The sequence below is a fragment of the Rissa tridactyla genome, chromosome 4 (assembly GCF_028500815.1).
Source record: "Rissa tridactyla isolate bRisTri1 chromosome 4, bRisTri1.patW.cur.20221130, whole genome shotgun sequence".
Classification (NCBI taxonomy): domain Eukaryota; kingdom Metazoa; phylum Chordata; class Aves; order Charadriiformes; family Laridae; genus Rissa; species Rissa tridactyla.
The window spans coordinates 62843456-62987634 of NC_071469.1; the positions used below are offsets into that span (position 1 = coordinate 62843456).

Sequence of the window (144179 nt, forward strand, 5' to 3'; positions counted from 1 at the left end):
CGGTTTTGGGGAACTCTCCCAGAGGGACAGAAGATATTCAGTTACTCAACTCAACGCTAATGTTCCCTTTATAAAACTTGGTAACTGCCTGCCTTTCTGCTTTACCCTAAGGCATCTGGTGTCCAATTCAGTGGATCTATTCACACACAGAAAAGCATCAAGAAAAGTTTTCTGCAGATTTGTAATTTGGAAGGCATCTCTGATACTCCCAACAGACACTGCAAAATAAAACAGACATGTCACTGTGAGATATGACAGCTCACATCAATACTTATATCCTCCTGAAGCAGGAGGTACTACTGCAACACCTCTCAGTTGTGAGTGACCTATGAAGACCTGTAGTATTGCCTTGTTTCTTTGGTCCAGCCGTATTATATGGACTGAACTTGCAAGTACCTATATGCTATCTCATAATTTAATACAAAGTTATTAATCAAACTTTAATTGAGGAAACAATGTTTAATTACTACAGTAACTATGGTTTATCTCATGTCCAAGTTTAATATACTGAATACTCACACCAACTGCACGGTTTCATATGACTGAGTCAATGCCTTCAACTATCAGGTTTGAAAAATTTAGCAAAGTGATGTCATTTTCCCCCAAACCAGCTGCTTCTAAAGCACTTGCTGAAATCCTAACTCAGTGGTCTCCTTTTGTGGAGGTGACACTGGAATGTCCTTAACACCCCCCTGCCCCCACCCTCCCCCTTTTTAGGGGTTTGAGAATCTGAAAAGGGTAGCACGCAGTAGGTGAGGTCACTTGTGGGAGGGCAGAGTCTGTCACACACAGAAATGTACTCTCTTCATGTTCAGCAACTTGGTTGGTTCGGGTCTACAGAAAACTAATGAGTTACTGGTGAGTGTCTTCCCCTGACACAACCAACACTAACAAGAAACCAATCAATCTTTCCCCCCTTTTCTACCTCCATGCTAGTTCAGGTGTCTTCCCCAGTACCAGCTTGTGAAAGTAAACATTTGTCATTTTATAGCAACATCATACACTGCACTTGATCTATCCCTTTCCCCAGAAGTTGTCTCATAGGAATAAGCCTAATTATATACGCTCTAAAACGAATGTGAGTACTTGAAGAAGAGAACACCATCCCATGTTGTATTATCTTTTGTTATTACAAAAAGCCAAGAGGAAACCCTTGGTAAAAGTGGAGCATATTAATTATGACAAGACATCATGACATACCAGTTGAGATTTAAGGCCGCTAATAACACTTTTTGTAGCAATTAGTGCAAGATAGTTTTCCCGTATAAACAAATATTTGATGGTAGACTTCAGGATAAACAATTCACTTGATGACATTTACATATAAATACACATAAATAAAAACCTACGTAATTTAGGTTTGTAGTTAACAAAAAATATGGTCTGAAATGAATTAAATGTAATTGTATCTAGTTGGATCAAAGCTCTTCCTCTAATGATACTCAAGTACATGGGGTATGAAAAGAGTAATTGTACAATTCTCAATTTAGTAAAGTACTACTCTATAAAACAGAATCATGAAAACAGCTCTTACATTTTAATGTAAAGTATAAAATCATATATTTACATTTACATACACTTTACTGAACTACATTGGGTAGCTCACGGTAAAAAAACATCCCTTTTTGAAAATCTTTCAAAAAATACATCAACTGCAGATATGATCAAAAGGTACTAAGTTAGCAGCTGACATAACATCTGTAGTAAAAATATATTTTAGGAAAATACCTGGAAAAATCTAAACATCAATAAACACTTTAAAACTATTTTTGAAGTAAAAATTGTAGCAAAAGAACAGAATAAGCTAGCTAGGAATAATAGGAACTTGCATACTGCTCTTTAAGAGCCACGTAGCGACTTAGAACAGAAGCAGCAGATATGGTAGGAGTTATGTGGTGTAACAATGTGGAAACCGGAGGAAAATAGAAAACTAGTTATCCAGCTTCTCTCTGTTTATTACCATTTTTACTGGGAGAAGTAAAAGAAAACGACGAGAGACTCCCTCTCACTAACGATATCCTCCATCAAAGGCTAAAACAAATTGGTAAAAGGAACCCAAGAGCCTTGGATCCCAAACTTAAAAACATTTACCGTATATACTTAACAGTTCAATGGACAATAAATTGGATTATTACACTACAAGTTGCAGGTTAACTTTAAGAGTTAACACTATTTTGCAATATGAAGTGCTTTTTAAAGATATATATCTATATAATATATAGATATTTGTAAAATACACGTGCAGATCAGATAGAACGAACTGTGGAAACAGCTTTCTTGAGTCTTTTTTCCCAATTAACAGATCTTTATCTCCTACACAAGGAGTTTCAGGATTCAACAAGGATTTCCACAATATGATCAAGCTCATTAAGATCAGATTTACAATTAGAGTTAGAAGTTGCAGTTGTTGGAGAAGAAAATGTTTCAAGTCCATCACAGTGTCCCATTTTTGTGTTGCTCATCATTCCTGTTAGCATAGTATCAAGATCATAGTAGGAATTGTCAACTTCTGAAAACAGATCTTCAACAGAATTAGGACTTTTGTTCTCCAGTGTCTCAAATATTTGATCTAATGATTTTTGAAAGTTTCCTTTATTTTCTTGTGGATTTTCCATTTCCCACACATTGCTCTGCAGGTTTCTGGGAGCTTGCACTGAAGAGGCTGTTGACATAGTCTCTGAACTATCTTGTGCCTGGCCACCCGCAAAGTCTTTATTGAAAGTACTATAGCCTGGGACATGCTTTCCCTCAGCTTGTTCCCTAGATGAACGACAGAGGATGTCTGTTGAAACAAGACGATCCAGGGATGCCTGCCCTGTACTCTGTGTATTTATCATCTGCCAAGTCCCATCCTGAGTCATTTCCTCTTGGATCTGCCGTACCGTATTGGCTATAAGTACCGAACGACAAAGGTTAGGTTCAACCAGCATATGACACAGCTGAAGTTTAACCAAGGACATATCTAAAAGTGACTGCCGCTGAAGATTATATGAAGGAATAGCCTTAATACCAGCCAGAGTTCCTTCAATATCTTCTTCGCCATCAAAACATTTTCTCTTTAATCCTCGCACAAACATTGTGTCCTGTTAAAAAAAAATAAAAAAATCTTGTACAACATGAACAGCTCAAGAGGGAGGTGAAAAAAAGACTAAAAAACAAAACAGAAAAACTTTAATCTCAAATTTAAACAGCAAATTTTTTTAAGATAGAAACATCAGAATTGTCATACCAGGTTAGAGAATGGCCAGTGTGGTACAACAGGGGACAGGAACATATGGACTGGGTCCCAAAGACGGCACTCGGGAACCAGGGGTGAGCAGGTCCACAAGTCATGGCATCGGAGAGAGGCAGGAGCTCCCAGCTCCTGGCTCCCATTAAGTTCCACACTTGATGGAAGTCAGGAGCTGCTGCTTCGCACAGAAGCAAACATCTCAACGGCTGTATTTCACCTACTGGAGAGGCAGTTTCTCCTCGCTCCTCCCGAGTTTCTACTGGCATGCTTAACCTCTGATTTTGGAAATAAAAATACAACCTGGCACACCATCTTTAAAAGATTTGACCCCTCCAAAACATCAACATTCCTAACAGAGTAACATGAAAAAAATACCATGGGCAGCATACTTGAAAAAGTTAGCTTATTTTGGCTACAGAGAGAGTAAGATCTAGATTTGTTCCATATAACTTGAGACATTCAATTGAGGTGCCTAAAGCAGTCCTTCCGGTTCCCTTACTCAGGTGAGTCAATGTACTGTGTAATTCCAATGTGAATTGTGCAAGTCCAATAAGGATTGGCACAGTCATCCTCTGTATGGGCTTCTGTACTTCTTTCCCAGTTGACTGTAAGAAAGCAAAATTCCCACATTCCTAGCTTAGGTTCACCAGCTAAAAATAAGTGGGGTGCATCCAGTCTTCTCATTTTTCACATCTAGAAATCATTTGCTGAATTTTCCAAGGTATGACTTTCAAGCACTAGCTTCCAGATCATCTTTTGAATTGCACTAATTTTGACAAGAGTGCCCTATGCAAATATTGCAGCTGATCTCTTGAAATACAAAGTAACTTTTTTTTTTTTTCCTAAGGCAGTAGAGGTCACTTCTTTTAGTCTTATAAAAATCAGGCTGCTGATGAAAGCTAGTACCTGATCTTTACATTTATACACCTTCAGTTTGTCCCTTCTAAGTCTTCTGTCCTTAGAATTCACATTTGCCCAATATCTGGGGATTTTTTTTTAGTGTAGTAACCCAAACAAAAAAAATAATTCAAATAAAAGCTGATAAAAGCAAAATACTATTGCAGTGTCTTCCTATATTATTTTCCATTTCCCTTGGTAAGCCGTAACCTCTGCCTTGCTTTTCTGGTTGCTATGGTATGTTCCACATATTTTCAGAGAGCGCTCTCTCAGCTTTTTCACAGTTACTAAAAATCCACCAAAGTGAAACAACATTGTTCTCAAAATACACTACGTACTTATCTACTCTGAAAACCTGGGGACAGCACAATATCTAGATAAACATTTGCTCTGACTCTGTAGAACACTTCTTACACTGCTGTATATATCCATGAAATAACTTTTTTTTTTGATATGCCGACTTGTGAAGAATTCTTTCCACTTGAAGGTACAAAACTCTCTAGAAATGATAATATGCAGAGACTACAATATAGAATATATGAACTTGTTTTTATGGTCATTTTTCATAGACTTCTTAAAAGCTACCTATGGATTACCAATATATTAAACGCTTTGGAAGTTTCTTTAAAAATTTTCTCCTATAACCTAAAATATTTGCATTATTCCCATTAAATGCAACCCGAGTTTTTGCTTGATAGTGCCTTTTCTAGATTCTTAGATATTCCTGCAACTTCCTATTGGAGGGTATATGATTTAATTTTTCCTGCAAAGTTGTATGTACAGTAATTTCTAAACACACGCCCCCCCCATGTGAAACTTGACCTCTAGAGGATCTTTTGGGACTACTAATCAACCAGGTATGATTATGTCATCAATTGTTAAACACTCTGTGCAGAGTTTGAAGCTTCTTTTACTTCAACTTATATTCTTGTGAAGAATAATTAAAACTTCAATTGAATATTACCCTGGTTTCATACATCTCTTATTCTAAGGCACACCAACAGAAGAACAGAACACAGCAGCAAACTTGAAAACCTCAATACATCACACACTTCTGGGTGTGCAGAAGCAGAAGAAAAAAAAGTTTATAGATTCTTAAAGGTAAACCTTCAACAGCTTTCACTGGATTTTTTTCTATAACACTTACTTCCAATTAGTATCTTACATCATAAAACCAGTTCTTTGTCCTCCTGTTCCTGACACTGCACAAAATACTAGGTTACAGTTTCATTTAAGAAACAAAAAATTACATACCAGTAATTGTGTTTGATGTAGTCCTTCCTCTTCTCCCATGCTACTGAGCAAGAGTCCATACAGTAAGAGTTAGAGCACCACCTACCAAGTACCGGGAAGCAAGATGTCAGCCAAGTACAGGAGATGCAGAACAAAATAGTTTCCCATTTCAGAAACTTATACACCTCTCTTTTCAGTTGCTTCAGTATCTCTATTCTCACAACACTCCTACAAAGTTGAATGGCACTATAAAACCAAATTTACAGCTAGAGCACAAAGGTGATTTGCCTGACAATACACACAAAATCTGGCAGGAGAAGGAAACTGCCAGTTTGAGTCCAAGTCCTAGGCTATTACCCTGACCTTTGGACCAGCCTCTCCCTTATCCCTATGCCTTTGCCATTTAAAGAGCAAACAAGATCTTTAGTGATCATCTGAAAAATTTAAACATGCACAAAAACATATAGAAAGCAAGTCTTCATTGCTTTTATCACAAAACTATAGTTTTCACCTTTGTTGTACAAAACCATGTATCTCTAGCATCTAGAGAAAAAGTGCAAGCGTATACAAAACTGAAACATAGCAAAACCAGGGAGAATTTTCCTTTACCAGCACAGAAACTTTATGACTAAGATTTGCTTTGCAAGATGACAATAATGAAAGTAATGACTGTAATTAAATTGTTTTAATTATAAAAGCTGAGTTTGTAAAACACATTTGAGACAAAATAAGATTTGATATACCAAATACAACTACCAAACACATGCAACAATTCCTTTGATTACTGAAACTTAAAAGAATGGTCCCTTTCAACAGGCTACAAAAACTTATATGATAAAATATGAGAACAATTCAGATACTTTTCTAGACATGTCTGTGCAGTACAAGACAGCTCAGTGTCTGCAACTGAAGTACATACCTAAAAAAGAAACAAGTAAAGAGGATGCATGTGGACATCTATTTTTGTTTTCTATTGTGGCTGGTAATAAAAAAATTTTTGAAGAGTGCTTGATCTCAAAATTGGGTTGAAGGAGATGGCTGACAAAGGACTTTGGGAGGCCAGGGGGCGCAGAAAACATGTTTTTCTCAAGAAAATGCATACTTGTTAAAATACCACAACAAAAAACCCCACCTTAAACACTCTCAAGCCAAAAATCTTTTGACACGATCCCAAAATATTCAGACTAAAATGCTGTTATGTCATAGAAACTGTATTTTAACCAACTCATAGTCCCATTCTCTTTCTCTTTACGGACTGCGCTCACAGCAACATATGAGACAGGGTCATGAGGCCTATGAACTACAACTCCAGTGAGACACCATAATATCAAGTCAATAAAGTATTTTTTATTTCTGTCAAACACCTTACTACACTATAAAAGTTCAGAAGTTTTTGCTCCCTGGGTATACTTTCAAAACACTCTATAAATGAAGGGTAATCTCTTTGAGAGCCTGTATATGGTAACTATTTGAATCCCCAAATTCCTACTAGATAACGCTATTAGTTTAGCATAGGTGACAAAGGCACAAACTTTGTTTAAAAAACCCCAGTCAAACAAAAACCCAAAGAAAACCTCACAACAACTACAGATAAAGATGATGCAGTCACAAGAACAATAAATGAAAATATTTTCTGGTGCTATTTTGGGTATCTGACAATTTTAGAGGCTTTGTCTGTCTGCCTCCCAAAACAGCAGACTGATACAGCGTTGATGGGAATGCACGAGTTCTTGGTAAAAGAACCACTATCTCATCTACTAAACTAAAAGACATAGGGGATGTTGGCAGACCAGTCCAGTTTGTAATCTATTAACATACTAAAGAAGGAAACAGTTTTCCCATGCAATATAACAATGCATAAGATGTGCTGCATGTGATTCCAGGTTCTTCCCTAGAGCAATAAATAAACCATGCGTACCTCAGTTAAAATAAATTTAAATAAAATGCCCATCATAGGAGTTATTTCTTCAGATTCTATTAACTGGCATACAAGCGTGCCTCAGAACCTAAGTTCCCAATAAAAAAAATATTAACTTCATAGCCATTATCAGATGCAATTAAAACCTTGCAAATAAACAACCTTCCCCAGACTTCCCTGCACTATCTTCAAGAAGCATTCATCTCAAGAGAATACTAAATTTAAAGCCTAATTAATTAATATGTAAGTATGTTTCTCTATTGATTTACATATTAACATATTCAAAAAGGCATTAGCCATTGTGTAAAACCTCTTGGTACATGACAGTAAGATTGCTCCTACTTTAGAAGCAAGATGTTCAAAATTCCCTGATAATTTAAAGCAGCCACTGCCTCTGTCCAAGAGGCAATATCTAGACTAGCTGTATCATCTCCCTTCTTCCACTGCTGAGTGTCAGCAGTCCAAACTTAGTATGTTATACTTAACCACTGTTTGAAATAGCTGTACAAAAAAAAGCTGTCAAGGAGACAATGGCTATCTGTAGTATAATACAGTATGAAAAAGGAGGTTTTGTGGTTTGTTGGTTTTTTTTTTCTTTTTTAATAATAGCACACAGAGCGCAGTATTATGCAATTCATTAATAAGTTTTGCTTTGGGGATCGACAAATTCCTAGTCTGCTTTACAAATAAGGTGCTTGAAATTTGATCCAATTCTTACTAGAGCATCAACTTACACATTCCAGATTTACAGTAATTTCTGATTCATGTATTAATATGCTGCCAAAAATATACTTAAGCACTTAAGGGAAAAAGCTGTTTGCTAAGAGCCGAGCTAAAAGAGAAGACAGGAGATTTTAGCACTGTTCATCTTCAGGAGAAAGCAGACAAGAACTACCTAGGCCAGTTCTGGAGGTTCACTTAAGCAGGGTGCTTTTTCTTTTTGTACAGCCACAAGTATAGTGATGACAGTTAACATGAAAAGGTAAGAAGGTACTGTATCTCCCCTCTACCACTCTAACTCCCTCCCCTCCTCAAAAATTGTCCTTTACAATAGCTGTGGGAAGAAATCAAAGCTATGTGTAATGCTAAAAAGAAGATGGGAAGCCAGGTACTCCTCTTCAGGCACGCGTATGGTTGTGTTGACTTATAAGGTGGGCTGTGGAGACAGCAAAGGGCTGGCAGGGCCAGAACCATCCCTATTGGGACCGGGACAAAGGGACCTATAAAGCACCGGGGTTTGGTCCACCCCCCGGGCGCAGGGGGCTGGCAGTCACCTCCTCTCCAGGACACTAGGGCTCCGGAATGGGGCACTACCTCCCGAGGACGAGCAGGCTAGGAAGCAGGGGCAGCCGCACGCCCAGGGCACGGGCGACGGCAGGCGGTGCGAGGAGCAGAAGGCTTGAGGAAACGCCGACAACTGAGCCCGGGGGGGCTAGGTGGCGGGGGGAGCCGTCGGGGAGAGGCGTGACCGGCGGGCGCGGCCGGGGCGGGGAGCGAGCCCCTGCGCAGGCAGCCTGGGGAGGGAGCGCGGCGGGGGCCGAGGCGGGGTTGAGCCGCGATGCGTGCGCTCGGGGAGCCGGGGGAGGACCCCAGCCACAGCACGCCGGCAGTGGGAGGGGAGCGGCGCCACGGCACGCGGCGGCCGCCCGGGGGTGGAGGCGCGGGCGATGAGGCAGCGCGGCGGGGGAAGGGACCGAGCGGAGCGACCAGCGGCGACGGGAAACCGGGCGCCCGCCCGCCCGCCCCGGCCCCCCTCACCGCCCCAGGGCCGCGCGCGCCCCCGCCAACGGCCGCGGGCGGCGGTTACTCACCGTCCCGCGCTCCCGGCAAACGGCCCGCCGCCATTTTGAATCAGCTCCCTCCTCCCGCGGGGTCTGCCGGCACCGGCTGCCCGCCCGCGCCCTCCCCGCGCGGAACCCCGGGGGACAGGCGGCCCGGCCCGGGACCCACCCGCCGCGCCCGACCCGACCCAGCCCAGCCTAGCCCAGCCTACCCTACTCACCACCTCGATGCCGACGCTCCCGCCGCCGCCTGCCAGCGCAGGAGGCTCCGCTCCCGCCTCACCGACCGCTCCGCGCCTGAGGGAGGGGGCGGGGCCCATCCTTACGGTTGGCCCCGCCTTCCCCCGCCCGCCATCTTATTGTCAAAGCCCACAAAGGAACCCGCTTCCTCCTCCCCGCCCCCGTCTTCCCGCTGGGGGGCGGGCCTTCCCGGCAGCCACGCCTACAAGGGAACGGCGGTCTCCTATTGGCTGTCGCCAAACCATACAGGCGCCGCTCGCCGCCGCGATTGGTGGGCGGTTGCCATGGCGCTCGGCCTCGCCCGACCCCCGGCACCGCCCGCGGGAGGCTGCGGGGTTGCCATGGCGGCCGAGCCCTTCCCCTCGGCCGTGAGAGGCTGGCGGGAGGCGGAGGCGGGGGGCGAGGCGGGGCCGCCCCGATTTCAAACGGCAGCCAAGGGCCGGCGGCGTGTCTGGGCTCCCGGCCACGGGCTCCGGCGGGAACAGGTTCAGACCTGGCCCCGCTGCAGCCCGCGGGGCGCCCAGGGAGCCGCAAGGGGGATAGGCCGCGCCGCCTCCCCCACTGGGCCAGGCCGCTCGCTGCCGTCGGGCGCCGCTTCCCTCAGGTCCGGGGAGTCCCCGGCGCCAACCGCTGCCGGCCGGCCCGCCCTCGCAGCCACTTCCCCCCTCCCCCCCGGTGCTGCCGCCCGGCGGGGGTGCCAGGCCTCATGACTCCATTAGCAAGGCTTGTGGCATTTCCTGTTTGGGCCCGGCCTCCCGGCTCCGCGTCTCGCAGCCCGACGACGGGGGAAGCTGCTCCGTTGGGCCGCTGGGGAGGGAAGGGGTGAAGCTTCGCACCTCTCGGGAAGCCACCGTCCCAAAAGCTTCAACCGCCCCCCAAGCGGGGAAAAAAACAAAACAAAACCCGAAAGCTTGGAGCGCTGCCGTGACTTCCAGCTCGATGCTGCTGCACATCTGCAAGTACTTAGGCCGACCGAGCGTTTCTCGGTCGCTTTGCCGGTCTTGCAGCTACGTGCCGGCTGTCTGCAAAGCCGCCAGAAAGGGAGGAGGCGGGGGGGAGCCGGCCTTGTCCTAGCTGCGGCTGGCGGTAGAGAGCCGCAGAGGCACAGCAGCTGCTGCCGCCAGCCCGCGGCTCGGGCAGGGGGAGGATCTGCTGCCCCCGGTGGGGCGGGGAGCGAGGAGAGAAAGAAAATGGAGAAAGGGTAGGCTAGGCGGTGGGGGAGGAGGGGACATCAGCTGGGCTTGGTGTGAGGTTCGATGGGAAGGGCCGTAAACAACAGCGAGCTGTAGCTTGATACGAGAAAGCAGGAGGAAATAGCATTTCCATAGCAAAGCAGATCAGCTTGGGGGACAAGACAGGTTACAAAGTGCAGCATTTCCCCTTGGGTTTTTTTTTTTTTACAGTTTCTTGCACTGTGCTTATGACATCATGGTGCAGAAATACGAGTGAAAACTTTGAAAGAAAATACCACAAAGATAGATGTTCTTATGCTCTATTCAGCTTGACATTGGCTTATTCTAGTTTCGCTGCAAAGAATTCAAATAGGCAATCCTACAACAAATCCCCCAAGAACCTCTGAGCCTTTCTGGACTTTCCTTTCGAGGCAGTGTGGGTGTTGGTCCCTGGGGGATCAGTGCTAGAGGAGTTAATTGGTATCGCTCTTTCTAGTGGTAGCATCATCTATATAGTAAGGTATGTAAGTCTGCTCTCCTTATCCTTTTTTTTTTTTTCCCCCCCTTTTAGATACGATGAGAAGCTCTTGACATTTTTATTTGTGTGGGGTTTTTTTCTGCAATAAATTTTCCAGTGAAACAAGAGGATGTCTGATGGCTTAAAGATGACACCATTTATATTTCCAATTAAGCCACTGAAAGAAAAATTGTGAAAGGGTCTCAGCACTCCATCTTCTCTGAAAAGCTGAGAAACTATGTCTCATCGAGGTATGACAAGATTTGATTATTCTCAGGAGAAAACAACTCTCATATCTCACATATGTGAGAAACAAAACTTGAAAAGTCAAAATGGAAAAATCTGGACAGACCTATGCAAAACAATTCAGACCAAATTACTTACTAGAAAGCAAACATTCTCTGATAGGACTAACATAGCGTTATAAAGAATTTAATTTTAATTGTAACCATGATGTGATAAAGAGAATGATCAAAACTTAGCTACACGGTGAAGTTTTTCATCCTCCTACTGGTTTCAGTAAACGAAATTTTAACATCAGCGTTAAAAAGAAAAGGTAAAACCCTGGTAATTTCCTAAACACGTATTTATATATTGAGAAAGCTATCTCAGCCCATGAAACTTTCACAGCTAAAATAATCTGCAAGCAAAAGCAAACTGATGCCAAAGTTGAAGTTCTAGAGACAAAGCATGGAGCAGAACTGGAAAGAAATGTCTGCAAAGCAACCTGGTAGGGGAAACTGAAATGAAGACAATAACTGCATAAAAAAAAAAGGGGGGGGGAAATTACAAGTCAGAAATGGCAGGAGACTTTTAAATCGAAAGGTGAATCAGAATATGTACTCAAAGCTTCTAGAAAATTGAGGGGCATTGCACTTTGTGAGACACTGCAGAGCAACCTGCTTGCTGATGAAATGACTGATGCGGATGACAGGGAAGAAAATGATGCAAACCAGTGCAGCAGATCTCCCCTAGGAAGACGGGTCATCACTGGCACCCAGCAAAATCTTCAGAGTGAGTGGCAGTCCTGAGGGGATTTAAAAGCACTGGCGGCATTTATACAAGTGTGATCGCCAAAGAGGGGTGAATGGGATGCCCTTTTTGTCTGAAAACTGGAGGTACACTGTTGGTTTAACAGGAGCAGGCATTGCCTTGACCTCTCCGAGCTGGTCCAAGGTGCAGATGTTGGGTCTCATTTGAGCTGGAGCCCCTGCCCGGGAGCAGGAGCGCCAGCTCAAGTGGAGCTGCTGCCCTGAGCCCCTTCCTTTGGCTGGCCAGTGGTTAGCTTGTGCTCGGCACGGATGAAGGACGAGCCCAGCTACAATCTGCAAGAACTGCATGTGCACGTGCGTGCCACCTCCCCCATGACTGAGCGGCAGCAGGAACTGTGCTGGCAGCCAGCTCCGGCTCTCCTGATCCCGCAGCCTGCCTGCTCTCCCAGGAGCCCTAGGCTGCCTCTTCCTCCGGCGGTGGCTGGTACCGGGTGGTGTGACCTGCGTGCCATGCTTGTTGGAAATCAGCTACTACTCCCTCCCTCCCAGCCCCCTTCCTTCCCTTCTGGAGCAAGCCCGTGCTGGGCTGTGCTTGATGCCTCAGGAGCTTTGCTGCTCCTTTCTCAGAGCTGCTCAGCCCCTGCTGAGCTGGCCAGACTTTCACACATCAGCGGTGACGGGAAGGCTGGTTTAGAGTTGGACGGTGTTTATAAAACCGCAGAAATTAATAGGAACTCAATGGTTGGGAGCAGGGCTGAAACTGCGCTTCTAAAAGACAAAAAAAAAAAAAAAGGCGTCAGAATTTCCAGTTTATTTGTGCAATTTCTAGCTGCACAAAGGATCTCAGTCGATGACATTTCCATGTTACAAATTATTGTAATAATAGTGACTTTAAATAGTTTTAAAGGGCTAATGCAGATAATCTTTATGTAGGTGAATAAGAAACAGAAATCCATGCAGAATTAAGTTCTTCACTTTCCATGGGATCACTGCACTGGTATTATTTCTGGCCTGTGGAGAGGTCTCTCCAAGGGAGTGTTTCTTGGGCTCTGACAGGCACTGCCTCTTACTCGGTGTTTGTACGAGGCTTAGCGCAGTGTTTCACAACCAGTGGCTTGCAAGCCCTCAGATAAAGAAGGCAGGAAAATTAAGTCAGGAGGTTGCTTAAGCTTTGAAACAAATAGTTTCAGTGAGATAGGATGGAGCCCTGTCTCAATATCAATACCGAGTTTTCCACTCTGCGCTCGTGTGTGGCTGCAGTGTTTTCTGTCTCTGGGCCGAGGGCCCCAGGGTTTATGTAGCTGGGCGAATAGTTCAGAGTAGGGTTGTGCCGTCTGAGGCAGGAAAACGTGTGCTTGTGCTGCCAGTGCTTGGAGCCAACCAGACATGACTCAGCCCTGAACTGGAAGCCATGAGGTGTCATCAGTGTGGTGCTGTGCTCTGGCTAGCAAGTTGTATTGCGAGACGAGGTGTGTTAGCTCAAGCTCTGCGCTATACCGGCACGACTGCCTGAGGTTTGGAAGGGTTTTGGCTGTGATCCTGCCGGTTCAGAACGGGGAGAGAACTTACTTGCCTCTGCCTGCTAAAGACAATGCGACTTGCTCTGAGTTTATATTGTTTCTCTCATAATTACTGTTTGATTAAAGTGTTTAAGATATGTTTGTCTTTTTAATTTGGCTCCAGAGTAGGGCAGGAGGCCCACTTGTAATGTACTGTTTCCTTTAAGCCCAACCTGGCAAATTCTGATTAGCTCTGAGATAGGCAGCATTATGAAACAGTCCTGAGTGCTTCTGCAGGCAAGCACATTCCTGCAGCAGAGCAAGCCTAAAAAATCCAGGAGCAGATGGAAGAAAGGCTAAGAAGGTAATTAAATATGCCTATTCCCTAAGAAGTAAGCCTGTTGTAGCAGCTCAGCTGGGCCCCATCAGCCAGGTACAGGATACAACTTCATTGCGTCTGGTCTGCAGTCACAGCGCACTGAATTTAAGAGAAAGTGTTTTTGTATCGTTAGAGCCTGTTAATGTGTGGACCACCAAAGGTGGCTGGAAGTTCTGCTCAGCCTTCAGTGAAGGTAAGCTTCTCCTACACGGCTCTGAGCCTGGAAGAGCTGTTGCTTTACCTGTAGGAGAGGGCTGGACAAAGAAGAGCAGGCATCTGGTGCCTGTAAAACAAACCAAAGCATTCATAGTAAGTGAGTGAGCGTTTGTGGGCTAACTGTAGCTTGATGTTGGATGATAATGATGCTGGCATCAAATGTCAGTGGCTTACAAAATGAGAATAGCATAGTCAGAGCACTCATCACACCAACACATCCATGCACCAGCTAATACATGTCTGAATATGGCAACAATTGTCTGGCTCTATTGGCTCATCTGGGTGTTGGTGCTGGCAAAAAACTGAGGAGCGGTAGTAGGTGATAGGAGGGAGGACATGTGGCTGTCAGTACAACAGTGGTAAAGCAAATCTGTTCCTAGGCAGAAATCTCTCTGCCTCAGGCCACCAGCCTCAGGTCCCAGGTTTTATGGCTGTGGGTATCTGATCTATCTACTAGGAGGCCAGGGGGATTAGAGATGACACGAGCTAAGAAATGAGCAAAGAATGAGCTAAAAAGAGCTTGTTCAGACTGAGAAACCCCGTGTGCTAAAACCAGCACCACTGTGTTTATCCAGGTCAGCTAGTAACTCTATGGAACCTATAATAAATTGATAAGAAGAGGTATTAATATGTTTTGACTGAAGGAAATACAGTGGAAACAGGACACAGAAAAGCTGTTAGGCTTGTACTACTCTGCAAACTCTTCTAGCCTGCCTGGCTAAAGTGGTTGTGTTGGAGTTAAGGACCCTTCCACAGACAGCGGTAAAAGTTACTGACCATCAATTTCCTCTTATGGTGGAAAAGACCTGAAAGAAAGAGTGTCCTCATATTAAAATATCTGTTAATGCTCCTCAATGACCAGAATATGAGAAAATTAAAATAAAAGAAGTGTTTTTGGCCAGATTTACAGTTGCCAGCAAGTTCAGAGGAAGCGTTCTCCGTGGTGGGTGATACGCAAAACTGCAAAAGCCAAAGGAGCTACAAAGCACACTTGAGAAATTCCAGCGACGAAACCACAAATAATGCGTATGCACACTGGCAAGCAGGGGCCGACAGCCAGTATGTCGCTTTGTGTGGCTGGTGGACATCTGTGGTAGGAACAAAGCCCAGATGTTACGAAGTTAAGACTTTCAAAACAGTACCTAGGAAGATACTAAAACTGCACTAGCAAAGCATTGTGCACTATACCAAACAGCAGAAGTCTCCAGATTATGCAGTAGCAGCCAGCAAAGATGGATTTTAAAGTGATGAATGTTGTTTGGGGCTTTATTTTAAGGCTTCTAAGCCCTCTTCTGGGTCATCACGGTAGTTCTGGTTTATATTTGTGAGGGGCAAGATTGTTTTGTTGTTGCGAAAGTGTTGCGTTATAAAGGTTTTCTAATAACCAGAGGAACACACCTACTTGCTTCATAACAGGGATTTTCTTTTAAACATACATTTTGGACACTTGAATGCCATGTTTTCTGGTGCTGCTTAAAATATGTATTCTATAACTAAGCATAAATACCATAGGGTATGACAGTTGCTATAGCAACTAAGCATCTACTATTAAATAGCACCCACAAGCTCAAAAAACATGTGCAGCCTGTCACACAGGGTATTCCTTTCTTTGCAGCAAGCTAAGTACCATATTTTCATCTCGGGAGTTAGTCTGTTTCTGATGAATGTGTTTGTGCTGTGCATATGAAGATCTTTTTTCCCTCACCAGCTCTACCTTCCTTTGAAAACTGCAGATACTGTAAGAACAAAATAGCCTGAAGCAGTTGCCAGCTGAAGAAGTTAATGAATAATTCCTTTTTCATATGTCCTCGAACATACATTAGAGTGTGGCTTTCAGATCTTTTAGGCCAGCTTTGAGCCTTACACCTTTGCTGTTCTGCATCTTTTGATATTGCAGTGTTTTGCTCTTGAAACCAGCCTTTTGAAAGGCACCGTGCTGTTTCTAGAAGTTGTGTCCCTGAAAATTACAATACCAGTGGGAAACTAATTTCCGCAGTAGTGGCAAACTGGAGAGTTACAATTCAAAAGCAGAGTTAAAGGTAACAAAACAATTTTAAGAATATGTAGGTCAGATGTTTATTTTTAAGTTTGCCTTAAAGTTGTTAAGCATTTGGACCATGAAAACCAGAGGAAAAAAGTAGAAAAATAAGAACACCGAATTTCTTATGCAGTAAGTTAATTCTAGCAGTTGAGACTGTACTAACAAGCCGTTGATAGCATTAGTGAAATGTGATTTTCCTTAGACCCATCATTAATAACAAGGAGAATAATATTAAGCATCCATAAGAGCAATATGCTGGTATAGAAGTTAATGCTTTATCTGCAAGTTAAATTGACCCTCTCTGCTCCTTGGAATAGTAGATGAAGGCTGTGATGTCTCATTGGAGTGTTTGGATTGTTTCCAAATTCTATTTCAGAGTCTGGTGAATTTGTAGGTTAAACTAGAAAATGTACTGTATCCACAAATTATTGCTGATGTTGATTTGATGGTTACTTATCAGAATTAAACAGTATATAAGAAAAAAGATTAATAAATTGTAGTAGAAACATAGCAATTATAGTCTAACGAGGATATCAAAAAATGAGGATAAGAAGTAGGTAAACTAAGGCGCGATTTTTTTACCCTATCTTTTTCTAAAAGAATGATTGCTAATGCCTGTCTTGCCTTATCTGGTTAAAAGGTTAACCCAATTAGAAACATGAATATGAACACAGATAACAGGCTGTGAGCTGGTCTTATTCTCTGCTGCAGTCCTGTGCCTTGATGGGACTGACAGCAATAAAGGAATGGTAACTCGTGTCTCCTGGTCCTCTTTTGGTTCCCAGCAAACATTTCAACATGTCTAATGTTAACGGAATAATAAATCTTTAATTGGCCTTACTTAATCCGACTAACAAATAGCCCCAAATGCCAATGGACTTGGGATAAAGCCACAGGAGCTGCAGTGAGCGGTGGTGCAGGATGATGTGGAGAGTGGTTTGCCAAGGCAGGGAGGCAGAGTGGGACTCTGTGAAAGAGTTGTTTAGAATTTGCTGGGTGTTTAGATACTGCAGGGGCTGTGGCTCAGCTGAATGCCTTAGATGGTATGTTTGCCTCCTGCCACTTACATCCTCTCCAGGGAATCACGGACAGATCCCGGCAAGTCCCGTCATCTTTCAGTTTTTGTTGTGTGATGCAAGGGAATTGATTCTCTTTTTCTCCCCATGATTTTTCGTGATTGTTTTCAATGCTGTTTTTTTTGTTGTTGTTCTTGTTTGTAGCCACTATTTCAAAAAGATTACATGTTTCTGCCATAGCTGGATAAACGTTATAAACGAATCTTATGTCTGCTTCAACAGCTGTATGGTAACATGAGCACACATACACACACTCATCTGTACGGACTGTTTTACCTAGCAGCATGAAATCTTACAAATTTATGATTACAGGCTGTGAACTTAAGATATATAAGGGATACGAATTTTTTTTTCTTCCACTGTGAAGTCCACCATGGCCAGCAGGAGAAATAGGCTAGAGTCTGGTGCCCTCTTGTGGAAAACATCGTTCCGTGATTTAAAAGCGATCAGGGCTTGAATTGCACTGGAAAACACAAAGTTTATCCAAAACAAATACTGGAAGTATAGAAAAGGGGAAGTAACTTCTCAGTGTCATTTCTGAAATGAAACTTCTGCTGCATAGTTCAGAATAGAGGCAGTAGTCTCCCAACCCATAGTTACAGAATCACAGAATGGTAGGGGTTGGAAGGAATGTCTGGAGATCATCTGCCAGAGCAGGTTCACCTAGAGCAGGTTGCACAGGAACGCGTCCAGGCAGGTTTTGAATGTCTCCAGGGACGGAGACTCCACCACCTCTCTGGGCAGCCTGTGCCAGTGCTCTGCCACCCTCAAAGGAAAGAAGTTCCTCCTCACGTTTAGGTGGAACTTCCTATGCTCAAGTTTGTGCCCATTACCTCTTGTCCTGTCGCTGGGCACCACTGAAAAGAGTCTGGCCCCATCCTCCTGACACCCACCCTTTAAGTATTTATAAGTGTTGATAAGATTCCCCCTCAGGCTTCTTTTTTCCAGACTGAAAGGACCCAAATCCCTCAGCCTTTCTTCATAAGAGAGATGTTCCAGTCCCCATATCATCTTGGTAGCCCTTTGCTGCACCCTCTCCAGCAGTTCCCTGTCCTTCTTGAACTGGGGAGCCCAGAACTGGACACAGTACACCAGATGAGGCCTCACCAGGGCAGAGTAGAGGGGGAGGATGACCTCCCTCGACCTGCTGGCCACACTCTTCTTGATGCACCCCAGGATGCCACTGGCCTTTTTGGCCACGAGGGCACATCACTGGCTCATGGTCATCCTGTTGTCCACCAGGACTCCCAGGTCTCTTTCCACAGAGCTGCTCTCCAGCAGGTCAGCCCCCAACCTGTACTGGTGCATGGGGTTATTCCTCCCCAGGTGCAGCACCCTACACTTACCTTTGTTGAATTTCATAAGGTTTTTCTCTGCCCAGCTCTCCAGCCTGTCCAGGTCTTGCTGTATGGCAGCACAGCCTTACAGTGTGTCAGCCACTCCCCCCAGCTTTGTGTCATCATCAAACTTGCTGAGGGTGCACTCTATCCCCTCATCCAGGTCGTTGATGAATATATTGAAGAGGACTGGACCCAGTACTGACCCCTGGGGAACACCACTCATCACTGACCTCCAACTAGACTCTGTGCCCCTAATCATGACCCTCTGAGCTCCATCTTTCAACCAGTTTTCAATCCACCCCACTGTCTATTCATCTAGCCCACAATTCCTAAGCTTCCCTTGTGAGGATGCCGTGGGAGACTCTGTTGAAAGCCTTGCTGAAGTCAAGGTAGACGACATCCACTGCCCTGCCCTCATTTATCCATCCAGTCATGCCATCGTAAAAGGCTATCAGATTAATCAGATATGATTTCTCCTTGGTGAATCCATGTTGACTACTTCTGATAGCTTTCTTTTCCTCCACATGCTTTGAGATGACACCCAGAACGAGCTGTTCCATCATCTTTACAGGGATGGAGGTGAGTCTGACTGGCCTGTAGTTCCCTGGCTCCTCATTCTTGCCCTTTTTGAAGACTGGAGTAACACTGGCTTTCCTCCAGTCCGTGGGCACCTCGGCTGTTCTCCAGGACTTTTCAAGGATGATGGAGAGCAGCCCAGCAATGACTTCTGCCAGCTCCCTTAGCACTCGTGGGTGCATCCCACAAGGACACGTGGACTTGTGGGTATCCAGTTTACTTAATTGATCTCTAACTTGATCCTCCTCAACCAAGGGGAAGTCTTCCTTCATCCAGACTTTCCCTGTTACTTTCTCCAAAGTCTGGGACTCCTGAGGGCTGGCCTGAGCAGTAAAGACTGAAGCAAAGAAGGCATTCAGTAACTTCGCCTTCTCTGCATCCTTTGTTCCCATGGCTCCTGTCTCATTTAACAGCAGGCCTAGTTTTCTCTGGTTTTCCTTTTGTCTCCAATATATTTGAAGAAACTCTTCCTGTTGACCTTGACATGCCTTGCCAGGTTTAATTCCAAGGAGGCCTTGGCTTTCCACGTTTTCATCCCTGCATACTCTGACAGCATTCTTGTAATCTTCCCAAGTGGTCATAGTTGACTGTTGTGTTGAATATTTGAATAATAGGTCCCTTTCATGAAAGCTTTTCTTCATGTTAGTCAATCAGTCTTATGATGCTGAACCACTGACAAGTCAGGATTATACATTAATATTGTTTTACGTCATGAAAGGATATGTCCAAGTTACATTTCTACATTAAAAAAAAAAAAAAGATTTTCTCAAAATTTTGGATGTTTGAAGTCATTATGATCTGAAACCTAGGCCACCAAAATAGTTCAGATTCACATTCAACTTTTCACAGCCTTCAGGGAAGGAGGGCTGGTTTCACCACTTTGCTTTAACTTAACGTTGATATATTTGTAATGGTTTTCAGTATCTCCAGAGAAAAATAGGTTATTTTCTGGGACTTTTCCTTGTACAGTATTGGTTCTCATCTTGGAATTTGACTAAGAAATGTTTCTAGTATCTGAAACTGAATGATAAGAAAATCAAAGGACAAATATTTAATATAATTTCCAGCTTCTTCCCTCTCATGAGAGGGGAATGTTTCTGGTCAGAAGAGGGAGTGACTCGTCCTTGAATAAAGCAAGCAGGGTCCACTCAGCCTCTCATTAGGGAAAGCCCCATGCTCAGTTATAAAATCACACACGCCTTTGAATTCTGCTTTTGTGGACTACTGAAGTTACCTGCTGACCTTTTGTTTCCCATTGAATCTTTTCTGTTATTACGTTACAGTCTGTCTGTATCTGCTTCACACCCCCGTGTGCAAAGGGAGTTCCCCATTCACCCCTTTTATTCTTGTTTCTGACAGAAACCTCGTGTTTGTCCTTGGCCTGGCTCGAATCTCCTGCCTTTTGATGATGGCCCATTCCCACAGTAACATTCAAGAAAACAAGCAGTCAGTCATACTCCTGAGTTCCCTTGTTCTTTAATGTACATTTTTCTTCCCTTTTGCATATTACTGCATCCAGTCCTGAGTTTAGTTTGAGCCTTGTGTGTTTGTTATCTCTGGGACACAGCTATTACTGCAAGCAAACCAGTTAAGTGCAGCGTTCCACTGAGAGCTATGGACTATCCATTTTCATAAGCCTTATTTTAGGAAAGAATTGACCAAAAGAATTAGAGGTAGACAGGAACCGTACATAATGGAAAATGATGTTTTTTTTTTTTTAATACCTTATCAAATGTCCTTTATCCAGCATATTGCCAAGTCACCTATAAATGTCAAATGTACGATAATAAAAACTACCTTTATGGGGTAGTGTGAGCTCAGTCTTCTCAACTACATTTGAGAAAGGCAAAAAATGATCCCAAATTAATCGAATAGGTAAGTAATAGTGCTGTTGCCCCAAGCATATCAGGCTCTCACTGTCAGAGACCCATTCCAGAAATCTGGTGCTAAGAAAATGCTTCCCAACCTACAAAAATTGTGCCCCTTGAGAGGCAGTGTCCGCATGGATAGATCTCAAAGCACTGAGGATTTTAAAGATTATTACTGGTGGCCTACTGCATGTAGAAGTTACATCAGCAAATGCTATTAGTGTTACTGATTGTTTTCAGTTCTCTACCCAGAGAGGTACTATAAGCTTTGTGAGCACTTGGCCCTGTGTGTTTCCAGTCTGGAAGTCAACTCTGTGGATCGACGTTACTCTTACCTTTTGGAATCAAGAAACCACCTCCAAATACCAAAATATTGTCTTATGAGGAGTGGCTGAGTGTTATGAGGGGCAGCTGAGGGAACTGGGATTGTTTAGCCAGGAGAAAAAGAGGCTGAGGGGAGATCTTCTCGCTCTCTACAACTACCTGAAAGGAGGTTGTAGAGAGGTGGGGGTTGGTCTCTTCTCCCAAGTAACAAGCGATAGGACAAGAGGAAATGGCCTCAAGTTGCACGAGGGGAGGTTTAGGATAGATATTAGGAAAAATTTCTACACTGAAAGGGCTATCAAACATTGGAACAGGCTGCCCAGGGAAGTGGTGGAATCACCATCTCTGTAGGTATTTAAAAGATGGGTAGAAGTGATGCTTAGGGACATGGTTTAGTGATGGTTTTGTCAGTGTTACGTTGATAGTTGGACTCAATGATCTTGAAGGTCCCTTCCAACCTAGACAATTCTATGATTCTATGATATCCCAGTGAGGAAAAATCCCAGTGAAGTCCCCAAGGGTCTAGTGCCCACGTTACTAGAAGGAGACCCAAATTTAAAATGAAACTCTGCATTTTTTTCCTAATGCCCCGGCATAAATAGAAGCAAATAAAGTGCTTTGAATCTGACCCTGAAAGTGCTGACTCATTAGAATTTGTGCTTTAGTACCTTATATTCGCCTCCAAGCCATTCACTGCCCCATTGCAGTAATCTCTGAATATGCATACGACACACCTGCGCACTCTTTCTAGTATTCTGCAAGGGCTTATATTTTAAACCGAGAAGACAAACAATGCTCAAGGGAAGAAGTGTCCCATTTTACAGATGGGGAACTGTGATGCAGACTGATGCATTTCTAAGTAGCTTTCTCGGGTATTTGCATGCTTGTTCAGAACATCTGTGACTCCAGATTTACAAGGCTTTTCAGGACTTTGTACATTGTACAACACTGTTTCCCCACAGTATCTCTCTTCTCTTTGATTCTTCACCTCCCTCAAGAAAATATTTCATGACAGACCTTTGAACGTACAGGGGATGCATTGTGATCATGGGCTAAAATGTACGGGCCCTGTTACAGACCGAGGCTGCCAAACAGGATAGATCAGTGCATGGTGTACTGAGAACGCTTATTTTGAGGTGGCTCATGTCGATGATATTCATGTGATGTTTTGTGAAATTCTTACCACATAGCTTATCATCTCTCATCAGCAGACTTTCCATCTCTCTGCAAGGCTGGTTTTTGCTTCATTATCTCTGAGCATTTCTTACAGGGCGGAGTAAGAGAGTAAAACCCTAGAAGTTATCAGCGATTTGAAGTACAGTGATGAGACATAACAAGACTACTCTTTCCTACCAATTGTTTGTGATGGCAACAACTAAAATCTATTATCAGGATATTAGTATTAGTCTAATTGGGGATAACAGATTTCTCTTTTTGTGGTTCATGTTGCTTTCACTTGAAGATTGCATCATGAGGCCATGCCACATCCCTGGTGCAAATAGAATATGAGAAGCGCCCTCTCCTGTGGAAAGGTTAATTGTGCAGGGGAAAGAGGGGGTGCTGCAGGATGCAAACCACCCCAGGAAGGAGCAGAAGAGATGGAGAGCACTGGTAGGTATCGCATCCTCATCTCTAGACAGTAGTTGCAGAAGACACGCTAGGAGATCCCGCTTTGGGGATGCTGCCACCTGTATGCTTCCCTGCACACCAAAGAGCTTAAAAATATGATTGCATCTCTTTGCTGCAACCCTCCCAGCCTTATTTGCTAATTTGGTTTGTGCTGGTTTGAAAATAAGACAGGTATTCCAATCTGCGAGGCAGCTTTGGTGTCATTTCACTCTATAGAGGATGTTTCCTAAAACACTTATTCCACAGCGTGACCTGTAGGATGACAATATGCTCATGAAGAAAAGCTATTAGATTGTGGATGCTTTTGAAAACCTGGTTCTAAGTTAGGTTTCACCACTCACTACCCAACAGAAATTAACCATTGGGTTGTACATGATACCAGGGACTAAATCAGACCAGCTACATGGTCACCAACTGCAGATGAAACTTTTTCACACATAGAGAGTCTGAGTTCATTCATATCTGGTTTTGCCTGTTTTGTATATCTGTCCCCTTGAAGCAAAATTTCATGCTGAACATGAAAGCGTTTCCTAGACAGAAATAGACTTTTATAAATGAGTTACGCCAAACAATTACTTAAAAAATGCAGTCTTTAGAAATAACTTAAAATTGATGAATAAACAAACAAATCAGATATTTTGTCTGCAAAAACTAGTTTGGCCAGCTCTATTTCATAGCCAGAAATTTTTCACTTCATGCTTCACAGTCATACTTAAAATAATGAGCAAACCACTTATCTCCCAGGCACGTGTGTCTGAGGCACATGTAAAAATAAAACCATGTTTTATTTATTCAGTAGCCCACTCTTCTTTAAATTGAATTGTGGAAGTTATACCTGAGTAAATGCTGAGTACAAAAGACAGTGAAATTTTTGAATCTCACCCCCGGTACATCGGTGGGCGACTTACCCGCTCTGAGCCATACGTGTGGAGACCTGGCCGTTTAAAAACCAGATTGAGAAGCAGGGCCTAGGTTTGGTTCTGTGCTCTCTCCAGGTCATCTTACAGCTGAAGCTGAGTTGAGGAAGCCGTGGAACAGATCCAAATAGCTGGGCTGAGAGCTGCAGATCTGGTGTGGGCGAACCTTTCTTCACAGCACGAAGCAGTCCCTGCAGGCTCACCGGTTACTGTCCCTGCAGGAGGAAAGGATGGAAAGACCCACACAGTCAATCCACCCTTCAGAGCTGCTCCGACCCGAGTAGTGTCCTTTGCTGTGTCTCAAGCAAGTGTCCCAGTGTTGAGACCCTTGCTTTGCCTGTATGGCACAGTCAGATACGGCGTGACAAAACGGATCACATGCTTCAGTTTATCAGATGAGAAACCGTCCATTTATCGGATGGGATAGATTAACAATGTGTAAACAGCATTTCTTGATGTCCTCACTCAGCCTTAAAGCTGCTTTTCCATTTATCCAAAGAAATCAGGATTTGCAGTTTTTCCATGTGGATACGTTGGTTGGTACCTGGCCCCTAATCCCTGTCATGGAATATTTCAGTTTGGAAAACGCCTCTGGAAATCATCTAGGTCATCTTCAAAGTTAGATCAAGATGTACAGGACCTTGTCACCCCTAAGGATTTTATTTGAGAGTGCATCTGAGCAAAGAAGCTCCAAGGATTTTCATTAAGAGGATGCATAATGTAGTAGTAGTAATTTAGAGCAGCATGTAAATTAGGCAAGGCAAAAGAATTACAAATGTTGCATCAGACCCTGCTAATCCCTGTCCCCTACACCTACTGTGCTGGGGTCGTATATTGGTTGCTCTAAAGACACTCGTGTTTTATCAGAGGAAAAATATCAGAGAGAATTCAAAATTCACTGAGTTGAATATCTAATTTGCATCCATTTCAAACAGTTGAGAAGTCTGTATCTTTGGTTTCTTCTAAATTCACTGCTATTTGTCAGAGTTTTACATTTAGACTATGAAAATCCTGAGGTTGGGGCAGTTTTGCATATGCGTCTTCAGAGATTAATCACCAATGCTGTGGCTGACTGGGCTGTTACGAGCACTGCCTGCTGATGATTTTTTTAGTAATGGAAAGTTTGATTTTCAGCAAAGTTACAGATATTCGGCACTTTGCAGATCTGCCCTTGATACCTTAGAGAGTTTGGTCTCTGGTATACATACGAAAATACAAAACCACAGTTTGTTAATTAGCATCACAACAGAATTTTGCATTTTTCCAAGAAGCAATCTCCTATTCGATTCAGTATTATGTGAATGACTTTTGAGGATACCTTTCCTGGGTAGATGCCAGGGGAGTCATTAAATAATACAAAACTTAAATATGTCATAAATAAAATAACTTGAGGAAATGCCATTTTGGCACAATGCTTCCTTGCAAAAGGGTGTAAGAATAAAGCATAATATGCAGAAATACCTATTACAATTTTAAAAAATCCCAACAAGTATTGTATTTACATTAACATTGGCTAATGTTAGTTCAATTCAGAAATGTCAACATTAATGACAATTTAAAAATATCACAGAAATACAACATTACAGATGAAGCAGAACGACGCTGTGAAACACTTTACAAACTCGTACTCAAATAAACGGTCACGATCTTTGTCTGTTTTACTTTGATCACATGAAAATAGGAAGAAGCTGCTTAGATAAATCTTGCCGTATTTGTATCATTCATATTTTTGAACTTCTGGTTTGAAGGCACAGGAAACTGCCATCAATAATTTATTCATAGCAAAAGTAGCAGCATCAACAACGAAATGGGCCCCAGCATAGTTCCATGTGTGCAGCACCAGTGTGTCCGAGGGAGTTCCCATCTATGGGGAGAAGGGACTGTGTCCTCCTCCATCTTATGGGGAGAAGGGACTGTGTTCTCCTCCATCTATGGGGAGAAGGGACTGTGTTCTCCATGCTGCCAGCCCTTCCTTGTTGGTAAGAAACTTAAGACTTGTACAGACTCCTACGCACTAAAAGGTGGATCTGTACCAAAAGGGAAGCGTTAGCTTAACCAGAAATGGAATACAAGTTCAACAAACATTTGGAGATGGTGTAAAACCGGTCCGTGACACCCCTCAGATAGGTAGAGATTTTCTATATACTTCAGTGCACTCCAGATTTAACTGCAAAACAAGTAAAATCTATTAATTGTAAAATATCAGGCATTAGAATTGTACATTTTAAGAATTTCAGGACAGTGCAGGATCTTGACTAATACAGTGGAAGTACTGTTGGTCTGTGTTATCAGGCCACTGTTGTACCCTCTAATTCTCCCCAGAATGTGCAAGGTAGATAAAGCTGCATACCGAAGGAACATTTTCAAGGCTCTTGTTGAAAGACTTCCTCGTTTTTAATATTTTCCACTGGTTAACCACAAACATTAACAACAGAGTATGTGTATGAGAACCTGAACATGTGCCCTCTCAAGAACTAAAAATTTCAACCATAAGAATAGGCTCTACATTGTTCTCCTCAGCCGGCACTTTTTTTTTGTCCAGCTCAGAAGATAAAACTGGTTCTGAATTCGTACGACGAAAAGAGCTAGTCCAAAAACTAAGCATTTAAGATTTCAATTTGAGTCAAAGTAAATTACTTAGTTTATTCCGCACGTCCTTAGCAAAGCAATATTTTCACCCATGATACTGGTGGGCAAACTTTGTCGTAGGAGACAAACAGAAATAAGAAGTATCGTTCCCGTAGCATCCTCAAGGAGTTGCTGGCCCATGCACTGTGGCAAAACTTCCTACGGATGTCAGCATGTAAATACTTGTGTGCTGCAGTCTGCAGCCTGCAGCTGTGTTGTGAGCTTCTTATTTCTGTCAGCAGCTAGCTGCTAGCTGCCACCTTCTTGGTCTTTGCCACTACTACAGGTCTTTTGAATGTCACATGAATCTGGTATTTCTTTGCTGTCTTCTCTTAGCCCTCTTTCCTGTGATTCTTTTGACATTTTCAATTTTATGCTGTCAGTCTTGTGATTAATGGATGAATTCAGCCTGGATGAGTTCAATCTCCATCTTCTCAGAGTTCTAGAAAAATCTTTTCTGACATTTTCACTAACCAGCACGTAGATGATTGGATCGGCAACGCTGTTTGCAGTGGCTAAACACAGAAACACTGTAAAAACTGAATATACATCTTTTTCAAATGGACATGAGCAATTTTGATGAAATATAAAGTATATGGATCTTATTAAGAGTACCACATGGTAGGGAGCAAAGCACATCAGGAAAATGACAATAATGGCGATAGCCAGATATTTCACTTTGGCTTTTTGGCGACCAGTCAAGCTGCTGCTTGTCTTTGTGCTTTGGAAAATTTTGTAGTTTGTGAAAATGAGGACTGTAAAAGGTATGGCAAATCCGAACAGGAACCTAGCAAAGCCGAAAGAAGCTAATTTTATGTCAAGGGGCAAAGTCTCAAAGCATGTCGTGTCATTCTTATGTCCATCTGCCATGTAAAATACCGGAGTGTGGATTATTGCAACCACAGCAAAGAGAAAACACACTATTATGATTGCCATTTTCTGTCCTCTTCTTCCCCTTGATTCCAGAGCATACACCAGTGCCACGTAACGATCCACAGAAATGCAGCACAAAAGCAGAATGCTGATGTATATGTTGCAGAAAAAGATGAATCCTGTTATTTTGCAAGCACGTTCACCCATTTTCCACTGGTGCTCATTTTGCGCATAGATAATCCAGAGAGGCAAAGTACTTAAATACATCAGCTCACACAATGATAAACTGAAAATGTAGATGGCAATTACTTTATTCCTTTGGATTTGTACAAATGTAAGCAGGGAAGTTAAGCAATTTGCTGGAAGGCCTATGGCAAAAACAATGCTGTAAACAGCAACCAGAAGTGTCTTGCTGTCGTTGTAGGGAATTCCTTTGCAAGTGGAGCTATCACTTGTGTCTGTAAAATTTTCCATTATTCTTTTTCCAGCTGCTGTTTCCTGAGAATCAGAAGACAAGGTGGAAAGTTAGCATTTGCATCACTTAAAAATGTGTCAATAAAGGTTATGGTCCCATAGGTGCCAACAGGACATGTCAGGGGAGCAAGTGGGATGCTTGTCTTGTGGAAGCATCTAAGACAGGCAAGTTTTCCAAGATCTCCTCTAGTGTCCCCTGGGAGTCAGGTCTGATTTTCTTCCAGGAAAAAGTGCCTTTCTTCACAAGGAATTTCTTGACTACAGCATGCCTATTCATTAAAACAGGGTATTGGGGACTGTCCCTAAACCAGGCTGCCTCATAAATAAGACAGAGCATCCGATCAATTACTAAAGTCACTTCCCGGAGGAAATTGATGGCATTAGTCTTCTTTTTTTTTTTTTTTTTCAAGCTGAGTAACCAAAAATGCAAACAGTAGAGAATTCAGAGGCATGCAAACAGTAGAGGTTTCAGAGGCAGACTTCCAAAAGAAGCTATCGTAGTCGGTCAGATGGGGGAACCGTCTGAAGTGGATGGTGGTAGTTGTTGTGTCAGAGACTACCCAGCATACAGGAACCAGAATCTGGCCACTGGTGTGTACCTCCACACTGTATTACAACCTAGTGGTTCAGATCTAGCTAATTCATACTTCCCTCCTCTTAAAGAATAGCTGCAGCTGAAGAACATAAACTTGTAATACTACGTAACACCCACCATAGTAAGCCAATGAAACAGCTTACCGCATCTGTTTGATGCCTCTGTGAAACAAAAGGAAATAAAGGCAGTTAGAGGAAATAAACAAGACCAAAGAGAAGAATATACACACATTTAAGAAATGGAAGTGAAGAAAATTAATGCTCTTTAACAGGTATGGTTACAAAAAACTCCACCTTTCCAAGACAACCACGGGCAAGAGCAGACATGGCATTTGGTTAGTGTTAAGTGGTGCTAGGAGAAGCATTTCTTGCAAAGTCACATGATGATTTCCATGCAGAAGACTTCTCCAAGTGAAGAGAGGAATACGGAGGTGAGTGCCCTTAAAAACTGTACTTTGCTGTATTTATGAGTGAAGGTGTCCACTATATAACATCCTTGATAAAAAAAATGTCTTGTCTGGCCTAATGTTTTGGGCACTCTCTTACAGGTTGGACACCTGCTCCAGGGAACAGTCAGCTAACTCCAAAAGGAAGAGACATGTTGACAGAGATTGAGTCCCTTCAGACAGAGGAGGGGCATGAGCTTTCTTGGACCACACTGTATATGAAGAATTTCTTTAACCCTGAGTTCAGACAGGGGAGAAGTTAGCTTTTAGCAGCCTCAGAACATTTATTTGTTGCTTATTTGGGCCCATCTCAAGCAGACCAAGGGGAAGTAGTCTGCTCCTGGTGCTATGGGATTGTCTTCTGCATTTCTGGAAGGGTGGACAAGCTGGTGGGGACTTTTCTTCCCCTCCACGTGGGCAAGAGTAGTCCCTGGGGTGGTGTAAGCAGCTCCACCCTGAATGCCTAACAGAGCACCTACCATGCAAGATCCCTAGAGCTTGCAGGGCAATCAGGTCCCCTGACTGAGTTTAGTTACCAGATGATGAGAACGGTATGAGAAACTGGACAGGGGTTGCCTTAGCCTGCGAGACCCTCACAGCAGTGTGGTGCTAGCCATAGCCATAAAAACGAAGAGACGTTCTTCCAGCACATGCCAAGAGGCCTTCATCTCCAGCAGGTACCCCAACAGAGTCAGAGCCCACTCAATGACAGCAGCTTCTGAGTGATGACGTCCTGGCAAGTGAGCAGGTGGGGCAGAGGCAGCAGTACCTGCCATCCCCATCCCTGGCGTCAGCCTAAGCTGTTCCCTGGGCTAAGGACGTTTGGAACGGGCCTCCACAGAGGAACTGAGAAAATGTTCTATGTGTGTAAGAAGTACACCGGAGGGTGTGACTGCACTCTGCGACTACCTTCCACTTCCCCCTGCGGCAAACCATGCTCTGCTCGCATGCTGACATGTTGATGAGGGTTATCAGGCAGTGGTCGCCGCACTAGTTGGGCCAAAGCGTCTTGCCAGAGGGCCACGTCCCTCCACATCTGAGAATTGGACTATCTGGAGTCCAGTGGGTATGTTCAAGGGGAATCTGAAGTTTCCTTTTGTTTCAAATGTCCCATCTTAAGAACGACTGGAGAAGAGGATCCTCACTGCTGTGTGAGGGGAAGACAGCACTGCACTCAGCAGGGCTGCCACAAGATTCCTGCGTGAGACGGTGCGAAGTTACTTCCTTTCTTTCCTACCAGTGAAAGTGTACTGGTAAATGGTGTTAACTTAGAAAAAGGATGGTAGTGATAAGGGTTGGTGGTGACTTGAGCTTTTTTGCTGCCTCTGGGCATCTGCCACCCTTGGTGGATGAGGAGGGGTCTTCTCTGGGCCACCTACTGAATTGCTGTGCAGAGGGGATAAAAATGGTGCTTGGTTTCGGGGTCAGCAGCAGTTCTCTGCCCCGACCTCACCTGGGACGTGGCATACGAGAGCTTGTCCTCGGCTTGGACTCAACTGACCAATGTGGGAGCTGCTGTTCATCTGCACACCACAGAGCGGTCTTGGAGACCTCCCCTTCTGAGGTGAAGCACAGCAGGTGCATACAGCTCGCGTGTGAGGGACATGGCAGCGGCTGAGGCGGGGATGCAGCACAGTCACACGCCATCTCGATTACTCAGCGGCTGTCTACCCCTCGCACCTTAGCAAAAGAACCTTCAAGAGTTGTTGAAGGCGCGCTCTCCTCCCCTCCCCCTGGGCTTTGCATACTTCTCTTGACCCTGTGTTTGTCTGAATATTCTCCTTTCTGCACTGCCTGCACCTGCTGTTTGTCACTCGTATGAAGGTGATGCTCCCCCCAGAGCTACCTGTCTCACCAGCAAACAGCCGGCGATGGTGCGGGGCAGGAAGGAAGTGGTAGAAGAGTTATTCCATAGACACGTGGTTCCCAGTGTTTCTTTCTCTTGCCTCCTTCCCTTGCCTCCTCCCTTCCTGCTCTGCTCCAAGTCTCCTTCCCACCCTTGGCACCCAGGAGCGAGCCTCGGGAAGGGGATGCCTGTGACTTTTTAAGCTGTTCCCACAGGGCATACTTTTTTTTCTTGGTTTTTGGCGTACGGCCTAAGCCACAGGGCTGAAGCTGAGCTGAAGAGTCCTTCGGCCTTAAATAACTGTCAACTGCCAAGCACAAAGCCTCAACTGGCAAAGTGCAGCCATAGACAGGAATTCACACTTGTAGAGAAAAAATATGTGCTGAATGCCTCTCCTGAAGGTCTGGCCTGTCATCTCAGGAGCCTGGATCCTGCTCAGCAGTAACGCTCTGTGTCTCAGCCCCATATCGGGAAGGAGGAGAGGAGGACATCCATTTGGTCCCCTCCCTCACCTTCTCCTGGCTCTCTGCCATGTCCAGGGAAGAGTCTTCTGGCCCTGGCCACTGCATCCAGCCCCAGTTCTGAGCTTCACTTGTCTCTGCTCAGCAATCCAGGCCTGCGAAGGGGTTTCCTCCTTAAACCGAGGATCAGAAAGCATCACTCAGCAGACAATTTATGAAATTTCCCCCTGTGACATCGCGCCTCTGCAACTGAATGCACATTTTCATCCTCGTGTCAGGCCATTAGAGTTTGCTGTTTTGATACTTGGCTCAAGCCCAGAAGATTCCCAGCTCTGTTGTCTTCTGTGGTGGCTGGGCTGTGATGGATGTATCCCCACATCTCTCGAATGTAGCATTCATAACGGTACTGCTTTACCTAAAGAGGCAGCTGGTCACCTGTGAGCACTTTGTTGTTGTCCCGCACTGGTGCAGGACTGGAGCAGGCTAACCAGCATCTCAATTCATTCAAAGTGAGATTTCCATTATCAATCTCATTCTTATTCTCAATTTGAAATTATTCATTCAAATAAAAAAAAATAAATAATTACTCAGCTGAAAAAAAACCATACACCATTTCAGGGTTCGTTTTCTGCTAATATTTGTGATGAGCAATTTTAGTGATGGAAACATCAGTTTGAACAGCAGAACTTAAGAGATTTATCCCATCCAGCAATTTTCAAGCATTTATATAAAGGGTCAAATGTAGCTGTGATGCCAAGGGTAAGCGATATCCAAGAACGTGTTTGTGAGAGACAAGCTGTTTCAATGCATTAGTTTTCTTCACTGTCTTTTTCAGTTGAGCAAAGCCCATCCAAAGTAGCTGTTCTCAAGTTTCTGTGACCTATCCTGTTCTGCTAGGGCTCACTAATTGTTACTAGGTGCTACATCTGGTCCTGGCTGTGTTTGGCATCAACAGCTTTATGTATATTTAGCAGCCCTCAGAGGCTTCTTGCTGCGTGAGACTCACTGCACACAAGAAACCGCAGTCAGCACATACATGTTTCTCACCTTCAAGACGTGCAAAACATCTCGTCTTCCAGTAAGCACCTGAGCACAAATCACTGGAGGATGGGGCAACCCAGTAAGGAAGATTTGCTATGTTCCTGCTCTGTATTTACACTCTTCCCTGGCCATCTGCCCTTGGCCTAGGTTATAGCCACAATATTGGGGTAGGTAGGCCTGACATTTCTAATCTTGTTGTGTTATGTTCACACTGTTAGATGAATAGATAATTACATTTCTTACTCCTAAAATAGAGTGCCTACATGCTCTTACATATTGAAACCTTATGGTGAGAAAACCCTGGAAAAGGGCAGGGCACCTGGAGATGCCCAAGTAAAAAGGATTGTGGATGGAAGAGGCATGATGGATGTGAAATGCCATTTTTTGAAGTGTGGTGAGAAAGCAGCAGAAGTGTCTTGCTGCAGACCCACCGAGCAGGGCTGTGAAATGAGATCGAGCTTGCCCTTTCCTCACCTTCTCTTTGATCCAGCACACCTTGCATTCCTTATGGCATGTGGCCCGTATTGACCAGGAGGTGCTCTTTCTCAGGCTTTCCTCGAAAGTGGCAGCTTTCAAATACCACACTGGTGTCTGGTCTAGAAATCAGATCTTCCATTTTGTGGACAGGTGCCAAAGCACTGCTTTGTTATGCAGGAGAGCCTGTGCTATCGTCACCTGTCCTCTGTCCTACCCAGCATCAGGGAGCATTGAACTACAGGCACCTACAGAGGTGCCCTACGCATTTCACAGGAGGTGAAAGCATGAACCCAGGGTGATATGAGGATGTGGCTTCATGTCACAGCCACACCAGAATAACAGCCTGGTTGTCACCTTTTTTGTTTTGTCTCTGCCCTGTCACTGACAGGGTTACCCAACTCTGCAGTGAATGTGCACAGAGCGGTAAGCTAGCAGAAAACTTGTACCCCTTTTCTATCTGGGGCAGTTGTCCACCAGTTGACCTTTCTGAAGTGGCTCAGCAGGGTCAAAGCAGCACCGGGGAATTAGTAGTACGTAGCACTTGGAGTGCTACTTGGGCTGGAGCAGCGAGAGGCAGGTGGAGGTAGGAGTTGTATGGAGAGCAGCTTGGCCGTAGTGTGAGCTGCACCCTCCATCAGTCTCCAGAGCCACTGCCGATCTCTGCTGACTGTTTAGGGGTTTTTGCAACTGAGTTACCCAACCAGGCACCTTCTCCGTGGGTGCTGTGAGTGCTAAGCAGAGCGCTTTGGGTAAGCAGTGCATCTGTCCACGTGGAGATGGACAGCAGCTCTAAGCACGTCATTCTCTTCAGTTCTTTTGCCTTGAAGAAGCCACTGCTAAGCCCTGAAAAGCGTGTGGACTTTTGTGAGCCTGTCGGCTTAGAGCTTATTGCTTCAGGGTGAATGTTAAGTTCTTCACTGGAGTCTGGTCTCTGAATGAAGCAGACAAGGGGCCTGAGAGGTGCAGAGACTTGACTGGGGGCTCTGGCTGCTCATTCAGGCCAGTTGCTTTAATATTTGGTCTTCCCTCAAGAGACTGAGGTGTTTTTGCTAACACTGAGGTGTGAAGAGGGAAGTGAAAACAAGGGGGGAAGCAAAAAGCTTTATTTTGATTTTTTTGTTGTTTTATTTGTCTATGAGCTACTCGTGTAAAACTGTTTCAATTTCCAACAGAGAAGTTGGAGTGATAAAAACAACCCCTGTTAGGAAAGGTAAAAAAGAAAATTGCAGACACAGTTACAAGGAAGAGAGGCAGAAGTCAAAAACAGCACAATAGTTGAACAAATCACTGATTGAAAGTCTTTGAAATTCACCTGAGATACAGAGGGACAGAGGAGAAAAAAGACACAGTGAAATCTGTAACGTGAGTACAATTTTAGATCAGCAGAGCACATTATTTATGTATTTTTCATTTTCTAATAATTTTCTGATCATCCTTCCATGCCAGGAATTATTATTATTAGAGCTGAAAATTTTGAGGAGTTTATGTGGGTATTAAGAATAATTAAAATAAGTGACCATTATAACGGCTAAGATAAAACCAAACCATTCCTTCACATCTTCCTTCCTGTCCCCGATATTTAGAAAGGTTAACAACCTGCATGTTTTAAAGCTTAAATCAACCTTCAATGAAACAGGACCCGAGTTTCTCCTGAGGGGTTCTGTGTGCTTTCCGTAGTAGCCTGTAGTACTGTAGCTGTTTGACACAAGAGTACTAACAAGACGTCAGTCTGACCACTCAAATCGAGTGTCATCAGTTCCCAGATGTGACAGATATGCCACCTACAATACACCAGCGATGTCACTCCTCTTCTGAACCCGGGCTTCTCTTTCTCATGCAGAACCTACATTACCTGTCTATAAACTTTACGAACTATTAAACTTTCCAGCCTCTAGCTTTTGTGTCTGTTAACTTTAATAGAAAGTAAGAAATTGCCGTGCATTATTTGCTCTGCTGTTCTTGAAAGTAAGAAAAATATTTGTGGTATCTTTGTGGATAAAAATAGATTATGACCCATTAGATGAGCAAGTCAGTGAACTGGTTTATTTTTGGGGGTTTCTCTTCCATTAGTAATAAACAAATTAGTCGATGAAGTCACTCTTATAAGCAAGTCTCAGCATAAAAAGGAAAAGCAGGAATGGATCCACTTAGTTACCCAGGAGACCCATCATTTTTACTGATACACACAAGATAGTGGGATTTGAAACTATATAGTTTTAAGTTTGAATATAATATAGTATAATATAATAATATAGAATTTTGAAACTATATCATTTCAAAGCTCTGTAGAGAAAAAAGGGCATTTTAAAGCTACAGGAATCCAGCCTGAGCAGAACTCCATCTGAAATATCTGCCTCCATCCTAGCTTGACCGTATGGAAACCACTGATGGGATTTGTATGCAGAGACAAATAAATGCTGTACGAAGTGGCTTTAATGCCTAGTCAGGAAAGTAATCTCCACATGTTTTGGTCACGAAGTGTAGTCATCTGAAGTTAAGGTAGGTTTTTTTTGCTAGAAGCAACCTCTTCTGCATCAGTGGTTACACTGATCTCCAACTGCGAGACATGGGACAGAGAGCACTGTAGTGAAAGCAGATAATCGCCCTGTTGACTAGCGCTGGTTAAAACAAGTGATGGAGCATTTGTAGGCTGAAGATAGCTGCTGTGAGGAAGCAGCAGGACCCTGGGATTAGTTATACAGCCTCAATATTTAACTCTATACTGCTGATATAAGCAATCTTATTAAAAAAAGAAGATTTTTGTCAGAAGAGAGAAGATATTCATCATTTGCTGTTCAGGAGGGGAGCTCAGCAATCATTTTTCATGAGAAGAAGACGTTTGCTTTGTCGCGTGACACACTGTTCATAGATGTGAACTCTCAGCAACTAGAGATTTTAAATACCTGTGTGTGGGCATTTACGTAGATCCACACATGTACTTCCCCCTTCCCACAATCTACAACTAAACGTACTATTCTGCTAAAATAAGCAGCTGTGAGTAAACTATCACAAAATTCTGGGTTGAAAAAGGACTCTTAAAATGGTGATCCTTCTATAACCTGGGTGTCTTAGATGCCATGTTACACCACCTGGTGAGGGACTGCAGAGGAGAGAAGAGTGACAGGCAGGTAAGAGAGAAATGTGCAAAGGAAACCTCCTGCTACGGGGTTTAAAACCATCTTATTCAACACATCTAAAGGCAGGTAAAACGACATATGTGTCATACAGAGTAGATAGGGGAAGTTCACAGGTGAAAAACAGACCTCCAAATCCCCCTGTACCACTGGACATTTTTCCCCAGTCTCATGATTCGGAGGTCTTGACTCATGATTTTGGGACTTTTGGACCTGGTAAAGTTTCTCAGTCCTCCCTGAAAGCAACAGAGAGCTGCTGTTGCAAGGCAGATTTACCCCGTGGTATCTACCAGCTTGTCTAGAAAAGGTCTCTCAGACAGAGGAATGGCTTCATGGCCAGGCGAGTCATCAGGAACCCCAGAAATGCCGTCATAAATTTGAGAGTAAACTATAAAGCCCACCAAGTCAAAAGGCTGAGGAAAGCAAAGGTTTTGGAGCAGCGGCGGTGAAAGTGAACAGCTGAGAGCAGCCCCGAGACTGGTGAGTTTTGTGCTGCTGATTCACACCCTCTTCACACACCTTCATACACGAAACCAGAAGCCACTCGTGCTCAATGCCTCCCTAAAGCTATCACGGCTTGATTGATAGCCTTGGCAGTGGGGGCTATTTAAATAAGGCTTCTGTTACTCAAGTGGCTCATTTGGAAACCTAACTGGCCAGACCTTCTTGCTGGCTCGTGTTGGAACTCTGAAGTCTTGGAAGAAGAAAATGAGAGAGGGGATTCCCATGCAAAGCTTCTCTGACCTGCCCCGGGGTGCTCCTGGATGTCAAAACACAGCCAAGTGCCATCAGATTTCCCAGTGAGGGCTTACATGTGGATGAATACTGCTCTGGACTCCCAAAAGTGCAGGCTGGGGTATGAGGGAGCAGCTGTTTTAACAAGGAAAGGATGTCTGGCCGTGCCAACATGCTGCTAGAGCTGAGTGTGTCTAAATGACAGGTTTAAGGGAAATCTGACTTTGGGTGGCTGATCAAAGAAGTGCCAAGACTTATGTTCAAATGCCAAGGTGTGCTCCTAATAAAGAGATGCTCTGTCACCCTCTAGACTTTAGAATCTCCCCAGCAGCTGCTTATGGACACCTTTATCCTTCTTCTGGGCTTCAGTTGCCCAGGCCTTCAAACAGGAGACTCCTGCCAAACCTCTGGCACCTCCAGTTAGAAACACGCTAGGAGCCACAGAAAGGCCTGTATTAGAGTTGTGTTGAACCCAAACTGCCATGACTCAAAATCATCTCTGGGGCAGCAACTGTTCACCCTGTTCACCTGGAGTTGCTGGAGATTTCTGGACTGAGGCCATACACCTTCTCACCCATCAGTGAATGCTGGCAGGTGGCCACATGTGACACCTGGACCAATGCAAAGCCTAAGTCCTTTGAGTCTGTGCATGAACAAGTGAAGGACAACCACAGCCATCTTGTGGCTGAGAGAGACTTGTCCCTGCTTGGAGGAGCATCATGTCCAGAGGTGCGAGCATTCAATCTCATCACCTCTCAGGCAGGCACCATCTCAAGGCGATCAGTGTGGGAACAGCATAGCCCTGCCTATGGCTTGTGGTAGCCCTTAGCTGGGTCCCAGAAACTCTGTGGTCCTGGATCCACAAAAGCTTTGGGGACCTCATGCTCTATTGCTGCCACACATGAACAGAGCAATATTGCTGTATCAGAGTTGGGTAGAAGCCATCTGTTGTAGTGACCATGCAGTTATCCTACCTTATGGTCAGCCTCTTTGCTTGTTTGTAAGTTGGCTGTGGATAGGGGTTGGCCAATGGCTGTTTGTTTCCCTACATTGGTTTGTTTTTATTAATGGCCAAGGGCCATGTCTGGCCACAGCTTGGTTCTGGGTGTTGTTGACCTGTCACTGCTGAGCCCTGCCCAGGCTCTGTTCTCCGTTGGTGACCTGGTTGCATCCTGCCAGCCTGTCATCACCTGGGTCTGTCTTTCCCTATATGTGGTCTCTGCATTGCCATGGGTTGTTCCTACCTTGCACCATACTGCTGCTGCTTTCCCTGCCTCTGTCCCGAGTCAGTCAGTGGTTTGAAAACCACTGGTTGTCCCAGGAGATCCACAAATGGTAACTCATACCTCTTTTGTTGCTCAAGTTCCCATGGAAGCCAGAGGATGCTGGCTCAGGGAACAAGGGTCCAGGCAGGACTGCCACCAGGCAGTGACACTTGCAGAGGATATTTATTCATAACAAAACACCTCTCCGGATCAGACTCCCAAATTCACAAGCTTCCCCCTCTTCCTGCACTGACACCTCCATTGCAATAGCGACAGTCACAGGGATCACAGGCGTTTCCTACACCCCCAAAATATGGTTTCCCTCTCATCCCTCTGAAATCCCCCAGTCAGAGTGTGGCTTTGCTGTACTGAAAAGAGTGACCGTAGACAGGATGGCCGCTCTCTGCTAATAGTGGGAAAATGCAAAGATGGTGTTGAGCTTTGACCTTGTGACAGTACATTAACTCTCTCCCACAGGGGGCTTACTGGTCTTGGCCCTGCCCTTGTGGGTCTGTACAGGAGCTGCTGTGACATGGGAGCTGCACTGCTGCTGGTAGCATCATCTACCCCAGTAATAAAGAGGTTGCTGGGGAAAAACAGAGCAAAAAGATGCCCAAAATAATTTTGTGACCTGCCAGACTTGGGCTCACTGACATATTGCTTGTCACTGTCTAGCTAATTTCCCCTCAAAATTGTTTTACTTTTGTCTAAAGTGAACCTGTCTTAGAAGGTGGGGTCTGCAAATCCTTGTGAAAACCACAGTGCCTTCTGTACTTGAAACCGTCGTATTTTTAGCAGAGCAGTTAAAGATGGTATTTACGAGTGCTCTGAACTCAGACACCACTATTTCCCTCTTTTCCGTTTACCATGAAACTCAATTTCTCTGTTCCTTCTTGACCCATGATTCACTCTCAACTAGTTGGAGAACTACCATTTTTCTTTTTTGCCATCTAGGTCACCTCCTATAGCTAGCTAGCTCATGTACCAGCAACAGGGTTTTCCCCTTAAGATCTTAGTTAAACCAGCAAAAACTGTGACGCTCAAAGATTCCTCTATGCACCTACACGTGTCTCTGACGTCTCCGTAAGCCCACTCATGTCTGCTAAATCTCCTGTAGTGTCTTGTCCAAATCCTCAGCTGCAATCTCTTCTGGCTGTTTGCCCATCTACCACAATGAGCAGCTCATTCTTGCTTGAGACCTTTAGAGCCTACAAGGGAAGATATTGATGTAAAAATCCCAGCTACCAGATATTCCCCAAAGCGTCCTTCTTTAGGGACATCAAAATCATTCATTGTTTACAGTAGACCCTGTTCTGATTTTCCCACTTCTCTCAGACCTTTCTATTCTAGTCAGGCCCTGCTCTCCTGCACACTGATACGATCTGCTTAATTTTCCAGGTCCAAGTCTCAACGCTGGATCCTTTGTGTTTACAGACTTGAGGTGGGATACTTCATCCTTGGAGAATGTTTCTGTCGCATGCTGTGCTCTATCAACAGCAGCAGCCGGGTCTGAACCTTAGATGTGTTTGGTAGTGTGTATCTACACTAAATACCCTGCTTTAAAAATACCCTGCATTCATGAAAGGAAATAAGATCAAAGTAGCAGTAGTCTAAGAAACAGATTCTGTCAAGCCTGACGTGCTCTACAGAAAGCAGCAGTAGACATGATGGGGTTTCTGCCAGTAATGGTGGGATCCTCGACCGTCTCCTTCTTCACTGCTCCGTTATAGCTCCAGCATAGGAGGCAGGTCTAAGCAAAAATAGTGTTCCCCCATATACACTGGCCCCAAAACGGTTCAGTTTAAAGCAGTAATTTTCAAACACCTCACTCAGGAGGCTATAAAGTATGGCAGAGAGGTGTAGGAAGGTGTCCCGTCTGCTGAACCCTGCCAGGCCTGTCCTGGCTCTGTGCGTGAGACCTGCAGCGCAACCCTGGAGCCAGAAACAGTTGGAGATACCCAGATGTTTTTGGACAGGCATCTGCGTCTGTGCAGGGAGGAAAAAGGGGTAAAAGGAGAAAAAAACCACTGAGCTGCTCATTGCTAATTACAGCCCATGGCACACTGAGAACACAAAATGAATACCAAGGAAAGGCAAGCAAAACCTGAGCTTGTGCTGAGCTCAGGCCAGAAGTGCAGGCACTAAGTCACGGAGAGCAGGCACGGAAACCTGTCCTTGTGTTGTCTGGCGCAGCAGTTGGTGCAGCCGCCACTCCAGCCACGTTCCTGTTGCACTGGGACCACAACCGCTAATGTGAGCAGTGGCATGACCCTCCTCATAACTGCAGCGATACTGCTCTCCGCTTCCCCACTCCCAGCTCTTGCCACTGACTTACACGCACTTTTGTAGCCTGTTGTATACAAGAATAAAGGAACCTGGCTGGGAGCGCAAAATCATTCTGCATAAAGCTGTGAAATTTCCATTTCAGCTCCAAAGTGGGGCTGAGCTTTGTCAGGGCAGCCTGAGATAGTTGAAACGCTGCCTTGAGGCACTTCTATTTTGACAGCAATGCTATTTGTGTGATCATGATGGGGCTAGAAAATCAATGTCTCCCCGAAAGGCATGGGAAATGCTGAACCTGAAAGAGCCGTCTGCAGTTTCAGGCAGAAATCTGTACAGAGGGTGTGCTGAATTCATACTGTGAGTATATGTTTAAATGTAGTGTCTCGTCCACAGAACTGTGGAAAAGTCCTCAGCAGAAAATCAGCCTTGCCCATTGAGTAGTCAAGAGCAGAATAAGTGGGGGTTTTCTTCTTCTTCTTTTTTTTTTTCTTTTATTTTCTTTTTTCCCCCCAAATAAGGTTACTAGAAGTTAAGAAACTGCTGGATTAGAGGCAGCAGCTGATCTAAACGGGATTACGGGAAGGGCAGGTTAAAACTAAACCCAGATGCTCCTTGGTCTTAGTCAGAGTAGCAAACTTTATGTTAAAATTTCCAGAGAAGCCAGTAGCTATAATCTGTAGTGCTTTCTATTGCAACAGAAACACTAACAAATGGGGGAGGTAACAGGGAGAAGAAAACCAACCAAGAAGACCCTCTGAGAAACTGAATTCAGGAAGCAATTCAGTTTGATTAAGTTAACGGGCCAGCCCAGATCTAACGGGATGTTTACCCTTTGCTAAATCTTATTTGGCGTAGGAAAGATCCTCTCCGATCTCAGAATCTCTCAAAGCAGAAATAGGATCCTTTAAAGTCTCAAAGGAAGGAACCCAAACTGATTCATTCCGCCCGTCTACCAGCGTCATGCAATTGCTGTTACCGAGCTGTGACTTTGTGGTCTCCTTGAGGCTGCAGCTACTACGCAAAATAACGGCTACGCTAAATGCAAAGGAGTGTCAGCTTTCATAGCTTTCATTTAAAAGCAAGGTCTTTGGTTTGCTGAATAGAGCATTAAGCACGGTCCCAGTGTTTTTGAAGTGTCAGAGAAACAAGCCAACTCCCAAAATATTTGACAAAAAAAAAAAAGAAAAAAAATCTTAACTCAGTCCCCACATTTCTGAGTGCCAGAGATTAGCAGTACTGGGTGAATAAAAGATGGAGAAAAAGAAGAAATGTATAGACCAGCAAGTAAACATCACAATAAAATGCTTGTCTTGCTTTTCCAGCAAAGTGATCATGAGAGGGAAGGCTGCATGTGAATTCTCCTTATAGTCCACCAAAGGAAGCCCAGCATTCATGTTTCTAATATAATTCTGTATTCATGCCTCATGCTCTGCAGTGACAGTTAAATCTAACCTCACAGCAACCTGTATCCTGCCAAAATCCTTCAAGCTTAATTATTGTCTATCTCTGACTGGAACTAATTTTTTTTTGTAAGAGAGAAATACGTTTTTTATAGGAAAGGGAATTTGTAAGGAAGAAAAGTAGCAAAGACTCCATCAGCTGCAATAAACTAATCAATACAGACCCAACAACACTTCATGTTTGTTATATCAATCACAAGGAGATGTACGGTGAAACATCAACAGAGTCTGCATTTCTGACGCACAAATGCACACCATGGAGAAGCAGTAATCAAAGCAGAGCAAAGCGAAATACTGCTAAGTAAAAGTAATGCCTTGCCTCAGGGACAGAAATCACTTACTTCTTTTTTCCTCTGGCTTTTGCAAAGGAGACGGTGAAGTGCTCCAACTCGTGCGGTACTGACAGGCTGCTCTGTGAAGACTTCAGGAAGTTGCTAACGATACCACGTACACTCATAAGTGGCGTGAGCTAAAAGAAAGTAGATTGCTCATGACTTCACCAGGCTCCCGAAGCGTGTCACTTGTAGTCAGGCACACACTTATAGAAAGGAGGGTGACTGGAATACCCCAGTCTTGAAAATCTTAGTTCTGTCATCACTTGAGAAAGTCATTGTAAAAAGACATCTATGGCACGGAATATCCGTGGGGAAGATCCATTCCTGAAAATATACTGAAAGAGTGAGAAAAGGCAGAAGAAACTATTTAGTAGTTACTGTAAGTAGAGGATAATCAGAAAGGGGAAAAACCAAATGGTCAGGATGAGAAAATGTGTAATTAGCAGGAAGACAGAAGGAATGAAGAGCATTGTGGGGGCAGCTGACGGGTCTGTGTGTAAGTGCAGCCCAGGGACTGAGGGCTATAACATTTTTACTGAGTAGAGCGCGCAGGATATCAGAGTTTCAGGAATATTGCTGCAAAGTCAAAGGTTTCAAAAAATCTTCTGAAACAGTCTGTCCTCATTGCTGTCCCCTGTATTGCTTTCAGAAATGAAATAGTGCCCACACACAGCACCACTCTTGCACAGTGGACCGGAGATCAGCCGTGCATGGCTGCTGCCTTTCACAAGTCAGTGATGCAGCAACCACGGTGGCATTTTAGGAGGTGGCCATGCTTCCTGCTCCCTGTGCCAAACCAGGCAGCACAGCCCAGTTTGGGAGACTTTAGGCTGTTGCTGTTTGACACCAGCCTCCAATTAATCTATCCTTCTTGCTCCGCCAAGCCTTATGAGGAGCGGCCAAGGGCCCAGTTCCCCAGTTGTTGTTCAGCCTGGAGAAAAGGAGGCTGAGGGGAGACCTTCTCACTCTCTACAACTACCTGAAAGGAGGGTGTAGAGAGGTGGGGGTTGACCTCTTCTCCCAGATAACAAGCAATAGGGCAAGAGGAAATGGCCTCAAGTTGTGCCAGGGAAGCTTTAGATTGGATATTAGGAAAAATTTCTTCACCAAAAGGGTTATCAAACATTGGAACAGGCTGCCCAGGGAAGTGGTGGAATCACCATCCCTGTAGGTGTTTAAAAGACGGGTAGAGGTGGTGCTTAGGGACATGGTTTAGTGGTGGTTTTGTCAGTGTTAGGTTGATGGTTTGACTTAATGATCTTGAAGGTCCATTCCAACCTAGACGATTCTATGATTCTATGATTCTATATGCATAGATGTACTTGGACTCTTTGCTGGGCGTGTGTAGCTGTGACACAGTGAGCTGATGGAGGAAGCAGAGACTGACCAGTGCAGTCAGAATAGCAGCTAAGAGAAAAGAAGGCCTTAACAAGGGAAGTGATTGCTTTCAGATTCTGTCACTTGTACATGGGTGAGGAGATGTAGGTTCAGCTCTTGTAACTGCCAGACTCCATTTGTGTCCAGAAGTTTCATCTCTTGGACTTGTGGTCTGGGTGTGCACCTTAATCATTGTGCTAATCTGTCACAGAGGGACAAAAAACCAACAAAATTCCTCAAACCCTACTGGCTTGGGCTACCGGGCTCTGGCACAGGAATGAGATGCCTGCAGTAGGTGCTTGTTCCTTATTTGTACAGTGGAGGTAATACCCACCCTGGGTGCTACACATATATCCATTTGCACGTGTATGAAATGGTTGGGTATTTAAATGGAGGAGGAGGAGTATTGCAGGCCAATAGAAGGGGATGGTGGTGAGAGGGAAAGACTATTCTGGTGCCAATGGTGCTACAGAAGACCGAGAATGCTAAAGAAGATGAGATGGTGGTTTGAACAGCTTTGAGAAGAAGAGTAGATTTGCATGAGTGTCTTCATGGCAAAGAGCATTGATACAAAAGAGGGTATGAGCTTTATCAGGTGGCCTAGCTCAGGCTTTAAGTGATGGTGGAAGAAGAGCCAAGTGTGACGTTGCCAGCCTAGACCTTGTTTGTGAGACCTGTTCCATGTGTCTTTCCAGATGCTGTGTGTGAGCCTGAGAAAGTCAGTTATGACCAGATTTTTAAAGTTTTCAGGCAACTTCCTGATCAATTTCCACCAATCCGGTTGTGGTGAGGTGCTTACAGCATCCCATGAGGGTCTGTTAGTGCTTGCAAACTGATGGGGGCTGAGGAAGGACAGGCAGGAGTTACAACCTAAGGCAGTCAGATAACTGAGTTTAATTTTGATAGCTGTATCAAAAGTGAAACATTGCTTCTGGAAAATAAAAGAAATACATGGCATGTACTTTCATTCTGTGGTGAAAAAGTTACTCAGGTTCAGTTCTCCTGGAGAGGGTTTCTGGGGAACGGTCTTTTTGGAAAAAGCACTTCTTTCTCAGGCCAGAAGGAACTGGGGAAGAAGCGGCTGAAAATAGCTCGGTAGCCTCCATCTGCGGAGGAAAATGTGTGCACCAGCTCAGGCTGGCTCGACATAGTGCTGGTCCTAGTCTGTGCACTGCTCCAAACCCATGTTTTCATCCTTGTCCTCTTGTGCGTAGATACCAAACCTAAAGAAGAAGGTACAAACCTAAAGAAGAAGATACAAAACCTAAAGAAGAAGGATGGGAATGTTTCTGAGATGGCTATAAGTGATTTCACTGCGTAGATGACCATTCTTCGTTCAGAGATGTGGGACAGAAAAGGAGACACTGCATTCCATCTTGCAGAACTGGAGTTTTTGTGGAGACAGGTGGGGTCCTCTGTGGTATTTGTGATGTACCAGATCACATTTTCCATTTGGGTGCAGTCACCTGTGCAGTCAAATTACCTGCCTGATTATGCATACACCGATATAGTGTTTAAGATACATGAGGGCACATACGCATTTGCCAACTAGATTTTATGGTGAAACATTGAAAATTGCGTGGTAGTCCATGGAGAAATGGAAGACAGCACATCTCTGTGCCCTTGAATCTTCCAGACAGACCTGAAAAACATTACTATTTAGAGTCGTTGCTTCATGCTTCTCTCAGTAACATGGCCCCAATCAACATCACCCACAATCATTGCCCTAGCAAGCTGAAGACTGATGACAAGATTTCACATTGGAAGATGGTTTCAGAAACTTTTGACAAGTCTTCTGTGACTGGAGATGAAGACAGAGCTAGTGCTTCTGTGGGTGGCAAAGCCAAACCAAACATTTCGAGTAAGTTTAGTCTGTATTCAGCAGAGATAATACAAGCAGTACAGCAATATAAATTTTGGCCTGAGTTGTATTGTACTGATGTCATATCCAGGCAGAAAAAAGATCAGATAAAGAACCATTTATAGCAGAAAGCAGAAACCCTCTGGCCTCTGTCTACATCCAACTGAAGTAAATGGAAATGTTTCTTTGGGCCTCAGTGAGTTTAGATTGGGCATTTTGAGCGTATTTATTTCTACCTTTTAGTTGCTGGGTGCTATTTAGACAGTTGCCTTTAAGGTAGCATGTTTAAAGAAGTTAAGCTGCATATGAGATGTCCTCTCTGCACTTTTCATCATTTTCCTACTGGGGTACAGTGACTGTCCAAAGAATAAGGGAGAGAAGAGTCCAGCTTTGCTTTAGCTCACTCCTGCATAACACAGACCTTTTTTGGGGATTTTCAGAGCACTATAATAGAGAAACTGCTTGTGCACCATTGACCAGTAAACAGAAATAACTGTGGAAGACTGATGAGGTCCAATATCTTTGAAAGCCTTTCAGACTGAGTTTTTCACTCCCCTTTTTCATTTAGAAACTAGGGAAAAGCTGGTAGGATATTTGGCATTTCTCTGTTCCACTGCACCTGAAAATGCTCGGTGTCAGCATTATATTCGCTTGGTCCTGACAAACAAGAACCTGTGAATGGAGGAAACCTCAGACCATCTGCCTCTCCTACGTCCACATACATATGAACCAGAGTCAAACTCGCGTAGCAGTTCTGCAAAAGACTACCCAAGAAGACAGTTTTTGAACAGTTGTGCATCATTTTTGTAATAAACTGAGGCTCATTTTTCTTGGAAAATGATGGAACACGGCTTTAAACTTTGCAGTGTGGAAAATGAGGAAATGAGAACAGCTCCTTGAAAAGGAGTCTTGGTAGGAAAAGCCAAATGTCTGTCTTGTTACCAGACAGCACACTGAATGGGGACCAAGCCGCAGACCTGTCTGGGGAAAGCAGCATGTTCATGATGGCAAGAAGGACTTTCTTAATGATAAAATCAAGGCAGGAAAGTGCTCAAGAGTCTCTCCAGGAAAGCAACAGCCAGAATGGAGCTAAGAAGCATTGAGGACTGAAGTCTGCTCAGCTCTGTGCCCCTCTGACCAAGCACTGTGCAAGTCCCCCTGCACTGGTATCATAGAATGGTTTGGGTTGGAAGGGACCTTAAAGATCACCTAGTTCCAACCCCCCTGCCCTGGGCAGGGACACCTCCCACTAGACCAGGCTGCTCAAAGCCCCATCCAGCCTGGCCTTGAACATGTCCAGTGACGGTGACGCCACAACTCTCTGGGCAACCTGTTTCAGTGCCTCACCACCCTCATAGTAAAGAATTTCTTCCTGATATTTAATTTAGATCTATTCTCTTCCAGTTTGAAGCCATTACCGCTTATCCTTGTAGGCAGCCTTTAGGTACTGGAAGGCCGCTATAAGGTCTCCCCAGAGCCTTCTCTTCTGACTGAACAATCCCAGCTCTCCCAGCCTGTCGTCACAGGAGACAGGCAGCCCAGGAGACAGGCTCCATCCCTCTGATCGTCTTCATGGTCCTCCTTTGGACCCCCTCCAACAGGTCCACGTCCTTCTTGTGCTGAGGGTTCCAAAGCTGGACATGGTACTCCAGGTGGGGTCTCACGAGAGCAGAGTAGAGGGGCAGAATCACCTCCCTCAACCTGCTTACCATGCTTTTTTTGATGCAGCCCAGGATATGGTTAACCTTCTGGGCTGCAAGTGTGCATTGCCAGCTCATGTTGAGCTTCTTATTAACAGGTCCTTCTTCTCAGGGCTGCTCTCAATCCATTCTCCATCCAGCCTGTATTTGTGCTTGGTATTGCCACGGCCCAGGCACAGGACCTTGCACTTGGCCTTGTTGAACTTCATGAGGTTGGCATGGGCCCACTTCTCAAGCCCAAATGAATATCACTGCTATGATATACAACTATGCCTATTAAAGACTCCCAATAGCTTGTGGTTCAAACCTCATTTATCTGTGACAGTGGCTGTGATGTTGTTGATCTGGGACAGGGACAAAAAACAGCCACGGTGGTTTTTGCAGTTGACACCAGCATCAACCACAGGCTGGATCCTTGCTAGATAACATGGGATGAGCTCTTTGCTAAAACCAAAGCTCAGCTTCCTCCCAGGCACTGCCTATCTGCAGAGTATTCTCCTTACACATGTAGCTCCACCCCACCCCGGCAGTCAGGCCAGCTGAGTGGCAAAACCATTGAGCTGAGCCCAGCACAGAGCTCATATGGCTTTCTGGCTTCTCATGCATGTCCACTTCATAGCACAAAGTCTGCAGGGACTGCAGAAACCTTCCTGTTGTGCGGCTGGAAATGAAAGGCAGAAGTGTCAGCTGGTGAGGTTTTTGATGCACTGGCTTTTCTATGTGCATGCTGTACTGTCATAGGGTGGGATGACACAGTCAGATTACTTCTGGTTTGTCAGGCTGCAGAAATGCCTGCATGCCACACCTGTGCTTGAAAGTCCTCCTGCTTTTGATTTGCCCGTTTTTGTGAATGGCATGTAGAAATTTGGTCGTCCTCAGTCTTCACGGATGCTGTGTGTCTCAGGGGTGGAAATCCGTAAGTCAAATACACGATTGATCATGCCCTCATCAAGCAAAAATCTGTCATCCTGAAAAGCCCTTCCATGTTCGACAGTCCTACCCCTTCATGCACTGGTATTAATACGTACCCTGGCAAGAGCCCCCTGGCATAGCGCAGCTGGTTGTTGCACGGTGCATCTTAGAGACTTTTGACTCTACTGACTTCTCCTTGACAAGGACAGATTTGTCTTCTGTATGGTAAGAGTAAAGACGTGCCAGTCTGTACGTTGGGATCCTTGGGACGAGGTGGGGTACGCAGCTGTATGATATCTATCAGCCTCTTCGGGAGAGCACCCGCAGCCGAAGCTGAGAGGAGCGAGTGTGCTGCAGCAGCAACAGGTTTGGCTCCACGCTTCCAGCTCCATCCCTGAGCGTGCATGTCCCCAGACATCCCAGCCAGTCCACGTTGTTCTTTTGTTCAGTTCAAACTGATGGAATAAAAGGCAACAAAAAACTGTAAATAGAATCGGAGAGCAAGCGCTGATCACTGCCCCACAGCTCCGACTGCCGCGCTGCACCTCCAGCTCGGCTCTGCTGCTCGCTCTGCTCTTGCAGCCTGGGTCATAGCCTTTTGACGGCAATGTCTGGCTTGGTTTTTTATAAAAAGCCCTCCTTATACTAGGAAACTATAACACCCACGGGGTTAGAAAGGTTACAGGTGTTAGTGCATGGGGGAGGAAAAGGGTGCGGTTCAAAGGATACGCATTTCTGATTTTTTTTACAAACTCGAAGTATCAGCAGTGGTGGGCCAACACCTGAAGTTGGTTTAACCTTAGGAAACTCGGAGAGAAGAACCAATTGTGCATCTATAGTGTGGTCTACGCTCCTGAGCAACCACATTTATCCTGCGCTGCAAATATACGGAAATGCAAGCTGGTTTTGTACCTTCTACACACAGCACTCTAATTTCAGGCCTCCCTTTGTTTTTAACTTGGAAGGCTTCCGTGAAAGAGCCGAAAGCTGATGAAATGACAGTATTTCAGTGCACATTAAGGGGATGATTTACTGAGAAGATATGACTTTTTAATGTGGCTACCCAGAGCTCCGTGCTACTGGGTGGCTCTCTTGTTTTTGGTTATTATATCTCAGGTTAATACAAAAGCCGTGTCAACCGCAGAAACAAAATCATAAAATTTGTCCTCTTGTTCGAAATCCCCAGTGAGGTGAATGGCTTAAGGACAGGGAATTGGCATACAAAAAGTAAGTGCCTTGGACAAACCTTCGGATCAACTGAATCCCACTCAAACACCTCTGCCATATATCCAAAAGGGTTTTTTTTCTTCTCTTGTTTTCCCCTCAGCCGTCAAAGGTTTGCTCTGCAGCTATGCCTGACCAGGCTGATGCAGCAGAGGTTCAAAGGGCTCTGGTGTTTACACTGCATTGGCTCCTCCTGGTATGGTCGGGGAGCCCCACTGCCAGCTCTCCATGGCAAAGACCCTGTCAGTCCGCCTTGGAGACCTCCCCAAACCCTTGGAGGGTGAGTGGCTTTTTGGAAGCTTGTGGCCTGCTAGGGGAAACTGCCACTGAGCTGGCAGGCGCCCGTGGGTCACCCATGGCACATCTGCGCTGAGACTTCACTGGTGAGGGGCACCTCACAGAAATGCCGCAGACAGGAAAGCAGGAAACGTTTTGCAGAGCAGAGATAACATTGAAAATAATACTCTATAAATGGTTTGATTTACTGATGTGCATGCACAGGAGCTGCCATGTAAGCATCACAGGAAAAGGAAAGGGGACGGAGGAGGAGTGGGAAGAAAAAGGCAACAGGACAACAAAACAGGTTGGCAGATTTCACTGGGAACAGGACTTAATGTCCTGGGTTTTCTCCTGAGCACGGTGTGTTGTGGAGGTCTGCAATCACACAAGAACGCTGAGGATGTGAGTCCTTTGGTTCAAAAGGAAATGTCAACAGGGCAGGTACCAGATGACTGGAGGGTGGCTAATGTGACGCCCACCTACAAGAAGGGTCGGAAGGAGGATCCGGGGAACTACAGGCCTGTCAGCCTGACCTCGGTACCAGGAAAGATCATGGAGAGGATCATCTTGAGTGAGCTCTCACGGCAAGTGCAGGGCAGCCAAGGGATCAGGGCTAACCAGCATGGGTTTAGGAAGGGGAGGTCCTGCTTAACCAACCTGATCTCTTTCTATGACCATGTGACCCGCCTTCTGGATGCGGGGAAGGCGGTGGACATTGTCTATCTGGACTTTGGTAAGGCCTTTGACACCGTCCCCCCACATCATTCTCCTGGAGAAGCTGGTGAATCATGGCATAGACAAGTGTACTCTTCACTGGGTTAAAAACTGGCTGGATGGCCGTGCCCAGAGAGTTGTGATTAATGGGTTGAAATCCTCTTGGTGGCCCGTCACCAGTGGTGTCCCTCAGGGCTCAGTTTTGGGGCCAGTTTTGTTTAATATCTTTATCAATGATCAGGATGAGGGGATTGAGTGCACCCTCAGTAAGTTTGCAGATGACACCAACCTAGGTGGGAGTGTTGATCTGCTTGAGGGTAGGAAGGCTCTACAGAGGGACCTGGACAGGCTGGATCGATGGGCCAAGGCCAACTGTATGAGGCTTAATAAGGCCAAGTGCCGGGTCCTGCATTTCGGTCACAACAACCCCAAGCAACGCTACAGGCTTGGGGAAAAGTGGCTGGAAAGCTGCCCAGCAGAAAAGGACCTGGAGGTGCTGGTGGGCGGCCAGCTTAACATGAGCCAGCAGTGTTTCCAGGTGGCCAAGAAGGCCAACAGGACTCTGGCTTGTATCAGGAATCGCGTGGCCAGCAGGAGTAGGGAAGTGATCGTGCCTCTGTACTCGGCACTGGTGAGGCCTCACCTCGAGTGCTGTGTTCAGTTCTGGGCCCCTCTGTACAAGAGGGACATTGAAGTGCTGGAGCGTGTCCAGAGGAGAGCTACCAGGCTGGTGAGGGGTCTGGAGACCAGGTCATGTGAGGAGAGGCTGAGGGAGCTGGGCATGTTTAGCTTGGAGAAGAGGAGGCTGAGGGGAGACCTCATTGCCCTCTACAACTGCCTGAAAGGAGGTTGGAGAGAGGTGGGTGTTGGCCTCTTCTCCCAGGTGAATAATGACAGGACCAGAGGAAATGGTCTGAAGCTGCAGCAGGGGAGGTTTAGATTAGATATTAGGAAGAATTACTTTACTGAAAGAGTGGTGAGGCACTGGAACAGCCTGCCCAGGGAGGTGGTTGAGTCACCATCCCTAGAGGTATTTAAGAAACGTCTAGATTTGGCACTTCAGGGCATGCTCTAGTGGCAGAGATTGTAGGGTGTTTGGTTGGACTCGATGATCTTAAGGGTCCTTTTCAACCATGAAGATTCTGTGATTCTGTGATTCTGTCTGTATTTATTTAACAAGATGGGGAACTTGCATCATCTTGAGATTCTCCTACAACGGGAATTCCCTCTTGTATACAACTGGAATCACCCTGGGGATGCTAGCCCTTATCTAGAGCAAATTAGTCCCTGTGCCACTGATCTGAACTTCAGCACCTCTGTGTGATGGATTGTTGCAGAGCAGGCATATGATGACAGAGTTGTCTCCCCCGTGCTCCATTTCCCAGACTTTCTCAAAAGTCCCTTTTCCAAGAAGACCTCAGAGGTCTGTGTGGCTTCCCTGTGAGGTGAACTCCCCACATGATGTGAGCCTTAGCAAGACATGGGAGACACATCTCCTGCCAGCAGCATGTATCTCCATAAAAGCATCAGGGAGAACCTCTCTGCACTATTGATTTTTTTGAGCCTTTGCCAGACATTTTGTGATCTACCTGACAGAACCTCAATGGTGGAGCTCACAGAGTTGCACAGGCTTTACTTTACAATTATTTGTTTCTTCATTTTGATCCACATTATTTGTACCACCGACCTCCAGTGGGGAAACTGAGGCTCACACATGGGTGAGGATCTGGGCCGTAAAGCCACGTCCTGCAAAGTCAGGTGGTTGCCTCTGATGCCTCTCTTGAGTCATCTTCTCTGAGTCTTGAGGGATGCTGGTATATGTGAAACGCCCTTCCAGTCTCTGCTGCTGTATTGTCATGAGTGACATAATGTTTTGGAAAAGGAAAGTGCCTGGTGAAGATATGACATTCCAACTTCAATTAAAGTGAGAGATTTAGTGGGGCACATATCTTGAGATATTTGCTTCACTCTTTCTCAAATAAATTCCCTGATACTGTCTGAAAAAATAGGCATGGTCTTCCTTGAGATTTCTAGGTATGTATACACACCAAGGGCAAAAAATCTGAGTTCTTTCCCTTCCCTTCCCACCAGTTTTTCAGATCCTCTTACTGCATCATAAAGATGGAACAGACAACAGAAAAAGCTGACTTTTGAGCTCTGGCACAATTTTCTCAGCATAAATGGTTCTTCCTATAAATTTGTCTTTCTGTAGACACCTGGGATTTTGGCTTGTGTTCAGCAGTGTCCATTCACTTAAACAATGAATTTACAGCCTCATTTTCCAAACACTATTTCCATGCCCTACTTGGTGCTGGGAGTGTATTTTTTGAAGATGTATTTGTGAAGCAACCATATTAATTGGAAAGATTATTTAAGATTAAAAGGTGACCCTGCCATCATTTTTTCTCCTGACACTATAGCAGCTTGGGTCATTTTGTAAATAGAGCTACCCATGGAAAAATAAATGGTGTAGCTTCGCCTGGTGCTGGTGTGGTACAGACATATTTTAACATGTGAGACTGGAGACGGGAAGTCTGTCTGCCCTGCAGCCTGTGGTACGTGAGAGTGATACCTGAGTTAGCTTTTCTAGGGTGAGTTTGCAGAGTGGGAGCTGGTGGACCTTGACAACACAAAGCCCTGTGTCCTCCAGGTTACCTAGGTGCGGGGTGTTTTTGCATGAAACTTCACTGCAGGCAAACCTGCGGGCTTCAACATTTTAAGAAATGCAAATATCTGATAATGCTTCACCAGCTTTCGTAGAGTATGTGGCCAAATAATGGGAAGGAAACAGATGCAACTCAGTTCTGGACTGGTCTTGTGGGCTCTTTTCATTAATCTCATTTCTGTCTGAGTCTTCATTTTCTCTATTTAAAAAGACGGCTGTGATGTCTACTTCCTTTGAAGATATTTTGAGATGAAGTGGCAAAAAGGTACTCTATAAGACCTGATATTATTGCAGCTTAAAAAATATATAGATATCTACGTGTAATGAACATACATGAAATTCCCAGAATTCTACAGAACTAAATGCCAAGGCTCCTGCTGACCTGACTGGGCGAAAGTGTTATGGTTTGCTGTGGCAACATCTCTCCTCAGATCCCAGACAAACAGAACCTCTGTCAGGAGACAGGCAGGCTGCGGTCCAGCTGCATCTGGGAGCTGCATCTTATGGAATACATAAAGCATATGGGTCAAAAAAGCATAAATACATATGGGTCAAAATAAAGCTCCCAGGAAAACACTAATAGAAGTAAACCCATGAAGTCTGACTTTCATTTCGTTACAATGGCCCTTTCTTGTCCCATCACCTGGGGTGACATCCCGGCACTTTTGGGAGTAGGAGGAAAGTGCTGTGAGGACAAAAGAAGAAAAAAGATGGTCCAGAAAGGATGCAGTGTCTTTGCTCTGCTTAGTTTCGAGATGTCTGAGTTGCCTAGATGTCGGTGAGGGCTCTGGGCTGTGATACACAAGTTCATTTCCTCTATGGGTAGATGATCTTGAGTATCTGTAAGTAGCTGTAGGAGCTGCCACTGATACCCTACGGATGGTTTTGGGTGCCCTGGAGAAACCTCACATTGTATTACTACAGCCAGGCAGTCCCTTTGCTCAGGACATCTTTAAAGACCAGGAAAGCAGCAGCCACAGCAGAAGTGTTGGTCATCAGCCTCCTGTTACCCACCTCAGGTGATTCCTGCTTCATGCATTTTGCTTTGTATGAAAACAACCACTTGTGCTCTCGGTCTGCTCCCCAGCAGACCTCCTGAAACAGCCACCTTGGCCTGCAGTTTCTGCTGAGTCCATATTGCAATATTTTTTATTTGTACTGTTGCAGTTGACACCCTGCTGTGTGGACCAGAACGCCTTTCTTATAGGCACTGTGCAAAACCAGCACGAAGGAGAAAAAGGATGCCATAAACTGCAATTTAACATAGCATCTAAATAACTGCTTGAGGACACAGCTCCAGGAGGCAGGATGAGCCAACATCACAGTCCAGCTCTAGCCAAAGGCGAAGGTCCAGCTCTCTTTGAAAAATAAACAGTAGGATAGTTTTCTGACATTTTAGCGAGAAGAATTGGCCCAACCAAGGGTCTGATAAACACCAGAGAGGGTACAGAGGTGGTTGGCAGCAAATTGCTGTTGGCTCAGCTGCCTGCAGAACTGCAGCTTATATCAGTTTGAAGCATGTGCTTAAAATGCTTTATGGATTGAGGTCTTGTTACTGGACCAGAGCTATGGAGTTAGACCTGGGAAGGCTTCAGTAAGTGGATCTCTATTAGAACAGCATCAGGCTCCCGGTGGCTGTTCCTGTTAGCACATGGCAGCACAATTTGAAAAATGCTTTGCTTCTGTCTGCTGGTTGGTGGAATTACAGCCAGGGATGTATCAGCTAATTTTGTTAAGTCTTGTTAAAAAAAAATAAAAATGGACACAGTGGATACCAGGCCTATTTCCCTAGAAAGCTTCTTAGCCATCCAAAGGCACAGAAACAGGAGAGAATAAAGGCTGGCATATTTATACAAAGGACACCTTCTGTCGTGGCCCCAACCATGACATGGTGTTCTCTGGGATTGTTCTGTGGTTCCCCTGTAGTGGTTTGTTTGTAGCAAATGATGAGTATGTCGTGGTCTATATTATGATCTAAAATTTGTGCACCTATTCCTAGCAACAATGTTTTCTGTTAGGATGCCATCTTTTATCTCCCTGTCAGAGGGGCTCTTACTAGAAGCGTCAGTAGTAGGACAACAAAACAATAAATAATCATCTTATGATGCCAAATCCTTTTGAAAAATGCTAGCAGCATGGTGGTATTTACTCTTCAAAGTCTAATCCATTATTTGGGAACGAAGAGAAGCAATCTCTTGTAGTTAAAAACCTTATCAAGCTTAATCACAAAATCAAATGAGAAGCTGTATTCAAATGCAATGTTCTTTATAAGGTGAATTATTACTTCATTGGATAAGAAACTCAAAATAATCTAAAATGAAAAATCAGATTCTGTCTGCTCTTGGTCTTTGTTTGGTAACCACCAGATTACAAATAGTCCCTACTTCCATGTCTGCTACTGAATTTCAGTTCACTTTATTTTAGCATGTTTGAGGGGAGTGTTTATAGTATAACTAAGGGGAATTTCCAGATGGAAAGGAGGTGCTTGTACATACAAAGCCTGACTCTGAGCTTTTCTTCTAAGCTTTGGTTTTGTGTTTTTTTTTCTGAGAAGGAAAAATCAAAACAACAACAGTTCCCTTTTACTGGTGCTTTTTCATCTGGCTGTGTAGGTGTTATGTTGAAACAATAGTTCGATGGAGATTAAAGGAAGTGTCACTGCTATGTAGCTTCTATCAGAAAGGGGAATCCCAGCTCTTTAAAGAGCATGTGCAACTAGACATGAGTAGTCTTATTATAGGGTTCAAAAGAAAAACTAGCCCAAACATTCCCCTTCTCCCTAAAAACTTCTCTAGATTTCCAGTATGGGTTAAAGAGAGCCAGGTCCTTGGGTGGGGATGTTTCTGCCAGCATTGGTGTATGGTCACTGAGTCTGGCTCTGCGTCTCACCCCCGTTTCACCCTTTGTGTCTGACCCGTTGAGTCTGAAGATGTCCCGCTGGGCTAAAGCATCTCCTGCAGAGATGCGCAGCCTTGATCTGGAGATGCAAAGCACAGAGATCCCACCAGTCCCCTGCTGTGTTTGGTCATTTCCCATGGTATTTTGTCCCAGTTATCAAAGAGCACTGCTGAAAACTGTCTCCTTTTTCCAGTCTCAGTGTGTCTGGACTCAGCAGAAGCCAGTGCATCGCTTGTATACAAGGCATACACCTGCTTAATACATAAGGAACACACCTATTTCAGCCTTCTCACCTAAGTAAAGCAGTCTTTCATTCCATGAATTTTCTTCCATGTAAATTCAAGGTACAAAAAAAGGCATAACTCCCGGAAGCCATTCTTAGTAGAATAACAGACAACACGAACCCCCCTTTCTGTTTAGCCCACATCTAACCCACAATCTGTTTCCTCTCCTTACAAATCATACTTTTTGTCATCTGTGGTCCCTAGGTACCTGCAGCTGAGTCTTCCCATGTGCCCAGGGCTGAGTAGCAAAGCACCTAATCCTGGCGTGGATTCAAAAACGTGGTGAAATCACGGTCCCTCTCCCCAAGAGCCTCAGTACAGTGGATCTATACTGGGACACCCACCTCACATCAACAGGTCCTTCCAGAAAATACTTCTGCACCCAGGATGTATTTTTTACATCCTCTTGTTATCTTTTTCCTTAGTATATGGCAATCCAGCAGCTGTAGTCCTTGACTCCCCAGCCAGTGGCGGGTACCAGTCTGTGCCTGTCGGTTCCCGTGAGGATCTTGTTTGCTCTGGAGAAAAGATGTGATGAAGAGAGGAAGGGTGGAAGAGGGTGAGGTCTGTGGGTCTCCCACTGAAAACGGACCAACTCTATGGAAAATACATTTATGTTTCAGAAGAAAAGCAATTGGGGAACTGGCCTGGTGACCGGGGAGCTCGGCTCTCAGAAGGAAGTCCCAGTCCCTGGTGCCAGGGCTATTTTTGTCTTTTAACAGACAGCTCTAGTGGATCAAATGGAGAAACAGGCCTGACGGCTGGGGCCAAAATGCAACTGCTGCCCATGCAGCTTGCCAAAGGTCATGCCCAAGGCCAGACCTGCACTGGCAAGGCTAAAAGGCCGTGGTAGCAGCTAGGAACTCAAAACCCAAGTACTTTATTGTGCAAATATTTGCACAATTAGCCTGCACAGGGTCACAGGAGACTGAGAAGTGATTTAACATGATGAATGAGGACTAAAGCCAATCAAAGACTGAAGAGCAGAGCAAGCCCTGAACCTCACACAGGATGGTGTTTGCTCTGGTCTGTGCAGGTTGCTGTTGTAGGTAGTTCATGATTTCCTATTTTCAGATTGCTTTGAAGAATGCACACATGGGAAGTGTGCGGACAATGTGAGACAATAAGAGTGGTTTTACTGAGGCACCAAAGGTCTGTCTAGCTCTGAATTCGGTCTCCAGCGGTGGCTAAACGCAATGTGACGGAAGCAGCACGCAGTATCCTCTCCCCACAGCCTCTCCCCGACTTCATGCGTCTGCACATCAGGGACTATTTCAGCATTGATCTTTCTACTGCTATGCATGAATGTGCAAAAATAAAATAATTTCCCTACATCTCTGCCTACATGTATCACCATATACACAGTCACAGTTGCTTTATTTCCTTGTGTTATAGGACTATACTGGGAGCCCATGCTGTGGTCATTCATTTATATTTGAAATCTCTCACTTCTGCAGCTCTCCCATCAGTTATGGGATAACTTTTAGTGTTTTACAGGACGTGGTTTTATTTCCTGGTACAGCATCCAATGCCTTGGGAAACTCTGAATCCATCATGTCCGGGTGAGATTCATAAAGGCTGGAACTCAGTTTGGCAAATAAATCTTGTTGTTCTTTGAAAGACGCTTATTAGCATCTGCAGCACTGCCACCCTTAGCTCACAGTTGTTTGCATCTGTCACTTCTGTTTGACTGTACTTACCCAGTTCATCCTCTTTACCCTTTTGGAGTATTGATGCTCTATGAGCACTGCATAGTGGAAGCAGGAGAGAGATCATGTCATCTCTTTCAGGAATGCTAATTAGCCAGAGTGCCCATTTATATATTTTTCCCTAGTAGACCTTGTTTACTAACGTCTTGATATTACTGGGCAAAAAGGACTCAGCAGTCCCATGTTATACATGTGCATGATCTGACTTATTTCTGAATACAGACAAATATTTACGAAGTACTCTCCCTTTTTTTTGCATTACTATTAATTTTGCTACCTCTCTCTAGTGATATTCCTGCACTATTGTTAAGCTACCTTTGTTCTTGGTAGATGTTAAAATACTTTATTTTCTGTGTTCTGAGGTGTTTCCAGATGGTTCTAATTTCATTTAGTCATTTCTGACACTTAGTTACTTTTATTTTATATTAATTGGCAGCTGTTTCCCCTTTCACATCTGTGATAGAGTGCTTTTCTATTTCACGTTGATTCCTTCCCTTTGTCACTGAACCAGGGTGAGATTTTTAGCATGATCTGTTTGCACTCTTGACTTGGAAATCCTGACGTTTTGACCATCTGAAAAACTCTTCATCAAAGGACTCAACTTTCATTCAGGTTTTTCTACCCATATTTTTTCTACCAATGAATCTGGATAGCAACTTTCCTTGAGTTAGAGAACTTACCTTTTTAATGCTGAGTGTTTAGGGCAGTCAATGCTACAAATAATCAGCTCACAATCATGATGACTGGTCTTCAGAGAGCAACAAACTTTCTACCCAGCAATTAGTTCACCATGGTATGTCGTAACGAATGATCTCACATTGGCTGCAGTACCTGATACACGTGAATTAGAGAATTCACCTGTATCACCTAAATGCTATTTTTCTATTGGCTGCGTACATCTCTAGCATATGTCTCCCACTCTGAAGTCCTCTATGTATATAGAACTTTTTTCCACAAATTGCCTGAGGGTTTAATGAATAAAGGGTTTAAGGAACGACTCGTCCTGCTTTTGGACTTTCTGACTTTGTTTGATGGTCTGTAGCAGATCATTCTGCAGATATTCTTCCTGTTCTGTTCAGCATCTTGTAAATCTGACTTAGCAACTCACAAGCTGATAGTGATGATATAGAGAACCGCCCCCAGTCTGCCCTTTCTAATCAACAGTTTCATTACAGTAATCAGGAAAGCAATCTCACCAGGCTTCCGTGACATCAGTTACATCACATTCCTTCGCAAGTAACATAACTTCCTGTTCTTCTCATTTGTTACTGGCAGTTCTAGCACCAATATAAATGACTACAAGTTCTCATTTTTTCTTATTCAGTTCTGCTGAGTTGGTGTCTGTGTGTGGAGCTGCACAACGCTCACTTTCTCAGCCCTCTCTGTAGTACTGCTGCTCTAACCAACTCTGTATGGTCGCCTGTAAAAACATGTGGAACCTATATGTGATGATCATTTTTCTTCTGTTCCTGCTTTAACCACTATTCGTCAAGAATAGGAGACAAGCAAAAGCAAATCTGATTGCCTCATGCCCATTGCGCTGGTGACCTACAGCTTATTCCCAAAGTTGTTCTGTTTTGCTTTGATATGTCAGAATATCAGTCAAATACAAATCTTCCCTTTTGTGCTCGGGCTATTATTTCATATCAGCTCTAGCTGTATGAAAACACGAAAAACCTGAATGCTCACAAGAAAATATTTAGTTTTAGGAGGTTTCAAGATCAGTTTTGCGATCTGTCAGTATTCACATGAACATCGATAAGCAAGACTGACTCTAAACTGCTGTTACAGTAATAAAAAATGAAACATCATCTATAATATCTGGGCCAAGGGAAGATGCTTGTGAGACAAGCTGTTGTGGTGGGAGTGTCTTTCCAGAAGGAGGAAGAGAAGAGAGCGCGAGACAGTTACAGCAAGTGAGTGTGTATTTGAGAAAGTGAGAAACATCATGACCCAGACAGCCTCCTACTTGGGGAGCTGCTGCAGTTATGTGGCAGGGCAACACAGTGCCCAGCAGCACAGTCCCAGCTCCCGGCACCCAGCTCCCCCAGCAGGGTGGCCAAGTCCATCCAGGATTTGCCCAGGGGATGGCCTGGCTACTGGTTGCAGGGCCTAGAAGGAGGAACATAATGGAAATCTTGAGCTAGAGGAATGCGTCTTCTGCATAAAGACAGAGTTCTGCTGAGGCCGATAAATGCTATGATCCCATGACCCACTGCATGGATGCTGCATCAGGTAGTGTGAAGAGGGTTGGATGAAGTGTCCTGAGAGCAGTAAGGAACATAAGGGTGGAAAAGAGTCATCATTGTGTCAGGCCTAGAAAGCCAGGACAAGACTTAAAGATATTACAGTCAGAGTGGGCACAAAAAGAAAAGAAACAATGAGTGGGCTGGTGCAGGGAAGGGCAAGGGGGGTTCTATAGCAGTGGCATTTTGGATAGGAAGTCAGGGGAGAGGAGTTTGTGCTACTGAAGGTGGGGGATGCTGAATCATAGAATCATAGAATTGCTTAGGTTAGGAAATTGTTAGGAAAAGACCTTTAAGACCATCAAGTCCAACCGTTAACCTAGCACTGCCAAGTCTACCACTAAGCCATGTCCCTAAGCACCACATCTACACACCTGTTAAATACCTCCAGGGACGGTGACTCAACCGCTTCCCTGGGCAGCCTGTTCCAATGCATAGAATCATAGAATCATTTAGGTTGGAAAAGACCCTGTTGTGGGCAGGAGGTTTTGCTGTGAGCAAGATGAGAAAAGCCCCAGAGTTTTTGTGATGCTACAAGCAAAGGCAGAAGTTATCAAATCTGACTGCAGGGAGAGAACAAGAAGACAGGAGAAGAAAAGGAGAGTGAATTTGGCATGGAGATGGAGGAGGCAGTTAGCAGGAATGGGAATGGATCTAAAAGAAAGGTTTGTTGTAGGAAGAACAGTCTTTGAGCTAGTGGTGGGATATGTAAGTGTTCACAGGTACAGAGGGATCAGACTAACAATACAGATGAAAATATCCTTCTCAGAAAAAGGAATAGGGACAAGTTTGCCAGGGGAGGGACTGGCAAATGGTGATCTCAGCAAGGCCTGCAGAGATGACTTGTGGGACAGGCACCAAGGGATTAAAGTCCAGGTCCTGGCGCAGACAGGGCTGAAGGTTCACCTGGGAGGATCTGGATGGGGTCAGCTGTACCCACCACCAGGTTTGTTAGCTTCTTGGAGGTAAGGAGAAGTTCGTGAGTAGAGAGTGGGAAAATGAGCAAGCAGTATCAGTTGTCCTGAGAGGTAAAGCACAAAGCTACCAGTTTTCTGAAATGAGACCTGGCTACAAGAGAGCTGAGAACAACTGCGACAAATGGGGAAAGGGACTGGAGAGGTACTCCAGGGACTTAAGGAAAAGAACTAAGATAACAGGGATTGGCAGAAGCTGCCCGAGGAGGTTTAGGTCAGGTTGACTGAGGACAGGGAACAGTGAGAAGAATAAAAAGGTAAGTTTTTTGGATGTTGTAGAAGATCCTTTTTGGCCCGAGGGAGGCAACAAGCTTTGGGGGCAACGTAGAGGGGCAGAGCTCTGAGAGAAGAGGCTCTTGGAGAGGAGGTTTATGGATACAATAAGTCCCTGCGGGGTTCAGTGTCATAGAGGTTGTTTGTAGAGGAGTACCTGGCCCCCGGCAAAGTCCTTCACACAAACCTTCTACTGCCCGTGAGCATCAGCTAACTCAGTGGGATGAGCTGAAGAATCGCTGTTTGACCTGGGGACCCCACGCTTTGGGGTTGGGCGAGGACCCTGGACCGAGGAATAACCCGGCCCTTTTGGGGACAACATGCTTCTACCCACTTTCCACAAGCAAGTGAGGAGGGCTGTGTGGACCTCTCTCCGGAGCAGTGCCGGCGCCGGAGCCCTGCTCTGCCCCAGGAGCGAGCAAGGAGGGCACCTAGTGATGGCCGGGAGCATTGCGGGGTTTTCCTTCCGTCCCTCGGGCGGGGGGCACGGCGGTGCCTTCCCACTGACTCAGAAAATTTCCCGAGGCCATGCTGAAAGTCCTCTCTCTGCATGCATCAAAACTGTTCTGTGGTTTATTTCTGGGGAGCGTCAAAACACAAATGAAGCTTTCTAGCTCCTCTCTGTCTGTCTGTCTGACTGGGAAATAGAGTAAGTCACTGGGAAAGCACGTGTCAGAGGGGAACTGGGGTGTCTGTCCGCCTGTCTGCCCGTCTGTCTGTCTGTCTGCTTGTCTGTCCCCAGGCAGGACCTCCTGGACGGTTGGACACCTGGCCAGAGGTGTAGAATCGTAATCGCTGCAGCCAGGGCTGTCCCCACCTGACCACCCCACCAGGGTCACAAGTCCAGGTCCAAAAGGCTACAAGAGAGCTTTTCTGAATGCAGCCCTGTTTTTTGATAGGAAAGATTATTTTTAACTCTTGAAAGTAAAAATTTTACCTTACTTCTTTACTGCTTTGCTACTTTACTTCTTTACTGTTCATGGATAAATGCCACAGGCGCTCTCAGAGGTAGGTGCCTTCTTTCCTCATGGACACATATTTGGTTCCATATTTCTGAAGGACAGAGCCTGGACGCCCCCCAGACGGAGGAGCACCACTCTGCCCGGAAAGCTACCAGGGAGGAAACCTCATGCTGGGCCAGGAGCAGCTCGACAGAGCTACCTGCAGCTGATACCAAGCCGCTTTCAGTTTTCTACTTGGCTATTTATTGAAGAGACCCTGCAGCAGTGGTGAGGAGCCTGTGCACGCTCTTGGTGTGTGAGCACTTAGACGATGCTCATTTACATTTTTCCTGTGTTGTGTTAGGCTGGCTGCCTCCATAAATATCCTCAAATGCCTGTTGCCCATGCAGAGATCTTGTTCTTGCATGACTGGAGCTCGCTCGCAAACTTTCACGCAGAGGACAGAGGCGGCACGAAAAAGCCGTCACAGTTTAGTGATCTGAAGGGAACCTTTGAAAGCTTATGCAGTCAGGGATAGCTTCTTTTTTTTTTTTTTTTTTTTTTTTTTCCTGGGTCACTCATTGCAAAACTATTTGCGTTACTCAGGGGTAGAGAAAATTATCAAAGAGTTTAGAAGAGGCAAATTCAGACATGTCTTGGCAGTGCAGGCTGCACATCCAACCTCTTTGCTCGTAGAAGGTATGTAGCTCTTTCCATGTTGAAAAAAATAACATGACTAAGATGTACTGCATTTGAATAATAAAGCAACCCAGTCTGGGCCCCATGGAGTGTTAAAAGCAAGACTCAACTTGTCACATGTGGCTTCAAAGCATCTTGTACCTCTAACTGATAGATGATTTTTGTGTGAGCCTCTCAAACCAGAGGAATTCAGGAATGTCCCAGGCTGACTCTACAAAATACTGGTCCTGCAGAAGGGATGTCACCCTCAGGGCACGGGGCACAGCCCTCTGTCCTCACTGAGGTGCCAGTCTGTCACCTTGCTCTGCTCCCCACAGCTATAGCTCCTCTTAGCTATGCCTGCCTGGATGACCCTCCTCTTGGAAACTGCTCAGTCTTGGCAGGGAAAATGTCTGAGGCACCGTGGGTGCAATGGGCAAAGCTGGGGAAGCTCTTGTGAGCATTAGATCACAAAAGTGGCATACGGAGAAAGGTTGCACGTGCGTCTGTGGCTGTCACTTGAGATAAAGATGAGAAAAAGTTGGGAAGAGCAGTGCAAGCATTTAGACTTTGAGGCCTTTGTTGTTCTGCCCAGGTGCTTTCAAAATGGTGGGTAACACTCGGATTCACTGCTTGGGCCATTCACTTTTTTCTTTAGCGTTTTGGAGAATACCAAAACATAATGGTCACAAACTTGAACCGTCAAAGCTGCAAATGATTCTACTATTATATCACTGCTATTAACAGGTTTTTTGGACAGATGTTCAGCATCCCTGGAGAACAGTAGCTTCATTTGAGTGTTTGACATTGGTTGTATTAAAAATGTGGGCTGGTGGGGACTCCATCTTCAAGATTGGAGACTGTTCCCCTGAACCAGGGATAAGCTTAAAATCACAACCATGCATCATCTTCCAGTGGTTTGTCCTATGTTTTTCTGTACAGAGCCGATAGGTGGTCTCATCCCACCCAAGATTTTATAGAGACTTTGTTTTTGCCAACTCAACCGATACATTTTCCATAACACCACCAGCACTACCACCACCACAAAAAAAAAAATAATTCCTGCGTCCCAAAAGCAAATCAATTATTCAGGGTCCTTCCTTGGTATAAAACCTCTGGAGCAGTGACATTTAGGAGGCTGTGGATCAGCTACTTCCCAGTGTCATGAAAATTTCATGCTCACTTGGCAAGGAAGTTGGTGAGTCAGGCAAATGAGCTCTTGTGCTGTCTCCCTGACCTGAATAGAAACAAACACTGTTTCAGGTTACCACTGTGGGTGTACAGCTCGAAGAGGGAGAGACCCAACTGTGTTTAGGCCTTCAACATCCAAGGAGACTGTCTTTTTAAAATTTCAGCCCTGGTGCCCCTAAAATATACTGCCTTTACAGATGGGTTCTTGGTTTCTAAATGCAAAAGTTCAAGTCACACACAGAGCATCCACCTGACAGCAACTTTATTGTTCTGCTGGGACTCACTCCTCCTGCTGCTGGACATTCCTGCCATGGCCAGCAGCACTGTCCCACGACTCTGTATTTCTCCCGGTTTGCAAAGTGTGGCTGGACGTGGCAGGCAAATGGAAAGAGAAAATGTGTCAACTGGTTGCTAAAGTTTTAAAGTATAAAAAATGCCAGGAGTGGGAAAAGTGAGGGAAAAGAAAGAAGGAAAAAAGCCAGTAGACACAGCGGACAGGTTTAGCCACAGCAGAACCAATTCATATAAAGCGAGAATCTGGATTTTTCAATTGCATACAGTTTTGTGACACCAAGTTTGTTATACTATGCTGCTTTATTTGCTGCAGTCCTGCCTATTCTCCTGTCACACTCCCTCCCACACTCTCCTGAAAGGCATCGGGACGGGTTCATTCACCTTGCAAGGCTTTTCTGCTTCTCTGACCGTCTCCTGCCAGCCCAGGGATGCTCCAGCCTCGAGCTGAAGGACTCGTACCGGCTTTCACCAGACGATGTCACGCTAATCCCACGGATGCTCTGCAGCCGGGAGCTTATCTCCCAGCCACCAGCACTGCAGTGGAGGATGCCTTTCCTCCTGCTGCATTAATGCTTTGTCAAGCTCTCCTTTTTGTACCAATCACGCAGTACAGAAAGTACCATTAAGGCTTTAAAATTTAATGAGCTCTAATAAAATCCCTCCCTGCGATACACAACCTAAGCAAAGGCTATGCTGCAGGAAGGTCGCGCTTCTGACAGCTTTTGTGTACGCCTTTACATCTTTCCCTCCTCTCTTTTTAAACTATGTATTCCCAATCACTTAAATAGCATTTCTGTGGCTTTATGTTGTGGACTTATTGCAGGTTAACCCCATAAAGGTAGGTAGGTATCTCATTGCCGCTTTGAGCCTGACTCTAACACAGGGTCATCTCCCCCACCTAGCTGTACTGTTTACATTGCTGACAGGCTGATATATGCAAACCTGCCTAAACCTTGGCTTGGCTGAAATGATCATGCCTAAATCCTGCTTGATGACTTCTTGGCCCACGGAAACAAATGGGAAGTCCATCCTCTCTCCTGATTTGACTAAGATTTCATCCTGTAAATTTACAGGGCACATGAAGCTCTCTCTGTAAACGGCCACATCCCATAAGCTTTCTCAGCGCACCAGTAATCTGCACTGAAAACAGATGCCACTGGTTTAAAACCTCTCCCTGGCTGTTGGAAACCCAGGCTGAAGGACTATTTCCTATGGCTTATGCAGAGCCTCCCGTGTCCTGAAAAAGTGCTGCGAGTATCTAACTGATAGATCCTCTGGGGTCTGGTCTCAAAGTCTCCTGCTGAAGCTGTTCCCTGTTGTATAAATAATTAAACATTCACTGGACCAGAGAGAAGGGGTGGAAGATGGACTCTCCAGCCCCGTAGTCAGGACACTCCTGTGTGACGTGGGAAAGTCAGGTTATAGGTTCCTGCTCCAGTGAACAGTTAACTAGCAGCCCAAACTGGACTAGCTCCAACAGGAGGGGCTGAGACTTTCCTTCACAAGACCATCCAGGGCCCGCTCATTTGGGCATTTCCCTGAAACAGGGGAGAAAGGAAATCAAGAGCCACTTGAAAAACCTGCAAGCATCTTAACTCCTGATATAAGAGCCTCTGTGGGAAGAAACTGAGCTACCTCTCATAAAGCCTGAAACATGAGCTGTGTCAGAAAGGTCCATGAAGCTCGGTGGCTGTCTCCAGCCTCGGCTGAAGGCAGGTGCTGGTAAAAGAGCAAAAACCACAGGCTAAATCCACAGGGTAAATACCTCCCCAGGACACACACCAGGCCACCAGAAGTGCTGACTTTCCAAAGTGGATATAAACAGCTGGTCACCTCCCCTGGGCTTCCCATGGGTTATTCCTGTGCCTTACCCAGTTAGCTCACTTCTTACAACCTCAAGCACCTAATTTTTCTTACACCCTATGGAGGAGGGCCAGATGCCTGATTCTGAGCTGGAGGAGCCCCGGGATGGCCATGTGCCTCAGAGGTGGGCACAGCAACTTGTCCGCAGGTTTACTGCTGTGCAGCGCTGAGCACTGTGCACGTCTGAAGCCCACAGGCACCACCATAGCACAGACCTCAGTGCTGGTTCTGTGTTTCACCAGCATAAGTGACACCAGCCTCTCTTGTTTTTCACCTGATCCTTTTCTTTAATGACCTGGTTGCGCAAGCGCATCTGGGATGATTTTATTTAGTCTCGGATCGGGTTTGCTTATTTTATGAAAGGAAAGGGGAAAAGAAAAAGTGCTTCTTTTTGAAAAAAGCCTCTGAATATTTCATAGTTAACTTCCATGCACCATCAAAGGATCTCTCCATTCCTCAGTCTGTTGCATCAATTTTAAAGTGGAGGCAAGGTGTGGAAAGAGAGTCACTATCTTTTATAAGTCTCTCTGGTATATTTGGACAGAAAGGCAAGTGTCCAGGCCTTGACTGGTCTGAAACAGAAAATTCCAGGCTAAGTTTAGGAGCTTCTATTTCAGACCTGTAAAACAGTGGGAGTATCTGAATTTGTCCAGAGCAGTATTTGAGCTAATGAAAAATATTCCTCTGCAGATCTTTCCCAAAGGATATCCTTAGATCACCTCAGCTGCTAGTGAGACACAGCTGAAATGAGTGGAGCTGCACAGATGTTAAAACTCAATAGTACAGAGAGACTCCTCGTTAGGAAAGTTTTTAAGGACCTTTAAATGTGTTTGCAGTTCCCCTGACTTCAAGTCAAGCTCCGTGCTTAACACATTAAAAGGTGGAATGACTTAGCTTTGGAAGCCCTGGAGACGTCAGGGAGAAGTCGTTTGACCTCCTTGTGTCTCAATCCATCCAGAACATGAGAGTGAAAAATAAACAGCACCTCATTAAAAAAGAAATAGATAGTGTGACTGACCTGAGCTTGCCTTGGTAAATAAATTACAAAGCCATAAAACTGCTTGAGGAGCTTCTTTGCCCCTTTGAAACAACACCCACTTTAGACACTCTCTAAACACATCATGCTGGAGGTGACACGGAGTAACTACCAAGGAGCTGTTATCATTATCTACCTGTCACGCCCCCATACATTCTCCCCAGGCTCATGTCTGAGCTAAGGAGAAAGTAGAAACCAGTGATGAGAGGTCCCAATAAACACCAAAGAGAACAATTTACCCATGAGCTTTCACAGCTGTTCTTATCTCACAAAAGCATCCCAAGCCCAAATTTTTACCTGTGTCCTTCTCTGTACCCAAAGGGCTCACCTAGATAGTTCAGCCACTTGGGCATTTAGATGCTGCTGCTGTCAACACTGCTTGCTGGGATGCCCCGTATTTCCTTGGTAGATGGAGGGGGTTGTGCGGCCTGGCATGAGTTAAGGAGCAAAACAGTCAGGACTGCTGGGAGAAGTGTTGGAGGGGTGATCTGGGACCTCGAAGATGAAAAGAAATGGCTAACCAAGCAAAGCCTGGTGCTGACGTGAGTCGATTTAAGCACTGAGATGACAGAGTCGGTCTGCAGGAAAGTCAGTGCCTCTCTTTCTGCACCAAATCTGAATGCAGAGCAAAAAAGTCCCATGGCTGCAAAAGCGAAACGTGTCTGTAAAAACGCATTTGTAAGGAGTTACAGGGGAAGTTAAAAGTATCTCTAGTACATACAAATAACATCCTGGCTCTTGAAAAAAAAAAGGGAAAACCCTTCGATGGACTCCTGAATAGCCAAGAATTCACCAGAGGCTTTTTCAGTAGATTTGCTACATTACCTCAGTTATTTTGTCCATATCAAGTTCCACAGTATGTTACCGTAAGGGACCAGAAGGGACCTGCCTGACACTGGCATCATTTTATAGAAGCTATTAGATGGTGATTGATACCAAATATCAGGACTAAAAGTGGGGGAAGACTCCATTATATCACGTGGACAGATGAAGGACAATCCTCTACCACCACACTGCTTCAGAAGCAAACCAAATGCACAAAGTCCCATCAAACACAGCGAACCTTCAGCCCCTTGCCTGGTGCCGCATGAATTACCTGCCCGTGACCTGAAGGTCTCATCCTGCCCATTCCTTCACCCCTCGATAGGCTCTCTCTTTGGGAATGCAGCCTGCCACGGGTCACATGAAAAGCTTCCTATGGCCTAGATATGGTAAGCTGCGTCAACAACTGTCCCCGTGCTGTGTCCTATAGACAGGTAGGATGACAATGGCACATTTCCTCCTGTGTGTAAACAGAAACCTTCCCGGCAGACCATGGTCCCATCAAAGAGAAGATAAAAACTTGCTTTTCATTAGTTGCAGAATCGGTGCTTAACTAACATGGAACTGGCGAGGAAAGATACAGTTTTTTGGCATGGCCTTTCCACACTACCTTTAAATTCTTGTGTAATTAAAAAGAAGCAAGGAAAAAAAACCCCAAACCACAACAAGCACCACTTTTTATTGCTCCCCCTATGCTTAATGAAGTCCTAAAGACTAGAGAACTGTACAGACAAGACTCCTGAGCGCGGCAGACCAGAGCTTATGGGCTGTATCCAGTCTGCTGCTGGCACTGCAGACAGCCAACTGCTATAGCATATGACTGCAAGAGATCTGTAAGTGAGTCAGGTCACTTATTATCCAGGACTTGCAAGGCTTTGGCACAGTGAGTGGAGAAAAACAACTGTGGCACTTACATTAGGTACCCGAATGCCCTTTGTCTTGAGCAGGAGGTCTGATTTTGTATGTCTTGTCAGCTCCTCTCCCTTCATCTTAGCCGTGTGAACAGTTCCATCGCCACCAGAGGCTGTAAGACGAGGATGGTGTTTTGTCTTTGATTTTAAATCGCTAAGCAGCTGTATCGCGCCTCTGAATGAGATGAGATGCCTTTGAAAAGCAGCTAAGTGGTAATCTCTGCTAGGCAGCATTGTTTGAGGGGAATCATGTTTATTATTTAATTTTACTCTTTTAGCATTGCATGATGTTCATTTTGAGGTGGAGATTTATTGAGAGAAGTGCAGCAAAAGTGCAGCACGCCAGACAGAAAGGGACAGTTACATGATATAAATATTCTGTTACATACAGTGCAGCGAAAGGAGGCGTTTGCTCAGGATGAACTAAAGCATTTTGCTGGCTTCCTGTCATGGCAATTCATCCTGGGCCAGACCCTGTGGGCCCTTGCTCAGCAGGGTTCCTTGGTGCTGTCAGTAGCGGCAACATTCCTGCAAAGGTCTTAGAGATACAAACCTCCTTGGCTAAGCCACCCCAGGAGCCCTTGGAATTACCCTAACCCATACTGTTTTCCAGCTAGGGCTTTTTGGGCAATCTGGACGACTTTACGGGCAGATTTCCTCAGGCTTATAGATGCTGAGCTGTATTTAACTAATGGGACATCTTGGAGAGTAAGAGGCTATTCAGTGTAAGCAGGGACTCAGGACTGGCCGTGACTTGGAAATGTTGCGTGCAGTTAAGATTTGCACACTCCAGTGACATAGTTAATGCAGTTAATGCGGTTAAAATCAATGGGCTGTGCTAATTTACCTCAGCTGAAGCCCTCGGTGTCTGCATTTCACATGGCTTTTCAGTACTTCCTTTAAACACTATCAATTCTAATGTTTAATTGCAAACAAACCGACTGATGGAACAGTTAAAGAAAAATCAACTGTAAAGGGTCAAGGATTTAACCTGTCCTATCTCTATTACTCCCACGCGGATCTTTCAGACCAGTTATTTGCATATGTTAAAATCTAATTTGAGTTGTTCATCACATAGAACTAGGTAAGCTTTTTGGTTTTGTTTTGTTTTTTTTCTTTTTTTTTTTTTTTTTTAATGAGAGATATAACTTCAGGGCACTATTAAATTCTAATTAAAAATCAGTCAAAAGCACCCTTCTCTTAGTGTTTGTGCCTGCAGCAACCCTTCCACTGTGGTATCAAAAGCTCAGTTCATTACTTCTTAATTAATTTTGCCTTGAGAAGCTCTAAGTTCTCAGAGGACCTGTTGGATTTTCAGAGTGTTGTCTACATAGTGTTGGCTTGTATGCAGCAGCCGCAGCCAAACGACATTCAGATCAGGAATTCTTACCCATGTAATCCAATTTGATACAATGGCTGCAGCGAGCCAGCTTTCAGGAATCTGAAAGACCCTTGAAACTCACAACAGAGGATATCCTGCCTGGAGCTACTGATCTTGTAGGGATTTTCCCATCTGCCTGTTCCCACTGTGCATATTTTGCAGTTGAAAAGGTTGGTATATAAGTTGTTTGGGTTGGATTTGGGTGATGGGTTTTTTTGGGTGAAGAAATAAGAATAAGAAACTAGGCTTGCTCCTGACCCCCAGGAAATCTTGTTTTCACGTCCTTGAGTTGGCCAGTACTTGCCTTGCCAGGATCCTGAAGATGTGCACGTTCGTTTCGAAGATAAGAATCCTGCAATTGTGATCTCCCACTAAAAGTGATTCATTTCCCCTCCTGGCCTGGCTGCACACGCACGTGTCTGAGGGTGGTGAGCTGAGGGCTGACCAGTGCCCTGGAACAAAGAAAGGAAAAGAAGGGAAAGGGGTGGAGGAGAATAAACTACCCAGTCTCCTGGGGAACATTTTTCACTGGTCTAGGGCATTTTCACCTGGACAGTTTTTGCGATGAACAGAGCACAAAGGCAGCCAGGGTGGCTTGAGCATCCGAGCACTCCCCAGACTCTACAAGAAGAGTTTCACAGAAGAGTGTGAACTTGTCCCTCCAAGCTGGGCTGTGCAGGACATCTGTAGCTGCTGTCCAAGCCAGGAGAGACCTGGATGGTATAAACTTTCACTAGAAACCTTTGTATTAAGTCTGATTTGCACAAGCAGACCCTGCAACTATCCAAGGCAATAGTTCAAATCTTCCTTCATGTGTATCCAAGACTTCTTGCTGCAAGGCACGGAGTTAAATGGGTGTGACTGAGGGAGCTGCAGATGAAAAAAAGCAGAAATGGGGAACGGGGAAGGCTTAAAGCAAGGTTTTGAGGCAATGTCAGCTTTCTGATTTTCCTCTTGGAGCAAGTGCACAGAGAAAGGGGAAAAATTGAAAAATGGAAGGAAAAGAAACCTTGGCGAGTGGATGGGATCAAGGTATTTTGCACCCTGGGGAAAGCCCCCTCCTTTCCCCAGGGTATCCTGTCCTTTGCTTCAGCAACGCTTTAGATAAAGCTTGCCTTGCCTTTTCTCAGATGCTGATTTGGGGGCAGAACAGCAGCTGGATGTTTTGCTCCTCCTCCTCGAGCTAGGGATGGTGAGGGAGCTGAGCAAGCAAACAGATTGGGCATCTTAAAGGGGACCAGGTATGAATTATCCGCTCTGCTCTCTCTGCTTGGAGCCCGTCCACACCGGAGCCAGTAGAAGCAGATCGCAGGGTCCTCAGCCTCATGACTGCCCCTTCCTTATTCCCAGAGCGATACTTAACAGCAGACTTTAGTGATGGATGGATGGATGGACGGACGGGTGGACGGATGGGTGGACGGGCGGATGGATGGACAGACAGCTCCACAAGGCTCAGTTGGTCTCCTTTACATGTTGTAGAGGCCAGGAGAGGCTGAAAATGAATCCCAGGTTTGGTCCATATGCTCTAGGATTTGATGCTCCTGCTATGTCATACAGCATCAACACTCAACACCAAGTAGCTACCACTTGAGATAAGCATCCGTTTGAGTTGAGAAGGCTGCAGCCCAGTCTGGGTCTGCAAGACCCAGTCATATTTCTTCTTGTCCTCAGCAAAGAATCAAAACCTCAACCTTCTTGATGTTGCAGTTGTATATGTGCTAAATTAGTGTGTACCCTTCATTTGTGGCCAGGTCCATGTTGTGCCAACATAGTCATGTCAGTCCTAGAGAGAAGAGCTGAAAGTTTCTTCAGTTTTGATTTTGAAGTTCATTCAATTTTGGCAACTTTTTACTACTGGAAGGCAGCAGGCCTGACCGTAATGTGCCCCAGAGATGTCTTCATCCAAATGTCAAGGACCACAGAGGCTGTGGAGCTTGGATAGGAGAAGACAAGAGGGAAGGAGAGTTGGGTTCTTGCCTGAGATGTAGGGACGAAGTTTGCCTGGCTTTCCATGGAGGAAAAACACAGCACAAGACTGTGATTGTGGAAAAACCACGACACGAGGCCATAGTGATACAGAGACAGCAAATCTGGGGGGGAAACATGAGGCCCTTGCCTACTCCATGCATCAGAATAGGACCATTTTTCTTGATATGCTCTGGGATCTCACAGATGCCAGTAGTAAGATTATAAGGGGATGCACGGAAAGGGCTGGGGCAGAGTGTGAAGAACCTGTGGGCTGTGTAGCAAATGAACCTGAGCAGGCGCTATAGGAGGGGAATCTGCCTTACACCGCATGGGCATGAATAGGCTGACTTGCTGCCCTTGTGCCTTCCCAGACCAACTGTTTGCCCTCCACACTGGATGCTCATGAAAGGGGAAATATACTCTATGCCCATGGAGCCTTTGAATACATTAGCCAAAATTTTGAGTGGGGAGATGAACAAGGCTGCAGGCTACTTTTAGCAGGAATCCCCTATATATTTGAACCTACCCTCTTTTCTTTACCTGTTGAGAACACCTGGCTATGGGGCTCAAGCTGCAGTCTGTGCAAGACCTCCTGGCAGGGAAAGCAAGTCACTTGTGAAAGACTTCCTAAAGGAAATGCTTACATCCACCGAGGTTTAGCATACTGGAAAACATACAAAAAGGAAAAATTCTTGTGTAGGACAGAGGATGTCCTAGATGAGATGAGCGATCTTGTCAGGCTCTCAGAGCCTATCTGATTACTTATGCCACGTTACATCGAGCGAGGGTATGACGGCATCCTTCCAGCCCGTACCTCCTCACTGGCATCTGGGCAGAAACCCATCAAAGAGGCTGAGCCCAGCTGCAGATCTGAGAGCGCAAACGGACCTTCTCCCTCGCCTCCTGGTTCCCTTCCAGTCCCTCTCCTTCTCTCGCCTCCGTGCCATCCCTTCCACCAGCTGGCACCAGCCAGAGCATGACCCTTGGAGTACGTGCCTCTGACCACCCTGCCTCCAAGCCGTTTCAATGACAAGCAGTCGGTGCTCCGGGATTACTGGGAGTAAGTTTCCAAGGAATTCATTTGTCATTACTTACTAAATAAATGGAGGCTGATAAGAATCTGCATTCTGCTTCAATAAAAACCTATAGCTGCTGTATCTGGTGTCTAAGTAGTTTCTCACAAGAATGCACAAGTCACTCATTCTTCTCCATAAAAGCCGGAAAAGACTGCCTGGATCAGCTGTTGTAGTTAATGCTTGGGAGGGAGGCCTCTGCGCTTTCATTATCAGCAGTCGCCATGAAGTGTTGGACAGGGAGGGCTCAGCGGCACAGCAGGAAAAGGGTTTCATATCTGGAAATAATCTCGCAGAAGTCTCTCCTAAGGCTGAAATTCTTGGCAGGAGCCTTTCATCCAAACCCCCTGAGACAGCAAGGCTACAGGGTCTCGTCCTTTGGTAAAACCTGACAAGTTTTACATATTTTTGAAAAGCAATTAGATTTTTTTTTTAAACTCCATATGACAGGAACCATAAAAATAAAATATCTAGTCCCTTTTTATGATGGACATAAAGGAACATATTCCACAAGTGGCATCCTGGGTAGCTTTTATAGGGACAGGTCTGGCTCACATCTGCAGAGCACCTGAAGACCAAATCTTTAGGTGCCTAATTGCCACTGAAGTCAGTGTGATTTAGTTAGCTACTTAAATATCTTTTCAAATCAGGCCTCTGCTGCCTTGCATGTATTAATACATGTATCCTCACAAAATCTCCGTGAAGCGGGGCTGTGTTTCAAGGGTTGGGGTACAGGGACAGAATAACTGATGGTCACATTTTCTGAAGAGCCCGGAGTAAATCACAGCAGTTTGAAAATCCCACCCTGTGATGTGTCCAAATGCTGGGAGAGGGTCTGGGGGTAACGTCCACATCTCCAGCCTCCAAACCTGGATTTCACACAGCCAGGCAGGCATCAGCTAGAGCTTGTTAGTAGTCTTTTAATTTTTCTATTATTACATATACTTTTTCCATTATAGAAACATCAAGCATTGGGGAGGGTGGGGAAGACTTTTGTGCTTCAAATAGGTCTTCACAAAAGGGCTAAAAAAAATCCCATAGAACACCCAAGATAACATTGTCCTCTGTAATATTAGTAACGCACCCAAAATGGAAAACATTCTTGTTGTGAAACTCTCAGCTTGCTGTTTTGTTTGCTCCTTATTAAGAGTTAATAAACAAAACTGTTTGGGTTAATTTTGTCATGTGTACCGCAAGTTGCTAAGTAACATGGCTCCGCTCTGCCTGAAGTCTGTGTAGTGAGACAACTGAGAGAGGAATTAAGGTGCTATAAAATAAATGGGATGGATCACGTTATGGCGTACCAGACCCTGGCTTGGCATCTGGAGCGTGGATTTTTTTTCCCCCTTTCTTTGTTTTAGGTGTAGAAAAACCAAAGATACAGAGTCCACCTGGCCTACAAGGGGCTGAGAGCAGGTTATAGTTTTGGCAGGTGGGATGTTGTGCAGCTCTCCCTGGGAGATGATGCCTGCAGGTCTCTGCTGAAGTCGTTGCTGGGCTGGGGGTGACGTACAGCAGGAGGGCAGACACCAAAGGGCCAAGGAGGACAGTGAGGAAACTGTCTTGTTTGTCACAAGATCTGGGAGGTTTATGCCCAAGATTTTTGATCAGCAACAGGCAGAGGGCTTGATGTGTCTGGAAGGTGCTACAAGGTGGCCCATCACAGCAGGGAAGGCACACCACATAGTACGTATATCTGTGGTCCTACAGGGGCTACAGTCCTGATATATTTCCCTGCTGCTTTCCAAAGAAAAGCCTCTCTGGGATGGCTGTTAGTTCCTAGCAGGCCGAGGCAGGCCAGGTTGGACACAGTTTCAGGAGCAGGGCTGGGAGAAAAGAAAAGCTGGACTAAATAGTGACCACATGAGATGGTCAGAGCAGAAACCTGTCTGTCTTTGAGGGATGGGGAAACGGCAGTCATTCTGCTGCTGCTCGCAGGCAAATGGACTTCTCTTTAAAACGGTGACTGTCACTGTCATATGAATGTAAATTGAGAATCATTTTCTGCAGACAAGTACAGAAAGAGCTACTGTGTGTAAGGTCTAATTTCATACTGAAAGCAACTAACAGAGAACAAAACACTATTTTAATAGCAATGGAGATGGAACATGTTGCTGGGCTGGGAATTACTAGGGAACAACACTCTTAAAGGTTTCACCGGATCTCTTTTGCTTATTTTGCAGGCATTGTTCAATTTTTGAAGAAATCCTAATTTGGATAAGAGAATTTCAATCTTTCAAAGGGGTGTTAGCAGCAGCGTAGTTTGTCTCAGCCTCAGTCTCCTCCTAGGACAGGTTGCTCTCAAGAAAGAGCCATTGGGATTTGGGCTGAGGACCCTAAAGGAAGAATCACACACATTTCTGTTCCAGGACTGGAGATGCAGTCTGCACAAAGCAAATCATTCAAGAAAAGTCTTACATTGGTCCATTTGTACTGTGAGCCACCAGCTTTCAGGGTATGTCACAGCTTTCATTATTATTATTTTGGTGCAAAGACTAGTGTTTTCAGGATACAGTTTCTCAAATGTGAAATTTCCCCTTGAATTCAGTGACTTTAAATAGTATCAATTACGCTGCAAATCAAGCAGGGGTTAGGGAAAAGGGGAGAGAAACGAAATCCAGGAATACCAGTCAGTCAAGGCAGATGCTGGAGGAATGTGAGCAGTGCAAGTTTCAGACTTTCTGGGCTTCCCAGATTTCTCAGGGCTAAACTAATACTTGTCAGTATGAAAAAAAAAAACACCCTAAAACTCCAAAACTTTGTTTTTGTTGATGAAGTGTGTGTGTGGGTCACTGCTGGGTTTAGCAATCAAATTATCTCTTCCAATACCTAAAGCTTTTTCCTTCCAGTAGCCAGCCATACAGCCTCCAAGAACCTGCAGACAAGACGAGAGCGAGCCCCTGGCACCATCTGGAGTTACGGTTAAAAGCCCCAGATTGGCAGTTACCAAGATCCTACCAAGAATGTCTTAAAGGATACATGGAGTTCATTTATGGCTTCTGCAAGCAGAAGTTGGGCAGGATGCATTTCACACGGCTTACGCGTAGAACGCATATAGATCATGCGTATGCAGTCTATTTTATTTTGCCTGCAGTGCCTGACATAGTACTGTCTGACGATGAATCATACAGATTCAAACAGTTCAGCGTGCCACAGATTTAAACGTGTAAGTGCCGCTTCCTATTGTCCCCAGTCCAAGGGGTTGGTGGAACATCTTGTTAAAATAATAGGGCTGCTATTAATAAAGCCGGGAGAGTCTGTGTTCAGCACCGCTACATGACAAAACACATCCGTGAGGCAGAGACTCTCATCTGCTGACACACAGCTAAACCCAGCCGTGCCAGAGCTGCTAACGTGCTCCACAGTCTCACTGGAGACCCTGTAGAAATACTGAGACGATTAAGACAAGACAGAACACTACGACTAATGCAAAGCAGGAACTGACGCTGCTTCTTAGACATGCTGTTGTGTGCGTTTCTGCTGGTGGAAGGCAGGCTAAGTCCCTGGCACTATCTCAACTTGTCACCTTATTTGTATGAGATTTACTGTGCCAAATGGCTGCCTGCTCCAGGGAATACATAGACACCTTCAGATCTCAGAAGGAGGGGAGATGGGGGGACACCTATTTAGAGCAGGAGTGTCTTGGGAAAGCAGCAACCGCAGCAGGTTGGGACAGTGGGGTGTCGGGGCACAGACAGCAGACCTGCCATCTCCCAACAGGAGGAGGAAGCGTGAGCGACAAAGTGCAGCGCAGCCAAAGGATTACTTGAATGCTGTTAGTGTCAGGTGGATTACAGGTACTTGTGATTGCACGCTGTATAAGTATTTTAAAATTAATTAGATTCTGACCTAGAAGGGAAGATTTGGTGTCATGGTCTGCAAGGCTGAACTTCCGCAGACAGACCATAGATATGTGAGTGATGAGCACTTGCTGCACCAGCCAGTAGGAAGCAGAAAAAAAGCCTTGGTGAGAACCTGAAGCCCAGATTCATTTCACCTGGCTGTAAGAATTTAAGGGCCTAAGCACCACGGCTTCCTCCAGACAGAGGTATTGGGAAACACCTAATCCCCACCTAAATTGTGCTTCGGGGGCGTCTGTTTCCTTCTGGGTTGCCTTTTGGTGCTTTGGGGAATGAATCCAGGACTAAGCAGCACCTGAGCCCACACCAGGAAGGTTCCTCTCCTCTCTTCCTGGCAGTTGTCTTCTGCCACTTTTCTACCCATCTTGACTTTCACTGCATCCTAACCTTGCTCTTTGCTGGAACTCCTTGACACCCAATCTCCCTCCCAGAATGCTGACTCAGGAGTGCTAACACCAAGCCTTTGAAACCCCTATATTTCAAAATCAGTTTTTCCCTCCACACCCATCACAGAGAAAGTCAGTAGCTGCTATATCCCTCTGATTATTTGCTTCCCAAGAAAGATAAGCAATCTTCTGGTCTGCATGTCCACCCTGTCCCCATCTTTGCTTCCCACTGCAGATGGTCCCACCCGTCTGGTGCAGATAGGTCACACATTTAAATTAGGGCTTGAATGATACTTTAAGTGACATGTAGGCCTCTCAAGGGTCCTTCTGAGACCAACTTAATTTCAGTTCATTGAGAGCAGTTTCTTTCTGAGAAAACAAGAGAGAATTGAATGGGGCTGTGCTTTGCTACACGGCGCTGAGGTTGATATGGCAACAAAGGTTCTAAAAATGATGAAACACAAATTATATTCTCCTGCTATATAAATAGCTGTGTCAAGTTGTTATGGAAACTATCAAGTAAACTGGGTTAAGAAGGGCTACTTTTTCTGCTCTCTTTTGCCAAGGCTTTCTGAAACAGTTTGTACCATCAGAGTACATGAATGAGGACCTATGAAAACTGGGCGATGCATTCATCAGAGAATCTCTAAAAATGAGGTGGGATGGCATTACAGCCTCTATCATCTTGAGAGGCTGAGACTTCAAAAGAAGTATTGTATCTGCTCCATTTCCATGATATACTCATGGAAGTCATGATCTGGTCTCACCAGAATCCCCTCCTGGAGACCTGGGAAATGTTGCTCTGTGGAGACACTGTTCTGTGGGTAGATATTTTTTCTGAAGGCACAGAGTGAACACTCAGGTGGGTGAACGCCAGGTGGAACTGCAGTCACAGCTGGGCATACAGTAAAGCACTTTTGGGACAGGCAGGTGGAAGAAGCTTCCGTCAAGATTAAAAGTGTAATTCAGTGGGGTTTGAAACCAATGTACCAGCTGTGAATTGGAGGAGGCATCATGTATCCTTTGATGGGAATATAAAAAAGGTGAAAATCAAAGCAAAAATGTTGAATTGCACCTTGGGCACCAATCTTTTGTCTTAAAGACATTCCAAGAGTAGATATACCCAAAACATCCAAATCCTCTCTGAAGGCTCCTTCTATTCTTCAGCTGAGAGATTGCTTTGACATCTTGTTTTCAACCCCAGTCCCTTTTGTGAGCTGCACAAAGGCATCACTTAAATTAACCTCTCCTTGTGAGATGCCCACTGTGTTGTATTGTCAGACGGGTGATTTTGAGATAATGCGCCTGTTCTTGATTCATTTTAGGTCCTTCGGAATTTTCCAGTAATGAAATGCAACTTGATCTCTTTGAAAGATACCAGGAAGGTAAATGAACCACTCACCCTATTAATGCTGTCCTGTTATTGTCACTGCATCTGTCCAAGAACATAATTCAAGCAATATAACTGTTTATGGAATGCACAGCCTTCTTATCTTTGTTTCCACTGATACAGTTATCTGGCACCCATCCCTCTCAACACAATCAAGATTAGAGTCAGAGGGAATGAGGTTGTTGAAAGGTTTTCCTTTCGTATTTCCAAAGACATGATAGCAAAGAGAATTTTAAAAGGGTATTACTGTGTTGATGTACGGTGGGTATTCAATCCCTATAAAAAGCTCTCTGTCATAGATTTGATTCACCTTTCTAGAGCTTAGCAGTCAGCGTGCAGGGTTATGCCACAAGGGGTTAGTGGAATGTACTTTGTTCCCGTGTATAAATAGCTAGCTTTTAATAATGAGCATTCAAAAGTATGCAGAAGTGAACAGGATGTTAAGACTGAGAAATCCTTTTCCTCTGGAACCGTGCAAAAAACCCATAAAAATCACGCATACAGAGGAAAGAAAGTAAAACGCAGCTAGTTGGCTTGGTACCAGCGTTACAAAAAGGGGCAAAAAAAAGGACAAGAAAAGTTCCTCTTTCTCTCTGGGAGCAAATTTTATCCCTTCAGTGAAGAAAAATTGCTGTTTGCTTGGCAAAAGGATAGTGTGTAGGCACAATGGGGAAAGGCTGTGGCTCAGGGGTCAAACGGTGCCCTGCAAATCATTTTTGCAAGCTGAATAAGTTGCACCATGCTCATGCTGGGATGGAGCTCCCATGGAGAAGGACCTGACCCAGCTCCGGGCCAGGAGGACGGTACTGCAGGGTGGGTGAGGGGAGGGAGAGGACTCCTCCGGCTTCTTGTTGCTCGCTTGTAAAGCAAGAGATACTGCTTATCTCACACTCCACTACAATGTGGCAGGCAGGGGAAGCCACAGTCAGGAGCAAGGAGGACACTCGTATGGTCCAGATGAGGGGTGCAAGCATGTTGGTCAATCCCTCTGCACCCCAGGTGTCCATCTGTTTTGGCCATTTCAATTTTAAAAAGTCCTCAGATGACAGACTGTTTCTCCCTGTGGGCCTTGCACAATCAAGGCATGTTTCTGGTAGTGATCTTGGAGTCCTATATTGTATAAAAATATGAATAAATAATGAAAAATGATCATGAAGAGGATCAGATGCTGTGGAGATGGGCAGCAGTAAAAAGACCTGAGTTAGATTAGTAATGCAAATATTTCTACTGAGTGGTAAATTTTAAGAAGGAAGGAAGAGAGGATGAAAAAGGAAAAGGAATCAAGCACACAACTGGGAGAAGGAGATGCTCCTGGTAAATGGCTCCCAGCCAAGAAAATGTTCAGGCAAAGAAAGGAGGAGAGAGATGTGCAGTCACGGGGGCAGCAGTGCAAGGTGTTTTTACGCACATTTTATTAGTGTGTAATAGAATAATAATAGAAAATTAGATCCCAAATAAGAATTTGGGATCTAAAGAAATCCAAAGAGGAAGTATCACTCCATTCACTGGAAAATGCCATGTCTGTCCTCTTCAGACGGCTACAGGCCAGGCAGGAAGCAGAGGAATTAACTCTTCTATCTGCACCACGTCTGAGGTTTATGGTTACCCCAGTAGGGACTGCAGAGGCTGGTGGCTGTCCCTCTGTCTCCTGGAGCTGGGTTCCTTTGCCTCTCTGCTGGCTTGTGCCCAACAGGCTGGTGGGACAGGAGCAGAGCCATGGCAAAGGGCCCACATGAAATAATGTACCAATTTTTCTTGCCTTTCTAATGATTTGGTAAAGGGGCTAGGACGATACTGGATCCAACCCTTTTCTGAAGGCACGAATATGTCTAAACTACTCTACGACTTCATATTCACCCACCTTACTTTTCTAGGCTGAGGTCCATGTGGGATCGTTGGTGCAGGTGATACATAGCATGAGAAATACTGGTTTTTTAGCATTTATAGTACAATTTTATAGTAGGAACAGGCAGAAAGGAGCAGGATGGTCTTATGCTCCTGAGACCTGATGAACCAAGACTGACTCCACAGTGCTTTGGACTGGGTATCTGCTTTCAGGAGTGAGCCGTGCTGATTATAGGAAGTACCTGCAGGATTATGTCCAAAAGATGGGCACTTAGAAGCTCTGTATACCAAGGTTACTAGTTTCTGTTTTGGAGGAGGGTCACTGTCTGAGACTTATTCCTGGTTATAAAAATGGAGAAGACTGTCAGAATTGGTGACATACCTCTAAATAAGGGCAACTAAGTGCAAAGTGGAAGCAGAACTACTGAACTGAACCGAACATTCACATTTCCTGTGTTTTTTCAGGTCATTTTAAGGGAGACCTCAGTTGAAAAGGAACTTGGTGACAATTCCTCAGAAGTCAGATAGCTCTTAAGCAGTTCCTGGGGAAAAGAAAAAATCAAAACACCTCCTGCATCTCAGGGCACTGTGCAGTGATTTTCCAGTCCTTTCCAATTGCTTCACATTGCGTGGGCTGAGCAGTGATTGGGAGCTCTTACATTTTAATGCCAAGTTTCAGAAAGATCTTTCTCGATGTCTACTCCACCTTTGTTTCCTCTTTTCTTTGTGGTTTGGGTCCACCCAAGCTCAGAAGCCAAAGAAAAGTGGATGGGCTGATTCACTAGACTTTGCACTTGAACGGCTTCAGACATTTTTCATTCATTCCAATCCTCCTCGGAGGCATTCGTAAGATTTCTGGGTTTGTTGTTTTTTTTTGTTTTTTTTTTTTCCACAGCCTTACATGTATATGCATTGGACTATCAGATAGGGTAATAATCAGCATTAAAGGAGTGTGCTTGTTCACGTCTTCTAGGTGATGTAAGACAGAAATGTAGCCCACAGCTCAGCTCTCTGTAGTTCTGCAGCCGCTCAGAGCCTGCCCACGGCAACACCTCTGCTGCTCCCTGAGCTCTGTCCATTTCTTAATTTCATGTTCTTGCTGGTACCGTTGTTCCTCCTTGAGATCAGGATGCATGTCCCAGTTTCCCGCTGCTTTTATTCCCACTCAGCCCATTTCATTTTAGCATTTTCTTTCTGAACTGAAGTTGTTATTGAGTATGTTCTCAAGCATGCTTTGTGGTCATCCCTGGAAATGTGGTCTACTATCCCATAAATCTAGGGAAAGTTGGCCATAGAGAGCAGACCCCATGATCCTTGCTGTTTTCTTGCCTGATGGGAGCTAAAAATTCCTTGTCAAGTCCTCCTGAGAAACACAGTACCTTTCAGAAATCTCCTCCCCTTTTTTCTTTTTCCCAACAGTGGAAATGCTTTACATACTTTGCAGATGTGTAAGGCTGTTACGTAAAGCATCACATGAAGGCAAGGGCTCTTGCAAATAATAAAACTGCAGGCTAGTTGAAACCGGCCCCCTTATTTCATTTTCCTTAACGAAATGTAAATCTACACCCACACAAACTATGCATGCTTGGAGCAAAACAGTATTCCACATTCTGCGGTGGGGAGGGAGCCAGCCTCGTTGAGGGGCAGCTACCTTGCCACGCTCCTTCTCCACTGAGCTCGTGCTTCGTTTCCACACCAGATGCGATCAGCCTGGGCATCGGCATGGGTGCTGGCAGAGGCACTGAGGTGAGGAAGTGGCTTGCCTGTCCATAACTCATTGGGCAGCCTTCCTTAAGGATCTGCCCACCCCCGTGGGCTTTGCAGATGTGGGCTGGAAAGTGCTCAGCCTGTTTTCCTTCAAGCACTCCTTCACGTGTCCAGGCAAACTTCCTTCTGGATGCACTAGCGCTGACATGGGCACGAGCACAAGGAACGGGAGAGGGGCCTCTGTGCAGCCGAAGTCCAACCTGGACCTTCTGCATTTCAACAGCCTGGGTCTTGTGTTCTCTTCCCTCCTAGTTCTCACTGGACTTGTCCCACTTTCACGCTAACTTTCTTTTCCACTGCCCCTAGGTCTGGTTTAAATATAGACATGATAATAATCCTACCTCCTACCACCCCCTCCAAAAAAAGAAATCTAGGAGCAGCACTTCAGTGGGCATCTCAAGAGCACAGCCAAAGAAGTAACCAAGTCACAGGACAACCTGCAGAATGAGACATTTCTCAATATGATATCCTAGGAAACTGTTTAACATGACTAGCTTCAATCAAATTAATTGTCTATTATTCAATTAAAAATAAGGAAGTAATAAGACAAAACCTTATTTAATTTCTTTCTGTCATCAGCCTATGTAATCTGCAGTTTAATGAACGTGATGGGTTGTCTTCACATGAATAAAGAATTTTTCCTCAGGCCACATACTCCAGTCATCACTGGGGGATGGGGAAATCTCAGCTCCATTAACAAAGGAGAAGTCCAAAGGTGCTGCTTTGCAGATGGGACAAGACAATTCCCCATTGCTATTAAAGTGCCTTAACTGGAAAGGGTGTATTTGGGCTTGCAGAGGGACAACATACCCCATTTTCAGAGAGCAATGACTTTCTTTTCTCACATATATTTTGTGAGAATTCATTTCCCCTCCTCTTCCCAGAGGTGACCTGTTTTATATGCAGTTTTTCATAATTCACTGCCAGATCCCAGGAACTGCAGGGTGGACAAAGACACATGCGCGTGAAGACATCCTTCCACTGAGCACCGATGCGTTGGCTCTAACCTGGTCTCCAGGAAAACTGCACAAAACCCCTGAGCCTCGTGCTCTGTGGAGAGCCTGGAAGAGGAGTTCAAGCTGCCTGCAAGCTGCTTCTCTGCTTCTCCCACCTCTGGACACCAACTCAAGCCCAGACTTAGTTTCCCTGAAATTATACTCCTTGAGGCCTCATCTGCCTGGTTTTGCCCCTTGTAATCACCACCCAGATCCCTTTCTCCAGCAGAGTTAAAGAACATAATATAAACTACTTCTCCGTATTACCTGCACCTAAACAAAGTGTTTCTCGTCCATTTGGAGAAGATGAAGTTCAACAAATGGTTAGTTAAATTGGACTTGAAAAGGTACAGACAGTGGGAACAGGAAGAATAAGGAAGGCTTTAGGGGAGATATTACACCAGGGAATCCCAGGTAATTGAGACGCTGATGGAGCTGGCAGTGGCTATTGTAGCATTTCTACCCTACTGCAGAAATAGATGGCCAAGGGCCATCAGTCCCAAGAGTCTCTCCTCCATTTTGGTCTCACTTATGAGTCTAATCTCCATTTCTGCATGTTCAGCCATTTGCTCACATGAACGTGCACACATACCTTTCATTACATACTTGGTGTGCATGCCATTTCCCTGTGTTTGTTATCCCTCATCAGCCATGTGGACCATCCTGCAGCAGACACTCTAGTTTGTGGAGGCTGTTGGGCCAAAAAAGTGATCCTAAATCCTTCATGATGCTAAAGTGAAGCTGCAGCATTAACAGACTCCCTGGCGTGACCTCCCCAGCCTTCGTGGGGATCCATGCTCTCTCCTACCTTCGTTAGCCTTATGTAATGTTACTGCTCAGCTGCAGCTAGTGTGACACTGGCTCCTTTGTGCGACCGTAAGGCTTCTGCGCATCAGCCAAAATGCAGTGCTAAACCAATCAGGTTGATAAGCTGCTGACTGTTAACATGCGGTTTCCAAACGGTCGGTTGCATACTATTCCATAAGTTTTTGCAAGTGTCCGTTTGTGGTTGGGGTAAGTTGAAGGCAAGGTGGGCTCATCCTGGGGGTAGGTGTCCTGGTCAGCTCAATGCCAACTGGACATACAGCACCGGACATTGGGCTCTGTGAGCAGTTGATGGAGAAAACCCACTTACCAGCTGAGAGCTTTATACTGGTGGATGGTGGGACCTGGTCACCGCAGTACTTGTCTCCTGTGCCTTTGCCACCCCCTGCTCCAACCCCACCTGGCAAGAACCAACATTTTTGGTGGGATATTGTGGAAAGGGGAAGCAGGAGCTGTGGTGACTCAGAGACTCACTTTTCCCAGGCAAGATGTTCTGGTGGGATCTGAAAGCTCCTTTCCCTTGGCAGAAGTCCCCTCCGCCACTGCGGCTCCCAGAAGGGTGGATCCCAGAGCCTGGGAAGTGCTTCCGCTCGGACCTTCAGGATGAGCCTCGCCTGACGCAGTTAGAGCTGTAGGAGGGACTAGGCTTTTCTTGTCCATAACCCACAAAATAAATCAGAAATAAGGTAAAACAACAAAAAAAATGGAGGCGCTGAGGGATTGCTTGTGAGGCCAGGCTTTGAGCCGGAGGAGACGGGTCAGAGGATTCCCTGTGGGGCAATCAGAAATTAAGGGAGCAGATGATAAACTGGCAAATGTTCCTTTAAGTCAGCGTCCAGCTTTTCCCGGCCGCCCAGCCAGCTCTCCGGCATTTGAAACACTGTGCAAATAAAGATAACGTGACATGACATCCTGTTAGGAAGCTCACTAATTGGTCAAGGAGCAGTCAGGATGAAGCAGTGCAGTGGATTTTGGTGCTGGAAACACCATCAGCGAAGGTGGCTGGTGCCGTGAGTAGGTGGCATCTCCCTGTGCCCAGGGTGCAGGGTTTGTAGTGGCTGCTGTTGGGGAGGGTGAGTCCCAACTTGCACCTCCACCTTCCCGGTGTTTGATATGCAGCCAAGGGGAGGCTCAGGCATCCTGCCACCAGGCTTGGGGTCACTTCAGGAGGTGAAGGGGCACCTTTGGGTGCAGAATAGCCCCGGTTTTGGAGATTCCTGATGTCCAGGGACAAAACCCCTTTGCTACAGCCTGTTACGGATGGTGGTGGCAGTGGTTGGGTCTGCAGACTCCTCTGCATGCCCACCACCATGCAGAGTGTCTCTCTCTTTTCTAAAGGAGTAGGTTCCCCATTCAGAAACTAGGCTATTTTAACGGAAATAGGTGTTTAGTCACAAGCTCAGTTCTCTCAGTCTTTTCTGGCAGCTACTCTGAGATGTAACTGGTGGGTTCCTCTGTGCGGTGTTCAACAGAAATTGTGGTTTTAAGTCACACTTCTGAGAAACCATTTCCCCAGCTGTTAACCAAAAGGGAAGGCTGGTCAAAGCTGTCCATCAAGAACTGCAGCTCCAAACGCCTTGCACCCTAGGAAACTCCAGTTTTTGTACCCAACTCCAACATCAGCCCTGGGCCAAGCCTAACCCCTGAACTGCGGCACCCCAAACAGCAGAGCAGAGCAAGATTTAGTCTGAGTAATACCAGATCATTTCTGCTTGTTTCCCATTTGGTGTGATTGTAAATACCTCTTCTAGCAATCACCTACTGTAATTTTGGTCTAAAGCATGTGACTCCAGTTATCTTCTCTATATTGAGATGTGCACTGCAAAATTTAACATTTTTCTGTATAGCCTAGAAAAGCTTATTCTTGATGGGTATGACTTGACACCTTTCTGGATAGCAAGACTACATGTCTCTTAGTTTGCCCAATGGGAAATGTACATTACCAGTAAGACAGCATGACATATCAAATTCTGCTCCCTGCGTAGAGCATATTAAAATGCCATTTTTACACCCCAAATTATATTTCATTATGCAGTCAGTTACAATTTTGACAGTAGCAGCGCACAGAATGCATTTCATATGCTAACTAAACCAGACTTTTTTTTGCTAAATTGCTGAAAAAATATTATGGTATATCTAGGACATAATGTTTCTGGAGTGAAAAGAACAGCCGCATCAGGGATGTAGTCTGTGATCTTTGTTTTGGGTGCTGATCATAATCGTACACTCTGTTCAAGAAGAAGTGACAGACATTTCACCTGGTATTACTAAAGAACCATCCCTTTTTATGAAATTTTGCCTAATTTGTACACAACTCTGTAAAAATACTTGCTTATCTGTCTAACACGCAGTTGGACTAGATGGTTGCTGTATGTCCCTTCCAACTGAACTATTCTTTTCTACAAAAACAATTTGGTAACTCAATAGGTTATTCTCATAGAAGATGACACATTTTTCCAGATGGCTTTTGAAATTCCAAAGTACTTCTTTGAAGAAAGAGAAGAAAAGGTGAACCTGGGGCTATAGATCACTCCAAACCCTATTGAAAACCTTTTTGTGTGTAGAGGTGGATGTGGGGCTTAGAACAGGGCAGAACAGAGACCATTTCTCTTAATGCACACTAGGGAATACGAGAGATTGCATTAACTTCATTTTCTTGAGCTGGTGTCGTGGCCTATGTTGTTTACTCACTCAGGGAGGGAGGGGTATAAAGTGTTCTCACGCATCTTGGTGTGGTCAGCAGTAGGACAAGCTGTGGCAGCAGGGAAGTGACATGTAATTGCCACCTACTTTATGGCGTTTTTCTGTGTGCCAACCAGCCCAGCTGGAAGTAGGTATCACCTGCATCCAGATGCAGCAAATGCTACTTCCTACCATCACAGGGGACAAAATCAGGAGCCAGGTTGTGCTTCAGGTGCCTCCCAAATCTTTGCTTTTAATACTGCTGTCTATACCCTGATGTTATTCATGACTTCCTGCCCTGAAATGGCTTCCCTATGTCATTTGTCCCTATGTGTTTGTCCATAGTTTGGCCTGAAGGCACCCCTGCAGGAGCTCATGTGCCTGTTTTGGGTGTCCATCAAGCAGTTCAGCCCTTGTGCTGTTGCCTCTCCCAGCTACCTCCTACTTCTGGCTCTTAAGCAGCATTTAGACACTGATCAGCACAGCAGAATCTGTTTAAAAAGCAGAAAGATCTGTTTTAAAAGTAGTATTATATTAATATACGACTGATGGGGAGGATGTGTAGTGTGCAGGGGGTCCCAGGCATATGATAAGGCTCAGAGGACACTGAACCCCAGACTCTGTCCGTCCGTGCTCTGCAGAGGAGCCCAGAGGCTCCCTCTCCTGAGGCACTAGCACAGCACCTATTGGCAGCGCTGTGTTCATTTTGGCTCGTGTCAGGCCAGCAAAGCATGATAAGAGATAATTAGCGATTAAATTGCAACCTTTTATCTGGGTAAACGACAGTTACTTCCTTGCAGGCTACCTACGTTGACAATGAGTGTTCAGGACAAGCTGAACAAATCTGTTTACTTTGATCCTGAATAAAAACCTGGGAGAAGCTTCCCAGTCCTTAGGCAAGGCAGGATTGCAGACTCCGGCGGCTTCGTCTCTGCAGCCCCTGGGAGCCTCCGGTGAGTTTTGCTGGAAATGGATGCACATCCCGACCCTGCCTCGGCCGGGGCCGCGCAGCGGCAGAGGGCAGTAGCTCAACGTGATGCTTCCTCCACCGCAGGCGACTTCTTTTCGGTCTCACGGCACCTTTTCCTACAGGTTTTTTGCAGCCTCCAGGTAGCTGTGCATGCTATTAACGTCAATCATGCTGTTTTAAATAAACCTGAATGTCCTCTGCAGGAAAGGAGGAGCGCTTGCCTGTGCCCCCAGGCTCTTGCGAGGCACCCACAGACAGCAAGGGGTGCCTGCAGCTGACTCACTGCCGCAGGTGACTTGGTGCCTCCCCATCAGCCCGGGAGGTGGAGGTGGCACTGGGGAATTAAGGCACCGTGTGGGATGTGTAGGGTGGAACGAGCATCCTGGGAACTGAGACTGAAGAGTCAGGCTGGCTGTTGTCACTTGTTAGGCTCTCCTTTGCAATGGATTTGGCTGCCACATGAGAGGCCAGCAGGCTGTCTATATGGTGCAAGTAAGGCTTTCAGCAAAACCTATGTGGTGGCCATAAGTTCTTGGACAGTGCTGGCTTCTGCGGAGTCCTGCATGTCAGTCTTTGGGAATAAAACTAGTTCCTATCCTATTCAAGGGTAGTTTCTGATCTAGTTCAGAGCACTCAGACCCTGCCTCAGCATTATAAAAAAACCCTATTTGCAGTTCTCTTCTTTGTGGATACTACAGAGTAAAGCGAAAGACACTGAGGACACAGCCTCATCTAGAAAAATAGAGGCACAAAAATATGCTTCCCTCTATCAGTCTCAAAAGCCTCTTCAGAGGCTTCAGAAACCCCAGCAAAGAGAAGGGAAATAAATCATGGAAACCTGTGATGAACCCCACCCTGAAAATACCAGCGTATACACTGTTGGGGCAGAGAGTAATAAAACCAATGCACATGCAGCAACATGGCAGGTGGGTGCTCACAGCCACATTTTACACAATCCAGTGCAGGTATGTGAGTTATTGCCTAGTGCCCTCCTTCTTCTCCCAGACATAGTCAAAGAGCTGCACAAACACGTCGAGGGAGCTGCAGGTTATATCTTTACCTGCTTTGGCAAGATCAGCCCAGCCATTAGCTGGGTGAAAGCTCTGCCCCACAGCCGGTCCTGGGAGCTACAGCTGGCCCAGGTAGCGCCTGGTCGGTGTGTGCCGGTGCGTAGGCTTGTTTCCCAATGCAGCGCCATGAGCTGTAGCTCACCCCTACCCCTCCTTGGTTCCTGCAAGGCCACGGTGCGGGGAGGCTGCTGGCTGCCACTTTGTGCAGGAGAAAGAGTCGAGAAGGGGGATGGGAGCCTCCAGCATGGATCAAATTGGCAGGAGCACCGTGTTTCCCTTGCCTTTGCAGCGCTTGGTCACTCTCCAGACCCAGGCAGACCCCCAGGAGGGCTGGCACTTGTTAGTCCCCCCCCCCATTTCCCACGGTGCTGGAGAAATCACGATCCGTGCGTGCTGCAGCCTCCCGAGAGTCTGGCTTTTCCGTGTCTGCAAGAGTCTTTACTGTGTGCCCTGCGGCTGGTCTGCACGCTGAACCTATAACCTTGCACCAGACCTTGGTCTTTCCTGCCCGCTGCCATCCCAGGGAGCAAACACAACAGGAAGGAGAAGGCCATCATGCCGGAGTGCTTCCTTCTCGCTGCCGCAGGGGAACACCCGGCGACAGCCCTATCCCAGCGGCAAACTTCCCTGTGCTGCAATCCCCTCTGCAGGCCGGTCTGTACACTTTACATCCAGACTTTCCGCCTGCAGTCACTTGTACCACATACAGAAATGCAGCATTTATTTTTAACCTGCAGGGAGTCACCCAGGGTAGGGTTTCATACAGAGACCCTCAGAGCATTCAAGCTGGATCAGATTAAGATGTTAGCACATTATAAATCAATACATTCCCTGTCTGCTTTCTTCACTTCTGCTGAAAGAGAAGGTCCACCCAGCACTTCGAGGTTCCAGACACAGTTTAAGTACCGTCAGGATTTGTTAAAGAAACTTTTTTGCACTGTCTAAATCACCAGAAGTAAATGGGTTGCCATCAACCTGATTGTCTCAAGGCGTTTCTTGTCCACTTCTTGGGCCTTGGCATGAACAATACCTAGCTCTGGAGACCTAACCCTGAACCTACTGAAATCAACAGAAAGACTTAGGATCACCCCAGGAAATTTTTTCCTCCTTTACAGGAGAACATCTTAGCTCTGCCCTGTCTGAGAGAGTCACTGGGGTGAAGTGGTATGACTAGTAGCATGGGCATGCAGTAGCTTGGTGGCAGAGACTCCAGCTCCCTTATGCCACACTGGGTATACTGATATGCAAAAAAATGTCCCCAGATAGGTCACCACTGATGCCATGAGAGTATTTCAGAGCCTCAAGTCGTTGTAGGAGAGACAGAAGTCTTGTGCAGACGAGGAAGAAGAATCAAAGCATGAAGTGAGAATAAGGCAGGAAGAGATAACTTGCTGGATGGCCCAGAAGCTCCTAGATCTGAGACCTGACTCTTGATCTCTGGTCAAAGGGTTGGAGACTTGAATCTCCCTGGTATTGAAGCAGCCCACGACACAGACATGCAGCAAAGCCATCTGGGCTGCCGGTCTCTTGGTCACGACAAGGACAGTCTTGGGAGAGAAAACCAGCAGTCCCAGCTGCCACCAGTGTTTATCAGAGCTGGAGAAGTTATTGATCAGGAAGATTTAAGGAGGAGGATTTGGAATTAATTGGCTGTTAATAATCCCCAAGCACTACCTGTTGCTTGCTCTGTAGATGGCAGCACAAGGAAACCAACCAATTTTGTGAACTCAGTGCAAGGAGAGTACATGGTCTGTCATTAACAGGGTCAGCGGAGGCAGTTATTTCACCTGAGACTTGAACCACTTTCAATTTTTAACAGCAATGGATTAGGAACACAAGAAAGAAGCCACGGCTGCAAACAAGTAGTAAAAGTAACTTGCAAATAAAGAGAGGTCCTATGTCACGTAGAGATAGCCTTCAGCTCATAAAAACTTCTGATGGTTACCACATAACTGCGGATCAAGAGAAGAAAGCCACCTGAATAGATTTATTAAGAGTCTGTGTTCTTTTGGGCACAAACCTGACCTTTATTCTGTGTTTGAATAGCAAATAGGGATTTATTGTCTTAATCCCCAAATGTTTTTGCAAAAGGGGCTGGTAGGGCAAAATTTATCAAAACACAACATGTTCTAAAGTGCTTGGAATTCCCATTTGAAAAATGTGGCTAGCTAATAGTTCCCAATCACCTCTTCTGTGTATCTGCCCTGAAATCATTTGGCTGCATTGTGATAAAGCTTAGCTTTGCAAATTTAAGCCATAAATACACCTCCTGCAGAAATACAGGGCTTTTGTTTTCCCTTCCATGGGGTGCATTTCAGAGGGAGCCTGGAGGGACCTTCATCTCATGAACTCCCAGGGCTGCTATTTCTAGGCACCGATTTCCTACTTGGGATGTAGATCTTGACCTCCATGCCCCCAGCCGACTGGTTTGCATAAACAAAAGAGCATCGCAAAGAAGTCAAAGCCGGATGTACCTACAGCAAATAAATCTCTTCCTCTCTGACAAACAGAGAATGAATTGACCTCTTGCACGTCATGTCTGGTTGTCTGACCAAAACTGTCAGTCACAACTTTCCCTCTGGAAGCTTTGGATGAGACAAGGGATAAAAGGGACATAAAAGTGACATCAGTAAGACTAAAACAATGAATGACAGGATTTCCTCTACCATCTCCATCACTTGATTCCTACAAGTTTTCCAATCGTGGCTGGTCAGATCCCAGACAGTGCCTGTGTGCATTTGATTCACCCACGGTGAACTAATAAACCATCGCATGTCGCGCCCTCCCTGCGTCCCAGCCCCGGTTTTTGCATTTATTTTCTGGAAACAGGCCAGCGAACGAGTTCACCAGGGTGAATGTTTGGGCTGGAGTGAATTTTAAAGAAGACATCTGGGATCACTGCAAGCAGGAAATCCACCACGCTTCTGGGCTGGAAACATTTGTAGCTGAGAACTGGGTGCTTTCTGTGCTCGAGAACCCTGGGAGACACCCTGTAATCCACACATCCAATGAAGCCCTCACAGTTCTCCTCAAATTTCAGATGGTGAATCCTAGAAGCACAGTGCTAGGAGTCATACCACGAATTACGGCAGGAATTATTATATCGTGAGTCATGGGAAATTAATCTGTGAGTACTGGACATTGCTGCTGGATAATTTGGCCATGCCCAGACAAGGGGGGATGTGAACACCAAGGCAGAGCTTGTCTCCTCTCTGAGCTCATGGAGGGGGTCCTTCCTCCCATGAACTAGGGAGAGGGAAGGGGGAATCATGCATAGCGAGCCCTCGTCCCCACACAGATTTGGGGCTCAGGAAGAAGGCACTCATCGGTCCCACCTTGACTTTGTGAGCAACAATGTGGGGGAATTCATTGACTGGATGATTTAGAGCAAATTATTTGCTCAGCTTTACTAACAATGTGACATGCCACAAAATGTCATAGACAATTCCCTCCCAGTAAGATTTTCAGTCTCAGTCACATGTATTTTCTGGCATACACCAACTGTCTGTATTTGACCTAGACATATTTATGCCAGCTGAGGCTCTGGCCCAGTAATCTCCATGTATATACATATATGTATAAAAAAAAATAATCTTCATATATATACGTATATGATTGCCACTCACAAAGCTGCTAGGAGGATTTCTGGTTTGCAGGGCCAATATGCAGGGCAGCCCATAATGAGAAGCACCCTCGCGTGGGTCATGAAGTGGTGGTGTGAGACGTTAGAGTACAAGTGCTGCCCCTTGGATACTAGCCAAGGCTTTGGGACCCTCTCCCAGCCTTCCAGTTACCTGTGAGATGTGAAAATACAGGATAATCTCCTCCCTATGGGCACACCACCGGACTAACCAAACCCTGCCAAAGCCTCCTTCCAGAACACCTGAGGATGGGGAAACTGAGGCAGCAGCTGCTGTGGAGAAGACTGTGGCAACAGGTTCTGCCCTGGACCCTTCCCCATCCCTTTCATACTCAGCTGGTCCAAGAGATGCAGAGACATCAGGGCAGTGGGGCTGGGCTCCTGAGTGTACTCTAAGCTCAGTTCTCACGTTTAGGCTGACCTACTACACTGGTGTAAATCTAGGCTAATTTGGGCCTCATTGGTTCATGTGGGAATGATGCCTGGAATGCACATCTGTATCATTTTTGTCCTTTTTTTTAAGACCTGCCAGATTCCAGGCTTGCGAAGAAACAGCATGTCAGGCAGAAAATCTCTGAGCCATCCACCAAAGCAAAGAGAGGACCTGAGGACAAGAGAGGTGCTGCTGGGGGACACTAAATTGTGCAGCCTGGAAACAGGGGCTCTTTCCTCAGACCCCAGAGGTTAAACTGGGAACCCCACCCAAATCTCTGAAGCTTACATCTGAAAACCTCTGTGCCTACCTCTGGAAAGGTGAAAAAAAAATAAAAAATTATTGTGATTCAAATTAGAAGGCAATGGAGCAAGTTAATTCCTGGTGGCCCCAGTTGCTCTATATCTAAAAGGAACATAGCCCTTGCCTTTATTTCCACCCTTCCCATTCTCTTTGTGCTTCAAGGGCTGATATCTTTCCTTTAGAACCACAGTGTCTGAAGCAAAACAAAGCTGTATTCTCTGCAGTGCCCAGCGTGTTTCTGCAGGAAATTTGGAAAGGAGAAGGGTGCAGGTTGCTGTGGAGCTGGTCACAGACCATTCCTCTCTTTCAGATCTGGATGCATGAGGCTGGGTCCTGCGTGGGGGCTAACTGGGTTGTTGGGTACAGATGATCTACAGGCTCCAGTCAGTTCCCGGGGAAGGTCCCAGGCGCGTCCTTTGGACTTTCCGCAGGGTTCCTCGCATGCAACCTGGTCACACTCCTGCCCTCCAGCCCCTGCTTTGGCTTGCTGAAATGGGGAGGAAGGGAAAAATATAAAGGAATGACAAAGACTCCTCCCTAGTTCCAGCTCAGCTACATCAGCAGCCTTCCATTTTTATGAATATTGAATTTAAGAATTCCTCCCACCGTCGCGGAGGCTTCTGGTGCAACACAGCAATCCACAGGCTGGAGGAAAGAAAGTCTCCTTGTGCCTCCATTCAATAGACTCAGTGCTCAGTGCTCCATGAAGACTTTCTCCGGCAGCTGTGAGCACTGGGTAAGGATTAGTAAGGCTTCAGATGGTAGGGAAGTGTCTCATTCATCTGTTTGTTGGTTTAGATGTTGTTTTAAGAGCAGTACAGTCTCTTGTTCTGCTGCCCCAGCGGCCAACTCCCACTGCCGGCCTCAGGTTTACTCTGTCAGAAAGGTTTGGAGTATACACCCTCAGGCACCACCTATTTATCTACACAACACGGATGTGGGAAGGGAAGTGCTGTTAGCCCTTAAAAAAATAAATGACTGTAGAGTGACAGACAGGCAGATGAAGGCTCAGAACCCCAAAAGGACTGAGATCAAAATCAAAGGAGGTGAGTAATAGGGCTGCGTGACTTTCCCAGGGGTGGCACAGGTAAGACCCAAATCCCGACAGCCTGGTGGTCCCGGGTGGATGTATCAGTCCCCAGACTGCCCACTGTCCATGGCGTGAAGAGCTCTGAAAAGACCCCTGAGAAGAGCAGAGGCTGGCACGCTGGAGAGGCCAGCCGTTCTCCGTGTATCTTAGGATGCAGCTCAGCTAGTATCATATCACGCCGGGCTAGGAATCACATTTGTTTGCTGAGTTCCCAAGATAAAGCAGCATATAATATCTCAGTAATTTTCCATCCATCCATTCGGTCTCATACACTCAGCATTTACTATCATCAACTTTATTGTCTCTTCCAATGCAAACAGCCCCACAGCGCAGCCTTTATCTTCTCCTCCTTATCTCCAGGCTTCCAGGCTGGGGGAGCCCTCTGGAAAAAGTGAGATTTTTCTCAAAGAGAAACACGATCGCAGGCAGTTCACTTCAGATAGGCCCTACTACTTCTCACTCTTGTAGTTGGGAGGCAACCCTGTTAGGAGCCCAGTTATTTAAGTGGAATACTTCAACAGCTGGGAAAAAAAAACCCCACCCTGCTGCTGAAAGTGTGGGAGATTCACATGACTCCAGCCAGCAGAAACCAGGGGAGCCGTGTGGTCCGACCAAATGGACCCTTCTCTGCATTGCCCGGTGTTTATTCTGAGCAGGGCTTTCTGACAGGGGCTTTCCCTGATCGGATGCTCCCTTCCCGATGGTGCTACACACGCCAGCAACCAGAACATGCGAGGACACCTCACGTTTCTTTCCAGCTGAAAGTAGACTCCAGGGCACATGGGGCCAGGAGACCTTTGCAGAAGACGCAGGGAAATGGTGCAGAGACTCCTCCGGATCATCGCTGGCAGCAACGAGGGCTCAGGGGAGGACGGCAGGCGCTGCCATGCAGCCCACGCTCGGAGCAGGGCTCGCTGTGCGCGATGATGCTCATGGCACAGAGTTTGCACTGCTCTACATGCGGGAAATTGTATCAAGCACTCTATGCACTTAGTTCAGCTTCTTTAAAAAGTCATTAAAAAGTATTCACAGAAGCTGAAAGAAGCCTTGACTTGAAAGAGGAAGTGTGGATTGAAATCCCAAATGCTTTCAATACACTAAGTCCACATGTGAAGCATGATTTAAACTGAGATATGCGTTGCCTAACTCAAATGCTTGTAGTGACAGTTACATTAACCTCTTTGGCACTGGAGAGAAGATCACATCCCACTAATACCAGCTCTAAACAACAAAATACATGCCAGTTGAAAAGTTAACACGCAACTGGCATTATCTTTGTTTTCTATCCAGGCTGTGCCAAGATACTCTTTTCTTATGAAGACTTGATCCAGCTCAATTTAGGGGAAAAAAAAAAAAATCAATTCTCTGAGTCTGAATCCTAGCACTTGGCAAGCTGTGCTCTGGTGAGTACAATTCTCTAAGCAGGACACGTCTTGTTTGCTGGAAAAGCTTAAAACCCAACACCCCAGGGTGCATTATTGCAGGAACTTTTCATCACGAGGGAGTCGTTTCCTGAAATCATACGGTGAAAAGGGTGCGGGAAGGCACAGAGTTTTTCTTCGATTCCACCCTGGTGAAAATACCTTCTGCAGAAACGAGATTACTTGCTTGCAGGGTAGACTTATGCTGCTCCCCTCTTGCTCTGCAGGCACGTACCATCTTGAAGCACAAACAAAACTGAAGGGAAGTGAACCACCTGGTACCATGTTGGAGGGGACACTTTGCCCAGGTCCTGTATTTGGAAAGGCCATGATTAAGCAGAGCCTGAAGGCTGAATACATCCTCAAGGTCTAGAGCATGGCAGGACCTCTAGGACTGGATCCCGCTGAGGCAGAGCTGCCATAATACGATTCCGAGGGGTGCTATATAAATATGTCATTTCCAGTGATTCACTCTTCCCACAGATTCTTGTCTGTGCCATGTTTCTATTAGTGTTATAAGCAATTTGTGGGTGAGACGGTGTTTTACCAAGGACAATATCTGTGATTCAACACTTTCTCCCATCCTGCTAGTTTGAGAACACATAGAAGAGACGTTTGGATACAAAACACGTTTCGTAGTTCCTCCACATGCCGGAGGGTGTGATTGCTGAATTCTCGCTTCCCCGACCCAAATCTTTTTGCTTATCTGTACTGTGGCTTACTTAGAAGCTCCAGCTGAAGCTCAGGTGGTGGTTGTGCTGGGTGCCATACACAAATGTGCCCCAGATAACACCCTGGCAAGAGCAGGGACCAGGCCAATGCATATTTGCAAACTCTTCTTCTCCGTCTATCGCACCACTCCCCACACCATGTTTTTTGGAGAAAATGTCCCCATTGCTTGTCCCCCGCGCTCCCAAATGAGAACTATTGAAATTGCCTGACTGTGCAGCTCCAGATGAAGCTGTTGCTCTGAGCAAGTACAGACAGACAGAGTGATTGCCATAGCAACAGAAGTTATGTGTGAAATCCCTGGGAACTGGTCCTCCTCCTCCTCCCCCACCCATTCAGGTCCCTTTTTAGATTTCTCTCCCTTTTCTTTTGTTGATTTTTTGTTTTTTGTTTTTTGGTTTTTTTTTTCCCCCAAGGTGCCAGTATCAATTCATGCCTTGAGCTGAACACCTAGGGAGACGCTTTGAAAACAGCCCATTGGGTTACGATAACATGCAACCACTTACCGCAGTGGCGAAACAACTTTGTGGAGCATCATATTGGAAAAACGCATCCTGCTTTTCTTGGGTCTCCGGAAGGTCTTAATAAGGCAAATTGAAAGAAAGCAGATAGTGGGAGGGTTGCTGCCTGCATTTAGGACCTCAAGGGCATATCCCAAATTCGTTCCTGATCAAATCTGCACTGAACTATTTACTTTTTGAGGCGCTAAGTCAACAGATGTGCATCAAAACAAATTAAAACCATTTAACACCAAGCTGCTAATGGTTAGAACCACACAAAATAATGCAGTTTATTAACCCCATAATAAGGAGCTCATTAAAATGTGAATTACCAATTAGGTTACTTAGGAGTTCCATTAGGAGAAACACAAGCAACAGAAAAACCACTGAATATTTGCCAGTGGCTGGGTGCAACACACTGTGAAACCGATGGCCAGGGAGATGTGTCCAGCTGGCACAGGCTGGCAGAATTGCTGAGGGCTGCAACACAACCAAACTGTCTTAAACCAGAACAGGATCAAGTTCAAACGTCTCATGGACTCGACTCGGACCTCGAGGAGGAGAGAGGAAGTTTAATCGGTGTTCGGGGTTATGGATACCAATGCTACCACTCACGTTTCAGTTTGGATTAGAAATTGTGAGATATTCAGCTTCTCTTGGCAAGCAATGCTTCCCTCAGATCAAAAGGGGTATGTTTAAATGCCTTCTGGACATGAAAATCAGCCCAAAACCTACCAGAAGTTCTTTATGTTGTAGACTCTGACAAGAGCGACATTTCATGGACAGCTAAAAGCAGCATGACCTTGCATGTAGGCATCCTCAAACTGCTTTGGAGAAGGGTTTTACTACTCAAGTCTCTGCCCTGCATTTTACTATTTCACACAGCTCTGGGGTTTTAACTTACTCTTTCCAGGTACTAGCATTTTTATGTCATCTGGAGGGAGCTGGCAGCATCACAGAGCTTGTTTTGCTTTACGTATGTAAAAATATATTTTCCCCAACATGCTGAAAATGGCATGCACAGAGGAGACTTTTAAGCTTTATTTTGTTTCTGCCTAAAAGCAGCAGAGTAACGTGCTCGTCTTGAAATCACCAGTTCCCAAATGTCATCCTTCTTGCTTTCCCACTCACACTTCAGCTGATTTCACATATCACCACAGAATCTGAAAAGCAGCAAGTGCACCGCCTGGCAGACAAGCTGAGGGTAGAGAAAGACAGAAACAGAAATGTGTATCAATCAGCTCTGTTTCACTCATATGCTTAACTGTCACAAACCCCAGACTGGAGCTGAATGGTCCAAACCAGGCTTTCAAAGATACCAAGAATGGGACAGAGATTTAAAGATTTCTGACTTAAGAAAAATGCTTTAAAAAAATTATCCAGGCTTTCTCTTCTGAAGTCAGAGAACGCCCCAAAGTGGCAGGCACTTCTCCAGATGGGAGAAGGAAGAAGTAAGATGCTCCAGGAAAGGCTGGGGTGATGCCTGGGTGCACGAGGAGGGGTCTATGACAGACACAGTTTCCTGGAGCTCTGTAAAAGCATCCAAAAGGGACACTTTTTCATCAGGAAAGGAGCCAGTGTTGACCGTGGGATGACAACAGCTGTGATAAACCCCTTCCACTGCACAGCTGAAGCTCTGTACCTCAGGGACCACACCACCCGGGCACATCCATTACAATCAACTGAATGACAGTCTTCCCACAGTGATTGGACTTTTCAGGAGAAAGTACGTTTAGTCAAGTAAATCACCTTCCATTTTGACAACGCCCATCTTTATCCGTGCTTCAGCTTCATCACCCCACCTTTGCTTTATGTTCTTGCTCAATACTTCTGGTTTTATTGAGGTGGCTGGTTACTATCCATGTTTCTTGTTAACTCAATAAATGTATTAAGGAACAGCTCAGCTGAGCACATTCCCTGTAGCACAGGCAGTGGCTGGCTGTGTGGCCAAAGAGCAGGGATGGCGATCTGTAGGCTCCCAGAGCACACGAGAACAGCCCCCGTACAACTGAGCTGGACTCTCCCTTCAAAGCAATGGGAAATCTCTGCAGTGCCAAGCTCGGTGGCATGTCAGGACATACCCCACTGTGGGTTTATACTGCACTCTCTAGTGCTGGGGTGAGCTCAGTTGGAAAAGTGGCTTTTCCTGTACTGGAATGCCTCTCCTGCAGCTGGCACGCATTTGGGAAAGCTCCGTTTCAGCCTCTGCTTAGTCCAGCTTGCAGTCCCCTTTGAGAGCCGCGCTCACAATGCTCAGTTTCACTCATGGTATCAGCAGACATCCCAAGGACACCCGGGCAAAATGAACCCAGGGTGGGGGAGAACACATAGGAGTGGGCTGCTCCATCCCAAAACACCATTAGTCCCTGACAGCTCCCCACCCTCACCAACATCCCGTGGAGAACATCAGGGTATGGAGATGAGAGACCACGCAAGGGACCACCAGCACGTGGTGACTCCAGGCAAGTACAAAACTGTGCCGAAGCAGTACTTTACGTGGGGGCATGAGAGCAATGTGTGTGTACTTCTTTTTGATATAACTAGACTGGGCACTTCAAGGGGAGGTTATTATGTGAGCATATCACTAATATCCTTATGCAGCCCAAGGTGTACATTTGAAAATTATTTAATAGGCAAACCTGCTTTGAACAGGCAGTGAATCAAGGTCATCTCATTCAACAACATCACAAAGAGCAGCAAAAGTGTTAAATCAGTATGGTCATATGTTTTCAGTGAATAATTTAAGCATTTGAAGAAAAAAAGAGTTGCTTCAATGCTTTGAATTTAGCTCTGTTTTCAGAACCACTTAAAAAGGTAAATTATGTTCTTCTATCCCACTGCTCTTACAGAATCTCAGTCCCTCCCTAAGGATATTTGCCTTAAAGATTGAGCAGGGACAGGTCCTGTTCTCTTTTGTTTTCCCCAAGATGTTAACTTTTACCCATATGCTTTACTGAGGACAGAAACTGAGATAAAACAGGTGACTTTATTAGCCTTGTTCAAGAAAGCATTAAAAAGATGTTAAGTATATTTTAAACTAGAACTTTGCTGTAATCTCAGTTGGTATAAACTGACATATTTCCAATGGTATAATGTACCTATGCCAATTTACATCAGCTGGCCACAGCATAAGATGTTGAAACCAATTGGAAAAACTCATCTGATATTTAAAAGCAACATATGGGAACAGCAGAGACTCCAGGAAGACACTCCATTTGGGATTTTTTGACAATAAAATATATCCTACTGTAGTGTGGAAGGATATTAACTTGTATCTATGTCCTATGCAGAGTAATTATAATTTAAATCTTACTAGTATCATTTCACATCTTACTTAACACTCATTGTCATGGCCTTTTGGGGCCAATGAGTAGAAAGTGAATGCTGCATTGCCACATGTGTGTTTAGGGAAAACAAATTTTAAATCAGCCAACAGAAATGCTTGCCCTGGCAGGAGATGCTTTTGCAACTCAAATGCTACTGCTGGTAAAGAATATGTACAGAATGTAGAGATTCAGATAGCTACCAAATTTGAAGAAACTAGTATTCAGTGGCCACAGAGGTTATGCTTGGCAAATAGACTGGTTGCTGTGAATTGTCCCATCTACCTGTGGGAGTGAAGTTATGAACGTGTTCAGCACACCCATATTCAGCAAAATAAACCTCAAGAGGACATCACTATAACCTGGAGAACTTCATTCAGCCAGGGTCTCTCTCGCCTTTGGTTTATAAGAGAGTTCAATCTGCAAGCTTGTTGATACTCAAATGTACAAACGGTGCTGTTGTAGAACAGACACTATGAGAGGATGACACAAACATGGGAAAAGTGTCTGTTTTCTCAGTCTTCCTTGGCAGCAGGTTTAGGAGCAGAGTGTATATTTTGTAGTGATTCAGCATTTGACGACCTAAAAAAAATAAATCAATATTTCCAACTCTGTTTTCCTTATGTCCTTTTACCTCTTTAAAGAAACTGTGGTGATGAAAGCCTCATTGTAAAGATTAGTCTCATCTATAAATGCAAAGTAAAACTGTGATTTTTGTTATAAAATATCAGCCTGCTATTGCTACAGGGTTTATGAAGGAGGATTAAGTCAGTCCCCGTGAAAAATTCAGATGGGGCATAATGTTAAAAGGTATTTCATCAATGGAAGTAATATTGAGGCAGTTCAAAGTTTGGCATGGCTTCCCCAGCTTGACTGAAAATCTCATGCTTTGTTAACAGACTCAGCATTTCTACACAATGAGCCCATCACAGACCTGCTCTGAAAACCACAGATTGAAGTGTGCTCTCTGTCAGGTCACTTATGACTGTTAAGAACAGAAACAGAAAGCGACACGTATTGAACATAAATCGAAAGTGGCACATCAGTACTGCCAAGACCTCTTGGTTTGCAAACCCTGACACCTCTCCTTCCATCCCATTTATTAAAATAAATACATATAGGAATGACTAATAAACACTGAAATGGAAATTTTAAACTTTCCTTCCCTATTAGCTGGCAAGAGGGGATGAAGGAGAATTAATCTCAGAGATGTCTACAACTCAGTCCCTGCAGAAGGCTGAATACAAGGGTACAGCAGGTACCTAAGCAGGTACTTTGTGGGGATCATTTGGGTGGAAGGACCTAGATCACTATCAGAGTGTTTCCTTGTAAGTGTATAAATTCCAGGACAGGAATATACAGTAAGTGTATAAATTCCAGGATCACCCTGAACCCAACAGGTGCAGGGGCAGTTATGTGTCAACCTCTTTGCACTCTGGCACAGCTTCTTTCTTAACAGATTGTCATCCTGTGATAAGTTCTCCAATGAGAAGGGTTAATTACGTTGCCTGGTTGGCAACGCCGGCAATTCTTCATGCTCTTGTAATGATCGTAGAAAAGCCATGTGAAGAATTACTTTTCAGAGCTGTCTCTCCAATGACTATGGTGCCTAACATAGATTAAGCTCCGGACTCGCAAGCATCTGAGATTGTATGAGGTGACTTCAGGCCTGGATGTGGCCTTGAGTGTCCTCAGACACTTTGGAGAATACGCCAAACAAACCCAACCGGGCAGCAGAACCTGCTCACCACCATCATAGCACTGATTCAGGCCCACAGCATACAAATTCTGTGCTGTTAGCCTTAGACAAGTAAAATATATTAAAGTTAAAAGGCAGATCGTATGCGTTATGTACAACAAAATGACCGGTTTATACCATTATGTTTTGATTTCCTCAGGAAAATGAGGACAATTAAAGGCAGGAAGGAAGATCGTAAATTCGAAAGAAGACAAGGGGATAACCGCTCACCTGAATAGGAAGTTTTAAATATTCTATCATTGACTCACCATGATTTGGAAAACAGTATACTTTATACTTTCATTCTTGCTTGCAAAACATAGAATAGATATTATACTATGAATTAAAATAGACTTGCATGGTAATCTGTACCCAAACTGATCAAATACCTATATTAGTTTTAATTATATGTGTTATCCTTTCATGTTGTAGATGTATAGTGAATAATAGTTAGTTCTGGGAGCCATTCCAAGAAGATGAAAAGTTAGTCTTCAGCCTTTCAGTCATAATAAACTCTTCATCACAAGACTTGTCCCCTTTGAAAACTACTCAGCCTCTAACAGATTGCCCACACCTAGACAGATATACATGCCGCTTTAAACCAGAGAGACAGACCCATAGTTAGCGGTGCTCTATAACAGTTGTTTTCTGTAATAGTCTTCCTTTGTATAAGACAATATGGTAGGATGGCTGAAATTAATACAAATAACAATAATGTATATGTCCTCAATCAAGATGGGGTTTTCCACTGTGTAGGGGGTTGTGTGTCTTTATATTAAATCTTCTGTCCATCTCCCCCCGTTATTGAATAGATAAAATAGAAGAAGTGTGGAGAAAGGTAGTATTATCTTTATCTCCTGATAGGGAACTGTTTGATATAAGAGCAGGATGATTAAGTAACTTGGTGTCCTGGTTTCATCTGGGAAAGAGTTAATTTTCTTTCTAGTGACTGCTGTGAAAGGAATGTCAATAATGCATATAGTTTTAGTTGTTGCTAGGCGATGTTTATACTTTTCAAGGACCCTTTTCAGTGTCCCATAGAAGCTGAGAAGAAGCACAGACAGAACAACAGAATGGCCAATGGAATATTCCATACCATAGATGTCATGCTTGGCATAGAAATGGGGATTGGGTGGGTGGGTGGGGGGAATCCACCATCACTGCTCGGGAAGGTACCAATTCACCGGCTGGTGAGAGTGACTTGTGCCATTGTCATTATTATTATTATTATTGTTGTTGTTGTTGCTGCTGCTGTTTGTTATTTTCCTTTTCTGTTATTGTTCTATTAAACCACCTTTGTCTCAACCCACAAGTTTTTTTTCCCTTTCCCCTCCTTTTCTCCCTCTTCTCCCTGCCTTTCTGGGGGAAAGGGGGAGAACTGTGCGAGCAGCTGTGTGGGTCTAGCTGCCGGCTGGGGTTAAACCACGACGCTTGGGTTCAGGAAGTCTGGGCTAGAACTAGGAACCGACCCTGGACTACTTGTCCCACCATCTCAACCACGAGCCTGCACTTCCTCTCATTTAGTAACACCAAAGGGCCGTGCAATTTGAAGATTAGACAATGTAATATTTCCTTTGAAAATGTAATATTAATTTGGGTCCTTGATTACTAGTCCCAAATCCAACAATTGTTCACATATCTGCCTATTCCCTTTCTGATTGTTTCTCTGAAACAATACTTATGTAAGCACCACATTGTCCAGTTAGAATAGCAGCCCTGGAGCCTTGGGATGCCCCTTAAAAACTATTTTCAACAGCCCATAGATACTGTGCACGCATGGCCTTTCCCGAATAACCATGCTCAAAATGCAGCTAACAGTCAGCATTTGAGCAAGATGGTGCCTTACTATGGCTTCTGTGCAGCCAAAACACACTTCTGAAACCAGCACAGTAACCAGAGATGAGCAGATCCCAAATATTTTGATAGGCATAGCCCCATAAAACATCAAGTTAGAAACTCAGCAGCCCACAGACACCCATGACTTCAGCGGCTGCTTCAACCTGTATCTAAGCAGCAACCCACACAAGTCAAGTGGTGGGAGTGAATTTCTTATTCCCTTCCTTCAGAGCTTCCGTTAGTGTTGCTACAGTCGCTGTTACGGGCACTCGAGTGATGCCATATGATTATAATGCGCTGTCACCCTCCCAAACATGTAGGCGGATTTCATATCGCTTATGTATAGCGAAAGCCTTTCCCCCGAGAAGAATTGCCAGGAATTCCTTAGTTTACTGTGAGCAACACTGCCTGAGCGGAGAGGTGAAGAGCTGCCACTTCTAGTGAAGATCAGATAAGAATGAGGAGTGTCTCTAGTGGGTGCAAATTCAAGAGCAGAGGGCCTGCTGCAGGCACATCCTGCCATAGGCTCCTGAAAGCCCCGCGTTAATAAAGGCTCAGAGTTGATGTGTGTGAAAGCGAAGAACTGGCTAGCTGGCCATCCACAGTTTGAGGTTTCTGGGTCATAACTCGCACTGTGAATCCCAGCCAGAGGTCAGTGGGCAGGCAACACAAAGAAATGGGAGCACTGGTGGAACGAGTGGTCCAGCTGTTTTGTAAGGAATCACTGAAATTCCCAATAGGTCCTATCGTCTTTTCCCAGACTGGGGGGGTGCTGTCCACAGAAGAAGCAGAGACACTGAGAGATGATGGACAAAACTAGGCTTCAAGTGTAGCATTAATCTCCTGTCTATAGTGAAAGTCTAGTTGAGGTTGTGAGCTAACAGGAGTTAAGTCCTTGAGGTATAACAGCATAGTGTAGCTTTCTCCCAGTTCCCGCATTGGAGAACTGTGATACTACCACAGGGATATCAAGAAGGATGTGAGATTTACCTCTCCTCTGGCCCACGTTGATTAATCCCCAAGAAATAGGAATAAATAGCACCACTGCAAAGGACATCTGCAGTCCTTGTGCTGGGACTGGGGATAATCCTTTTCTTTTCCTACTATATGTTTGCTTTGCCCATCCCTGGCCGTACACACCTGGAGTGATCTAACCCCATGCAGCCGAGATTTTCCACCTCCTCTGCAGCAACTTCCCTTCCACTCGCCATAACACTTTTCCCCCAGTATTCAAGCTCTGTTCATTTTGCTTCCTTTTTCATATCTACTGGCCCAAGGAACATTGCTGAAATTGTGTCTGTAAACGTGCTGTGAAGCCAGAGGCAGCCAACTGGTGACTCCACGTAGGTGGAGAACCAAACACGGGATCAGAGTGTGTGGTGGTTTTAAACCCTATTCTTCTGGACAATGGAGACCTTTCCAAGCCAGTCCTGCTGGAGATCTTGTCAAATCATCAGACCATTACCCCTTTCCCAGTCTGAGTGTGGCTCTGTGTGCGTAGCCCCACCATTGCTAACTGATGAGCCCTGGTTCTCCCTCCCACTCACCAGCATTCTTTCATGGTAAGGTTTGTCTCCATATCAGACTATACCTTGCTGCCTCCCTTTTTTTCCAGGCTATGTATGTGTTTATTTCCTTTGATCTTCCTAATAAATAGGTCATTCCTTCCACCCTCTTGTCTCTTCCAGTTAATCTATAACATTACCTGTTTGCCTGCACTCTTTTCGGTAGGCTCTGCCCCAAGTGGTATTCCTATTAGCACTTCAAAAGTGGATTGGTCTGGGTTTTTTTTTATGTAGTTTTCTATAAACATTTGCATCCGAGGGTCTTTTCTGTGTTACTGCTCTTGACAGCCTCTAGCTTACTGTTTTGACCTCTCTTCAGTGAGCATTTTTACCCTGGGAATGTCTCTGCACTTAGATTTGTTCAATTTCTTGCTATTCCCACTATGTCCCACTCTTCATTTATTGTAATCCCTTTAGGATGGTGCTTCTAATAAATGATTTGCAATTCACACTCCAGCTGGGTGTTATCTTTGAATTTGATTGATGTATTTTTGTTCTCCTTCCTCGATGCTACTGCAGATGAATATAATGTCCAACACAGCAGGAGTCCCTGAGGAGCCCAACATGGCAATATTTACAAGCATACTCCACTTTCTATTGTAGGGGCAGATTTTAATCTCTTTCATTGTTATTCTCTGTATCCACCCTACATCTTTCTTGTTCTGCTTTGGGCCCAGGCCAACCACCGTTAAAGTCAACTGTATCTGCATGGAATCCTTTAGGGATGGATCAGGATCTACAGGAATATTATGTCTGAAGAAACTGAATAAAATTACTTACTGAAATCAAGGAGCTCTCTGCAGGAGAGCTCTCTGTACAACCAGTTGTCTTGTCAATGAATGAAACCCTTAAGGGCAAATTTACTGAGCGACTCCAGGGACTGTATCCCCCTTCTCCTCCCACCAACATGGCTCACTATGGTGTATACTCCATCCCACATGATGGATAAGCAGCTGCTTATTCTTCACACTCCCCACCCAACGCACACCCTGTGGTTTTCCTCCTCCCATCAACACTGTGAGTATAATCTGGCTGCAGAGTCTATCACTTGGATGCAACCATTTCTCTTAATGTGACCTGGCTTTGTGTGCAACACATTTCTGTTTTGTTCTGCCTGCAGAACAACTGCTAGTAGTTTCTGATTATTTGAGACCAAGATTCACCTGGAAAGGATGTTAAGTTAATTGATCTGTAATTCCCCTTTTGAAAAAGAAGCGTGATGTTTTCCCTCTGCCAGTCATCAGGGCTTCCTCAGTTCTTCAGGAGCACTTGAATATAATGGATAATGGGCCTAAGAGTTTTTCAGCTAATTCCTTTAATACCCTTGGGTATGTGCCATCTGGCCCTCTGTGACGATTTGAATGCATTGTGCTCTTAATATTTCTTTGCTGTTTCTTTAATGATTTTGCCAACTTTTAGCTCTCCACTTCTTGGCTTTCCTATGATTACTCATTGCACATAGTGCTTTTAAAGAAAATTTAGAAAACTGAAATAGGAGATGATTTTTTCAGCTCACTGTATCCATGGCAGAAATGAACTCACTTTTAAAATTCACCTTTCATCAAGAAGCATTGAGTCTTAAAAGTCTGAGCTGCAACTATTATCTTTCAAATTATCCAAGCAAGGCTTCATCTACAGAACATTTTCTGCTATTTGAAAAGCCCCATGCAAGAGGCTTTTCTCTTAGTCCAAGGCCCTATACCCAAGTCTTGTCTCCTTGATACTGGTGAGGAATTTTCCCTTCTTTCTATCACGTCCTATTTTCTTTCTCTCCAAGCACATTTATGTGACCCTGCCTACATCCTTCAGATACTTGTAGACTCATGTCTGCTATTTTCTTATCTCTTCACCAGCTTATATCTAAGCTTCACTTAATCTTCATAAATCAAACCCACACCAAATGATCTGATCGTGCCTCTACTCTTCTTTGAGGCCTCTGATTTTACAGTGTTTGGCATTGGGATGCCAAGAAATTAACAGCAAGCTTCCAGCTGTATCTAAGCCAGGCGATTAGTGTGATGCCCACTGAGAATGGCATGGGTCTTTTGCAATGCAAGCAGGCTGGCAAAGGTTACATGTAGATTGTCCTCCTATATCACCTCCCAGCTTTTCCTTACGTGTCTGCTTCTGAGTGTCCTTTGGGGTTATTTTTCCCGGAGTGCTGGTAGCCTATATCATTCCAGTTTCATTATGTTATTTCCTGGCAACATTGCTAATCTCTGTAGGTGCCATAGGGTAATTTCTCTGTTCAATAACATTCAAAACTCCTCCCATTTTAGCATCAACACCATCTTGCTGTACTGTGCATTTCCACTACATACGTATATGTGACTTGCTTTCATTTTTCTCCAGCCTTTTCTTCCAATTCACCAATATTCTTCCCAGAATATTTTTCCTTTAAAATTACTTCTATAGGATTTCCTTTTCCTTTAAAAAAAAAAGTAATAAAATTTATTCTTCTTTCTACATACGCATGTTAAACACAACAGGTTTGTACTGGGCTACCTCTAATACACAGTCTCCTTGAAATAGCTACAGACAACAATGGGTCTACCCGCATGCTGAAAGATGTAGAAAGGTAAGTAAAACTCATTAGGTGAAACAGCAAATAGGCAGCACATCTATCAGGGCATGCTCCCAGGATGGATTCAGTTTGGATGTGAATCATTCCCTGTACAATCCACTGAGGATGGAGGGGGACAGTCTCTTTACTTCTCACTTTTAGGTGGTGGTAGATGAGAAAGCTTCTGTCTTATCTCAGGTCAGACTCGCCAAAAAGACTACGCTGGAGCTGCTCTGCACTTCTGTCTGTGGGAAGGCAGGGGAAAATCAGTTCAGCCTCCTGAACCCCGCCACCTTTGATGACATTGATACTGTTGGCTGAGGGTATTCCCAAGGCTGCTCTCAGGACCGGGCTTGCCTCCCTCCTGCATGGCACATGCCCTGAGCATAGCCGTAGAGTGCCATGAGGGGCACACAAATCCTGAATACCGCTTCAGCCACAACACTCAGAGTCCTGGCAGGGGCACCTGGAGCCCCCAGGCCCTGTGCACAACATTAGAGAGGAGGCCCTTGGGCAGCAGACAGCTCGGATGGCCTTCATGCCTCTCCAGAGGCTGCTTTCAGTGCCATATGGACATCAACTTCAAGCCTGGTAGTTGTGGTTGTTTTCTCTTCACCCTGACTTGAAAATTGTCATGACACGGTCTCCAGCACTCTATTCCTTTGGCACGTCCAGTGAGGTGGTGTCTGGATATGGACTAGTCCATGCCTGTCAAAATGCTGGATGGGAGGCAGAACAGGATAAGACAATAGATAACTTCCCTGAGCCTTCAGGCTCCAGAGAAGAAATGACCCCTTTTTTCTCATGAAAAATGAAAGAATTGCAGAGACAATAAACAAAGGGCTGCATTAAAACCTCTGCTTGCAGGAGATCATGAAGATTTCAGTGATACTGTACTCCCCTGTAGGAGGAGGGATTAAGATTTTTACAGGACAGATTTACAAACCCTGGAGAGAGTAAGTATCCAACGGAAATCTTTGGCATTCCCCTTCCCTTCTTCTGGGTCTCACCCTGGCTTCTGGTAACGCTTAGAACAAAGCCACCAGCTCTTGCTTATTTTAATGTGTTCTCTATTTTGCCCTGAACCCAAATGAAACATCAAAGGTCTGGCTCAAGCACTTGCAAGTAAAAATAGCTCTAAAGCCAATATATTTAAGGCCCTTGAATGATATCTCTGAAATAGTTCATCCTGAACCCATAAGAGGGGAATGGTGGTGTTTGTTAAGGGAATGTGTGTTGTGCTGATAGTGGGCACTACTGACATGTAAAGAGCAATGAGTGATACTGCAAAATGAAAGGAAGGTGAGAAAAGGGGCGTGAAGACTGCATTGCACTGTATTGTGGAAGAAGCAAAATATATTTAAGATAAAAGCCAGTTTCAAGCTGCCTTTATTTTCTCTTCCAATCTGATCCTTCTCTTCCCTTCTTAGAAATTTAGATGTGAAGGTGTTTTTCTTGGTACACAGGAGTGTGGTAAATCTTAGTACACCCGTGGTAAATGGGAGCATGACCTTCTCTCTCCCATACAGTACTGCAATTTGTTTATTACCTTTCAGGACTCATTTATTCTCTGTGACTTGCCCATTTTTGAAGTAAGATAAATCAAGGCTATGAAAGCATCAGACACATCCTGCGTAGTCTCTTTGTATTGGCCTTTTGTCTCTATTGCTCTGTATTTAAACAAAGCACCATCCTTTCTACTCTCCGTCACTACAAATTTCTGCCTTAAATTCCTTTGCTTCACAGGTAAATAACGTTTTCTCTTTCCATCTTCTACTAACAAGGTAAACGCACCTTTGTCGTCATTATTCCTTACTGCCTTTGCAGCTGCACTTTCTCACTGAAATTTGGGCAAGGATAGCTTGAGCCATTGCAATACCATTACCAGGTGGGATTTTCTGGAAGAGATCAGTGTAAGTCCTGTCTTCCTCTGATCTGATGTTTTTCATAATAATTTTTCAGCAAATGGTTCCCAAACACAAAATTTCTAAGCAGTCTTTCTCAGATACGATGGAGGGATGCCGCAGGGTATTCCACAGACTCTGCCTGTCTTGACAGACAATTTATAAAATCTCTTGTGTTGTGAAGAAGGCTCTCTTTAATAGGAGGGTACTTGAAAGAAGTTGGAAAGTATACTTGATTTTAAGCACAGGCACACATCTCTGCTGCACAGAGAAACCCAATGAAGTGATTATATCCTTATGGCTCACCAGTGAGGAACATGAACATGAGCATACGGAGCAGATGCAGGTTTCAAACTACAGTCAGTAGTGCAGTCGAGAGTCCCATTAGCTGAGCCACAGAAGATGAGAATAATGGGTCAAAACGGGCCAAATACAAAGGGGCAAATGCTAGAGGGTGTGAAAAAAACAGCCCATGCCTTGCAGCCCCCAAGGCTGCTCTGTTAACAAGAGGGCTTGCTGCATTTATTTAAGCAGGATGAACAAGATAAAAAGAGCTTGTTGGTGTTGGATGCTGAGGCAGTGTTTAAGACATCCCTGACTCACAGCTCGCAAGCTGGGACTCGTTTTGCAAGTTCAGTCCCTGTTCAGATAGGATCAGGGAATGTCTCTGGGCTGGATTGCGAAGGAAGCAGAGTCTTGCCAAATATGCTCTGCCCACAGCACCGTCCAGACCCGTCAGATGATATTTCTTCTAATTTTACTAATGTATGCTTGGCCCTGATTCCACACTACCTGAGGCTACAGCTGTAATAAAAACACGGCACACATGCTGTGGGTGGGTGCATGCAGCTGGTGGGAGTTGAGGCACGTGAAAACGAAAAACACAACCCTTTCTTAATTGCAGAATAGAAATCAAGAAGTAATATTCATCTGATTCCCTGCCTTTTCCCTCTCTCTGTTGCACACCCTCACCCCTGTCCCTGTCAGTTGCCAGAGAAGATGACAAGTTTGCTCTGTACGCAGGTTGCTCCATACCCTGAGCAATGCTTTTCAGGCAGAAGCAGGCTTGTGTGCCACACACAGCTTGTGTTCAGGTGTGGCTCCTATGCTAGGACCATCCCACATACACACCTTGTGGGTTGCACCGGTGGATGGGGTGTTGGTGGTCTAATCCCTACCTAAGGATGAAACTGTCAGGCTACTGTCCTGCCACAGTCGTGCAGGACATCTGCTCCCTGGACACACACTCGTCTCCTACCCATGAGCTGCTTCTCTGGGAGGTGGGTTGTATTGTAGCTCTGGGCTGTGTGAAAATCTCACTCAGCAGCTCACAGATTTAGAAAAGTTGGACTTCCTTGGGCCATGAGGTCTCCTGAAGATGCACCTTATAACAACATCACCATTGTGTCTGTAGAAAAGAAATTAAAACTGAGGCCCAAGAGAAGGCATGGGCTTGATGGGGAAAAGCAAAGCTAGTCCTAGTATCCGCGGGACTTGTTTGTAAGGGGACCTGGGGAACCTATTGACTTTGACCAAGAAACTGTGCCAAGCCTGGGACTGGACCTCCAGTTGTTTCTGGGCCAGGTGTGCTGCCTTGGTGAGGGTGTTCACCCTGGGGGTGCATAGCTCCATCTACCAGTTCTGACCCTCGTCCTGAAAGGGAAGGGGCAGAGAGGAACTCCTTGATGCAGCCTTGTTTCTGCTCTTGGGACATAAACACGGGCATTAGAGGGATACTCCATCAAAGGACCAGAACACATTGAGGTACAAATGTCATGCTCACCACTGAACCCAGCCAGCCATTGCAGCTCTTGACCTCCCTGCCACATCACCCCACTAACACATATTCCTGACAGGGGCCACCTTGTTCTCCAGTGTCTTTTCCCACTGGAATCTCTTGCAGAAAAAATCAGCACAGGTTAGACAAACCCATGGGTAGTGCTGAGAAGTCAGTTTATGTGCTGGGAAATTTGTAATTTTTATGGACTCGTAGAAGTTTCAAGCACCTGACATTAGACCGAATCCTTGTTTCTGAGCTTATAGTGAGCATTGCAGATATCAGGAGTATTTTCAGTCTAAAAATTCGCATTCGTCACACATAGCACAGTCTATTCATGCTGATTTTCAACAACAGCATTTTATTTACTGGCAACATTTTTTGCTGACTGATGTTTAGCAACTCCACCTGCTGATGCCCAACCCTCCAAGTAAAGAAGATGCAAGAAATAGAAAATGGTCGCTTCCTTCTTCCACTTCTTCTTCTGATTGATTTAACACAGTTGGTATACAGAAGATTGCTCTTTCTCACTGGTCTGTGCTGTCATTTGTCTCAGATGCCTTAAAAACACTCGCCCGAGCAATGTAGTCATATCAGAAGGAGTTTCTTTTCCTCACTTTCTCTGGGGGAACCTCCACCCTCTCTAGGCAAAACACATGAGATGCTAAGGCTTAAAATTTATGGAGCCTGATTTAAAAGCCAGGACATCTCCTGGTCTCAAGGGAAGGGAAATGACCCTTGGCTTATTTTGCAGTCACTCCTTTTCAGAGAAGGAAGTGCTAATAAGCGCTCACTTGAGGCACAACAGCTTAGGACAAACGAAGGCCAAAAAGCAGCCACGTAATTGCTGTGACTGGGAATAAAGAGGAGCCAAGGAGAACACGTGAGAAGTTTCCCTTGTGAGCGGTGCTCTGCAAATGATACACACCAGCAGTCACACTAATGTCTGAGGCGGGAGCTACCGAACACCCAGGGCTGTCCAGGGGGGGTGCTTCCCCTCCCAAACCAGCTCAGCTGGAGCCCGTTGCAGGAGCTGGGCAGCGGGGCCAGGTCCATTGTTGCAGCAGGGGAGAGGAGACAGACGGGAGAGGCAGCACCGGGAAAAGGAAATGTATAAAAAATGCTGCAGAGGTTGGTAGGAGTTAGACATGGAGAGAGTACATCGCACACCCTGCAGATACATGAGCGTTCTAGCAGTTGGAGAACAGCTCTGAAACCAGGTCACACTCACCCAGGGGAAAACTCAGGTGAGATCTCAAAGCTCAGCATCCTCAGGCTCTCGGGAGCCCTCCTGGAGGCTCATCGGGGCACTCGCTCCAGCTGCCCCCAGCACCTTCCCCTCGAGACGAGCCTTCCCACAGCCTCCTCAGCGGGGACCTGTCCCTTGGCTGTGCCGCCTCCGAGTGGCCCAGCCCCAGGTGCACCTCCACGCACGCTGAAAGTGACCATGCTCCAGGCCCCATGGGGCACTGCGCACACACAGCAACATGGACCCAACGCGTGATGCAGCTGGAAGTCAGAAAGGGCCATTAGTTTGTCTTACCTGGCTTGGCAATCACACTCCGCCAGATTTCACCTGAGTACTGGGTCCGGTGACTTGGTTAGTTAAAATATCTTGGTCCTCTCAAGACTACACGGTCTTGGTCAAAAGACTTGTCTGATGACTCATCAGTGTCAGAGAAGGGCTTGGGTGAGCTGTGCCTCCGTGATGCCAGCAGGCAACCAGCAACTCACTACTGTAGAGGAAGGCAAAAAGAATCCATGTCCTTGTTCTCTGATCTGAGGAAAAAACAGTTTTGAACCTCAAACACAGTAATCACTTTGACCCTCAGCAAGTTAGAGTCAAAAGGGGATGTGGCAACACTGCCATGTACAGCTGTTGCACCACTTTTCTCATTGCGCTTCCACTCAGCTCATTGCTCAAGCATGAAACACAGCCCTTCTGGCCAAGATTTGCCAGTGTTACACTGAAAAAAAGTTCAGACAGATAGTGGATAACATCCTCATTAGTAGCTGTTAATAGTTCCCAGACAATGTGTAAAATGAACACAAGTAATTTCCTAATGAAAAACTTGATGCACACAAAAAGTTGTGTTTGCCATTTGAATACTTTAACTAGCTTATAAGAAAATCAATTATCAGGCAGTAAATCTAAGAGTCCTAGACAATAAATTATTTTATAAATAAATTTATGTCGCCTTTTCTTGTTGTTACATACTATGAAGTCTCAGAAGGGGATTTGCTGTCATGTATGTAGGTAAATACACGTTCCCACCAGATCTTTCAGAGATGATGCCCATCTGTAGTGTCCTTATCTTGCAAGAGTGAGGGAATGGCACCTTAGCCTCTTCTCAATGAGTAATTCATCAATAAATAGAGGTGATTATCCCACTGTATTTAGCATTGGTGCAGCCTCACTTTGAGTAGTACGTACAATGCTGAGTCCCACAAGTTAAGAAGGATGTTAAAGTACTCGAATGCATCCAAAGAGCAACGGCTGGAAGGAATGTCATATGAGCAGTAGCTAAGGACTCTGGGTTTGTCTAGTTTGGAGAAAAGCAGGCTGAGGGATGACCTCATGGCTCTCTGCAGTTTCCTGAGGAGGGGAAGCGGAGAAGGGAGCGCTGATGTCTTCTCCCTTTTACCCAGTGATAGGACATGTGGGAATGGTTCAAAGCTACATCAGGGGAGGTTTAGACTGGACATTAGGAAGCATTTCTTTACTGGGAGGGTGTTCAAACACTGCAACAGGCTGCCTAGAGATGTGGTCGATGCCCCAAGCCTGTCAGTGTTTAAGAGGCATTTGGACAAGGTCCTTAATAGCATGCATTAACTTTTGGTCAGCCCTGAAGTGGTCAGGCAGTTAGACTAGATGATCATCGTAGATCCCTTCCAACTGAAATTATTCTATTCTATTCTATTCTATTCTATTCTATTCTATTCTATTCTATTCTATTCTATACTAATTTCCTTTGTGAGAGACCTTTCTTAGTAGCCCTCAGCTGCTGACAAAGGCCCGTACTTGCCTCCCATGCATATCACGAAGTCCAACTCCCTTGGGGGACAGGTTGCTCAAACCGAATCCACAAGAGAGAACGGCTAAGACATAATCCTCTCTTTTGCGCCCTGGTTTGGTGAGTGTGACTGCGTGTGACCTGTCAGCTCGACGCCTACACTAATGCTCTCTCCCGGGGAAATGACACCTGAGCATTTCCAGTAAATGCTGCATCCTTTCACTGGCTGCTTCTGGGAACTCCCAGCTGAATCACCCAACCCTCTGCAGACGTACACACATTTCCTACTGTTTCTCTCTGGAGAAACTGATCTGTGTGCACCCTTTTAGAGCATGTGAGGTACATGGGCAAGGCAATCAGCCAGATACCGACCAGACAGAAGAGCATTTTCACTAGCACTTCAATCTGCAGTTCTTCCCTTTTGCTGTCATACTGTGAACTGTAAGCATCCTGAGCCTTCAGAGGAAGGCGGTAAATGAACAAAATTATGCTCTTAGAATGTATCTACTCCTGTAGGAGCCATGAGCTTGTGTTACTGTCATATTCTGAAGACTGAGCCCTGTGAGTGGTGACCGCACTGAGGACAATTGCAGCTGACCATCTTCTCCATAGCGTCCAGGAAGAGGGAGAACAGGAGTTGGATTCAGAGGGAAGAGTACCCCCCACACCATGCAATCTTGCCCTATTGTACATATTCACTTCACTGAGGAGTATGCCCAGTAGCTGGATGAAAGCATATCATGCAGAAAAATGTCCTTTCTTGCTACAACACAGTGAGAAGGCGAGATGTCCCAACAGTGCACTCTACTCCTTACCGCAAAGTTGGGTTTGCCAGGCTTCCTGTTGTTTGATCATGTTGCACCTTCACTAGCAGGAATGAAAAGCCTCTCCAGTTCCCTCTGTCAGATCTCTTCCAGGTGGAATCCACTCGCACTGATTAAATCACTTCTCAACCTGCTGCCTGACAAGCAAAAACCATCCTGGTCCTCACTCCACAAAGCTCATTTTCCAGCTGCAGCTTCACTTCACTGATCCTTCTCTATACCTTCCAGTGTCTTGTAACAGATGCAAGATTGCTTTCCTGGTTACACATCACTCCACCATCCAACCCTCTGTGAAAGAAGTAGATTTTTCTTGTCACCCCACTGCATGGAGGGCACCTCTTGATGTCATTGGTGCTGCTTCCCAAAACAGTCTCCCATCCTGTAGGTAGATGCGGGGTTTGCTTGAGATGGAGAGCTTGCAGCTGTGCCAGGATTTCCAGATAGCATTTGTCAGAGCATATGTAGTTAAAGCGAACAGAAACATAAAGAACAGGCTGACTATCCCTACCCCTTGCTAGCCAAGTTCTGCACATGTTCCCCAGTAAAATTCCCAAATGAGGTCAGGGCATTTAACTCATTATCATCACAGAGTTCCCCCCAGACTGAAGGATGTCCAGACAGATGACAAACTTTATATCTAAGTAATATGGATCACCAAAAACTGCCACTGCAACACAGCTGCTTTGGGCTGAAACAAAGCAGCTATCCCAAGCCAGGAGTGTTACACAACCACTGCCCAGAAAGGGGGAAATCAAGTAAACTTGTCCAGTTTAAATTGCAGCACAAAATTAAGTAAGTTAAAACTGGGCTTGGCCAATGATGCTTGGACTCCAAAATCTGGAAGTGGGAGATCATGGTGGTTCTAGTGGACACAAGCCACCAGGAAAATAAAAGTAGCTTTCTATTTGGGAGGCTGGAGGCCAGCAACGCTGTGGCCCCTACCGGCACTGAATTAGTCCTAGGTTGACCCAGCCTGACAGCATTTCCTGCAACATCTGGATTTTCTTTGGATGTCTCTGCCAAGTTGCAGCTTGTTCCAAGCCTGATGAGTTCATGAGACCTGAAAACAGTCAGCTGTCTAAGAGCTGGCAGCATCAAAGGCAAGAACTGTGCTAAGAGCTGCGTTATCCATTTGCCAGCAATCACGTGGGCATCTGCACAGACCAGGCACAGGCCACCGGGGATGGTCGCGTTAGCACTCGCATTAGTGGCCCCGCCGCTGTGTGGCAATGGCAAGGCTGCATGGGGACGCCCAGGTCCTGTCCTTATCCCTGACAGCTTTGCCCCATGCGGAGCAGCCTACCTTCAAGCAAGCTCCAACAGGAGCCGCTCGCAGGGAGGGATTCGCCCTCCGTTACACAAGCTGACGGTGCGGGAGGGTGAGTCACGGCACTTGGGAGGGCAACTGAGTGAACAGGGTTCCCCCGGGACAGATGCGCCTTCCTCTCTCCCTGCCCATTCCCTACAGCCCCTTGGGACAATCTTGTCCACAGGCACTCACTCCAGCTGAATATTCCCCATCTCTTGTGCAAACTTCCACTCAAGCAGGGTGCTTTTCTACAGATCCACTTAAAATGTTGGTGCCCTCTGCAAACCACAGGGTATTGCAGCAAGCCAAGATACTGTTTGCAAAAAAACCACTCACCTTTGGACCATCGGGGTGGTCCTACATGACACATGGATGCATAAGGACATGAGCAAATGCCACAGTCCCCGATGGCTTCCACGACTGTGGGTCACAATGGTTGCTGGTGCCGGTTGGGGTGTCCGTGCCGGTGGTGGCACAGTGGGCGACACACATTACAGGTGTTTCCTCAACGGCGCAGCTGCTCGGGCTGAACTGAATTTTTGAAGAAGAAAGCAAAGCCCTGGTGTAGTGCTTTTGTGCGCATGGAGGGTGTGCCGTGGAGCCAGAGTGTCTGGGACAGCCGCGGTCAGAGGAAGCCGCTGCGGCTGCTCGCAGAGGAGGAAGTCGGCGTCCCAAGGATGGAGGCAGGGCGAGCGCTGGTTTTTCCCGGAGAGGAGGGGAGGTGGTGGTGGGGAGCTGGAGAAGGGAGCTCAGCCTCAGAAAAGAGCACAGAAGGAAGAGGCTCGGAGAGTGTGCCGCTGATGTGGATGGAGGGGAGAGAGCTAGGAAAGGAGTTTGTCCCTACAGCTTGTCCCTACAAGGAGGACTCGGCTTTTGTGAGATGTGGGAGAAAGGGCTGAGGTTTTGAGCTGGAAGGAGCAGGGACACATCAGGCAGACATGTCTGGGGGAGGTGGAGAACTGCTTCCAAGTGGAAAATAACCCAGAAAACAGTGGCTGGAATTGGAGAGTGAAAAGCAAGTGCACGAAGAGAGAGGGAAAATGTCACTAGTGACCGAGAGTCATCATTCAATGCTGCTGTAAGGGCCCGAGCTGAAATGTGCGTGAGCTGAGAGGCATCCTGGAGCAGCCAAGGTGAATAAAAAATAAAACATTCCCCTCGGGTGCCTGTAGCAAACACGCACTTGGTCTTACCTTGTATGCCCATGGCTTCATTTCACCATCGTTTTTGTTTTGCTCAGTGAAAACCCTTAAGCTTTACCTGGCACCATTTAAATACGATGAAAGGGAGCACAAGAGCAGGGAAGGGGCATATATTTTTTTGCTGGAAAATCCCCATGTACCTGTACACAAGCAGAGAGCAGACCAGTCACGCAGTCGGGAGCAGGAAACATCCATCAGTATGTGGGGCACATCACCAGCATGCACTGTAGGCATCTCCTCCACTGCATGGAGAAGCCAAGCCAGCAGATGTTGGAGTACACAGCCCCAGGGCAATGGCAACTAGCCATGGGGCAATGCCAGGGCAGGATTTCTGGGGAACTGGGGCAGGAGAAGAGGTTTGCTATGTTGCAGCCACACAGGACAGCTTCCCGAAAAGGGGTCAGATGATGGTACTTTCTGGGTATGGGTTTTACTAGTCAGTTCTGCTAAACCAGATCCAAGTGCTTCCTGCCCAGCCCAGCCCAGAACAAAAAACTATGTCTGTTGTTGTGTTCTAACACCTGTATCCCTTTGAAGATACCCTGGAGATGTCTTAATCAACTACTGATTGAGTAAACTCCTTACCCAAGGGCAGCGCTGCATTTAGCAACAGCCTACAGGGCAGCTGGCAGCATCCAGGGCGGTTGCTCTCCAGTGCATGACGATCCCTTGGTTTATTCTGCTGGGTCTTGATGCCATCAAGGGGTTTGCAGAAATCAAGATTGGAGATGACTGATGCTAAAGCTCAGCAGACCCATCTGCAGAAACACCGTGTTTGGTTCAAACTGGCTGGAGCTCAGCAAAGAGATGTGTAGGTGAAGAAGAGTGTCTTGCTGATGTGGTTCATAAATCGCGGGCTGCGGGCTGAGTTTCTCATGTTGGCATCTGATGTGCACCCAGCCAGGTTTTAAAATAAGTAGCTCCAAAGAGGCAGTGCCGAGCTGCCCAGGGCTGCGTGTCTTACGACGGGAGACTCCGGTGTCTAATAAAACATGGGATGCAGCTGTGGCTGGGCCGCTACATCTTCTGTAGACACCCTTTGTGCCTGCTGTGGTTGAGGTCATTTTGCAGCTTCTCCCTGCAAGCTCTTGAGGTTTCTCTCTTCTTAAAGCAGACACAAATATTCACAAAAATATTAGGAGTATATCATATCTGAGAGCCCTCCCCTTCTGCCAAATATTTGTCGCAAGTGGCCAAAATGATCAAAAGTTGACCTGGAGGGAAAAAGAATGATACAAACATGCTTGCAAAGGCTAACTGGAGAAATTTAATGAAACGAAGCTACAAAATTCTAACTTTTTTTTAATTAAGTGGAGTTTTACTAAGGAGTGGTGTGTATTATGGCTATCACATACAGAATTTGGATGCATTAAATATTTCTAAAATTATATGGCACTGTGTTGTGTGTTATTATATGTCTGTTTGGGTTTTTTACCTGCAACAGACATAACAATTGAGTCTGTATAATTCTTGCTAAACCATCCTGCAAGGTCAGAGTTGTGGTCTGTGCTTCAGCAAAGAGAAGAGCTGAGATCTGTGAAGAAGAACTTGTCAAGCTGGAAAACACGTAGCACCTACATTCTCCCATCACACTTGGGAGAACGGATACTTGTTTTTCACATCAGCATTTTTCCTAGCAGCGTCTGCAATACCTGTTCTGAATCCCGGCAGTCTGTGAAAGGAGCTGACGATGTCCCAGGCACTGGAGTAATTTGTAATAGCATGGAGCTGGCAATGGAAAATGTCCAAAAATGGCTTCCTACAAACAAGACCTAAATTTCTGCTCCTGATGAGCAATGCCTGAGGCAGTTCTGAATGTCTTTTTGATTTTTAAATGTGACTTGGAGAATTTTAACATTCATTCCAAGTACCAGAGCTTTGCAGGTTCTGCTGATTTGGGTGGAAAAGCCAAGTAAACCCTGTCTTGTTTCAAGATTCAGCCCCGTAATTGGCGGTTTCAGTTCTGATGGCAAAAACCACTATGGTAGTAGAGATGCAGGAGTAGTAAGCCTCTGTTCAGATTCCCCGCCTGATCTTTACTGTCTGAGTTGTAAACCTGAAACTTGTACAAAATAAAAGCTGTATCATCTTTCTTAGCAGACAGGGAATTTATAGAGCGCAATATACAATTATCCTACAACATATATTGCTTCCTTTTGGAAGAGTAAAGTCTTTCACTAGAACTTTCCATTAAATATGGAAAAAATAGTTTAAATGGATTAAATATTTGTCACAGAAAAAAAAAAGGCGTAATGTACCCATACGTGTGTGTATATATATATACACATGTATACATATATGCATACATAAAAACACACATACATATTTTCATAAGTTGGCCATTTCTCACTGCAAGAGGCTTCTGTTAGTGCTGGATGCAGGTGTTTGCTTGCTAAAAATAGTATATGCATGATGTTCAGGCAACAGTTCTTATCAGCCTTGCCTGCCAGTGGCTGCATCCCCCCAAGTATTGCTGAGCTTTTACAACCTGCCTGAATAGCTGAAAATAGAGACCTTAATAAAGAAAACTCAAGCTTGTCAGCTTGGTCTTAGGCGCCTTTCTCCCTGCTTTTAGTCTGAAATCAGCTTTCTATGAAGCAGGGAGGAAAAATCCCAATGAGAAACTGGTGAAGGATGAGGAATGCACTCAATACAGAGATCCAAAGGGAAATAAAGGTGTGGCTTGTGTTTCATCTTTATGCGTGAGATAAGAGTGTGGCCATGAAATACCTCAAATAGAGACATTATCAAAACCTGAACCATGTTTTCTCTTACAGCAGCCTTTGTTCGGGGAACCTGACAGTAAGGTCTAGAAATGAGGGATGCTGAATATATACCAGAAGGGGATTTTTATATCTGTAGAGTCAACGCGTAGGACCAACAGTGAGCACCTACTTGTATTGGGCATCTTTAGATTTAAAAAATATTGTCAGATTTTGTGCAGGTGCAATAGAGAGCTGTATACATGAGTAGTGAGCTTTCTTAAAACCCTGTTCTGTTTCACTCAAAGAAGACCGGGTGGTCGCTCGGTGAGCAAGCACATTCACAGGGAAAAGGCACAGTCACACATGAATATGGAACAGAGAGCTTTGCTGAGGTTTGGAGCCTGGAGGGGCCAAGGCACAGGGCAATGTAATGGCACCAGCTCAGATCTGGAAGCTGCACTGGGTAAGCGCATCCATTTCGGGGTTTGACCCCGCTGCAGCAAGCTTGGTTCGGTCTGCAGCCACGCTTACCAGTTGTGCCTCACCAATGAGAGTGCTTATTCACTGGAACAAACCGGGCAGGTTGCTGCTAACATGTGCCTCTTTGGTCTGGCTGGAAGCTTTGCTGTAGCCTCAACACAAGTTATAGGGCTCGGCTCAGGGGTCACTGGATGAAATACCATGACCTGTAACATTCAGGAGGTTAGCCTAGGTGACCTAAGTGTCCCCTTTGGCCTTACGCTCTATGAATACTCCTGCAAGGCCAACTGCCTTAATCCCTAACCAAAGAGATGGGGGGATACTGATCTTCTCTCGTAAGACTTTCCATCTCCATTACGCCGCACACTCTTAAGCAGCTCACGTTCACCCATATGGTCAAGCACATACTTTGCATTTGTCTTCTGCTCTAGTGTTAACGATCCTACCAGATGCATTCACATATGACTGCAGGAAATTCACCCAGCATGTGCAGTCTTTTTGGAATAGTGCATCGAGTAAGAGATACCGCTTTCAGGGGGTGAGCAGGGGGAGCTCGTATTGACTCATTCCAGCAAATTTCAGAGAACGAAAGACAAATAGGTGAATTCTCTTCTTTCTGGCTAAGTTTCCTGCCACCAACACAAGTGTGTCTTCAAACAAAAGATTTTCCCCCTCCTCAGATGTCCTAAGATACTGAATTTGTAATATCTGATAACACACATTTCCATAGCAACAAACAGTGATGACCCAAACACAGGATTATGTGACTTCACTCAGAGTCGAGCAGAATATTAACAAGGATACTGATAGCTAATACTTTCCACTTCTGTGGCACCTCCCTGCAGAGGATTTCAGGGAGCTTTACGCACATCATCCCCAATTTGCAGATGGAGGAATGAAGAGGAGGAGAAGGAAGAGACCTATTCTGAGATCAAGAAAAGAGGCTGGGCTCCGAGTTCCCAGGAGGGAGGGAGAAGAGTGACAAAGACCAGGTCTTCTGGACAGCGAGCAGCACATGGAGCTGATAAGGTCCTGCTCTCCCCCATCCCTAACAGCTGCTTTCTTTGGGATAATATGTCCACCTGGCTGCTTCCCATCCCCTCTCTCTGTTCCTTTGGAGTGTTCTTTGGGGTAAAATGGCATTTGTAGGTCCAGCTGCCCTCTGTTAGCATGGAATGGTCCTGCGTGACCCCTCCCTAATGATCCCTAGGCTGTTGGACCCATTGTGACCGAGCCCAAAGGCACGGAGGTTTCCTTCCCTCAAAGTGGTTTAGTTCAGGTGATGGGAGGGCAGAGGCAGTTTACAAGTACAGGGTGCCTGGCCTCAGACCTGAAATACATGAAATGGAAATCCAGGAGATTAAACCTTCAGCAAAGGGATGTTAAAGGAGCAACTGGGTGAACAAGCACCATGCAGTGCTCTACTGGAGCTGAGGGAGGGGGGAGAGATCCCAGTGTCCGAGCTTGCGCAACGCTTAATGGAAAACAGCCTGTATCTCACTGACGGCAAGTTGAAAAGACTGTTGCATCTTCAGAAACTCAAGGAGTCTTTTAATTTCAAAAGAAACTTAATGAAAATGATAAAAGGAAGCGCATCCCTATCTCTCCTCCCTCAGATAATTGGGTGTAAATACCAGCTTCTTTTCATGCATCAAACCTTTTATCTGTAATTAGAATTGGCTTCATCCAGATCCACTGGTATCCCGTGCAAAGAGAGTTCTTATGGTGTAATAAAATGCCATGTGATTATTTATTTATTGTTATAATACGTGTCAGAACAACTTCCAGAGATTTGCCTGGGTTTAGAAATGAAGCTCTGAAAGGCTGCTCTGAACTGAAGCCCAAGAAAAGGTCCTTTCACACATCTCTGCGATACTGTGCTGTCATGGTTGTCTGTTCCCTGCGTTCGAAGAGCAGGGGAAATTCAGTCAATGAAGCACTTGGGCATGCGTTTACCTCCAAGTATTGTAGAAAGTACCTTTCAAAACCAGAAGAACCACACACTTAAACCACGCTTGAAATAACCTGATTTTTTTGGTTTGATGGGAGTTTCAGAAAGCCAATGAAGTTTTTAAAAAGCAGATCAAAGAAAACATTTCTTTCAACCTTAACAATCTGTTTCACCTGGGACTACTTGAAGGCTTCTTTTAAAGGAAAGCAAAAGGCTAATTTGAGGGGAAAGGGGTCAGAGTCAGAGAGATCTTTGGAAGTGTGTGTAGGATAGGGAAGCAGGGACTGGATGCTAGCCTTATGCCACAGCCCGGTGATTAGCGTGCCCACATACTGCATGGGATTCCCCTTTTGCTGTGCTGGGACACCCATGTAAATCTCCGCTTTTCCTTCCTTCCCTGCAGGTGTGTGCCTCAAGCACCCATTTGCAGAGTGCTGGTTGCGTGAAAACCTGTGTTTCAGGGTCCCTCTCAGAGGGTTGTATCTTGCAGGGGGGCTGTCAGAAATCCATGCTATGTGACCTCCATCCCGAAACAAGCAAGTGGTTTCTTATGTTAGTAATGCTGAGCCAGATATAATGGGTGAAGGGTTTCTTTTCAGACCTGCGGATGTGTCACATATTATGAAAGCACCAGGGAAAAGTGTCCTATACTCGGTCTTTATCTTCTCACCAGAAATAAGCCTCTCATCACCTTTACTCTTTTCTCCCTCCTGTTTGAGATAGCTTTGGGTTTTAAAAAAAGTGCTCTGCTACTCTCAGGGACTTTTAGAAGGAACTAATAATATTCCGTGACAAAAGACCTGGCCGGATTTAGGGTGGAATTTCTGAGTGGCAGACCTCGCCAAGGATTTGAGGCAATCCCATATCCAGTTGCCATCCTGGTTCAGGAAATGCTGTCTATGTGTAACAAAAAAAGGTGCAGCGTAAACCAACCGAGTGTTAAAGTTCTAAGCAAGCTCATAAATTAACATCCACTGTGAAAGAAAATACGTGTACGTTACCGCGTGCAGTTATTGCACATCTCTGCTGGAGAACAGCTGCAAAATCCCCGAGCAGCTACTGGAGCCGCAGTCTCCACTACCCAACCCAAAGAGATTTTAGCTATGGCTCACATACCCTCTAGAGAGTCAAACTGGGCTTTGGGAAAAAAACCAACAACAAATCCATAGAAAAACAGCCTTACCTTGGACTTTCTGCATGTGACTTAAGGAGTCAAAGGAGAATTGCTTTGGCTTATAACTCCAAAGCACATTTTCTTGTGCCTTGTTCTAAAGAAGAGACATCTGTGATTTTTGAAAGACATAGGATGTTGATAGAATTTGCAGAACATGTTGACAATGATGGAAAGCAAATTTCATTTTTATGCTTGTGGCTGGAACAAAGTGGACAAACGGTGCTGTGTACAACACAGACCATGTCACATTTGTACCTGGATGCTAAAATGTCTCCAAACCTTCAAGTGAATTCAGAAACAGAAGCATTTTGTGCAGGAACTTTCCTTCTGTCAGCTTTGTGGTACTATCTCCTGCCACCCTCCTCCTATTAAAGCTACCCTAAAAAAAAAATGAAGGAAATGGGGATTTTTCATCAGTCAATGAGCTACCTAAAAACTGAGGGACAAAGAGCATTTTCCAAATAAATTAAACTCAGCAGCTAGAAGTGACTTGGAAGCCAAGGTGCACAAGGTGGGCATCAGAAGCAAGTTGCAGTGCGTCCTGCTGAAGTCCAGAGGAATCACCATACCCTAAGTTGGTTGCAGTGGCCTTGCAAACTGCCACCATCACCAGCAGACTTGTTACAAGCAAGAGGCCTATCTAGAAACTCAAGTGCATCTCTGTCCTCTGATACATCCAGATGCGTGGACTGAAGAAGCTATCTTGATTCCTGGACAGATGTCAGCCACATCCGCTTGGACTTCATGTGGGGCCTGCAGTAGCCCCCGGTGCATTAGGACCCTCTTGGCAGACCTGTTGTTCATTGTTTTCTTCAAATAAAAAGCAGGATATGATGGGCTGAATTTTGCCCTGAATTCTGTGGATAGGATGACTCAGAGACTGGGATATTTCAAGGGGAAAAGAAAGCAGGCTGTGTGCTTGTTAGGAGAAGGAAGATCTCCGCAATAAGGAAGCTGATGCAATTAGCTCTTGCAGTTAGGGAGCCTGGGTAGCCTGCACTTGGCTGTGGTGGCAGCCAGACGCTTCTCCTCCTCACCACGTCACCGCAGACATTTCTCCAGTTGAGTCGGTGAAGAAACGCTGCAGGGGAAGTGACTTTGACGTTTCCTGCAGGCAAGTATATATAGACCAGTCAGTGCCTCATGCTTTATGCTCATGGCCAGATCAGGGTGGATATTACACACAGACACGCAAGAGTTGTAACACAATGGGCCTGCGGGTGACGGAGGGAGGGACCAGATCCTCAGATGCTTCCTCCCCTACCCTGCCCCAGCAGTGGCATGCGCATACACTGCTTCTTCCCCTTCCTACAGAGCACAACCATTTCTAACGCCAGGCGGCGCTCCCCAAGGGCTCAGCTCCAAACTGACTACCATGCACCAGGCTTAATTTCCACCACTTACATTAGATAGAATATTCCTTGTTACTACTTCTTTGTGAAATGGAAAAGAACTTTGAAAACACCAGACCACTTAGACCTTCTGAAAAAAAAAAAGTGTGTAATTTCTTGGCAAGTTACCTAAGCCGTTAGGAAAAATTGGAAGGAGGGGACTATGAAAAGAGGATCAGAATGGAAAGAAAAGATGGTGTCTCCAAAGTGCTAAACCAAAGAAAATTCAAAATTTTTAAATCTTGTTTGACCTTTTTAGTATCTTCGCATTCTTCCCCTACACCGCACCCCTACACAGTGCATTTTTATTTGCCTGGGCCAAAACCTTTTGCAAATTTCACCTGTTTTCCTGAATAGCATCCATTTCTCCAAAACTCTCTTTGTAGGTTTGTTGAATGGACCGGTTTGCATAGAAGCCCCATCCAGCTCTAACACTTAAGTCAGCAGGAAGCTATAGGTACATTTTTCTTTCCCAAAGTGATTATTAAAGACTTTTTCCATCAAATCCCCCTGGGAGTAGAGCCTAAGGAAAGGCTCAAATATGGGCTGAGCTGTAACATCGCTATTGCTCAGCAAGGAGGCTTGTCCCCAAGGTAACTCGCACTGGATAAGTTTGTTTGCCATAAAAGTAAACACTGCTATAGTAACCTGCCCTGTGCAGAACGGCCCATGCCAGCAAATCTAATAATTCATTGCCTTCACTGAAGTAACTGCAGGGCAGATGCACCCAAACTGCCTTTAAATGACTTACTTTGGAGAAGCACATTGCTCAGTGCATGCTATTTTTTGAAGCTTATCACACTGTCCCCAGTTCTTGCCTGCACTTGGGCCCAAACAGTCCCAGCTGCTCTTCTCCCAGCTCCCCATCTGGACAGTTTCTGTCTTCCTTGTCTTTTCCATTATTTCCTGACACAGTCTGCAATGAGTCCTAGTTTCATTCTTTTTGGAGTCTTCACCCAGGCTCTGTGTTTTTCTTACCTTGTGGTTGTAGTCAGTCTCATTGGGTGTCTACCTTGTACCGGTGCTCTTCCTCAGGCTTGCTTTGGCTCTTCACCTCCTGCTGCCATTTTGCTGCCTGTTCCAGCCTCCTTGTCTGAGCAGCTGCCATCTCCTCAGTCTCTAGAAAGACGATCTTTGCCCAGCCAGGACAAATGTCCTTTAACCCCCTCTGCCAAGGGCTCCCTGCTTCTCTACTAGCATAACATCGGTCCCCTCCTCATGCTCTTCCTGAAAAACCTTACTGCACGGTGTTGGAGAGGCCAGATCTTTTCATGGAGTCAACGCCAGATCACAACAGAAGAAATTATTGAGGGCCACATGGGTACAAGTCCTGGCCCAGGAAGTAAGAGTACCATATGGTCCCTGAGGCTAGCAATATTCCAGCAACCTACACAACTGCCATATTTTTATCTTTTTACAAGCACCACAACTAGTAGGTGATGGCCAAGAAAGAGGTTTCTGGGAAAGATGGATCTGATGACTGAATTGGTACAACCCTTCGTATGTTTTGATGAACTTTTCCTCCACATCTACTGTTCCAGAGCCAGCACCCAAGCCCCCAGCACTCATGTCAGTTGTCTGTCTCCTTCATGCCACCCAGGTACAGCTGATAAGGAAGGGGACAGTCTGAGCAAGTTCAGACACTTGGAAAGGTTGAATCTGCCAAAGGTCTGGACACCAGCTTGCCCAGACCTCTCCTTGGTAGTCATGCTCTGCTGTCCCAAGCACCACTGCAGGCATGGGGCTTGTCCAGTCTGTGCTGCAGTTCCTGTCTTTGTGCTTTCCTGGTTTTGGAGGTCACTGGCATTTCCCCTCACGCTGGTCTTTGTATCTGCTGCAATTTCCCGCAGCAGCAGCTCAGAAAGATCGAGATCTTTCAGACTTGCTCCTCCTGGTTTTGGGGCTACCTTTGCTGTCTTTTAGACACCTCTAAAGAAGCAGTAAGCCCTAGGGAAAGCTGCAGGGTCTGTGAACACACCTAGTAGTAGGCATTTCACTTTTGCTGATCCTTTTACGCAGCCAAGGTCTGTATAGCTTATAAGTCATCCCTTCACACGTGTCTCTAAACCCAGTCCTCAGCCATACAAATTAGGAACCCTGGAGAGGCAACCAATTCCCTCCCTACCTCATGCACACCAAAAGTATCACTGCGTTAGGGCACCTCATAAATAAAACATATGTCAGAAGTTTTTCTTGCATCAGACACAGTAAACAAATGCACCCAGCCCTGTTTGAGCGAGGAGACTTATGTACCAATCAGTGCCGCAGGCAATCATGTTTATACCTGCACAGAAATTGCTCAAGAACAGTATGTCCTTGTGAAACTATTACCTCTGCCCCCCTCCCTCTCTCCCTCAACCCCACCACAACCAAGGCCTGGGAGAGCCAAGGCTATTCGGCCACGGGGTTGAAACTACACAAGCACAGCACGCCTGGATGCCACATGTCTGTTTAGTGGCTCTGAGCCCTCATCTCACTCCTCCTCCTTCCCAGTTGTTCTTTGCCTCCCTCTCTTTTTTTCCCGGGCCCAGTTTGCAATGGGAGCCTCTTCCTCCTACGAAAGGCTGGAGAAGCCCCAAGGAGCAGAAAACGGCCTTTCGGAGAGGGCAGGGAGTGCCCTCCCCATGCAGAGGGCAGGGAGTGGGTGGCAGGGCTGGACTCCTCTCCCATCCAGCACCCCACTGAGCTGGTGACAGATGACAATTTGCTCCTGGCATCGTTCCTTAGTAAATTATGGCAAGAGCAAGGAGGGAAGTGGGGACATTGCTGGAGATGCCGTCGCTTCCCGTGATGCAGCCCAGCGGTGGGCAGTGACTCAGAGGGACACTGTGGCCCCGCAGGAGCTCTGCCAGCATGGAGCAAGTCCAGGAGCCCGGGCTCTGCCTGTGGTGGAGGTTGGAGCAGCAGCAGCACAGGTCTTCTGCTTGTGAAACCATCTTTTCACAAAGTCTCCTGAAACCTCTTCATCCCAAATGCATGTTACAGAAGGGCATCACTGCACCTGGGTCATGACATATCTATCGCGCCTGGAAGGAGTCCAGAAGACAGGGATGGACACGAGAGCAGTGCAGGCAAATACAGGAGAAGTGCTTTAACTCTTCCCAGAAGTGAGCTCCAAGGTGCAGCGCTGTGCAGCCTCTACAAAAATGGAAAGGAAATGGTTTGATTTTTCAGAGGTCATATTTTTGGAGAACAAGTGTCGACTCTCTTCTCCTGTCCCCTATACTCAGTTTCTGATTTCTTTTTTTTCTTCTATGATTAGCCATCATGCAGGGGTGTATAGAAAGGGTTGCGGATAACACCAAGTGCAGCAGTTGGCCTCCCTATAAAGTATCAGCACAGAAATCCTGTCCAAACTGTGCATAGTTTTGTGTACTCAACTCCAGCAGCGTGAAGAAGGACCACAGCTGGATCCAGTTTAAAAGCTAAGAACATCACTGACCGCTAACAATGGCTGGGAAGAGCTGAAGACAGACATGACTGGCAAAAAATTAAGATAAATCTAGCTTCTCTCTCTCTTTCTCTTTGTTAGGAAAGACAGCAGCCTTACTTAGTATTACGCTTTTCTTTTTGCTTTTCACTCCTGATCTGAATTTTGGTGATCCATGACGGAGCACGGGGGATACTGAGCAGCATCCTTCCTCCTCTGTGTCAGAGGGTTTGCTGCATAACTGCGTTGCAACAAAACTTTGCAGAACAGAGACATCACAAGTCAGGACCTCTTTGTACCAAGAAGAGACTTGTCCATGAGCACAGAAGAGCTGGAGCCAAGCTGAACACCCAGCAAGGCTGGCAGATCCCGTGATGTGCCCCTGGGAAGAGGACACTTTGCTCAAGAGGGGCAGGTGATCAAATACTGAAGAGTCCATGAAAATGAAAGGGATACTTTGAATATTATTTGGAAGAAAGCAGCGATGATAATCGTTTCCTCTGTTCACTTCATGACAGAGAGCAAATGTACGGCACCAATTTATCACTTGCGCAGAAACAGGCCGGTGTGAAGTGAGAGGATGTGACCTTTCCCAGGACAGCCTGAGGGAACAGCATGAGCTGTCACACACCTCTTTAAGTCGAAACCACTTCATATTCCAGCTGCTGAACCCTTGCTGTGTTTAGTAGCCCCACTTGCAAAACTTGGAGTTATCACTCCTTGGGTAATTAAGTTGATCCCATAGAAATGTATATAAATAACACACCTGAGTAAATGAAAAATACAGCTGTGCTATATCTGTTATGGAGATTTTTTTCTGAAAGAGAAAGCTGTTTGTCAGATAGGGTAATAAGTGTGGCACATCATTGCATACATCCCCTTTCACTGAACTCAGTACTCAATCAGAAAATCATGGCTTGATGTAGGGTCAAAAAGATCTTTCTGATCATTTACGCAGGTTATGGAATTTCATTTCACAGTTCCTGCTGCTGCCCTCATAATTTCTAGCTGATGTAAAGTGTGCCTTTCAAAAATTATCTGATCTTGGTTTACAGAATTTAAGCATTAGGGAATCTGTTGCATCCCTTGGCAACCTCTTACGATGGTATATTTCCTTCTCTGACTAAGAGAAAAACTGTTCCTAACTTACAAGCAGGATTTGTCTACGTGGAGATGCCAGGCATCAGTAATTATTAATAATTAGTATTAATAATCAGTATTAAGTAATCTCTAATTACTTAATATCTAAAAATTGGGCTAGGCAGAGAAATGTCAATGGAAGTAAGACTAATTGGTTCTGTTAAAATCTGGAAGATTTGCAAAATCAAGCAGAAAAGTTGTTGAAACAACCTATTCCACTCTTCTGAGAACAAAGTAATTTACATTTTTCACCTTAGAACAGCTTCTCATTTTAATATTCTATTATAGCATGGATCATACTGTAAGAAAATCTTCACACAATATACTGCAAAATGGAAACACTGAAAAATCAAAATTAATCAGATCAATAGATCGAATTAAAATCAAGCAACCATAACCCATGTTTGTTTGTTGGGTTTTTTGTTTTTTTTTTTTTCCCTAAAGTTTTCCCTTACAGTAATTTTGAAATTTCAGGTTTTCAACCCCACTCAGAACAAAGACAAACTCTGGAAATCTTCTGGAGGCAGAACACCAACACTAGGTAGGACCTTCCAAGATTTCTTTTGCTGACCCAGCTCATATTACCAGCAGACACAGTGTAACTGTATCAGATACGGAGCTCCTGTCATTAGTATATACACATCTGCATCTGGGGTCTCTGCCAATGCAGCCATTCCAGCACAGCCTCTGAAGGAGAAACTCGCCCTCCGTCATTGCTTATCCAGTCTGTTCCTGTTTAGCTTCCCATCCCTACGCAGGCTCAAAAATGTGCATTTATCTAAAATAAAATTTGAGCTTTGGAGTTCACTTGGCTTGTGAAATTTTGTCCTATACACTTTTATTTTGTTTGATTTTTATATACATAGACACATACACATATATACATGTGCATTCATGCATACACAGAAACATACAATGTCAGAGACTGAATATAGGCCTTTTCTAATGTTTTCCAGGTGGTTTTCAGGCTCAACAGCTGAGATATTTTTTTTTCTTTCTGAAGTGCTAAACGGATAAATATTGCCGTTTAAAAAATAAACTTCCTCAAAATTGTCCCCTTTCTGTTCTGAAAGATCGTCTTGTTCTTTAGGTGATTTATGACATCAATCTGTAACTACATGTGTATTGTTCAGAGTGTTCAGCAAACAAGACGTGAGTGTTTGAAATACTTCAGGGCAGGAAGACGCACAAAACATTAAAACAGTCTCCCAGTTCTAGTACAGATACTTGAAATTCAGTGTCTTCTTTCCCGTTAATACATCTCGTGTTGTCATTGCCTCTTCTTGCCGACATAAACGAGCATTGAGAGGCCAGCTAGAGCAAGGCATTTGCTGTGCAGAGACCAAATCCAATTTAAGTTGGGTACATCCTCCACTTTTTTAAGTGTTAGAACATGGGCTAGATGGGCCAAGCTTGTTTGATGTTTTTCTGAGTGGATTCTTCCTTGATGCCCAGCCAAAATCTACCAGATCTTTGCAGGCTTCCCATACTAGGGCTGGCAATGTGGGGACACGGGCCAGGTAAAATGCAAGAGCATGATGAACGTCAGGAAATTGGTGCACCTTGACCGTGGAAAACACTGTTTGGTGGCAGGGTTGGGTCAGCTCTTTCCTTGGCCAGGTAAATCCTATGGATTCCCGCTGGAGTGAGAGTGCCGTGGACCTGCTTCCCGAGGAAACCAGTGTTTCAGTTTCAAGAAGCTGGGACTGGAAAATCTCCAGGGAGGAAAGCAAAGAAATTAGCCTTAAAAGACATAAGACCTGAACATATTTTGGGAATCCTGAAGGCCACAGCCTGGGGGTGGCTGGGCAAAAGAGGAGGGCAAACCCATCCTCCTGCATGATCAGCTGTGCTAGGGAAAAAGCAAGCCAGATAGGGGGGAAGAGAGAGAAGTGAAAGGAAGAGCTGGTAACTCAGAGAACCAAGGCATAATTTAGGCTGGAAGGTGCCTCTGGCTACCACTCAGTCCAACTCAAAGTAAGGCTAATCAGATCAGATTGCTCAGGGACTTGTCCAGTCCAGCCTTGAACACCTCCGAGGACGGGAAATCCCACAGCCTCTCTGGGTGACTTGTGCTATATTTGACCACCGTCATGGTAAAAAATTTTTTGGCCTTAAATCGAACCGGAATTTTCCGTGTTCCAACTTGTGACATTAGAGGGCACATCCCTGCTTGCTGCTTTTGTTTATGAGTGTCTCTAATCCCCCTTGGCCGTGCTGACACGCCTTGCCTCCACAACCTCCTAAAGCAACAAACTCCTCAAGCTGATTACCAACTGTGTGAGAAAGGTCCTGGCTCAAAGGCTAATCCCAGGGGAATGGCCTTGGGGTGGTGGTGGGGAGGTGGACAACTCCTTCTTCATATACCTTCACCCTCCGTTAAGACTAATTTTTTCATCATAACCTATTCCCTGGGTTGGGGCTCCAGGACTAACAGTTTCACAAGCATTTGATTTGCCTGAAGAATACTGTAAAGCTTATTAATTTTACCAGTGACTGATTTGCATAAATTTGTTCAGCCAGCATTACAATAGCTCTTTCTGGCCAAGTCTGAATGAGTTACAGATCTAATATTATATACCTCACACACATTATATATGAATTATCTACGTGCACATGTATGCACACATACATTCATCACCTTGATACATCCTTTCATGTCAGGTATGCGAATTATTTTGTTTATAAGAAACAAAGTTCCCTCCCTGTGCCAGGATTAAGAAGACCTGCGTTCCTTTCCTGGCTCTCCCTGGGATCCCATGTGATCTGGCCAAGTCACTTCATGTCTCTGTGCCTCTGCCTCCAATCTGTAGAACAGGGGCAGCACTTCGAAAGAAACAGCACGGTTCACTCTTTGTCAGAGCTGCATCCCGGGGATGCTGAGCGGGAAGAGCGGGGATGTGTCACTATCAGCAGAACAATGGCAATTCTGACATTCCTAATGCCATGGTAATATGCATATTCAAAATAGCAGGGCCTTTGTTAGAGATCCTGATTAATCAGTGATTAATATCGCTGTCATTTCCTGTAAGCTTAGAATAACCTGCGTTATGCTCTTACCTGAAGGAAAGGGAAAGAGAGAGGGGAGCAAGACAGTGCTTGAGCATACTGGTACATGGTCATCAGCCGCGTCTATAAACAAAGGCAGGAGACTCATCTATGAGAAAACACCAGTTCTCAAACAGGCCTTATTCCTGTGACATTTACGCTGCTCGGGTTCATGTACTTAACACTCAGCTCCGGTAACCCTCCCTGATTCTCAAGTGGTGCTGATGGAAAGTGTCAAATCCACCAAACTCCAGGACGACAATTACACACTGCAGCTATTTTCATCTTTCTCTTGCGAGCACGCCGTGCCCCTCGGCTGGTCCAGCTTGGCCAAGCTCTCCTCTGAGCCACAGAGCGCGTGGAAGATCTATGTTATTCCTTGTCATAGTGTCTGTCACTGATTAAGTTGTTTCAGCAAGAATGCATTTGTGAAGGACACCCATATTTAAGTGGGAAATTACATTATTAAGCACAGTGTTTGGATGTTCCTATTTCGCATCTGAAGCTAGCTTTACCATCAAAGTGAACATATCACATAATTGCACCCAAGCAGCTGGCCACGGTACATCTCCAGCACATCTTCTGCCCCCATAGTGTGTCTCAGACAGAAGAATTTTGCCCTCAAACTCTTCTTATGCACACATATAGTAGGTATTTTCTTACTTAACAAAGCTTAATTGTATACCGTTGCTCCGCAATGAATTACATCTCTAGGATTTAACTACAAAGGCCCATTTAGAAACTATAAATGCAACATAGACCCCAAAGGACAAATCCTACACTTTCATCAAGGCAAAACAGAGAAACTACTTAATTATAGCAAAACATGGGCAAGAGCACTAGCAACATTTCTTCAGAAGAGGTCCAGATTTTACAGACAGACATGTCCACTTCAATCAAGCAGCCAAGAAAAGAATCTAGCCCAGTATCTGAAATAATCAAATGGAAGAGCTGTGGGGCAAATTTCATTCATACCTAAGCTCTGTAAATTAAGTTGCATATGAAGATGTGTGTTTCTAAGAGGACACTTAAGCAAAGATAAGCAGTTAAGTACTCACAGCTTTGCTTGTGTCAATGTTATCTGTAGATACTCGTTTTTCCATAACACTCTGAGTGACTTCTTAATGTATAGATAATACATTCCTTAAATGTAGCCTGTATGCGTGCACTGTGAATGGCTATACCACTAATAATGCAAATTTTGCTACTTCAATAAAAAACTTAGCCCTTTCAGGATTCTTCTTTCTGATTTTGTTTGGTAAAGCCTCTTTAAACACATTAAATCGAGTATTTCAGCAACGGCTTTCTCCATCACTGCTGCCCTGTTTGCTGAGAAAGGTGATGGTTCTGTTTTGGTAGCAGGGAGGGAAGTGTCTTGCCAGAACTCTCACACTTGTAATTCTTTAAAAGGGCAGGGATGGGGACTACAGGGGAAGAGACTAATATTTTAAACAGGTGCGGACTTTGTTTCCCCATTAATAACTGTGAGATCCTTCTGGGTTCTCCAGGCTGGGAAGGTTCTGGGGTCTGAAGGAAATGCTCATGTCCTGATTGCTCATGTTTTTCTTCATAAGGACTCACTATCAGCAATGGCCAAAGCTAAGCTCCGTGTTTTCACTCCCAGTCCACGCTCTTTCCATCTTCTTCCACCACTCTTGGCAAACTCTCCATCTACCCTGTCCTTAGTGCTCTACTGACCATGTTTCCTTCTGCTTTTCCCGTACAATCACAACTCTGCCCTCTTGCTCTTCTGTAAACTCATCCTCCAAGCCCATCCCTGCTCCAGGTTTCCCCAAACCATGCTTGCTTTCCTCATCTACGTTGAAAAATGCTGACAGAACCACCTCCTCCCTAGTATCCTTCTGGCCTCCTCCTTTCAAAGGGGGACAGCGGGTGGGCTGGAAAGGGAGGAGGGAGGATGAGAACACTGGTGGCAGTGGGATGGGGTGTGCTGAGCTGTGAGGGACTGCTCACACTGCTGCTGGGGAGTGGGGGGATCAACATGTTTCAGGACTCCTGAATATGGCACCAGAGCCATTTCAGTCCACCACTGGGAAAGGGCACATAGCGCGTAGCAGAGACGAGGTCTGGCGGTCCTCTTCTGTAGCGAGGTTCTCCTGTTCCACGTATTGAATCTCACTTGCAAGTGATTAATGGGTGTTGCTCTTCTTCCCTCGTCTCAGCTGCATCTCCTGGCTATTTTCTCCACCTTTGATGCTACTTGAATGCCAAACATGGGCTAAATATATATATATATATATCATGCTCAAATAATCTCAAATATTGTAGCAACAAAACCAACAATAGATTTTTTTTTTTCACAACTTAATCATATTGCTTCTAGCATCTAAAAACTTAAACAAGATCTGCGGTAAACCCTGTAAAAAGATGCGTATATAGAGGGATATTTCCTAGTTTGAGGAATTTAGAGACGCAATGGTGGAAATGCAATGATGGGAAATTGAGAAATGGGAGAAGCACGGTCACTTATTGAGGTCACGCAGAAAGTTTGTGGCAGACTTTGGTACAGGCTGCACAATGCTCAGGCACCAGCCCAGGCTTTTACCAAGCAACTATCCGGCGTTTTTAAATATTCATGGAAGAAAGACAGGTTTGTGCAATGATCCACAAATAAGGCAGAACAAATGAAAAGTCATTACCCTGTAGTAGTGTGTCAGACTGCAGAAAGGGAATTTGAGAGCTTATTGTCTGCTGGTAGAAAGCTGTAGATATGGCCAAATGCTAATTTTAAAATTGTATGATTTACAGTGCTTAGAAAAAGTGAGAAATCTTATTCTCATCCTTAAGCATTGCAGCAAATTCAGTCCAGTAGAGTTAAACTGGCGATGTTTGCAATCCAGCATTTATACGTCAGTGCTTTATCAGATTTCCAGAGACATATAATGTCTCTTTCTGCTGCCAATAAAGCCAGATGCAGAAGTATCTTTGTGTGTTTATTTAGCACAAGGCTGTTAATGCCTGGGAGTAGCATGCACTGGGGTGTGGCTTCCATGGCTTGCACACAGAAATCAGCGCTAAGAGACCAGAATTAAAACAGACTGAAGCAAAAGTGCAACAGACTGACCTTGGAGGGAAAAAGGTTGTAAAAACCTAGGTACAAAAGCAGGGTCAAGGCTAATTTTTACCCCTTGAAATTCAAAGGTTCTTGATACGAAGCATTAATGTAAGCTCTTTGCTTCCTGTTTCCTTAAGGAAACAAATTTTCAAGCTGCGGGCAGTCCTTTTCATCTCAACTTGAAGGCAAGAAAGAAAATCCTGGGTTGGCCTTTTCAGTGAAGAACTTTTTGCATAACTTCATTAAGACAAAACAAGATGCCATTATAGATTAAAGTCAGGACTTCAGTTAAGCAGGAGGTTGAATAAACCTCTAAAAGCAGTCCCTGCTTCAGGGGCTAATCCTGATTTCCTAACGGGGTGGAGGCACAGTCTTCTCTTCTGCCTCTACACGGCTCAGCTTGAGCTGTGCATCACTGGTTGTAAACCAGTCTGGCACCTGCAGTGTTAACTTTGGGCAAAAAGAGGGTGTTGCTCAAAGACGCCTTTGGTGGGAAAAGCACGGTCCCAGTGGTGTTGCCTCCTCTCCCACCCTTGCAAAACTCTTCATCACCAAAAGGCAATGCACCCTGGGTTGTCCTGTAGCACGCACCCTGGGAGCACAGAGGACCAAAGCAGCCTCAACAGAAGGGTTATCACTTTATCCCGTTCACAACACTGCGCTTTGCTCTGCTTCAGTGTTAGGAAGGCAGCCACGTGCCCAGCCAAGGCTCTGGCTGGGAGAAACGGTGTGATTGTCCCTGACCACAACTGCAAAGCAGTTCCAGCCTTGCTGAGAACTCAAACTGGGGTTAAAGCCAGCATAAATCATTGCAAAGGTGAGCGTCAACGGGCCTGTTCCAGGGCAGTGTGAAGGCAAAAGAGCAGCTGTCCCACCAAGGACAGTTCTGGAAAAAAATAAAAAAAATAAAACCTTCCATGCACAGAAAATGCCCATGTCCAACAAAGTCAGCAACCTTACCCGTGTTAAAGTCATGTTTAAAGCAAATCCCGCCCCCCCCCCAACTCTGCCTCTGAAGAAGCAGCAGCAACTTCTGCTAAGTGGGAAGGGAGGGGGAGAATGGTTTACTTTCTCATAGTTCCTTGGCTTGCTCCATCACTGTTTGATTAACTGGGAGCAAGATTTATGTGCTATAAAATGCTCTGGGGAGGTTGCCGACGCCAAAGTTCTGCACCTGGGTTTTGAAAGCCTCTCTAAAATGATGAGAATATCTGTATATTCTCATCTAGGAAAAGAAAGCCCCCCTGAAAACCAAAAATGACTACTGCTTTTGGCAAGAGAATGGGAGAGTGCAATTTCACCTAGGAGGGAGATTTGCAAAGATACCAGCAACCACTAAATGCCCTGGTCACACAGAAACTGGATGTGAGCTAGCATTTCATGGCCATTTACCCCTGGGGAGAGGTGTCCCCTTACCCCTGATCAGTTTGGATTCTTCCATACAAGGAAGATTAAAGGAATATCCCATTAAATGATTTCAGGATTGTTATTTTTTTTTTTAATATTAAATTATTCTACCCAGTATAATCCCATGGAAACTTGCTTCAGAAGACAAAGGAGCTTAGTGTCTCTTAATGTTTAGTGGAGTCACATTCTTGTGCGACATCTTCCTCTAATATGATTACTTGAGAATAAGCACATCAGTGAGACTAGCAATGTAACGAGGGATGTTATCAGCCTCTCAACAGACTTGGAAATTGATTTTCATCAAGTGTTGTTTAAAACTGTATTGTGCTGAGTGCTGAAATTGGCTCGTCTTACAAATAATTATGCCACACTGATGATGTTTTCAACCCCTTCTAGAAGCCATCAACAGTCTTCAATATCTGGGTGTTGTGCAGTCTTTTGTCTGGAAATCACATCCAGTCTGCATGACTTCTGCAAGCTCTGACCAAGAGGAGCCTTTTCAAGGGACATGTTAGCACCGATTCCCACCGAGTGAGGTTTCTTTCAGAAACGTGCTGCTGCCTATTGCCAGTTAACACTGCATTCGGTCAGAGTTCTCATTTGATTTGATTCCTGTTTCAGGGCTGAGCACCGTGGCCTGGGCTCAACTCTACAACCTGTGAGAAATGTGTTGACTTCAGACCAACAATGAGTGGGATGGGAAAGGAGAAGAGGTGTCTGCACTTCAACAAATGGGAGAAACAGCAGAAGGAAAACAGCCTTGATGAGGGGAAGCTGAGACAAACTGGATGCCCTAGCTCATCTCTGCCACCACTGAGACCAAGATTTTGACAAACTCTGGAGGCCAGTGGCCTTGGGCAGAGAGAAGGAGTGGGAGAGGTGATACTTTAAATGAAAAAGATGCAGCCCATGGGTTTTCCTTGTCCTCTCAGTCGCCTCTTAGCCTCCATCCCCCCACATTAGTGTTCAGTGGTGAGACCTTATCAGCCCATGCCTGAATGGCCATGGGGGACAGCCACCTTCCCACAGGGAAGGCAGAGCTTGCAGTCCGGTCCTCATGTATTCCAGGAGTGAGAATGGTACCTAAGGAAGTGGTGGCTGAATGCCAGAGTATTGGGAGAGGCAGAGGGTTTGGGTTGTGAGAAGATGCCTTGGAAGGAGTTAAGGGTCTTTGAATTTGGGATGGAAAAAAAAATTGCTTTTTAAAAATCATTTTGGGTCTCACTTCTGGCCCACAGTCCAGGCCCTGCAGTGTCTGAGGCAGTCCCTGCGTCACAACAACAAATCCTGAATGGCAACTAGCAAGACTTTTATCTTCTAGCCTTTTTGTGGTAAGGCACTGCCATTACTTGCTATTGATCCCTCAGACAGACAGACAGACAGCAGTGCCCCCTGTACCTCCCACCTCTGTACTCGTGCCAAACCCTTCCACCACACAAGGGTCAAGCACAAAATTTGCATTCCATCTCTGAAGCAAAACAGTATCTCAAGGGGTTCCTATGGACTAGGTAATTAGATCCCTCCTGTTGGACATGAGCTCCCTGAAGGAGTTCAAGGAAGTAAGCCCTGTTTCGTCCGACTTTTAAAGGAGTCAAGAGCCATGTATCTAAACCCCACTTAATTCCTCCAATTGTTCAACCTGGTTCAAATCTAGAGAGGACTCGAGGAAATGAGAAGCTATGATTCTGCAAGCTGAAGAGACCCTCAGTTCAAACCAAGACTCTGACAAAGTCAGCATGGCGATATGGCTGGTCCCCAAACACCCACAGTGCCTGTCTTGTTTCTGGGTGTCCAGGCTCCCTGGGACTCAATGTTCATGTGAACAATGAGTACATAAATTCTCCAAGTGCCAGGCACTTCCTGGCACTTACAGGTACTGGATGCCTTGTACTCGCGGCTCGCTGCGCAGAGCTCACTGATAGATGATGCTTATGCCTTTGGAAATGTCTGCAGCCACCTCCAGCTTACTATCTGAAGGCCTCATGGTCACTTCACCTGTCATCTCCAAGCTTTTCCTGGAGAGGTGGATCACCATTTTTCACAGGCATGATGGAGGAGAAAGGTGAACCAGGTTTACCTTCAATAGCTCCAGACCTCTGCAAGTTTTCCTTGTAGGACGAGAGCTAAATTGGCAGCACTATCACAGGTGCCGATACACCCCATGGAAAAAATCACAGCCTTGCTAGCACAGGCACTTCTGGTTTGTTTTCTTTCCAAAGGGGTTCTCCAGCACAGAGCTCGTTCAGCAGTCTCCGGGGGCATAAACTTTCCTCTTTCTGAGGCTGATTTTTTAATCTTTTATGGTGCTGTAGGTATACCTCAGGACCATTTTTACAAGTAAGTGGTCCATCTCATTTTGAAAAGCAAAATAGGTAACGGTACATGCAGAAGGACTTTTCCAGGTTCATATGTAACCAACTGCTAAATTGTAGTGATCCGATCCAACACTATCCTATAATGATGAAGTCTGAGGGTTAAACATGGTTTAAGAGGAAGTGATTGATTCGGAGAAGAGACATTTGTGATGATGAGTTGATGGAGCCAGTAGTGCAGATTGGACATATGATACTCCTGTCAACACGATAGCCATAAAATTGTATTCACGTCCATACATACACTTATGGAAATGTATGTATATTAGTCTCCTAATTAGCCTGTAAATGGGATGTTGGTACTATCTAAAAATGAGACAGTGCATACTGAGGAGCGCAGGGATTTTATCTAGAGGCTTATTTGTAAAATGCTGACATTTAGATTAAATGGCCTTCTTGTTTTTTTGTAATTTGGTTCCCCAGCTGGGGGCAGATTGTGGCGGTACTGCTGATTGCAATGGAGCTCCATCAGCACAGATCAGCAGAGGACCCAACCCGTGCTAAACAATATGAACATCAGTTCCTCTGTTTTCTTGTTTAGTTGTGAAAACTGGTGTGATTCCTCTCTCTGATGAAGTGGCAAACCCGTCTTCCAGAATACCAGCTGGTGTGGTATAAGTCTGCACAGTGTTCTCCCTTGATGTTAATTTATGAAACTTTCACAAGAGGGGGTTTAACTTGTGCTAGAGAGCTTGATTTCTTGAACCTCAAATCAAATCTCCATGCATGCAGAGAAGGCAGGCTATAAATAATTCCTGTAGTGTTTTATAAACTATTCTACGTAGCAAATATCATCTGTTAACCTTATTTGCAATTGGTACATGCAGCTAAGGGAAACAAATGAACTGCTGCTGAATTAATTTGCAACCCATCCAGAAACTTTTTTACACTTTGTCTGGAAAGCTTCCAGGCGGCGGAGCAGCTGGCATGCAAAAAGTGGGTGGCTTCCTAGGAAAGAGGGTTGGCTTTTTTTTTAATATAATTTGTTTAAAAAAATATCCACCTTTGGTCAGACTTAATTCTGACAACCTGTCTGGAATAGCCAATTTTAAAGAGAACACATTGACTCAACTTTGTTGTCTATCACTGATGGGGCAAGCTATGGGCCTCCAAAGAGAAGCAGCCCTTTCCTCTCACCCTTAGGGTGAGACACCCTCCCGGAGGTGTCCGTCTCTCTCCTCTGCCACACATGGGACCTAAGCAAAACCAAGCACTTAAGTTTTTCATGGTCCCTGGGAGAGCGGGAAGATTGTGTGGCATTTTGGGGAGGTTGCTGGTGACTGGCGGTGAAGGTGGACTCAGCGTGTGCCTGTCCCATGGCTGGCGGGCAGACCTCTGCCAGGCTACAGGCTGTTTCTCTCTAGGGGAGAGATTTATAAATAAATCTCCTCCTTTTTTAGGAACCTGCCCAGTTTCTTATGCCAACTGTGTTTGGGGTCATTTCTGAGGTGAATGGGCAGGATTTGCCCTCCCGACACACGTTCCTAGAGGCAGAGCAGAGAAGTGCCAGGCTGAGCCCCGGCACCACAACACCGGCAGCAGCCAGAAGAAGCCGGACACAACATGCGAGAGAAGCAAGAGGATTTTCTAAAACGCTCCTTCCCAAAAAAAACACTTCTTCCAAAAATGCAGCTACCAAAAATGCTCCTTCATCTCTTCGGTACGAGTTTGTTTGCTGTTGTTTGTCGAGGTCAGGCCCCCCATCGCGCGTGCTGCAGGATGTGGCCCTGAGCACTTCTGCTTCCATGGCCCTGAGCTCACGCTTGTTCCAGCCGTAATAACAACACTGCTAATAAGGATAATGACAGCAGAGCTGCAAGAGTATATCTGATGTTTTCACAGGTGATGTAACTTTTCTTGATATGGAGATACCGCTCAAAACCCTTCAGCTATACTTTTTATTACACTTCATTTTCTTTTATCTTTTTTTTTCTTTCTTTAAATACACTTCTGATTCTGCTATAAAACAGCTGACACACATGTCGACAGACAAGTTTCCACAAGCAATTAAAACTCTGGGTGCAGACACCGGTGTCCTATAAATGACATTTCTTTTGAGGAAGGGAGGAAACACGATGGGAAAGAAACTATTTTAACTTTTAAAACAACAACAATAAAAGTTTGAAGTCATTTCCTAGAAGAGAAAACAATTAAAAGCCAAATCACTGCATTAAGTACAATATAAATCCTTCGATTGGTAATAAAAATCAAACAAAATATCTTGAAAACCCTGGGAGGCTAAACAGGCCCTCAGCTGCACAGGGATGAAGATGGCACCGGAGGGAAGAAGGCACACTTGCCATGCGTGATCCTCTCCCTGTGCCGAGGTGCACCGTGGCGTTGCTGTTGAGGCTGCTTGGAAATGTGGTAGGCTGAAGCGGGATCTCAGTTACGGCGGCACAGAGCTGGAGCAGCTCCGCTAACTTCAGCTACAGACACTGCTCCAGATTTTCTGATGCACGTGGTTGGTGAGGGCTCGGTCCTTTTGTCCTGCAGCCTTTGTCTCCTTCAGCCTTTGTCCTGTGCTGGGGCACAGGCTGCGCCGCTGTAACACATCACCTGCGGCCTCTAAAGAAGCAAGGGAAAAATTGTGGTTAATGCTTGAAGTTTTTATGGATGTTCCTAAGACAACACTCTTTGTGACCACACGAATGCAAAGTTTAGTCAGGCTATTAGATCTAAAATGTTTGTGCTGAGACCTTTTGCTTTCAAAAACGGAAACAAAGCAATTTCCTTATTCTTTCACCTGTAGAAAGAAATACGCTCCTGAGGAGCTGCTGGAGGGTGTAACACAGAGCAGGATCCCTTCCCATTCAAACCCGGGGCAATGCTGAAGTGGCCGCTCTGGCACTAATGAGGTGACTCCATGTCATCCCGCGCTGAAGGAGAGCCGGCTTGCAGCTGCAGCCTGTCGAGATGTCCACCGAGAAGGCTGTCCTTGGGTGTGTACCTCCGAGCCTCCTCGGGAACGTGCCATGGACCTTTCCGGAGCCCCCGGGGGATTGCACCCTCTGTTTGGCACCATCGCTGGTGCTTGCAGGAAGCACTCGAGACAGCGTGGGCAGGCGGCATGGGCCAGCACGGGAGGGAAGGTATGGCCCCCATGAAAGAGGCTGGAAAGATGCCCTGGCATGCCAGGTCTGAGCATGCCGCCTCCCCGCTGGTCTGGGGCTTGCTGGGGGCCACAGGGGCTGGCCAGGGAACCCCATGGGAAGTGCTACAACATCACACCAGGCTGGACTAAAGCAACCCCGCATTCAACCCCCACATCTCTTTGGATGGAGGTATTTAACAGCTTGGCATGGTGCTGTACCCATTTACGAAAGCCTGGCTTTTCCCCCAGTTCAGTGTGCAGCTGGGGCAGAGCCCGGGCATCGCAGCCCATTGCAATGAGCCAAGCAGAGGCAGCCCACATCCCTGCCTCACCAAGGGACCCTGTGGCCGTCCCTTGACCACCATGTCACGCCACACCAGCAAGTGGGATTGCTACCAGCATTGCTTGGACCTCACTCAGAGCAGCCAAGCCCATGCCCGGAGGGAGCCTATTCCTCCTGCCCCATGTGCTCCAGCCAGCTGAGTAACCCCGCAGGAATCAGGCACCGGGACATCGGCGGAGCTGCTGGGCACACGCCGGTGCCCCGCGAGCACCGCGGTGTGCAGGGCCCCTCCCCGGCACCCAAAAGCCATACGGAGCGTGTCCCCACCGGAGCCAAGAGCGAATACCAGAGGCATGAATCCTGTCCTAACAGCTCCGGGTTTGCAGAGCTTAATTAAAATGATAAAACGGCTGCAAGGCTGGGCAGGCTCGCTGGCACGCGGCTGGCGGCAGCGGCGGGGGGATCGGCTGGACTAGTTTCTTGCTGCCGAGGGG

General features: G+C 45.4%; 2 protein-coding genes across 4 annotated transcripts; both read right to left on the reverse strand.

Moving 5' to 3' along the window:
- Positions 1-1091: 1091 nt before the first annotated feature.
- On the reverse strand, positions 1092-9455 carry LOC128909121 (cell division cycle-associated protein 4-like). 2 transcript variants are annotated; one of them, XM_054200373.1, is made up of 3 exons: positions 9283-9455; positions 5384-5464; positions 1092-3083 (listed from the first exon to the last, which is right to left on the reverse strand). In XM_054200373.1, the coding sequence occupies exons 2-3, from the start codon at positions 5420-5422 to the stop codon at positions 2328-2330; spliced, it is 795 nt and encodes a 264-aa protein (XP_054056348.1). In that variant the 5' UTR covers positions 5423-5464; positions 9283-9455; the 3' UTR covers positions 1092-2327. The 2 variants fall into 2 exon arrangements, with proteins under 2 accessions (XP_054056348.1, XP_054056347.1); XM_054200372.1 differs by lacking the exons at positions 5384-5464; positions 9283-9455 and adding an exon at positions 3230-3494.
- A 14124-nt stretch (positions 9456-23579) lies between these two features.
- On the reverse strand, positions 23580-41995 carry GPR132 (G protein-coupled receptor 132). 2 transcript variants are annotated; one of them, XM_054201216.1, is made up of 2 exons: positions 41906-41995; positions 23580-27846 (listed from the first exon to the last, which is right to left on the reverse strand). In XM_054201216.1, the coding sequence occupies exon 2, from the start codon at positions 27820-27822 to the stop codon at positions 26725-26727; it is 1098 nt and encodes a 365-aa protein (XP_054057191.1). In that variant the 5' UTR covers positions 27823-27846; positions 41906-41995; the 3' UTR covers positions 23580-26724. The 2 variants fall into 2 exon arrangements, with proteins under 2 accessions (XP_054057191.1, XP_054057192.1); XM_054201217.1 differs by lacking the exon at positions 41906-41995 and adding an exon at positions 31221-31277.
- Between the last annotated feature and the right edge of the window lie 102184 nt (positions 41996-144179).

Bases quoted from the DNA above. Each gene is read 5' to 3' on its own strand.
- LOC128909121 (XM_054200372.1), bottom strand. From the start codon at position 3,274: ATGTTCCTGTCCCCTGTTGTACCACACTGGCCATTCTCTAACCTG. The intron at 3,084-3,229 runs GTATGACAATTC...TTTTTTTAACAG, and splicing joins ACTGGCCATTCTCTAACCTG to GACACAATGTTTGTGCGAGG.
- GPR132 (XM_054201217.1), bottom strand. From the start codon at position 31,277: ATGCAGTGGCCAGGGCCAGAAGACTCTTCCCTGGACATGGCAGAGAGC. The intron at 27,847-31,220 runs GTGAGGGAGGGG...TCTGATTCTCAG, and splicing joins TGGCAGAGAGCCAGGAGAAG to GAAACAGCAGCTGGAAAAAG.